The 140,142-nt window shown below is 39.6% G+C and overlaps 13 protein-coding genes, 2 long non-coding RNA genes, 1 other non-coding gene and 3 pseudogenes across 30 annotated transcripts in view; 6 read left to right on the forward strand and 13 right to left on the reverse strand.

Annotated features, from left to right (window-relative positions):
* Positions 1-942: 942 nt before the first annotated feature.
* Positions 943-31,893, reverse strand: vash2 (vasohibin 2). 2 transcript variants are annotated; one of them, XM_003446715.5, is made up of 9 exons: positions 31,678-31,893; positions 30,180-30,619; positions 21,699-21,787; positions 21,204-21,260; positions 20,779-20,853; positions 15,543-15,780; positions 15,312-15,455; positions 11,346-11,464; positions 943-7,418 (listed from the first exon to the last, which is right to left on the reverse strand). In XM_003446715.5, the coding sequence occupies exons 2-9, from the start codon at positions 30,498-30,500 to the stop codon at positions 7,349-7,351; spliced, it is 1,113 nt and encodes a 370-aa protein (XP_003446763.1). In that variant the 5' UTR covers positions 30,501-30,619; positions 31,678-31,893; the 3' UTR covers positions 943-7,348. The 2 variants fall into 2 exon arrangements, with proteins under 2 accessions (XP_003446763.1, XP_005452447.1); XM_005452390.4 differs by lacking the exon at positions 31,678-31,893 and adding an exon at positions 31,155-31,340.
* trnat-ugu (transfer RNA threonine (anticodon UGU)) lies at positions 19,127-19,199 on the forward strand. Its single transcript has one exon. It is a non-coding gene; the product is annotated as a tRNA-Thr (tRNA).
* Positions 31,894-32,721: 828 nt separating the features above from the next.
* LOC100699121 (cytochrome P450 2K1) lies at positions 32,722-37,651 on the reverse strand. The gene is made up of 9 exons (XM_003446717.5): positions 37,373-37,651; positions 37,082-37,244; positions 36,837-36,986; positions 36,576-36,736; positions 36,298-36,477; positions 35,964-36,105; positions 33,981-34,165; positions 33,624-33,765; positions 32,722-33,543 (listed from the first exon to the last, which is right to left on the reverse strand). The coding sequence occupies exons 1-9, from the start codon at positions 37,565-37,567 to the stop codon at positions 33,356-33,358; spliced, it is 1,506 nt and encodes a 501-aa protein (XP_003446765.1). The 5' UTR covers positions 37,568-37,651; the 3' UTR covers positions 32,722-33,355.
* A 1,288-nt stretch (positions 37,652-38,939) lies between these two features.
* On the reverse strand, positions 38,940-40,714 carry LOC100701368 (uncharacterized). Its single transcript, XR_003214269.1, has 2 exons — positions 40,655-40,714; positions 38,940-39,052 (listed from the first exon to the last, which is right to left on the reverse strand). It is a non-coding gene; the product is annotated as an uncharacterized LOC100701368 (long non-coding RNA).
* A 382-nt stretch (positions 40,715-41,096) lies between these two features.
* On the forward strand, positions 41,097-45,433 carry LOC109194829 (uncharacterized). Its single transcript, XM_019345723.2, has 3 exons — positions 41,097-41,149; positions 43,657-43,701; positions 43,794-45,433. Exons 2-3 carry the CDS (start codon positions 43,662-43,664, stop codon positions 44,573-44,575), a joined length of 822 nt encoding a protein of 273 aa, XP_019201268.1. The 5' UTR covers positions 41,097-41,149; positions 43,657-43,661; the 3' UTR covers positions 44,576-45,433.
* A 1,200-nt stretch (positions 45,434-46,633) lies between these two features.
* Positions 46,634-54,753, reverse strand: LOC109194593 (cytochrome P450 2K1-like; annotated as a pseudogene).
* A 4,212-nt stretch (positions 54,754-58,965) lies between these two features.
* LOC109194595 (cytochrome P450 2K4-like) lies at positions 58,966-61,033 on the reverse strand (annotated as a pseudogene).
* A 182-nt stretch (positions 61,034-61,215) lies between these two features.
* On the forward strand, positions 61,216-66,677 carry LOC109194828 (uncharacterized). Of its 4 annotated transcripts, none has more exons than XM_025899162.1 (3): positions 61,216-61,305; positions 64,952-64,996; positions 65,089-66,677. In XM_025899162.1, the coding sequence occupies exons 2-3, from the start codon at positions 64,957-64,959 to the stop codon at positions 65,868-65,870; spliced, it is 822 nt and encodes a 273-aa protein (XP_025754947.1). In that variant the 5' UTR covers positions 61,216-61,305; positions 64,952-64,956; the 3' UTR covers positions 65,871-66,677. The 4 variants fall into 4 exon arrangements, with proteins under 4 accessions (XP_025754947.1, XP_025754945.1, XP_025754944.1 ...); XM_025899160.1 differs by lacking the exon at positions 61,216-61,305 and adding an exon at positions 61,322-61,439; XM_025899159.1 differs by lacking the exon at positions 61,216-61,305 and adding an exon at positions 62,084-62,419.
* A 2,490-nt stretch (positions 66,678-69,167) lies between these two features.
* LOC100690255 (cytochrome P450 2K1) lies at positions 69,168-73,878 on the reverse strand. Of its 5 annotated transcripts, none has more exons than XM_019345713.2 (10): positions 73,792-73,878; positions 72,315-72,602; positions 72,079-72,241; positions 71,832-71,981; positions 71,574-71,734; positions 71,130-71,309; positions 70,706-70,847; positions 70,294-70,478; positions 69,804-69,945; positions 69,168-69,730 (listed from the first exon to the last, which is right to left on the reverse strand). In XM_019345713.2, exons 1-10 carry the CDS (start codon positions 73,798-73,800, stop codon positions 69,543-69,545), a joined length of 1,608 nt encoding a protein of 535 aa, XP_019201258.1. In that variant the 5' UTR covers positions 73,801-73,878; the 3' UTR covers positions 69,168-69,542. The 5 variants fall into 5 exon arrangements, with proteins under 5 accessions (XP_019201258.1, XP_019201260.1, XP_019201262.1 ...); XM_019345715.2 differs by lacking the exon at positions 73,792-73,878 and having other exon boundaries at positions 72,315-72,417; positions 72,528-72,564; XM_019345717.2 differs by lacking the exon at positions 73,792-73,878 and having other exon boundaries at positions 71,130-71,180; positions 72,315-72,417; positions 72,528-72,560.
* Positions 73,794-78,657, forward strand: LOC106098354 (uncharacterized). 4 transcript variants are annotated; one of them, XM_025899164.1, is made up of 3 exons: positions 73,794-73,881; positions 77,510-77,554; positions 77,647-78,657. In XM_025899164.1, the coding sequence occupies exons 2-3, from the start codon at positions 77,515-77,517 to the stop codon at positions 78,231-78,233; spliced, it is 627 nt and encodes a 208-aa protein (XP_025754949.1). In that variant the 5' UTR covers positions 73,794-73,881; positions 77,510-77,514; the 3' UTR covers positions 78,234-78,657. The 4 variants fall into 4 exon arrangements, with proteins under 4 accessions (XP_025754949.1, XP_019201269.1, XP_025754948.1 ...); XM_019345724.2 differs by lacking the exon at positions 73,794-73,881 and adding an exon at positions 73,960-74,015; XM_025899163.1 differs by lacking the exon at positions 73,794-73,881 and adding an exon at positions 74,774-74,994 and having other exon boundaries at positions 77,647-78,656.
* A 3,084-nt stretch (positions 78,658-81,741) lies between these two features.
* LOC102080076 (cytochrome P450 2K1) lies at positions 81,742-86,151 on the reverse strand. Its single transcript, XM_019345719.2, has 9 exons — positions 84,766-86,151; positions 84,500-84,662; positions 84,267-84,416; positions 84,019-84,179; positions 83,718-83,897; positions 83,280-83,421; positions 82,868-83,052; positions 82,378-82,519; positions 81,742-82,304 (listed from the first exon to the last, which is right to left on the reverse strand). The coding sequence occupies exons 1-9, from the start codon at positions 84,970-84,972 to the stop codon at positions 82,117-82,119; spliced, it is 1,518 nt and encodes a 505-aa protein (XP_019201264.1). The 5' UTR covers positions 84,973-86,151; the 3' UTR covers positions 81,742-82,116.
* Positions 86,152-87,103: 952 nt separating this feature from the next.
* LOC102080157 (cytochrome P450 2K4) lies at positions 87,104-91,693 on the reverse strand. The gene is given in 9 exon segments (XM_025899157.1): positions 87,104-87,469; positions 87,603-87,744; positions 88,781-88,960; positions 89,060-89,220; positions 89,310-89,459; positions 89,557-89,629; positions 89,632-89,721; positions 89,829-89,925; positions 91,320-91,693. Coding segments are annotated over 9 exon segments (1,170 nt in total). The 5' UTR covers positions 91,520-91,693; the 3' UTR covers positions 87,104-87,392.
* A 5,212-nt stretch (positions 91,694-96,905) lies between these two features.
* Positions 96,906-108,082, forward strand: LOC100701642 (cytochrome P450 2K4). The gene is made up of 9 exons (XM_005452392.4): positions 96,906-97,182; positions 97,277-97,439; positions 97,548-97,697; positions 97,769-97,926; positions 106,246-106,425; positions 106,615-106,756; positions 106,844-107,028; positions 107,391-107,532; positions 107,610-108,082. The coding sequence occupies exons 1-9, from the start codon at positions 96,988-96,990 to the stop codon at positions 107,792-107,794; spliced, it is 1,500 nt and encodes a 499-aa protein (XP_005452449.1). The 5' UTR covers positions 96,906-96,987; the 3' UTR covers positions 107,795-108,082.
* LOC112842487 (uncharacterized) lies at positions 99,723-104,906 on the reverse strand. Its single transcript, XR_003214268.1, has 2 exons — positions 104,605-104,906; positions 99,723-100,698 (listed from the first exon to the last, which is right to left on the reverse strand). It is a non-coding gene; the product is annotated as an uncharacterized LOC112842487 (long non-coding RNA).
* A 4,655-nt stretch (positions 108,083-112,737) lies between the features above and the next one.
* On the reverse strand, positions 112,738-115,004 carry LOC112842486 (uncharacterized). Its single transcript, XM_025899158.1, has 2 exons — positions 113,783-115,004; positions 112,738-113,603 (listed from the first exon to the last, which is right to left on the reverse strand). The coding sequence occupies exons 1-2, from the start codon at positions 114,278-114,280 to the stop codon at positions 112,941-112,943; spliced, it is 1,161 nt and encodes a 386-aa protein (XP_025754943.1). The 5' UTR covers positions 114,281-115,004; the 3' UTR covers positions 112,738-112,940.
* Positions 115,005-124,006: 9,002 nt separating this feature from the next.
* LOC106098353 (cytochrome P450 2K1) lies at positions 124,007-127,406 on the reverse strand. Its single transcript, XM_013272241.3, has 9 exons — positions 127,129-127,406; positions 126,846-127,008; positions 126,610-126,759; positions 126,355-126,515; positions 126,071-126,250; positions 125,334-125,475; positions 124,968-125,152; positions 124,638-124,779; positions 124,007-124,562 (listed from the first exon to the last, which is right to left on the reverse strand). The coding sequence occupies exons 1-9, from the start codon at positions 127,333-127,335 to the stop codon at positions 124,375-124,377; spliced, it is 1,518 nt and encodes a 505-aa protein (XP_013127695.1). The 5' UTR covers positions 127,336-127,406; the 3' UTR covers positions 124,007-124,374.
* A 2,780-nt stretch (positions 127,407-130,186) lies between these two features.
* On the reverse strand, positions 130,187-133,069 carry LOC100700011 (cytochrome P450 2K1-like). The gene is made up of 9 exons (XM_019345720.2): positions 132,781-133,069; positions 132,491-132,653; positions 132,253-132,402; positions 132,004-132,164; positions 131,743-131,922; positions 131,166-131,307; positions 130,814-130,998; positions 130,455-130,596; positions 130,187-130,374 (listed from the first exon to the last, which is right to left on the reverse strand). The coding sequence occupies exons 1-9, from the start codon at positions 132,988-132,990 to the stop codon at positions 130,187-130,189; spliced, it is 1,521 nt and encodes a 506-aa protein (XP_019201265.1). The 5' UTR covers positions 132,991-133,069.
* A 1,761-nt stretch (positions 133,070-134,830) lies between these two features.
* LOC112842454 (cytochrome P450 2K1-like) lies at positions 134,831-136,889 on the forward strand (annotated as a pseudogene).
* A 2,303-nt stretch (positions 136,890-139,192) lies between these two features.
* Positions 139,193-140,142, reverse strand: part of LOC102081763 (cell wall protein DAN4-like) — a 5,411-nt gene continuing 4,461 nt past the window's right edge. For 3 of the 4 annotated variants that reach the window (XM_013272207.3, XM_019345507.2, XM_019345506.2), the window contains 5 exons: positions 139,943-140,142; positions 139,764-139,853; positions 139,638-139,666; positions 139,467-139,514; positions 139,193-139,328 (listed from right to left, as the gene is read on the reverse strand). The exon at positions 139,943-140,142 is cut by the window's right edge and continues 283 nt beyond it. In XM_013272207.3, coding sequence (XP_013127661.2) covers positions 139,209-139,328; positions 139,467-139,514; positions 139,638-139,666; positions 139,764-139,853; positions 139,943-140,142 — 487 coding nt within the window. In that variant the 3' untranslated portion in view covers positions 139,193-139,208. The remainder of the gene's footprint in view (positions 139,329-139,466; positions 139,515-139,637; positions 139,667-139,763; positions 139,854-139,942) is intronic. The other variant, XM_019345508.2, reaches the window with a different exon arrangement.

Below are 140,142 nucleotides of genomic sequence, written 5' to 3' on the forward strand. Positions count from 1 at the left end.
ATGTTCTCTGAGATAATTATGAATCATAATTGTTCCATACGTTTAGCACTGAGTCAGCCAATGTCAGCAGTCAGATAGATGTGCTTGTGTAATTGAGCATGTTTACTTTTAAGATCGACCCTGTTCATTCACCAGGAAGTCCAACAATCACTCATCACAACCAAGGTGTGCAGAGGAGGATCTCTGAACACACAGCCACTACTGTCAGCTAACAGGAAACAGACTAAAAGTCACATGGGTTCACCAAAACTGTACAGTAGAAGACTGGAAAAACATCTGATCTGGTGAGTCCTGATTTCTGCTGCGATGTTTGAATGGCGGGATCAGAATATGGTGTAAACATTATAAAAGCATGGAACCATCCTGCCTTCTGTTAGCTGCTGGGCTGGTAGGGTTTGTAGACATATTCTTGGTACACTTTGGCTCCCTTTGTACAAACATCACAGCCTACCTGAGTATTGTTGCTGACCGTGTCCATCTCTTTATTGCCACACTTTACACAGATTCTCATCATGCATGTGCAGCCGGCAAATCTGCAGCAACAGTGAGACGCTATCACGTCAATATGGACCAAAAACTCTAAAGAATGTTTCCAGAAACTTGTTGGATCTGTGCCATGAAGAATTAAGGAACCACAAAGAAGCTGTACCTAATGAAGTGGATGGTGAGTGTATGAAGCCAAAAATGCTTGTATTAAACTTATTTGATAAGTAAGCTCCATGTTTGTGCTTCTTCAACATGTGGATAAAACCAGCTCCACAGGTGGTTGTCCAACAGTCTGAGTCTAAATAAGCATAACAGTTCCCCTTTTAAAGACATCAAGTTACATGAAGCTGTATTTTGCTGACAAGATGTCAGATAAGTCTAAGAAAAGTTAGCTAGTTTTATGGATCTATTAATCAATCCTTCACTAATGTGTTATTAATCAGTTTGACCACAAGGTTAAAAACATAGAATATTTATTAAAAGAACACATGCTGCTACAGTTGTTGATAAAAACAGCTGCAATCAAGACCAATGACACTGTAACAGTAGGAGATTTACAATAATAATGATCACTGGGCTCACAGTTTCTCCCACCATTGATTGCCATAAAACACACAAAAAAACTCACACTGTGTTTTCACACAGGAAATCTGGATGAAGTGTGTGTGTGTGTGTGTGTTCTTTAGAGCACTTTCCTCAAACTCAGTGTTCATCAATCCGATCCATTGGCTCCAGTCAGTCCACTGAGCTGTTAAATCAAATTCATCACTGGATAAATATGCAGCTTTCACACACAGACACACACTTATTTTTGCTTTTCATGGGCCACAAACTAGGCTGCCTGTCCCTTTGTTCTTTGCAGCACGAAGTAAACGTGTCCGCTTTACAGGCTCAAAAAAAAAAAAGAAAAACGGGCAAGAAAACAGGAAACAAAACATCTTTTTTTGTTTTCTTATTTTCACAGAACATCTGAATAAAACCAGTGAGCCAAACACGAAAGGAAAACTCGCGGTCAGCGTGAATGACATGTTATTCGTGGAACACACGAGGGCAACTCCTCCGAACACAAAGCAGAGATACAAGGTTGTAATTAAAGCAAAAACATTTCCATCTGACACGGCTGAGGCACTGGAAGCTTGGCGTGGATACACGTCACAGTCCACCAGACTGTTTGTATTTATATGTGTTTAAGTTTGTCAGCAGCTGTGGCACAAACAGATTTCCATTTTTTTTAAATTATTGGATGCAACAGCAGGGTACGTCTGTGATCGGCATCCTTGTTCTAGGCCATCAAGACGGCTATGATATAAAGTCTGTGACATCTGTTGCAATAATGTGGCTGCAACATACTGCACATGAGGATTTGGGGTTTTTTGTAATGTGATAATACTTTTAAGGTAAAGCTGATTTATGAAAAGCTGAACTTAAGAACAGGATATAGTACATTGGATCTGTGTAAAGCTGCTGCAGAGGACAAAAGTAGGAGATTTAATGAACAGTTTAACCCTGTTAGCCGCCCCATCACACGGGCCTAGGGACCGGTCAGTGACCCTCAGCAACAGCTTCTTTGTTGGAAAAAAGTGTACTCCTCGACCAATTTGCAGGTGTTAGGTGGTAGATGGTTGTGCGCTGAAAACCTCCTCGTCATTAATTAGGTCCACTATGCTTTTGGTGAGCAATTGCAGACAAGTTTGTGCCCTCCATGCAAACTATGGGCAACCGTGGGAATCTGCTAGTGACCAATTTCCCCTGGCAACCACCAGCAACCACTCGCCAGCTGGTCAGTGAAGGCGCATTTTTCCCTAGCGACAGGAAGTTGCCAGAGAGTCACCAACCAGTCCTTAAGCATGCATGAATGAGGTCACTGGCTGAATATTTGACAGAAATTAAACCAACTTTTTTTTTTTTTTTTTTCAATCTAAGGTCGAGCATGACAGAAAAGGTTTGGGAACAAGACCAGAACAGTTAGCGTAGGAGTGGAGAAACATGGTATGAGCACTTGGAAACGACTCAAAGGCCTTCAAAAACAGCACCTGCTACAAGTACAGGCTGTTTTTTTGTTTTTAAAGAAACACTTGTCATTCACAATGATAGATTACAATCAATTATTAAACTCCAAATAAAACGGATTCAGTCAGATAAATTGTCAAGCACAGAAGTTGCAATTGCAAACGGACACAGAAACAAATCTAAGTTGCTACATGGAGTTTAACTGTTTCAGGTTGCTTTGCTGCCATTTGTGACCTCAGTGAAACGTAACATGATGCAGTTTGTGTGTCCCTGCTCAGCAGTCTGGTTGTTTATCACTGTCTTTGGGTAAAGTTTTGATCTTTATCTTTCAACAAAGACAAAGTCATCACAGTCATCGAGAGAAGTCTGAAGTTAGGCCCTTCGAAACTTGTTGATCATCAGTTTGTAGTTCCAAAAATACAACAGCATCAGCGTCTGTCATTCCTAAAAATCTTCTGAGATATGTTGCTTCTTCAGTAAGAAAATGCATCATTTCATTGCAGTGAAACAGACTCAAAAAGCAGAATAACTTTGTGCTTCTTCTATATCCTAACAAACATCAAGCCTTTAGAAAGTATCAACACGCAACCATCAGCACAAATATGAACACGCTCGGCTGGTTAGTTTGTTCCAGAGTTTCACATGTGACAGTCTCTGGGCTGCACTGGTCCAAACATCAGGAATATCTAAAAAATATTCTGCTTTGCTCACAGCACCTTGAATCAGGCTGGATATACAGAAGAAAAAAGCTAAGTAGAATCATTCTGAAAGATTTGTTTCTGTGCGGATGGTTGAAAACATGACTTGTCTTGTGTAAATTGAGCCGCAAACACTTTCCCCCTCCAACATTTGAACTGTGGAAGACAAGGATTCATATGTTTCGGGTAACACAGTGCGTGCATAGCTCACTGTTGAAGCAAAAAGCTAGGATAAAATGTTCGCAGTGGCAACTGGCAACAAAACACACACGTTCTGTGATTCAGAGGGTGTAGTGAAACATTCAAAGAAAATCGATAAAACAATCAAATGATCACATTTGCACGTAGATTTCCGAAATCCTTCTGAATAACCAAAGAAAAAATAAAGGTTTCCCAGAACGTTCCAGCCATTAAAGATCACCTTTGCTCTGTTAGACACACAGTTCAAATAGGACCAGGTTCACACCCTGTTAAAGGCACCCAGTGAATAATGTCAAATTAAGGGTTCCTCACCAGTCTTTCCTTAAGGGACAACAAATGTGTTTGATTACTAAATATGCATATCAAGTTCTACAACTCTGCTAATAGTAGTAACACATTGCATGATCTAAATCTGGACAATCTTCCATTTTGGGTCATCTCCTTGTTCCCATCTGAACCTCTTCCAGGGCAGCTGGTTTCACCTGTTGCACTGTAAATTCTCCCTACCAAATGAGTTTTGGTGTCTGGTACTATGTGGATGGACACAGTGCACTGAAAAGGCAGATTTAGCTCCCTCTGACTTTTCCTTTTCCCCAAAACCAACTCTGAGGAACGCGTGCGAGTGGTCAGACTGTCAGGGAGCAATCTACAAAGTGGACGACACTGAAATAAGGAGATTAGCCCACAAAAATATCAGGTATGGGTTTCAATTTTTGACTTTAGATATGATTTTTAGAATCTGAAGCATCTGTGTTTGCGAGCCCAGAGCCTGGACTTTCCTTAATTGTGTTAAATACCTCAGCAACCTACAGCCACTAACTGTCCAACAAAACAGGAACCACTCCTCGCCTCTTTAACACTATCTAACGTTCCTTTTTTAAAAGCGAAGCACAAGGTTAAAAACAGCGTTCCACGGGGATCTTTACTCAGCGCCCTGGTGTAAGTGAACAAAGATGAGCTTCAAACTGTGGCTGTTTTGGGAAACACCAATCTGACTTAAACGTTCAGGTGAAAACTACAGAAGTCAATACAATTCTGAATATTTATCCTAAGCCACCAAATTAATGTAAATTTGTCTGAATGAATAACTGTGTGGATAGAGCTGGTCTGTGGGCAGTGATGGAGGACTGTGGATGTACTTAGAAATATCTTGTTTTGAATCAAACTGACTTCTGCAATTGTCACCAAAAAGATGTAAAACCACATTCTGCGGATGTAACAGACATTGATAAACACAGATGTAGATAACAGATCACATAAAGGCGTGCATGCTTAAAATCTGCTTTGATTAAATGTTTGTTTACATATTGAAAGAAAATCTGAATATGCAGATATGAGATATTCAACCATCATTTCAAGCATTTGTATTCAGATGGATAAATGCTGAATGCATGTAATGTGTGATTTCAAGCTTCATTAATTTCAAGCTTCTGAGCTTAGCTTAGCTATTCACTGAAGGCCTCAACAGGAGAATCCAAAAAAACCATCGGATTTAAGCTTGACTGGAATTTTTGGACCACCTTTAGGATAGATCAAGCGTACGAGTGTGAAACTGCATACAGTACTGAATGGACTCTTATAGGTCACTTGGCTTCAGGGGGCAAAAACAAGCTTCTTCGAGCTGCTCTGAGAACTTGTGTGTTTTGCCCTTATTGTCTCCTGTACTTAAAAAAAAAAACCACAAAAAGATTTGCACTCATCTTGCAGACGTTGCACCGTTCTCACAAATAAATGATTTGGTTAGAGTGTGGGGCACACTGGACAGCACACAACTGGGAAGCTAAAGAACATCGAATATCCTCCTTTAGGTAATATCTGAATGAATTTGTAAAACAGCTTTATATTGGCTGTTTTTTTTCACGCTATTAAGAAAAAAAAGCAAATCTAATTTAGATTAAAACCTGGACATTTCAGAACTATTTTTCTCATTTTGTATCAAAACACCTTGAAGGGCTCTCTGGCCCCATCTCTGATATCTGCTGACAGCTTGCACAGACTGTTACATCCTCTCTGGCCGTCTTGAATGAGGCTTTTGTTGCTGAGATTCATTCAGTCAGCAACATCTGACCTCGCTCCTCGTTTGCCTTAGTAGAGAAACTGGCTGCAGCTGATCTTGGATCAGCTGAATCATTTTATGTTCCAGCTGTTGGTGGAACAGCAGTCAGCTGGCCAGCGCTATGTTGGTTTACCGTGTGAACACACAGAGCAGCCACAGCTGAACTCTACAGGTTTTCTCCAAGCTAGTTTTGGAAATAATGACTCCTGACTTTTGGATCAAGATTTTTCTTTTTTTTGGTGCATTGTGTGAGAACAGAGCACCGTGTATTTAACGTTTGGCTTGCAGGTTCTTGTTTGTATGTCAAGCTTACCATTTTCATTTGAGCTCTGCTTTTTTCAGTGTATATTTTTCCTATTTTAGCAGGAAAGAGGAAATCCAGTCGGCCACTGGTAAATGAAAGGATGAGAAAAACAAAATTTACATATTGATTTTCTCCCCCACACTACAAACCAAAGATTATGATCAATGTTTCCCAAGATTCTGGCCAGCTTTTGCTGTATTTGCCCCCCCCTCTTACGGTTCAGACATGAGCTGTGTGAGCAATTAAACCCACAACTGTTTTATTTATTTATTTTTTTTAATTTGTCTGTGATTTCCATCCAACAGCAGAGCTTTTCTTTGCTCTTTGCTGCAAAGTGAATATAATGAAAATGATTCTCTTTAATAAATTCAGATGTGGATGGAAATGCCAAGTCTGCCTATTTATCTTGATAGAAAATGTGCTCTTCTGTCTTCATATAAGTTTTTCTTTTGTGATGTTTGGGAACAGAGTTATGGTTATGCATGCAATTATGTTTCAACAGACGCCTGAGGAAGAGGAGCAGATGAGACGTGAACATTGCTGCAGTGCTCTAATGATCACTCTGTCTTCTGCAGCGAATCGTCTCTCTGAATCGCTCCCTCGTTTCTCACACTGCTTCACTTCATCCTCCTCTTCTTTTATCCTCTCTATTGATTCTGCATCTTTGATTTCCCCGCATACTTTATAGCACTTCCACTGTAATCAATACAGTTGGCACACAGGAGTTTACTTAATCATCTTCCTAAAACTGCTGCTGGTTGAGGAGTAAGTTATGACTTGGATCATTTACAGCGAACCGCTATATAAAAGTCGAGGGGCAGACCAGAGCTTCCCTTCAGATTTGTTTTTTCCTTCTTAAAAAATAAAAAATGAAGCTTTAATCTCTTGAGCTCAGTTCCACAGGTGGTAATTTCAGTCGTCTTCATGTTGGCTTTGCCCAAACAAACAAACAAAAAAAAAGTCATCATCACTTCCACCTGTGATAAAACATAATTCCCCTGGTGTTCTGAGAACTTCTTAGACACCAAAACATCCCACAAGTGAATATTTCACCAGCTGTGTTTGATGCAACGACACCCGAACATCTCTTTGTTCCAGCATGACGATGTCATTTTAACCACTGACGAATACTTTCAGTTATTTATATTGACAACTTCCCATTCCACCTCCTGGTGAATACATATAATAACTTAACAAATACATTTGAGCTGATTTTGCTCGAGTGCTTGTCTCTAAGAGAGGGTGACTATTTCAACCAAAAAAATAACACTGGTTTAAAATACCAACAGAATGATAAAAGCCACCCCTCATGGCCTATGAATGATGATGATGAGACTATTTTAAGGGATTTATTGCTACAGAAATGAGTAAACACTGTAAGAAATATCAGGAACAGGCCAACTACTGTCACGGTCTTCCATTTAAGCCGCTCTCTTGTTTTAAATAATACCATCCACCTCGTCTGTGTAAAAAATGTGGCTCGGGTTTTGGCGACTCTCTCGCTGGGTTGGGTAGAGACTCTTGGATCAGGGTGGCTGAGGAGCCTGGACGGATATGGAGAAGCTGAAGGAGTCTCATAGGTGAAGGAGGGGATCAGATGCGGATCTGGTAGCCGTCATTGAGCATGCTGAGTTCTGGAGGTTTCCTCTCCACTGAGGCCAGCCTGAAAGATAGGAGATAAAGTTGCTGAACACGCACTGCATACTAAGAGCACAGTGGCAGAAGAAGCTGGAGAAGCTCTTTCATTCTGACAAGCTCCTTAATGTTGTGCAGCAGAGTAAAACGAGGACAAGTCTCCAAACTATCTCCCAACAGCATGGCTGCAGTCACTCATTATTTTCTTACTGTTGACTAATCTGCAACTTTTTTCTCATCTCACTCAAAATTAACACAATAATATCCATCACTGTGTATTAAGAGTTCAGTTGGTTGTTTCGGGTGACTAAATGCAATGAGCTCATTTTTACAAGGACCATCAAAACCAGCCAATATAAATTGAAATCAGCTGAATTTTGAGTGTTTTGCTTAGAAACTGACCAAATAATCAACAAGTGGCTAGAAGTAAAAGACTCCCTGACAGAAATAAAAATCATGTTTTAGTTTCTTAAAATCAGGGGCACAGGTGCTTTGATTGGCAGATGGATACTAAAGGGTCGTCCACATGGGAGGTAACCAGCAGCGATGTGGTAACCAGAGACGACAGGAAGTAGATTCGGATCCTGACTAAAATTTTTCTCAACCTGGATGTGAGTGACTAAATATGCACACAGTGTTGTTATGATTTGGCACTGTTTAACTTAAAGTGAATTCTGGAACTGCAGGTGGTGACAGTACATAAAGAGCCTGATATTGTAATCACAAACAAATGGGTAACATAACATTATACAGTCTAATTGTTCCCTAGTTCACTGTACAAAGAAAGAGAAAAGACTTCTAATAAAACGAGAGGAACATGATTATATATCTGTCAGAATACAAGCTTAAAAACAGGCAAAATAATAATAAAAATAAATAAAACAAACAGTGACTTTACTCCAACTTTCTTCAGCGCAACTCAAAGGGAAAAAAACAAGTGTGAAGATAGCAGAAAATGTGAAGATGATGGAAAATCAAAAGGGCCTTCTTATTTCTAAAAGCCCAAAAGTCTTCGATTTAATCCTCCTTCAGTGCTTTCCCTCTCTCCTTTTCTCCCTGCCCTCTCCTCTAATGTCACATTGTCCTCCCTCGCCCCCCATCTTTATTATTTCTGCTCAGAAGGAAGCTTTCAAGCTCTCTGACACATCACAGAGAAGTGTTCCTTGTTACAACCAATCTGGAGAGCTGACAGGCTTTTTATTCCTTCTCATCTTTTGCCAGACCTTCACCTCTTTTCTCGTTCACTCTCCTCTCACCCTCCCAACCCTTCCCTTTTTCCACTTACTCAGTTTCTTCTCCCCTTTCTCGCCATCTTTTTCCATCTCTTTGCCCTCAAACACATAATTATTCTTTTTTCTTCATCCCTTCTCTTTGCTTTCTATCCTTCTATCTTGAACGTCCCTGTGTAGAGAGCCGCTTGTGTAACAATAATATTACAGAAATTCATTTTGAGAATTGAGTCATTTGTATTCGATTTGTATAAAGCCGGGAGTGCTGATAACAGCCTCCTGAAACGTCTCGCTCGAGCTGTAAAATGAGCCGGTGCTGTTGTGTCCGCACTTTCAGCTGTTGGAAGCAGCAGTAGGTTATTACACAGTTTCTGCTGGAGTCGTCGCTCTAAGGTGGCAACATATTGTTAAGGGTGTAAGTGCTCCATTGATAACAGTAATAGCTTTTTAAGTATTGCATTCAAGTGGCTAAAAGTGGTGATGTGCTGTTCTAAACATTTTAACTGGTTCTCTGAGCTGATGAAACTACGGCGCTTACAGAAAGTGAAAATTAAACCATGGCTAAATGAACTCTGAAGGTAACAGAAATAGATTTATGCAAATGAGGACACAATTTCACACTTTCACAACTCATTTAATTAAAAAAAAAGTCTTGCTTTTATCTGACTAACATGCTCACTGCAGATCATTAAGATATGTTCCTTGATTCTGCACATAGCTGTGCAATTACACTTTATGGTATCAGTTCAACTGAAGCCCCAGTGATAAGGCAGAGGATAAAGTTTTAGTGTTTGGATTAAGGGTGCCTCAAAAGCACAAACATACACTGATAGAAAGACTCTTTGTTACTGCAGAGGTTTGAGTTAGTTCACTAGATTTGTTCATCATCTTTTGAGAAACTCTCTTTTTGTCTGTGTCAACTGCTGTAAAACCACATCAAAAGAGAAAGACTTTGAATAGCAAAATGTTCCAAATGCAAATCAACAGCAGAGTCACCAACAATAAAAAGTGGCATGCACCTCATGTCAGCTAGACTTCTACTGCAAGGTATAAAAAATCTGTGGGCATGAGAAGTCTAAAGGAAGTCTAAAAGTCTTACGTCAGTTTCCATCCATCCAGCCACTCATTTTCTTCTACTGAACCAATTCAGAGTCTCAATCACACCTATGGCCAATTTAGTTAACCTAACCCCATACATACGTATATTTGAATGGCAGGAGGAAACCATGCAGACACAGGGAGTACCTGCAAACTCGGACCAAAACCCAGACTGGATTCTCACATTTAATTTTCTTAGGTTTATAGAAAAACTCAGCAGCTGTGCTGTTGATCTCAGGGACAGCCAGAGTCATCAACAAAGCCTGGCATCTTTAGTTTGAAAAACTAAAGAGGTCTGAATACTTTTGTAGAAGCTGTATGCTATAGCCCTTTTTAATTTTCATATAAACTTGCATTCAAAGCTAATATAGATTAAAGTGGATATACTAAACAAAAACATACTAATGCAGCTGAAAGCCTGTGAAAGCTTAGCTCAGTGTGATAATATGTGTGGTTTAATAGCTCAATTACATCAAGAATTTTAGGATCATCATCTCAAACGAGGTGGAGATGATGATCTAATGTTAGATGACTGACAGTGATTTCATTTAAAAGCTGAGTTCGTTTCCCTAACTACCGACATACACATGCAGATCCCCAAATAATTACTCTCTTAAGTGCAGCAGAGCTTAATATATGAAAGGTCAACAGAGAGCCAGCCAAATGGCAACACTAGCAACGTCAGTAATTCGTGTGCCGAGTCTGTGTGTGTTTGTGGTGACTCTGCAGTACGGCCGGGCTGCAGCTGTCGTCCGAGTCAGATTGTGTTACATCCCACCGCACAGCTGATAGCACATGCAAACACACTCAGCATCATCATACGTGTGTGTGTGTGTGTGTTACTGTAGCCTTCTGACTTGTTTTACTGTGTTTAAAACCAAGGTTACAGAAACAGAGAATAATATGCATAGTTAAATAAAAAGTAAAACCTTTTTTCAAGGTCATCCAGTATACCTCGGGGCTGTATTTACTCCAAATGAAAGTGTTAAACTTTAAATAATTCAAACAATATCTTGGATTCTTTAATATGTTGGCATAGAGGCGAACAAGGAAGCTCTGATTTTACAGACTTTATATGGAGTTTGGCGCTTTGTTTTTAAGCCTGTGTTTGACAAGCAGCATCAGAGACCTTATATTCTGCTGAGTGCTGGTGATATGCACACACACACGCACACATATATCATAGTGATAACACTGTCAGCTGAACACAACAAGGAGTGTCTGTCTGATGATAATGCTGAGCTGTCGGCGACAAAAGCAGACAAGCAGACCCACACACTCATACACAAAGTCCTCAGTGCCGCCCAGCAGATACACAGTTGTTGCCACTAAGATGTCAGAACAATTTATTCTTTAAAGGCGCACACACTAATTAAAGTCTAAACTTTCCTTGACCTGAAGAGCAGACCTTTAGAGAAAGAAGACGAGGGGGAGGAAGATGGAAGTACCACACAAAAGCTGCCAGACACCAGCTGCCAGCACTGCTGATTAACCCTGCGCTAAGTGTGGAAGCCTTCTGTGTTTTAAGGATGTCATCAGCTGCTTAACCAGTGGAAACTTAGGGGAAAGAGGATATGAGGCAACCAGCGCCTCGAGCAAAAAGCAGTTAAGCGATGGGAAGAACTTACGATTTGTCTCTGTGGTGCGTGAAGCGTCGCTGCGGGCTGCTCTGTCGACGCCGTGGCGATAAGGACTTCCCTCGGCTTCGCTCTTTGATCGGTGACTGGGCACTGGATGATTTTAGGATCTTAAAAAAATATAGAAGAATCAACATCACTAACTTTAGTAAAGTTTATTAGCACTCTGGAGACCAGCACATCTTTTCATTCTTTTCTAGCTCATCAGTGTACTATCATCCACCCATTTTAAGCCGCACCAGCAGCAGTATGCACCAAAAAAAGCTCTGATAACAAAACCGCACACTTTTCCCACCAAATTTCATACAAAATTTAGAGACTTGATGATGGAAGTTGAACATCCAGTGACACTCGGGTCCAGTCGGAGTGTATTATGAGGTAAAGGTGATCACTAAGAAACCCTGGAGAACATCTCGGTGAATAGTCATTAATGTTTCCCGCTCAGAAATAAAGAATATTTGAATAAAATATATGCTGCTGTGTATTTGACAGAGGCTAGTCAATGTTAGCATTGATCCAGCAGAAAGATTAAAGAACTTCAGACTTAAAAGCTGCACTTTCAGTCATATTCCTTTTTCACCAGGTGGACAAAAATCATTGTAACCTATTTCAAGGTTAATCTTTTAATTATTATGAACTGTGATAACAGTGCAGACAATACTGGAAAAGTTTATAATGATGGCATTAAAAAAGCAGTGAGTGAGAACAGTTTGGCAAAACATATGGCTGTTTACACCCTACTTTCATATTTACAAAGAATCCCTGAACTTCTAACATTTCAGTGTACAGCGGTTATGTTAGCATGAAGAAAACAGCTGCTGCTGCTAATCAACTGGAGGGAAGAAAGTGTCACTGTGATGAATGGAACAGCAGACAAATGTATGTGATAATGTGTTTTTGTCTATTTTTAATCTTCCTCACTGTTGTGACAGATGACTCATACAGACAATACAGTTCAGAGCGACAAATGAGGCATTCTTAGTGTATTAAGCAGCAACTTGAAGCTACCATTAAGATCTCAGCAGGAGAAAAAAGAAAAGGATGACTCCGGATGGCAAGTTTTCCTGAATGCAGTAAAGGAAATTGCTAATATCCTGCAGCTGGTTGTGTTCGTCATGTGTTTGTGGTAAAAACATGGATCGTATTTCTTTGTTTTTTGTAAGCAAAACTATTTTAGTCTTTTTTTCCCCTTTTTAAATGTCTGATCCAATAGCTAAATTACATCTACTGCACTGCTGAGTACCATTAAAACACCCAATTTAAGTCACTATTTGTTATGACTTTGCTTAATTATGTAACAGCTTTTCAGCTTCAGGTAAATAGAGCATCTTAGAGAGGCAGACTTTTATCATTCTGCAAAAAAACCCAAAAACCTGACACAAATTATGGGGTGATTTAAGAATAGTGTTCTTCAATATAAAACTGTACAGATTTTAAATACCTCATCATCTATGGTACATCAAATATCATCAAAAGTGTCAGAGAATCTGGAGAAATCTTTGTACATGAGAGACAAAGTCTAAGCTCTTCAGGCTCTCAGGCAGCACTACATTAAAAAGGGAAGGATTCTGTCATAGAAATCACCGCAAGGAGTCAGGAAGACTTTTCAGACATCACTGTACGTGAGCACAGTTCACTGTGCCAATCACAAATACAGGTTAAAGCTCCATCATCCAAAGAAGAAGCCATACATCATGAGCCACAAACATCTGTGTCTTTTCTGGGCCAAAGCTTAAAATGGCCTGAGGCCAAGTGGAACTCTTGAAACTTTAAATTCTTTTCGGAAATCACGGACCCTGCATCCTTTGGACTAGAAGAGAAAATAGACCATCCAGCTTTTTATCAGCACCTATTAAAAAAGCCTACAGTACATCTCTGCCAGCATTAGTGCTCATGGAATTGGCACCATCAATGCTGGGTGGTTTAGGTATATAAAAGTTTTTCAGCAATGTTCGGATCATGGTATTTTTAGGTCTTGCATATTTTAGCAAGACAATGCTAAACTGCATACTGTGTGTATTTAAAGCATGGCTTCACAGTAGAAGAGTCCAGGTGCTAAAATGGCCTGGCTGCAGTCCAGACCTTTCACCGTCTGAAAACATGTGGTGCATGATGAAAGAAGATCCAGGACTGCTGAGCTGCTAGAATACTAATACAAGAGTGGGAGAGCGTTCCTCTACCAAACGTCCAAAAAAGCTCCTCTCACGTCCCAGATGTTTACAGACTATTGTTAAAAGAAGACAGGATGCTACACAGTGGTAAACATAGCCCCACTCCAACGTTTAAGACATGTTGCTGCCATTAAATAGAAAACGAGCTAAAATCTTTCTTAAAATTGTGCTCTACTGTGAATAAAATATAGGTTTATGAGATTTGCGAATCATTCCATTTTGTGTCTATTGACGTTTTACGCAGTATTCCAGCTTTTTTTTGGAGCTGGCTTTGTACATGGGCACAGACACAAACACACTCTATAATAACTTCACATCCTCTGAAGCACAGTCTCACAAACCCCATTGCACTTGACCTGTGCCTGCCTGTGATTCTATGTGCGTGCGAGACAGCTGCAACCTTATTGACCTACATAACTTGCTGACATACAGTACACGTTATATACTGTATCACCGTCAAACATCAGCGTCTATCACATAGCTACTCACACACTGCTTTCATGGACCTGCAAATGCTGCACGAATACACACAAAAAGGAAAGAATCTCATAATAAATACAAATAAAAACATACGGGTCCTCATAAAACATTTAACCTTGTGCAAAGCACTTCTGTGTCTCCCTTCCTCACACGTACACTCACACATTCCTTCGTCCCCATCGTGCCCTAAATAACTCTTGACAGTTTATATTCCATGTTCAGCCCAAAGGAAACTACATCCATCTCTGGTCCAACGGAAAAATATAATAAAGGTGTTTCCCTGGTTCATTCTCTAAAAAAAATGCCATGTCTGTCCAAACAAAGGATACAAAAAATTGCATCAGATTTGAATCACAGATAGCAAAGTTGCTTTTATTTTAAAATTTAATTCATACGACCATAAAATGACACTGTGTGTGTGTGTGTTTGGTTTTAAAAAGGTCATTTTTGTCACTTGATCTAAGTTTGACAGACATTTTCATCTTTTTTAGTGAAACTGTTTTCACTGAATTTTGTCAAACAAACCTCTTTCCCACAGTGTGGAATTACCCACTTTTCCCATTTTCACCATCTAATATTCAGTTTTTCAGCATCTTGGCTGATTTATTTTGTGGTTTGTTTGTGGTCTGTATTTTCCACTGCTGCTGACTGTGGGCTGCCGGTTTTCTCTCCCATTCCAGGCTGTTCTTACTTTCTCCCTTAGTGTGCAAACCTTTTCGCATTTATGCATTATTGTATACATAATATATCCAAGTCTGCCAGTCTGAATGTTCACAAAGTTGCTTTTTTCTCTTTTTTTTCAAACCAACGAAGGTGTTTCTGATCTGACATTTTCTGAATATTTTAAATGGTGGAGCAATGCTGTGAGACTCTATCTAGTGTCTATGTAGTGTAATACACAAAACAGGAAACACCAAACCTTAAGTGATGCTGACACATTCATACAAGCACCTTGCCTAACATCTGCACACACTCACATGGGATGGGAAAAGAACCACCAATGTTGCAATTGGTAGATGAATCGCTCTACCTCCTGAGCCACAGTAGCTTTACCCTACCTGCATTTGCTATGAATCTGCAAGCCACTGTGCAACCCACCATCACCCCAGTTCTTCTTTTTCATGCCGTTTCTGATTTAATCAATAACATATATATTGCCATTGATGATTGCTTTTTCCTGTACTGCCCAACTTTTGGAAGTGGAAGGGCAGCAAATTCCCATAACAGAGCTGTGGCACAAAAGCTAATTAAGTGCACAGCGAAAAATACCCTGGAGCATATCTGTATGTGAATACACAATATGTACCTTCATCCTCATGTCCCGCCCATGTTTCTCTAGCTCTTTTTTCATCTCCTGAGCTCCCAAACAGGCCAGGTTCAGCACCAAATGCTTCCATTCAATTGGCTGGAAGACATGTGGGTCGTGAGGCACGTACAAACCAATCTTCACCTGGTAGAAACAGAAAATGTGTTAAAAGGTTCTTCATTAACTCTTGGACTGCATTTATTTCCTATACCCTTTATCTTCTCCCTTTACCTTCTTTAGTGTGTGCTGGTATCTCTTGTAGGAGTTTTCAAATTCAGCCACCAGTTCTCCGAGAGTCCGATGGGTGAGTGGTTTGTCCATCAGGTCCTGGCGGCGGCTCATACCGAGCGACCCATACCGGCCATTGCAATAGACGCCCAGCACAACATGGTGAAAGCAGTGACCCGAAAACTGGGTCTTAAAGCTGATGGGAAAACGCTCGAGAGACGTCAGCCCATTGGTCAGGTAGCTGATCAACACCGCAGGATTAAGGAAAGATCTGGACGTTTTTTTTGTGGTGTAAAAATATTATTGGGGTAAAATAAATGTTTGTTACGCTCTTACTGCACCTCTGGAACTGTTCAAAAATTAATTACCTTTGAGTACAAACCTGAGAGTGAGAGTGTATTTGTTTGAATTTGTCACAGCAGAGGAAGCAGAGCAGCTTGAGTTGTGTGAAATGAGATTCAGTCTGACTCTCAGAAGGCCTATACTATAAAAATGTCACTGGGTAAATAATGTCTTCTGAACACAGTTTGTGTGCTCTTGTGAGTTTGTGCAGCTCCTTCTGTCTTACTGAATCTGTCAGGTTCACTGATGTGTTTCCATTTATTCAACAAGGAAAACAGGGGCAGAGAGATATGATCTGTCTGGTACAGAGGACACGATAACACACACATACACATCAGGTCATATGTCTGCTGATCCTAGTGACTCACCAAGACGTCACAAATGAAGGCGGGATTCGACTGTATGTTCATACCATAAAGACATGTCAGTCCTGTTTTAGGTCACGCCCAAAAACACACCCTTCTTTATCACATATTTAACTTAGAAACTAAGCTTCATGCGGTATTAGGTCAAACTCAAGACTGGCTATTAATACTGATGAGGAAGGTTTTTACTGAGGTGACAAATCAAGTGATCAAGGTTGATTTTCCAATTGAATTCTATACATTAGCTCTTTTTTTGCAATCACAAAAATGTATAGCTACTCGCTATTAGAAGGAAATGCAACTTTAATGCATCCAAAAGATCAGATTTTCAGTAAATTATTAAATCTATATTTAGACAGATCTCATCCTGTGTATTGAACATCTTCATGCTACATGCATCCAACTGTAGCAATCTGTTCTACCATACAGCAACAGAGAAACTTGGAAGATGTCTTTGTGGGCCAGTAGCTAGCCATCTGCCCTATTCTGCACATGGATGGAAGCCTGCCATTGGTTAGAACACATGTCTGTCACTTCACCAGCCTGGATGCCACAGCACTGCTGTGTTTTCATTAAATATTCACAAAGGACCATCCACACAAGTAGACCACTGATGACATGGACATACCAATGTGTATGTGTTTCTGGCTGTTTGGGGAAGCCTGTGGTTTGAAAGTAGAACACGGACCTAAACTGGGTTGGCTGGACAGTTGAATAAAGAAACCACTGAACTTCCACAGTCAGCGTGCTGCCCAAGTGACTAAACCTTTAGATGAATGCTCGGACGGTCACACATAGGTTTTATTTGTGCCTAAACATACCACCTGCATTATTCCCAGTAACAAAATAACTTGTAATCAATTAATAGCACAGTCAAAATAGAGTTAAATGTGTTAAGAATGTGCTTTTGTTTTTATCATATTGATCATATACTGAAATATTATTTTAAGTAGGCACTGTTTTCAGTCGACGGACTCAGATATTGATACACCTTCTTAACTGGTCCACTCTCACTCATCCCTCTCACTTACAAAAAGGATCGGCACACTTCAGTTTATCAAATCAACGCAAACCTGGTCATTTTTTTGCTACTTTTTGCAACTTTTTACATCCTTTCAGCAACAAAAGCCTATGGAGGTCACTACTTGCAGCAAGATCTTGCCTTCCTGGCACAGTGCAGAGCTCTCTCTCTGCACTGTTGATTAGATCAGTCAGACAGCAGCTCTTTCTGTCGTCCCATCCTAGTTCTCATTTTTTCTTTGCAATCATGTAAATGAAGATGAAATCACAGCACAGTCACTGTCTTTGATTCTTTGAATATTGCTGTTGATTACCAATGAAGCTCAAGAAGCCCGAAAAAACTGATGCTGGGTATCCTGATATAACCAACTGTCACGAAATTAATCGAAACCACAATGGTTCTGACAAGAGATATTTTAAATCAGGGTTGATGATTGTCTTATCCTATTCTAATAACAAATATCATATTTAAACAGTTCATTAGTAAGAAGCTTTTAGGAGTGTCATATTTTATCGTGATTCCTTTTCTTCGCTGGCAAAAAAAGAATGAGCCACCAATGACAAGAATGCCTGGACACCAAATGTTTATGTTTGGCATCAGCTTTAATTTCCTCTGACAGATTCCTGCGAGTGTTTCACTTTGGATCAATATTTATTCTGCAGAATGAATACAAACATGAAAATCATACACCAACACACCCTGCTGTTTCTTGCTAATGAATGGTTCATTAGACAGGCGTACTTCCTGTGCCAGAGGACATGCGACACTGCTAGCAGTAGCTCCCTGGGTGAGCCTGTGACTACAAGAGCACCTATCACTACCTCACACTACTCATCCATCTGTCATTTCTAAAGCAAAAATAAAAACGAACCTCTGTGGATTCGTTTCTCTGCCCCACAGGCATGCTCTAATGCGACAGAAAGCCACACTTCATTGTTCTGTTTCTGAAAAGCAGAGGTAACTGAGAAAACGCATTATATAAATTCAATGCAGCAACAATGTTCTGATTAACTCTCTCACTGTTCCTCTTACCTTTTGTATCATCTATTCTATTTCTTTTCCTCTCCAATCCTCCACCCTCCCTTCCTCAAGTTTCTATGTCAGTGCAAAGATCAAAGATAACATCTTAGAAGAAGCATAAAATTCCATTTACATACATTTTTTTTCCTTTAATCAAGAGTTACAATCAGGATTCAAATGGAGGCTGCTTTGTGCTCTAGCCTTACTCTGCAAAGCACCAGTCAGTGATGGCTAATACAATGGGACACATCACACACACACGTACACATGCACGCACGCAAACACATGCATGCACACACACAGAGCTGGTTGGACCTAAGATAAACCCTGCATATCCTGGAGAGAATTCAGATCACTGATAACGTGGAAGAACAGAGAACCAGAGGCAGAGGACAGACTAAACCCAGACAGACAGCCCCCACCATTACAGACTACAACAGTGGCTACTCATCCCTTTTTCTGGCCTATATTTCTATCTTGGCTTTCCACTACTTCTCACAGTGTGACTCTTTCTCACAAATAAAGTGTTTTGATTGTGTTACCAGGTAGGTTAACGTTGCAGGTAAATGTGTGTGAATGACACTGGGTCATTCTTGTTTCACAATGATCCATACAGATTTTTATGACTTTTAAGTCACCGTATTTTACGTGTGATGATATTAATTAGGACATTATTTAATACTGATGATCAAGTGCGTTAAGTCATTACAAAATCAACTGGTTAGGTTGGTAGTGCATTAGCTTAACAATAGCTGGAATCCAAGGAAGGCGTGTCTACTAATTGGTGTGGCCTTGGTTGACATTCAAATTACACGTAAACCACAGTGGCCAACAGGTGAGGCCTCATAGCTCAGTGGTTAGAGCACTGGTCTTGTAAACCAGGGGTCGCGAGTTCAATTCTCGCTGGGGCCTGAGAACATCCTTTTTCCCCCCCTTAAATTATATTTATCTGTCTGTCCTGACCTCATAACACAACCAAAGGTGAAACCACACAATTAATAACTGTCTCTTATTGCTATGAATGTCACTGTGGGGTTCTTAAAAGGGCATGCATCAAATGGAAAAACAAAAAAACAAAAAAACAACCCCCCCCTCCATTTCTATCTCTCCCTAAAGCCAGTCTCAATTAAAGTCACTGTCAGCTGTCACCCTGACAGCCCTTGGGGAAAGCAACTATGAAACTAGCACATGCGAAACTGGACCATCAGTTCACAGACGGGGAGAGAAATCTCTCATCTGGTGACACTCAAAAGTCCTAGTTTCCTGACCTGCTGCTTGTATTTGAAAAGTATTTGCTTGCACTGAAACAATTTTAATATATTTTGTTTTGTAAACTAAGCCATTATTTCACAGGTGTGCAAATCCAATCAATGAAACTTTGCAATGCAGTGTGGTAGGATTTATAAAGTGTGGACCTAAGTTCAAAAAGAATTCAACTTCTGAAAAATCATCTTTCCTTTTTCCTCTGCTTATCTAATTCAGTGTAAGGGATGAAGCATATCCAAGCTCTCTTGGGGCAACAGGTGGGGTATACACTGGAAAGGCCCCAGACTGGATTTAAACACAGGACCATCCAACTATCACACCACTGTGCAACATCTGCTGATAGATCAAATACTTTGTATCTTTTATTTTAATGGTTAAAGCTTGTAATATATTTTTAAAATATGGAAAAATGTTACTTTTGCCATGTTACTTTGGTCTGATAGACATAATCAATGAAACAAAACAGAAGGAGCACATTTGCTAGAGCAGTCGTTTTAAACAATAACTCTAAATCAAGGATGGTTTAACAGCTGAATGAGGCTGAATTACACTGTTGGGGTCAGCGCCTTAGTAAATTTACCATTTAAAAATAAAATCACTTTATAACAGCTTCTTCAAAATGAAACACACACACACAGTACAAGTGTATTTCTGTGAAGATGGTCATTTGGGTGTCAACTGGCCTTTGTAACCAAGTGGCCACTAGAGTAACAGCAGTTTTTAAGCATCTCTGTGTGGCTTTATTTGGAGTTTAGTGCATGGAAAAGCATTACAGTTCAGCATATCAAAAACAACAACAAAAAAACAACAACTGGCAAATTACTTGTGGCAAATAGTCAAGACAAAGACTTTCTTTTAGGATAATGATGAAGAACGAGTTCAGATTCTTATTGTAAAGCAACATGTTTTCAAGGAATTGAAAAAACACTTTCTCAAATTGAAATAGAGAAGGAGTTGCAAAAATAAGCACTGCTGCTTTAAAGTTTAAGCTCTGCTGGATGATACTAAGCTGGTGAGTATGGGGGGGGGTCGGTTAAACTTTGAAGTGGGCTTGTTGCCAAGCAACACAGCAGCGCTGGAAAGACTGGCAATGGTGGGGAGCATTAGGACGTTACAGCAGCATGTCTTATTGATTTCACCCACAGATAACAAAATGACCTTTTGGCCCTCTGTGTGTGTGTGTGTGTGTGTGTGTGTGTGTGTGTGTGTATACAGGAAAGGATACATTCCCAAGATGACGGCCTCGAGGCATTTGATTGGTAAAGACTCCCTGATCATCTCTCTCGCCGTCTCCATTAATCTGAATGGGGAGGAAGATGATGAGACGAGGAAGAGGAAGGAAAGGGAATGGTTGGAAGCAATACACGTTGCACAGAGACAGGGTTGAATTACACACATGAATTAGGCACTGTGTTAATGTTACATCCCAAAGTCATAATCAAGTAATCAATTCTGTTTTTTTTCCCTCAATGTTCTTCTTAGCTGTGAACTGAGCTGTTGCTTCCTATTCAAGCCAGCTTTTCATCCATTCAGTAAAGATGATGACAAAGGGATGTTTACATGAAGAGTGATGACAGGACAGTTCTGTTAATATTACTGTGATTGAGTCACAGTAATTACATGTACTTGCCAAAGCTGCAGTTCACTTACCCACACAGTGGACGGCTCTTCTTGATTTCAAAGAACTGAGTTCCTGTGTGGTTATATCTGATGGAAATGTCAGGGACAACAGCAACTTTACAATATTTCAGTGCTGTGCCTCAATTCCTATTGACAGACGTGATTGTGGTGTCTTGATCACTTAAAGCAGGGGTCCCCAATCTCAGTCCACGAGGGCCGGTGTCCCTGCAGGTTTTAGATGTGTCCTTGATCCATCACAGCTGATTTAAATGGATAAATTACCTTCTCAACATGTCTTGAAGTTCTCCAGAGGCCTGGTAATGAGCTAATCATGTGTTTCAGGTGTGTTGACCCAGGGTGAGATCTAAAACCTGCAGGGACACCGGCCCTCGTGGATTGGGATTGGGGACCCCTGACTTAAAGTCTATATGAGCATCCAATGACATGAGGCACAAGCAGGACTAGCTTCACCTGACAGATAAAAGCTTATACTGTCATGCCTGTCGTGCTTGTGATAAAGGATACTGCAAAGCCTTCATGAAGTTCTGGACGGCCAACAGCCAGTCTGGGACGGACATGGACGGCTTGAAAGTTGGAATTGAGGGAATTGGATGCTGGAAAGAGAAAAAGAGAGAACATTAGAGATATTTTTTCCACATCATTTTCAGTAAGTCGACATGTGGTAACACTCAGAGCCCCAAAACCACCTTCCGCCATCTTTAAAAAAACCCTGCATTCCTAATGTGCTGTGACTCATTGCATCTCATACAGCTGACACACACTGCTGTTCCTTAAACCAGTCTTCTTTATTTTTAAGCAACAAACATCTCATTAGAAACTCACCTCTCTTTATACTCGAGTGCAGTGCACGTCTGACACACAACATGAGCCAGTCTCTAACCCAAGATATTAGGGTCATGTGCTCTGCACCACCTCTACGCCCACAGACACCCACATGGTGAAAAGCAACATGTGGTGAAAATGAACTCTGTTCAGCTGCTTTGGCAGCTGTTTCACCTCAACAAGAACCACTACAAAGAGGAAACAGGGGCTGCAAGTGTGGATACACAAACGGACGCGACCACACCAAGAGAGGGTGAGTCAGGCTGAGATACAGACCAAAACTTCCTCATACACAGGCAGCCTGCGTGATGTACATATGTGTGTGTGTGTGTGTGTTTGCGTGTGTTTGTGTGCAGGAAGGGTGAACCATAGCACAAGGCCTATCATTTCCTGTGGGGTTTTGCTCCATTCTTTATTGACAGCATAAAGAGGGAAGTGAGAAGGAGGACAACAGAACAACATGGTGACACAGCTCTGCATGTTACAGTGTTTTCGGTCTCTTGTTTTTCATTTCCATAAAGAAAGATTTAAAAAGAAGGAAGTCAGAAAGGTTTGTTTTACAGTCCCACAGGAGGTATTTCACCTACACGCTTCAGTTGTTGGCCTCGTTCATGTATGATAAACAGATACATTTCTAATTTAATCACTAATGCTGTCACAACAAACAGAGTCACACTGTAACCCAAAACATATTTATGCAACTGCAGCATAATATGTTGAGCCCAAACTTAAAATGATAGAAATGCTAATTTCATTTCTATGTGCAGCCAGCTTCTTGGTAGAAGGCAAAGCTTTATGAAATGATTGAAATTGATTGAAATGATCAAAGGTGATTAACTTTGGACTGGTTCAAGGGTTTATGTGATATGTTATGTGGGACATGCAGTTAAAATTCACATACACACTTTAGTGTATTTATGTTTGGGCCAGTGTGGCCCTCAGTGAAACTGAGACTGCTTCATCTAGGTCCCTTGGTTTGTCCATAATCTACGATGGTTTGACAATTTTGACAGTTAGCCTTATCCTACTCAGTACAGTACTGCTGCAGTATACAGGTTACACACACAGATGTTTAATCTAATATGGATAATGGTAATGGTTGCCAATTAACTTATGTTTTCATACAGACAAAAAAGTCAAATCGACTTTAAAGCAGACCCCAAACCAGCCAGCCAACCTGTCAGACAGTAAGTCACAGAGCAAATAAAATAATCAGCCAACTGGCCACTCGTACAGTTATTAGGCAAGTCAAAAGTCATTCAGCCCATAAATCAGTCTGCCAGCTGGCCCAAACCAGTAAATAGCAGGTTTTACTACCACATAATCTCTCGTGTAGTGAAATCCTCACTAAGGCGTTATAGAGTTGCTACAGCAACTGACACACACACACACACACACACACGTGCGCGTGCACAAACACACTAAAGCTGCTTTCGTCTGGGTCAGGGAGTGAGATGAGTGGTGATCTCTCCGTTATCATCCTCCCCTCTCTCCTCTCCGCTACAGTAAAAGGATGACGGTGACTCGCACAGCTTAATGTCCTTGTGAAGCATGCGTTAAGCAATCACATTGGACATATATGTACAATATGCAGCACACTCTTATTAACTATAATATACTGTAGACAGCAACACAGTGTCAGGATCCAGTAGCCTTCCCCCTCTCCATTAAGAGTTCAGCTTGGAGAGCATCAGTTCAGAGCCCCAGTTAACACTGATAATTAATCTGTCACTGGTTCCTTTCCTGTTTTCCTCTCTCCTCTGTAATCTTGTCCCTTTTCCTCTTTCTTCTCCACCCATCCTTTTGTTGTGTTTTTATACTCATCTCTAGTCTACTCTTCTTTTGCCTTTTCTTTCCCATTATATTCTTATCTATCATCTTTTTCCCCTTTCTGTAACGCCCCCCGTTTTTCTCCCTCTTCTCATATGTCACTTTGTCCTCCTTCTGCATCTTCACCAACATGCTTTTTCTCCACCTCTACAGTCCAGAGCCGGCTTTACATCCACCGGGTCTAAACATCATCTGTATCTGTCTCCCCTCTGCTGGGTCTCAAGGACTAACATATCCCATCCAGCAGCACAGACAAAATACAAAGCGACTGAAAGCTGGGACACAGAGGAGACAGTATGACAGTCCTGGTTTTTGAATTTTAAATTGTTTGATGGAAATGGGGGATGAGCAGTAAAAGGCAGTATAAGAGAGAAAAGGAAGTGGAAAATAGTAAGCAGAGAACTGCAAAATAATTGGCAAGAGTAAAACTAATTTTATAACTAATTTTAAGAACAGGCTCAGCTGTTGCTAACAAATTATTAAAGTAAAGCTGAGCAGGACGTGCAAATTTATTTACAATTCCATGCCTTATCTATCCAAGCTTTTTGGGAGTATAAGTAAAAAGCAGCTTTTGAAATATTTTTGTACTTTCACAGCACAGATGAGTGTTTTTGTCTTTAATGTATGTTGGGTAACACTAAGGTGACAGATACTACAGATAGCTGTGTCCTCTACAACCTTTAAAGCACTTTTGCTCTGTGTGCATGAAATATTCAAAACAAATAAGCAGGACAGAGAGAGGGAGAGAGACAGATCAAATTTCCTGTTGTCAAGTTATCTTTAGAGCGGGACATCCCCAGGAATGCCTTTTACTCTGAGTGCGGGTCCCAGTGTGTGTGCAAAAAAGACAGCTGAGACACCAATGATTAATCCTCAGCATAAGACTTCCTTTTTTCATTTGTATGAAAAGTAATGACAGCATTCCCTGAAGGCTTCCACTAGTTCACTGCAGACAGCAGTACTTAACAGTGGCTTGTATCTGCTGGAAGACTATGATAATCACACACTCACACACACACACACAAAACACCTTCCTGAAGATTACTGCTGCTGTCTGTAATTCTTTGCCTCAGAGCACATCTGTCTACAGTAATCCTTGTTGGCAGGCGTCCATATGTATTAACGTCCAAGCCAAAACATTTCTACTTGAATTACACACATAGAGATGTCTGTAATTCAGCAGCACTGTTTTACTCTGGACCCTGATATATATAACACGTCATATTCACTAAACTATCCCACAAAAATTATATCATTTTGGGAATCTGCCAGATGCAGATTTTTTCCTGCTTTCTTGTTGTTATGTCACTTGTTATGTTACTCAGGTCATTCTGCTGTGGCAATGCTAAAAAGGTCTAGTTGTACTGTGATCTCTTAAGGCCGCCCAAAATAAATAAATCCTATTGTCATTGAAGAGAAACATTTACCCTTAAAAGAATTCCTCCCTGAAAACAACTGAAAAACCTGATGACCACCACTTTGCCAGATGTAGAAAAGTAAAGTAAAAAAAGCCATTACATGATGGCATTTTAATATTTTACACTGGGTTGAGCAGGTGACCTACATGCCAAAAGGTCACTGCAGGGGCCATTTTTTGCATTTCATTGCCCTGTTTTCTCTCTCTGACTTCCAACTTACTCTACTGTCCTGTCAAAAACTGTCCCCTGTCCCTTTCTTTTTACCGCTGCTACAAAATCTCCAGGCATCAGAAGATATAACCCCAGCAGACTTCCTGCTTGAGGCTCTGAGCTGCATGAAGTAGACATGTGATTTTGAGTTTGGTTTTAGCCCGGGCGACATCTCATTGGCTATACCCAGGAGCTCTTGCATCTCGCCAAAACAACTGGCTCTCCTCCAGTGGTGATGTAAACAGACCAGATGAGCGGTATCATTGAGAGTATGGGATGGGGATTGGCCTACGTAAGAGGAAGACTGCAGAGCTGTAAGGTTTTTAGGTTGGGTGGTGGCAACAGATGAAAAGTCCAAGATAAGCTCATCCTTGGTCCATAAGTCTTGCTCCAGCTTCATCATGTTTCTTTTGGAAACCTAAGTAAGCAGGCCATGATGATGATGCTAAACATATGTTCGCAGTGACAAAGGTTAAAAACAACCTGTTATCTGTCTGTGGAGCAACACCTAAACTCAGCTTTCTGTATTATATCTTTCTACAGCTGTTTCTTAGATTTATAGTGCACATATTATTTATTAATGCACTTTGCTCTACTATCTACTCTCTTAATCGTACTTTTTACTCTTCTTTAACTTAACCTAATTTTTTTTTCTTTTTTAAAAATCTGTTGCATACATACATTTTTTTCTGACAGTATAAGGCCCTCACTATGTACCTGGAGGACTTTTACTTAATGCTGTTTATTGTAGATTGTATTTTTATTCTTTATCCTGCTGCTGTAACACAACAATTTCCCTTGTGGGATCAGTAAAGTAAAGATTAACCCATCTCTCTCAACAGATTACAATCTATAATGCAGTATTTATTAAAGTCAGTCAAGTGTATAAGAGTAAGGACCAAAATCCAGTCCATAAAGCACAAGTTAAAGCTAGGAGAAAGGCAGTCAAAGTCTTGTGATTTAAAATAGTGAGCAGGAACCAGAAGAATCACAACCAAATAAAAATCAACATGTCTGCACTTTTGAAACAATGGCTGGTTGTCTCTTAGGAACCAAATTTCACCTGATTTTAGCCTCTAATCAGAAGAAAATTGGTTAGTGTGATTTAGTGAATGGTTGCAAATAAGCTGTATTCAATCTGTTGTAATAGCCTGAAAAGATTAATTTCCATTGTTCAGCCAAGTGTAGATGTAAAGACTGGGACTTTTTAGAGGCCACGACTACCCGACCAGATTTAGCCTAGAAAACCAGGTCCATGGATATCGGGTACTTCGGGGAAAGAGAGTGCAAAGGAAATGAAAAACAAATTTATCCTTCCCCTCTACTGACAGCATCTGTACAGTTAGATTTAGCTCATGTGCCACTGACCAGTGAGCAAGCCTCAGACGTAGCACAACAGAACACACAGCAGGAAATGAACAGACTCATGCTTCAACCTGTCACGCTGTGCTTTTAGGGCTTGCCGAAATGTTTCAGATAAAATGAGTGAAAATTTAAAACCCTCAGGAAAAATTGCAAAGTGAGCACTGGCTGAAATTATGGTGTAGTTCACAAGGCTTGTAACTTTTGGAGACACTATATCCTGAATCAAATAATTTCTTTCAAGCTTTGGTTGTAAAACAGATCTTTGTTCTGTAGAGTTCTTGCTTGTTTTGTTTCCCCATCAAAAACCCTTCAGGCAGTCCAGTTGGTATTCAGAGATTATCCACCACCCAGATTGTATTAGAGGGATTATTTGGGTGCTGTGGTATTCTGTTAATGAGGACACAGAGAATGGTGACAAGGATTCTGGTCATAGACTGTAATACTGACCTATATTTTAAAAAGCATGTCAAGCTACCACATGTTGCATTATGAAACTTAAATTCATAAAATTTATTTACAAAGTTATATCGTGGCTAATGATGTTCTTCTCGCCATTTGTCTTACTGTCAAATTTACAGTTTATAAACAGCAACTGTTAGAAATGTCACATTAACAGAGATTACCAAATTCAGATTACACTATATGACGATAATATGCTAATTAACAAGTTAATTAAACATTTTTGGCTTTCACTGTTGGTCCTATTATGAAAGCAAAACTGTTTTCATCCTCACATCTTCTCCTCGTTCGTTCTCTTTCCCCACCTTAAGGCACAGTTAACCCACCTTGGTTAGTTGTGACTGTATCTGTGGTAACCACCTGTTTTACACTTTTTAGACACACACACACACACACACACACACACACACACACACACACATTAACAGGTTATTTGTGAGACTTGATTCATAATATATGCAAGTCTAGATTAGGCACACTGAAGAAAAAAACCCCATCAATTTGAAGGTTTTAAAAAGTAGATTTATTGTTTACATAAAAATGTGTTTACATTTTGTTAGTAATAATTATTGCTTCACTGAAGACTACAAGTTGTAGTGTGTCTTACAATATGCAAGGCTAAATCTGTCCAAAAGTAGATACTTCTACATATACAAGGCACAGTTTAGTGTGTTTGTGTGCACACACAACCTGGTGTTGTCCTTGTATCTGGAACACAGTAAGTGAGTTTGGCATTGCTAGCCAACCAGGTCACTAATGACCACATGGCCAATTAGCAGAGCCAAACAACAACCGGATTCCCTTCACCTCTGTCTGCAAAACAACAAGCATTCATCCAAATCACTGACGGGAAACTATGAGGAAAATCTGGGCTGAGGGGCCTCAGAAGCAACAGACAAAGATAAATATAAATATATATATATATATATATATATATATATATGTATAAAATCTCCTTGAGAGCAGCACTTTCTTGGCGAGCTGCTTGGGTCTTAATGCTACTATAAGCATACCCTATTATTGTTATTGAAACAGTCTTCTAACAAACAGACAGGTTATGATAATAAGCCTGTGTGTGTGTGTGTGTGTGTGTGCGCGCGCGCGTGTTTCAGAAGTGACACCGAGTCACACACAATGTGACAAATCCAAAATGCAGAACTAATTTTAACTGACAGGTATGGTGGCTCAATTTAGCACTACTGTTGTCATGGTAATGCCATGCATTTGTCTGTGTGTACACCTGAGAGCGTGTATCTGAGAAACAACAGAGTGTGAAAACAGGCTGACATTAACACCTAAGGCGACCATTATGCCAACGACTTGGAGATACACTATCTGACGCCCCAACTAACATTACAAACATAAATACCTCATTAAAGTTGGAACAGTCACAGCAGCAGGAAGGAGAACACAGCAAGCTAATGGTATTTTTTATAATGCAGTGACTCAGATACATATATTTATTAAAAAAAATTCTTAGCAATGTTAACAAATGAACTGCAACAATTAGTCAATTAAATTTAGTCAACTTTAATCACTGAATCTGTGAATAACAGTTTATACTCAATGATGCGCCTGGTTATAGATAGGATATGTAAGAATTAAAATGTGTTTTAGCTAATCAGACATGAGGATTTCATGTCATACAAGAATGAAAGTGAAAAACAATTAAATAGCTTCACTTTGATTCATTAAGGAAATGGCAAGCATACTAATCAATAATAAAAATGACGAGTAAGTGCATTGCGAGATAGGATATAATATAGAATATATACTATATATAATGCTTTTAAAATTCATCTGTTAGTTCAAAAAACTCTCAATGATTTAATATTATCCAGCAATATCTTGTGGTAGCCAAGTATGTTATGTAAGGACAGAGTTATGTCCCAACACGGCGATTCCACATACCCATCTCTAACCCAGGCCATCATAGAGTCCCTACAAACCAGACAGCCTAGAACATTCAGCACATTCAGAAGATCTTTGAATTTATTTGTGATGAGAAGATTTAAGGAACCTCAGAGGGCTCAGTGAAACCCTTCACAAAAAGTCCATTAACAGTGAAGAAACCTTTGTGCACATCTAACTGTCATATTTTTACTACTACACACAGTGATGCCATTTGAAAAGCCCTCTGGCTCAACTGAGAAATATTAACCCATGGCGTTATGAGAAAGAAGGAAAATTAGCAGGAAAATTTGACAAAAATAGTTCAACTGTCTTGTGCTATGCCAACCAGGTTTTCTTTTTCCCAACCAGGTTTATGCTGGAGTATATACTAGTTGCCAGAGAGATGGAAAACCCCACAGCAATTTAAAGAACAGCAATTAACCTAACAAACTGGATCATATGGAAAAAACGTATGCAACCTCTGCACAGTTTTTACCAGTGCACCACTGACACCTTTAAGTTTTTCTCAGGTGTAAAAGAAGTCAGGCAAAAGAAAAACTGGGGTGCAGTGAACACCAAAATGCTGCAATAAACTTCATTTAAGTGTAATGAAATATTAAAAAACTAGAGTCCAGAAAGCGCTAGGATCACAACTGCCTCAGAGCAAGCTACTTCTCAAATCATTATCAAACTTGGCCTTCATTTTGATGTAAGATACATACTTGAACCTTTTCGTGTTGAAAGGTAGACATACAAACACCTGCTTTTGTAGGACATGCACATACACACAAGGTAAAAACAATTCCAACCTTACTACTGTGGTGAGTAAAAATGGCATGCACTTCTGTAACACATTAACGATGGTAACAACTTGAAACAAACCAACAGATGTCTAAGCATAACATCTAGTTTAATTAATAAAGACATTTGTTGCAGTAGAGAATTAAAAAGCACAGAGATGGCCCAGTCCCTCGGCCAGCTGGCTTACCTTGGGAAGGTATGCAGCATTTCGTATCCTGTCCACCATCTCCTGGCCGTCAGGGTGCACGGCCGCCACATGGGACCACATCCTCTCCCAGGTCACACTCTCGATAGGAAAACCAGATCGATTAACGTAGAAAAGAACCCCTCCATCCTTCTCCTCTTCCTCCTCGGGGGATCTCGAACTGTTCTTTGGGGGAGACAAAGAGGAGGACTCCTGGGTGCTGCAGCGGAGGAGGCAGTGTGAGCTGGTGCTCTTGGACCGGCCATGCCTGCTCAGCTTAGCTGTAGAGGTGCCAGTCCGGCTTGGGGAATTGGGTCCGGTCATTGGCCCCAGGAAGAAGTAGAGGAGGAGGAAATGTTAGGGTAGGCAATCTTCCTCCAGCTACAAGAGCTTCTTTTTGTTAGTCAGCAGTGCAAAGCACATGTTGATCTTCAAGGTCTAACCTGGTAATGGAAAAAAAAAGAAAAAGAAAACGCATTAACTCAACTATGCTTTTTAAAACAACAGTACATGTACATGACTGCACAGCAAGGATCACTACAAAAAGTGTTTGTATAACACGGTGGGGATTTTTTCAGGTACTTTCCACTGAATTGTTACAAAAAAGATCAGCGTTATCATTATGTAAGAAAAGGAGTGATTGTGATAAAGAAGCCAAAAATGCAGCAAAAGTCCACAATAAATGTAGCAAAAACAATATATGCATAAATAATAACTTCTGATTCCAGAGTAGCTCAACAGCTGATAAAAAAAAAAACCCTGAGCATTAAAAATCCACATTAGCAGTCATATAAACTCATAAGTATGAAATACACAGTATTTATTTTGCTACGACACAACATAGCAATCTGCGGAATGTTTTGATTAAATCTCACTATCGTGTAACTTAACCGAGCAAAGGCAACTTAATGTCTACTTAAGTTTTTTCTTTTGATTGAATCAGCTGAAATATCCTAACCCTTATCATCCTGACCGTACCGTGTTTTCCAGCAAGGCTTCTATTTCACATAAACAATCGGACTTCCGGTTGAAAAGGCATTTGATCTGAAAATCAGTCATCAAGGCGAGGTGTGTTCCATTCATAACAAAGCGGCGTTGTCCACCACAGGCTTTAAAGTCTTGTTTTGGGTCAAGGCTTTGTAACTTCACCGCTTCTGCTATATGTCAAGCTAGCAAAAGCTAATATTTGCTAAGAAGGAATTAGAGCGCGATTCCTTTCAAAATAAAATCAGTACGTTGGTCAATCGTTTATAACAACTGATTACTGCGAATCACCAGAGCACACAACTCCATCATTTGCTTACCTGTAAGGCTTCTAAAACGCGTTCAAAGTAACTACGCAAAGAACCGTAACGAAACACATCATTTGTCTGTGGATATGTTTTTATTTTGATAGCGCCGTCAAGGAAGTTCCCATCTACTGTTTTTGCTAGCTTTGCCGCTCTATCTCGGAACACTGCGGGGGCCGTTGCCTCCCACCACCACAATACGGGGAAATTACCTCGTCTCTGCATTTCTCCCTGTCAGTAGCCTGCAAGGAGCCTCGATATCAGCTACCTCCTTAGAAAATCCAATTTCATGGTGATAAAAACGCTTCTTTAACCTCTCATATGATAAAATCATTGGGGATAAAACGGTCCTACTAGCGGCCACTGTTCTCCCGTATCTGTCCGTCGCTCGTATCCCCTACGGTTGCCAGTGCACAACAGCTTCTCATTGGTCGAGCTAACAAAGAGGGGCGGGTCAGAGAGTATTCGCTACCTTTTTTGGATCGGGTGGTGCTCTCTGATTGGTTAATTTTGATGGACGAAGAGGTCAACAAGTGATATATCTGCAACAAATTGGATTTTCTTCCACTTGTTATAACTGTTGATTTGGAATATATTGTTTCAGGGCCTGAACGCTTTTTCTTAGTAAGAATGAATTTAAATACATTGGAATAGACCTAAGCAAATAGACTACAGTCTAATTATTCTTATGACATAAATTTATATCCACACACATCCCATAATATAGAGTTATCAGTTTTATTGTGATTTCCAACTGTCAATAATGAATGCATTTTTGTGAATAACAAAAAAATTATTATTATTTTTTTTACTGATGTTACAATTATATATGAAAGATACTTGAAAGAAACTATACATGTGAAAAGCTCCCACCTAACATTAGATGTGTGGCACAATAATATACAGGACGTGTTGGGTTTTTCTTTTTTTAACAAAAAGTGTCATATTTTTGTGGCCCTCGACGTATCAATATGCATAATGGGCTGCTACATTTGCAGTAGTAACGTAACTTGACTTAGAACTCCACCTTATGGACAAATTGTTTGTTACAGCACACTAAGGTGTGCTGTAACAAACAATTTGGCACACCTTAGTCGTTTTCTCTTTTATAAGAATGGCTTCTTGACAGCCACCTTCCACTGACAGCACATCTAATGCCGCTTCAGCAAACACCAGATGAATGAACTGAAGGTCTAGATCCATCTTTCTGCACTATTGCTAAGGAGCACTTCTGAAAAATGACAAGAAAGTGTGTCTCATGGAAGCAAAACATACAGAAATCAAAGCTGGCCCAAGACTTCTGCACAGTACTATATGGGTGTTGCCTCCCATATAGTACTGACTACCTAAACATGATGGATTGTAGAATAGTGTATAATTATTCCACACCTATTTGGCTTGGCTACTCATAAAAAGACTCCATTTTGATATATAAGGAAAAGTGAGGAGGGAAATGATGAGTGTGGGGTGTATTCATTTTAATATTTCAACATTATTATGGAGAAAATGAAGAAAATATGAAGTCTTCATGAGCAAGAGAGAGATTAACATGTGCTTGTGCAACATTTTTATGTTACAGTGAAAATATTGAGCAAAACAATCAACCAACTTACAAAAAAACTCATTGGAGACTCCATTTCTAGGAGAAAATGCTCACTTAGATTCATGTGATTGGGTTGTACAAAAAACTTAAATTTAAAGGATCGATGTCAAACCTATGGCCCAGAGGTCAGCTCTGGCTTTGCAAACTATAAAAATTGCAAAGAAGCCATTACCTAATCAATTTCTTCTAGAATCAATTTCTTCTAGAAATTGATTACGATTGCTTGTATGTCTTGAAATATTAACGTGATTCAGAGAAGACTGGTACAGCATTCAAATGCATTTTCCTTACATACGGGAAATAGCCCGCAGTTTATGAGGCAAAGGGCTGAGGGTAAAACCCACAGCTGAAGTCAGATCTAATTCATCCTCTGAAACTCCAGGTGCAGGGGTGAAACGGAAATGCTGAAGGAGGGTGGTGAAGAAGAGGAAGAGCTCCATCCTGGCCAGACTCTCTCCGAGGCAAACCCTGCGACCTGTAAGAGACAATCCAAGAACAAGTTCAGCTGTTCTGTCAGCAGATGTAACCTAAACAGTGATGGCTGAGCTCACAAACCTGCAGAAAAGGGAATGAAGGCATCTCGCTTGACAAACTTTTTCTCTTTGTCCAGGAAGTGAGCAGGATAAAAGCTGTGTGGTCTCTCCCACTTGTTGGGATCATGCAGGACAGATGTCAAGAGAGGAAAAACTGTGGTTCCCTGCACAAATTACAATACACAGACTGCTAAAACCTGTCCCCACCTTGTATTTACATGTATTTTATCTGTATTTATGTTTTCCTACCTGCACTACCAAACCATGACCCTTACACAAGATGATCATATGCAATCCAGGATGCAGTTATATTTTCTCACACATGGCGGCTTAGTGCAGGCCAGGGTTTTTTAAACACAGGTGTGTTATGTAGTCTCACCTTCTTGATAAAGTGACCCTGAAAGGTGATGTCTCGGGTGGTTTTGTGAGGAAGTGCAGTGGGGATGATGCTGCTCAGTCTCTGTGTCTCATGGATGACAGCATCAGTAAAGGGCAGGTTTTTCCTGTCAGCAACCTGCACCTGTCGGTCTCCTATGACCCTGCTCAGCTCCTCCTGGACTTCATCTGGAGTATGAAAGTAACAATAATTGAATTTCATCCCTATTGGAGTCACTCAAACTCTCCACTTTTACAGAAATCTATGCAATCTTGTAAAAAATAGGTGCACCCCATTTAAAGTAATAGTTCTTGTTATAGGACTTTATTAGTCTCTCACATTGGTGTAGAGAAATTTGGCCCACTCTTCTTTACAGTGCTGCTTTAATTCATTATATGAATATCTAATTTGATTAAATTTGTTTTTACTTGTAAGTATGACATACCAACAAAAGTAAACTCTGCAATTAGCGGGAATAGTCGCCAATACCCTGTTAATAGGAACTACAATCGCCTTCCGCCTCTTATTCATGTCTGTGCTACAACTCAAATCAAATCAAATCACTTTTATTGTCACGTCACATTACCGGTACACTGGTGCAGCACATGTGAGTGAGATTCTTGTGTGCAAGCTTTACAAGCAACAGTGGTGTGCAAAAATCCAAGAAACATAAGAAACAAGCTAAATATAAGAGCAGGAATGTGAGTATGCACATTACTAATATGTATGCCAAATATAAATATATGCATATATATGTGTGTGTGTGTGTGTGCGCGCGTGTATATACATCTATGTAAAATACATAACGATCAACAGTTTGAATATTGCGCAAAAGAAATGGCATGTATGTACAACATGGTGTGTATAGTGTTGAAGTTCCGGTAGGTGAGAGTGAGGTGCCTATGAAGTGTCACTGTTCAGCAGTCTGGTGGCCTGATAAAGAAAAGCTGTCCCTGAGTCTGCTGGTTTGGGACCAGATACTTCAGCACCTCCTGCCCGATGGAAGTAGTTTGAAAGGTTCATGGCTGGGGTGACTGGAGTCTTTGATGATCCTCCCCGCTTTCCTCAGACACCACTTCTTGTAGATGTCCTGGAGGGAGGGAAGCTCACCTCCAATTATCCTTTCAGCACACCGCACCACTCGGAGCTTTGTGTTTGTAAGCAGTGCTGTTGTCGTACCGGCCAGAGTGTGAGCCAATGAGAAACCCGAGGCACAAAACATTAGACCACAAAAACACAGAATCTTGACTTTGTTCACAGATCGTAACTCAGTTTGCGTTCAGCATAGAAATGATGCTGTGTGTGATTTATGTGGGAAGACAGTTAAATACTGTGGCAACACAACAAACTTGGTTAAAATAAAGTGGGGAGCTGGCTCTCACTCGATGGGAGTTGGCTCTTCTGATTCACTACGAAGCAATAATTTGTAAAAGAAAAAATTATTCCTTTGCAATAATACAAAGGAATAATTTGTGTTTCACAGGACTAAAATAGAGTCCTTTGAAATCTTAATTTTTGAAACGGCTGTAAATGAAGGTGACTTTATTTATTTGATTTTTAAAATTTTTTTTTTTACTAAATGTTGTCTCAGTGCCGGCAGCAAACAGGTTCATTACTGTCATCAAAAGGTTTTGAATTTGGGATGCATTTACTGGGACTTCCACTCCAGGGAAGACTGAAGCTCTCAGGTGTGTGTTGGTGCACACCTGAAGGCTTCAGTCTAACAAACTATAAAAAATATGTCTTCATTCAGTTGCTTACACTTGCTAATGATCAACTAATCGTGCATTTGATTAGCACCTTATTGATTGGCTGCTATGCCTAAATCCCATGAAGGGAATAATTTGTGTCTCACAGGACTAAAAATAGAATACTTAATTTTTGAAACGGCTGTAAATGAAGGTTATTATTTATTTGATTTTGTATCTGTGACAGTCATTTGATTTCATTAGTGCATTGAAGTTGTGGATTATTTAGGCTCCTCACCCTGAATCTTTGGATACTTGGCCATAAGCAGAAGTGCCCATCTCAGTGTAGTTGATGTTGTCTCAGTGCCGGCAGCAAACAGGTTCATTACTGTCATCAAAAGGTTATCATCATGGAAGTGACTGTTGGTAATCCCTGATTCCTGCAGACATGCAACAATAAAATGCCAGTAAATCTAATCCCCTTAAAACTGAGAGGGTGTACTTTGTTCCTACTGGGACACAGCATATTTGTTTTCTTTTCACCATAGTTCAGCAGGAATGCGCACAGTTTCACTCTGAGCTTCAGTTAATAATTTCAGACTACCAACTTGAAAGATGATAGAAATAACAACCTCCAGAGTTTGCTTTCGGACCAGAAAGGCATCCACAAAGCCTCTGCACATCTGTGGGTTCAGAGTCTCTTGTAAACGTCTGAAGAAGGCTCTGTTTTGTTTGGTACTGGTAGCAGACAATTCAAGCAGTTCCTTCCTGGCACCACTCCACTTGAAGAGTGCTGGACACATGTTGTACATCTGTCAAAAATCATATAACCATCAGTAACTAAAATAATACTTTGTCATTTGCAACAACTGATGCTTTATGTACTTATGAAAGTATCTGTATAAATTACCTGTACTGAAGGAGAACCCAAAAGTTTAGCCCCTCTGCTCATTCGATCTACCAGAGATGTAAACTCTGGATCATTATATTCAAATCTGCTTCCATAGACCATGGAGCAGATTATATTAGAGACTGCATAGGATAATCTTTGGTTTGTATCAAAAGCTTCTCCTGTGACAAGACAAATGAAAAGAGTGAAAAACAAATAACAGTCAAATTAATCTAATGGTAATTAAAGTCATTAAATTTTTTTTAATTAAACAAATCTTACCTTTAAATTTCTTAAAAACTTCAAGGAGTCTTTGACATTCTTCGATAATTTTGTCCTCACATGCTCTCTTGCCCATCCCAAAGTCTCTCAGGTTGGTCAGTGCAAAGCGTCTCATTTCCTTCCATGAATCACCGTTGGACCACACAACTCCTGTAATGAAGTGTGTACAGAGTTTAAATAATAATAATTTAAGAGATCTAAAAAGTAATATGACACATGATGTGGTTATAGACTTTTTCTTTTACCATTTCCATGGTTCATTTCATGCACAATTAGAAATGGATCTCTGTCTCCAAACACTTCATCATAGTCAACAAGTGCCTCCTTCACTGTCCTGTATCCTGCCAGCACCACCACTTTTTGGGGTCCAAAATAGACAGTGAAGACTGATCCATATTTCTTGGACAGCTAAGAAGGGCAGAATATGTTGATATTTTGACACACATTAGAGAGACCCTGGAAATTGTAAGAGCTGCATGGAAAGCTGAATTTACAAGTCAGCCTAAAAGAAAAGCAGCCCAATAGCTTTACCTCACCTCCAGTAATGTTTTGTAGGGTCTTTTCAGGTTCATCTGAAGCAAATTCCCAAACAAGGGAATTGGTCTGGGTCCTGGGGGATCCTGGGTACTGAAGCTAGCAGAGGATATTAAATAGATGAGCAGGAGGACTGTCAGAGCCCCCAACAAGAAGGTAGAACTGAAGGCCTGAAGAAAAACATTTAATATCCCCATGGTTTTCAAGTAAAATATACACTCTGTTACTTGCACTGAAGACACTGCACAGGGATAAACAGTACAAACAGTGTTCTGTGGTGGAGTAAATGATTAATGTTGCAGTTAGTACTTTGGTCTGTGTCAATATTATATTTTCAGGATGAAAATAAAGAAAACAGAAAACGTGTATATATGTGTACCTGATATTAACACAGTTATTTGTGTAAACACTTTAAAGTGCAGCATTTTTTTTTCTATATTTTAAAATTATCTGAGACTGAAGCTCATTTTTTGTATTGCCTTTTAGAGTTGAATATATGACAAATTGTCATAAATCAGAAAGTAAGGTAAATAACTTTTTATTTGACATAGCTGAGTGTGGGATAAAACGGGTAATCAAGCAGTTTTGGCCAGTGTGACTGGGTAACAAAGCAGGTTTCCTAACAACAAGGACAGCAGGTAAATAAAATAGCAGTGTCTAAGAGAAGCAATAAGGTTGGAGAAACCTGCTTTCAGCTAAGACTGAAGAAGTCACTTGGATGAAACGTTTCTCCCACTGAAAACACTACGTCAAGATGAACTGAATCATCTGCAATACACTTTAACAATGGGCGACTTACACAGCTACAAGTGTGAGTCATTAGTAATTTGTATCACTAAGTGAAAAAGTGAAGCGGACAGATAGAAAATGGCCCAAACAGTCTGGAAACCATTTTGTGTCCTCAATTATCCCCCAAAAATAATGAAGAAACAAATCATTGAGACAAATAAACCTCGATAGATTTCAATCGATTTCAGACATTCTCCTTCTCTCACACTGCTGAAGCAACAATGGTAACAATGATGTTTTGTCAACCCATCTGTAAACTTCTACAACCACCAGGGGGCGTGGCATGGGAGTACTTACTAAGAAAACTAAGGGTGTCCTCTTTCTAGAGATGCAGTAATGAGTATGACATGCACTGGTGCAGCATTTGATCTTTATTGTGGAGGAAAATGTTTAACATGTTGCAGCTTAAAAGCAAGTGAGAGAGTGATACATGTGCTGGTGAAGCATTTTTAAGTAATCAAAACATTCTGCCTTTCTTGTCAATCAAAACTTTACAGACAGCTATTCAGAGACTATTCTAAAGCCAACACGCAGATATGACATCTTTACCTACATGAGACTGGGCTAATAAAATTAATTTGAAACTAAAGGAACAAATGAACTAAACATTTTGTAAATCAGTGACTCTGAAATAAAGGACACAAAAGGACAGAAGGAAATATTCTGCTTAAAATTGACTGAAAGCTTGTAAAGACCATCTCTTCCTCACATTTGGGAAACAGCACATAATTTGTGAATCGAAGGGCTGAGAGTAATGCTCACAACTGGAGTCAGATCTAATTCATCCTCTGAAACTCCAGGTGCAGGAGTGAAACGAAAATGCTGCAGGAGGGTGGTGAAGAAGAGGAAGAGCTCCATCCTGGCCAGACTCTCTCCCAGGCAAATCCTGCAACCTGCAAGAGACGAACAATAATCAACTGTCCTGTGAAGAGATGTACCTCAGTGGTAATGGCTGAGCTCACAAACCTGCAGAAAATGGAATGAAGGCATCTCGCTTGACAAACTTTTTCTCTTTGTCCAAGAAATGAGCAGGAAAAAAGCTGTGTGGCCTCTCCCACTCATTTGGATCATGCAGGACATGATCCAAAAATGCAGGAAATTTGCAAAAAAGCAGCATATGCATCAAAATAAACTATTTCCAACAGTGCAATATAAGTCCAAAGCATCCCAGAAACGACACAGAAAGTCATAAAGTCAAAGATAACTTTTAAAAAACACCAGTACAGGCTCATGAGGCCCTGATGGTAAAAAGACTACATTTCCGCGAAAATGACGTCATTTCCGGTTTCGGGCAGGTCATGGCGGACATGTGAAAGTTCGTGCTGACGTCTATTCCAACCTAGGAAGTGTTATGAACAGTGTTGGGCAAGTTACTTTGAAATAGTAATTCAATTATAGTTACTAGTTACTTCTTCAAAAAAGTAACTGAGTTAGTAACTGAGTTACAATATTCTAAAAGTAATTAATTACTTGGAAAAGTAACTATTGCGTTACTTAAAAAAAAAACAAAGAACGTTTAACCCTGTGGGGTCCAGGGTATAATTGGCCATTTTTTTACTACTCTTGATTTTCTCTCCACATTTTACCTTTAAAAACTATTTGCTTTGCCTTGTTTGGTATCATTCTTTTTAGCGCAACCTCGCGTGCCTGAATTTACAGTTATGTTCTCATTTTTTCATACTGTACAACCAGAATTGATCTAAAATCAGACAAAAAACATAAAATCAGAGTAGAAAAAGTTATATTTTTACTGTATCAACCATAAACATGTTTAATGAATCATATTTCATAACTTCAAATGCAAAAATTAATTGTCAATTTTAAAATCCTATGCACAAGTTTTGCAAACAACAAAGTTATTTGCATCCATTTACCTTTTACCCTTTTTTAAAATAACCATTTCAAACTATTTACAGAACAATCAGCTGTTCTTCAATAAGATGCCACACAAATTATTTGTGCCGCTCCAAAAAAATCATTCCTGTCCACTATAAAGGAGAACATCACAGCCTGATACCTGCAGGTCTGACAGCAGCAGGTGTATCACTGCTGTTTCTACCTGGAGACAGCAGTCGCCTCATTGTTCTGACACACAACACAAAACTATCCACAACACTACACACTAACTACACAAGACAACACATTAACTACACACTCTAAACACGCTAAACGTCACAAATCTCACATCTCAAAACTCGCTCTCTCCCTTTTCCTGCTCTCTCTCTTTCTCTCTTTCTCTCTCTCTTTCTCTTTCTCTCTCTCCCTCTCTCTTTCTCCCTCTCTCTCTCTCGCCGTCACTCTTAAAACTTTTTTTTGTTTTGTTTTTTTGCTCATAAGCAGAGAGTGCTTGCTAGCGCTAACGTGGCGAAACTATTGAGGAAAAAACGCTGCGTATATCTTGTTTATCATGACTCTGGTTTTACATGGCCTATCGACACAATTTAAAAACTGGCACCTTGTTGCTTTGTCTTTAAGTGGTCATGTGATTGACTTACCACGACTACTTTATTCTTCCTCAGTCAAACAGCAGCACTCGATTGTTTTGCCCCCTTAGCTCCAGGTGTTGTGCTAGACAGTGATCGTGATTACCGTCAGCGGGAGCGCGCAGCTGCTTAAAGCTGTAGCGTCCAGATTACTTACAGCTACTTCCCTGCAGCTGATATAAGATGCGGTAAGCTGAACACAGCTTCAACCGTCTGTTTGTTGAAAAATAGTAACAGACCGCGTTACCTTGTTAGTAACTGTAACGCCGTTGTAACGATAGGAATAGTAATTAGTTAGATTACTCGTTACTGAAAAAAGTAACGCCGTTAGTAACTCCGTTACTTGTAACGCCTTATTATCATCACTGGTTATGAACAGCTGATCGGATCGGCAAAGCGTGTTTCTGGAATATTATGTTTTTGTTGCTGCAAGCGCTTTTTAGGCAGTTTTTGCAAAGCTATATGTGGAAGAAAACCGTGACCTAGGACAAGCTGATGGCATAAGATGTAAGTACAACTCCTCCGGTTTCATATGCAAAAAAAATTATTGCGCTAGCTTACATGGTTGCAGAGCTACCGGGATTTAAAAATAGTTACACAAAACAGAGCCCGCTTCGACCGGCTTTAAAGGGTTAAGAAACATAAAAAAAATCAATTCAGTTCAATTTTAGTTATTAAACACACCTATTTGGCTTGATTTACTAATAAAAATACTCTATTTTGATATATAAGGAAAGTCATCGTCATCAGAGGACCATTAGCATTACAGTGACTTTAAACATTAAATAGGAAACAGGTGTGTATGAAAGTTCTTTGTTTTTTATTCCTGCTAGTCAAACACAGACACTTAGAAGACTTGCTGAGAAGACTGATGGAGTGAGGATGGAAATGATGAGTGTGGGGTGTATTCATTTTAATATTTCAACTTTATTATTGAGAAAATGAAGAAAATATTAAGTCTTTATGAGCAAGAGAGAGATTTACATGTGCTCGTGCAACATTTTTAAGTTAAAGTGAAGATGTTGAGCAAAACAATCAACCAACTTACAAAAAAAACTCATTGGAGACTCCATTTCTAGGAGAAAATGCTCACTTAGATTCATGTGATTGGGTTGTTTTCTACAGTCATTGGTTCTAACAGAAGGCTATGGGACCCACATGAAGCTCTCGTAAAAAAAGTTCAAAGTACCAAATAGCACGGCTTGGACCAGGCACTCACAGCTTCAGGTTTGCTGAAGAGAATCCCTGCCTGCACCTGTGCTTATAAAAGGGACAAAACCCAGCCCCGCCTACCAGGGGCAGGTCTCAGGTCTCACCTGTCACAACGGGTTATTAAGAGAATCTGCTAAGCTACACTGAAGTCCATTCAGGACATAAATTCTCCATTATCACTTTTGCAAAAACACGAGTTTTTATCAGATCGGTCTCATATGTGCCAAGTTGTGTCTATGTACATTTTTCACTTTCAGAAGGCAATAAAAACACACTTGTAATCATCAGTAGTGGATTATTTCATCTTGCCACTTGTTGAGCTCGAAGAGTTTTCTTCTTCTCCGGCCATGTTCTCTTAATAATGCACACACTTGGTTGGTTGATTACTTTTCCCGTTTCTTTTATTGTCCGCAACACCGGAGGGAAAAATATACATCCATTTTTGGCAGTTCGCGCTTCACAACAACAAGGAACAGGAAGTGAAGTCATCTATGATCACCAAAATAAAATCATTTCCAAAATAAAATGACAATCAGAAAACGTCTTTTACAACACAAGATAAATTAATATATTTGCTCATGAGAACACAAATCTAACACCACTCAAACCAGAATCCCTGGTTTTGCACATCAACATCACAGATTTTTACAATTAAAGTTTATAACAGAGACATGTTAAATGTTAAGCACTGAAAACAGCTTGATTGTTGTTGTTTGGAACCTCATTTAATGCTTGTTGTTTTGCTGCCATGGTGATGCCTCCAGGGGAAAACTAGTACACTCTGCAGTCTTTGATGCTAAAATGACATCACAGCATTTAAACATCTTTTGAATGAAAACATCAGCATATGAAAACAAAACTGCAGAGACACTGCAACTGCATGAAAGAAGAGGACTATTTAGTGAAATTTCTACGTTTCCCTGAGGATTTACTGCTCTGTAATTTACCAAGAACTAAAGTAAGCTCAAATTTCAGTTTATAAACTTAAGATCATTTACTTAAATATGAAGCCCGATTTTCCTGCCTGCCAGGACAGTATTTATGTACTTTACATTGTGCAAGTCTAGACTATATTTTACATCATAGGAAGGTTGATGATTTTTTTCTCAAACAAACTATTAGAATTTCTGAGAGCATTTTTTGAGAAACTGAGGCTACGTCCACATGTACGCGGGTATTTTTGAAAAAGCAGCTTTTGCTATGCATTTGGGCCTTTCGTCCACACCTAAACAGCATATTGAGTCACTGGAAGGTGAGATTTTTAACTCCTGCCAGGGTGGAGATTTTTGAAAACTAAGTTTTTGTGTTTAGTTGTGGACGATGTAAATGTAATTTTAAAAAACTAAATTTATGTATGCTGTATGCATTTTGTGCATTCCAAAGTTGTGAGTCTATACCAGCCAAAATGCTGTCTTTAGTTATTAACATTTGAAATGATGAAGGCACTTGAAAGTAACACAAAATTAGCTGCCTTTCCAGAAAAAGACAAAAACTTTTCAGAAGTACGTAATGTTTTGTGAGGTTTTCCTCCCAGGCTTCTGGACTTCTGATTGGCCAACATTTCTACACGGTTAGGATTTGGCATGTTGTTGACAGCGTTTGACTTTGGTTTTAGCGTTTACATGTGGAAGGAGATATTTTTTCAAAACTGCACACGTGGATGGGATTTTTTTTTAAAAACGAAAAAGGAAAATTCCGGTGTACGTGTAGACGTAGCCTAAAGTTATCACAAAAAAAAAGCAAATTCGCTGAACATTCTGAGTTGAGGTTTAGTGATCATTGTTGTTTTGTGTTCCTTGCAGACAAAATGAGTGGAAGAGGAGATGGATCACACAATAACCGTAATGGTAAGCACATGTACTCAGTCTTGAAATTGATGAAAAACAGATTTTCAGCAGATATTTAAGAATGCTAATTAAAAAATAAAATGATCTTGCAGGCCAACAGGTTAACCCAGAAAATCTTCCAAGTGGAGATCAGGAACCAGCTTATGAACCTCATGGTGGACGCCTTGGCTTACTGAACAGTCTTTTTCTTGCTCTCTATAATACTTTTTGGAGGATGAATGAAATATTAGGTGTATTATATGCATCAGATGATGACCTTGGCATTGACTTTGACAATGTCAACAATGTAAACATTCCCAATATTAATGTAAGGGACAATAATGCCAATGAACTGCATGATGATCAAAATGCTGTTATTGTTGGCATTGAAAATGAGGATTCTGATGAGGCATTTGAAGACTGTGAGGATGTTCACCAGTACATCCCAGAAGAGGACCCTCAGCCAGGTGTGTCCAGGAGGAGGTCTAGAGAGATGGATGAAGAAGATGTGGAACCAAGCAAAAGAATCAGATGGAGCGAGGAGTTTTCTGATGACGACTCTGACTTCATCTCTGCTTGTGACACTGATAGCGAGGGCTGTCCTCATGTTGGTAATATTGCTGATGAGGACATCAAAGAACCGCTGCCTGGTGGATCCACAAAAAGATCCAGAGAGGAAGATGTAGATGAAGAAGAGCATAATGGCAAAAAATCCAGGCTTTCAAACAGTAGTGATGAACTTTTTGAAGATGCACTTGAAGAGCTTGACAACCATGAAGCTGGAGGCTCGAGGAAGCGGTCCAGAGACGATTTTGAGGAAGAAGAGGAATACGTGCGTGTTTGCAAATTTCGGAGGAGTTCAAATGAGTCCACCAGCACCAGTGATGACAACTAACACTATTTCGACGGGTTTTTTCAGTATCCTTTTAGTAGGCTGATGGCCTACTCAGCTGACTCTGAATCCTCCTCCTATTGTTATGCTGCAATAAGCTGGGCATACACTGTGCGATTTTTTTTTCAGTTGCATTATTCAGCTACTGCTCAAACTGCACGATTGACTCGCAGGGGTTCGTAGGTCACGATGCAGGGTCTCACGCTATACGGCCCGATGCTCTGTGCGACCTGAGTGCTCACACTGTGCGTCCATAGCATGAAGGTTATAACACAAAATTGTACACTATTTTCACAGTTGTTGCGGTCGTGATCATTTTGTGAGGCCACATCGAAAAGGCTCGGATGAGCTTGCCAAAGTTCTACAAGTTGTGCCTCCATCGCTCGTGTCCTGATCGCGCGCTGCACTGCCGTGCTGCTCCGTCTTTTCACTTTCATTTCTGTGTTTGTGCGTGCGCAGTGTGAGACGCTGCGTTGACACCCTCACAACGGCCGACAGGATTTCAAACAGGTTTGATTTTCTGACGACCAAACGATTGATGATCGGGAGCTGGTCGTGAGGTGTTAATCGCTTCTCGTTATCCGATGTATACGATGCACGACACGCGATTAAGGCCAAACTCGGGCCAATCCCCAAAACGGTCGCACAACTGAAAAATTGGCTCAAAATGGGCCAAAAATCGCACAGTGTATGCCCAGCATTTTTTCCTTTTCACTCACCTTCTTCACCCACTGGTTTTTAATCTCTGTCTCTCTTCCACAGCACGTCTTTATCCTGTTTTCCTTGCCCCTCCCCAACCGGTCGCAGCAGATGGCCGCCCCTCCCTGAGCCTGGTTCTGCTGGAGGTTTCTTCCTGTTAAAAGGGAGTTTTTCCTTCCCACTGTCGCCAAAGTGCTTGCTCATAGGGGGTCATTTGATTGTTGGGGTTTTCTTTGTAAGTATACCTTACAATATAAGTCACCTTGAGGTGACTGTTGCCGTGATTTGGCAATGTATAAATAAAACTGAATTGAATTGAAAATTGAATGGATGTCACTGTGAAGGGATATTCCCTCCATAGAAAGCTTAGATCCAAATGCAGATTCAATGCACATGGTTAAACTATTTATAAGACTTTATTTAAACTTATACTTTGTTTAAACTTAAACTTGTACTTTGTAGGCCTGACACTTCTTCTTTTGTCCTTCACTTGCTGAGTTTTAAGGACACACTGCACACCATGGGTTAATACCATTTTATGCCTCTTAAACTGTGTTATCTTTGGCATTTTTTCATGGATTGTAAGTGCTTACATATACAATTCCAGTTCTGTTCTAAGTTGTCTGGCATGTGTAGACAAAACACTGGTTCACCTTGTTTATGGTAATATGACTCATATCTCTGTGTTAAGTGGTTTAAGAAACATAAAAAAATTCAATTCAATTCAGTTTTACTTATTACAATTTATTCCAATTATTCGACAACTATTTGGCTTGATTTACTCAAAGATTCCAATTTGATATATGAGGAAAATCATCAGAGGACCATTAGCATTACAGTTTCATTAAAGAATAAATAGGAAACAGGTGTGTGTGAAAGTTCTTTGTTTTTTATTCCTGCTGGTCAAACAGACACTTGCTGAGAAGACTGGTGGACTGAGGAGGGAAATGATGAGTGTGGAGTGTATTCATTTTAATATTTGAACATTATTATGGAGAAAATGAAGAAAATATAAAGTCTTCATGAGCAAGAGAGAGATTAACATGTGCTTGTGCAGAATTTTTAATTTACAGTGAAAATGTTGAGCAAAACAATCAACCAACTTACAAAAAAACTCATTGGAGACTCCATTTCTAGGAGAAAATGCTCACTTAGATTCATGTGATTGGGTTGTACAAAAAAACTTAAATTTAAAGGATCGATGTCAAACCTATGGCCCAGAGGTCAGCTCTGGCTTTGTAAACTATAAAAATTGCAAAGAAGCCATTACCTAATCAATTTCTTCTACAAATTTATTATTGTATGTCCTGAAATAATAACGTGATTCAGAGAAGACTGGTACAGCGTTCAAATGCATTTTCCTTACATACGGGAAATAGCCCGCAGTTTATGAGGCAAAGGGCTGAGAGCAAAACCCACAGCTGGAGTCAGATCTAATTCATCCTCTGAAACTCCAGGTGCAGGGGTGAAACGGAAATGCTGAAGGAGGGTGGTGAAGAAGAGGAAGAGCTCCATCCTGGCCAGACTCTCTCCAAGGCAAATCCTGCGACCTGTAAGAGACAATCGAAGAATAACTTCAGCTGTCCTGTCAGCAGATGTAACCTAAACAGTGATGGCTGAGCTCACAAACCTGCAAAAAAGGGAATGAAGGCATCTCGCTTGACAAACTTTTTCTCTTTGTCCAGGAAGTGAGCAGGATTAAAGCTGTGTGGTCTCTCCCACTCGTTGGGATCATGCAGGACAGATATCAAGAGAGGAAAAACTGTGGTTCCCTGCACAAATTACAATACACAGACTGCTAAAACCTGTCCCCACCTTGTATTTACATGTATTTTTATCTGCATTTATGTTTTTTTACCTGCACTACCAAACCATGACCCTTTACACATAATTATCATAAAAACACAATCCAGGATGCAGTCATATTTTGTTGCACATGATGGCTTAGCGCAGGCCAGGTTTTTTAAGTGCGGTATGTTTGCTATGCAGTCTTACCTTCTTGATAAAGTGACCCTGAAAAGTGATGTCTCAGGTGGTTTTGTGAGGGACTCCAGTGGGAACGATGCTGATCAGTCTCTGTGTCTCATGGATGACGGCGTCAGTGAAGGGCAGGTTTTTCCTGTCAGCAGCCTGCACCCGTCGGTCTCCTATGACCCTCCTCAGCTCCTCCTGGACCTCATCTGGAGTATGAAAGTAACAATAATTGAATTTCATCCATATTAGAATCACTCAAACACTCCACTTTACAGTGTTTTCACAGAAATCTATGCAATCTTGTAAAAAAAATAGGTGCACCCCATTTGAAGTAAAAGTTCTTGTTATCTGACTTTATCAGTCTCTCACATTGGTGTAGAGAACTTTTGGCCCACTCTTCTTTACAGTGCTGCTTTAGTTCATTGAGGTTTGCAGACATTCAGTCCTGCACGGCTCTCTTAATGTCTTGTCACGACATTTCATTTGAGTTAAGGTCTGGACTTTGACTGGGCCACTGCAGCACCTTGTTGGTTTTCTCTTTTAGCCATTCTGTTGGAGATTTGCTCTCTCATTGTAGAACCCAGTTTAGGCCAATCTGGGACAGATCCTCTGACATTTGCTATAAAATACTTATGACCATTACAGAGGAGTTACCCAAGGTACCCAAGTCCTGTGACTGGAAAAATCAACTGCAAATCATCACTCCTTTAGCACTGTGTGTGAGTTTGTCTGAGGTGTTTTTGCTGACATACTGTGCTGGATTTGTAAAAGATGTGGTACTTTGTATTATGACCAAACATTTCTAGTTTGGTCTCGTCAGACAACAGGATGTTGTCCCAGAAGTCTTTGCTTTCATTTGGCAAGTCTTTCTAACAAGCCATACCTGTTCAGACTTTTTGTAATTGTAGAATTGTACTTGAATAAAGTGGTTTTGAATTTGGGATGCATTTACTGGGACTTCCACTCCAGGGAAGACTGAAGCTCTCAGGTGTGTGTTGGTACACACCTGAAGGCTTCAGTCTAACAAACTATAAAAAATATGTCTTCATTCAGTTGCTTACACTTGCTAATGATCAACTAATCGTGCATTAGCACCTTATTGATTGGCTGCTACGCCTAAATCCCATGAAGGGAATAATTTGTGTCTCACAGGACTAAAAATAGAATACTTAATTTTTGAAACGGCTGTAAATGAAGGTTATTATTTATTTGATTTTGTATCTGTGACAGTCATTTGATTTCATTAGTGCATTGAAGTTGTGGATTATTTAGGCTCCTCACCCTGAATCTTTGGATACTTGGCCATAAGCAGAAGTGCCCATCTCAGTGTAGTTGATGTTGTCTCAGTGCCGGCAGCAAACAGGTTCATTACTGTCATCAAAAGGTTATCATCATGGAAGTGACTGTTGGTAATCCCAGATTTCTGCAGACATGCAACAATAAAATGCCAGTAAATGTAATCCCCTTAAAACTGATAGAGGGTGTATTTTGTTCTTACTGGGACACAGCATATTTGTTTTGTTAAGCAGGAATGTGCACAGTTTCACCCTGAGCCTCAGTTAATAATTTCAGACTACCAACTTGACAAATGATAGAAATAACAACCTCCAGAGTTTGCTTTCGGACCAGAAAGGCATCCACAAAGCCTCTGCACATCTGTGGGTTCAGAGTCTCTTTTAAACGTCTGAAGAAGGCTCTGTTTTGCTTGTTATTGGTAGCAGACATTTCGAGCAGTTCCTTCCTGGCACCACTCCACTTGAAGAGGGCTGGAAACATGTTGTACATCTGTCAAAAATCATATAACCATCAGTAACTGCAATAATATTTTGTAATTTGCAACAACTGATGCTTTATGTGCTTATGAAAGTATCTGTATAAATTACCTGTACTGAAGGAGAACCCAAAAGTTTAGCCCCTCTGCTCATTCGATCTACCAGAGATGTAAACTCTGGATCATTATATTCAAATCTGCTTCCATAGACCATGGAGCAGATTATATTAGAGACTGCATAGGATAATCTTTGGTTTGTATCAAAAGCTTCTCCTGTGACAAGACAAATGAAAAGAGTGAAAAACAAATAACAGTCAAATTAATCTAATGGTAATTAAAGTCATTAAATTTTTTTTAATTAAACAAATCTTACCTTTAAATTTCTTAAAAACTTCAAGGAGTCTTTGACATTCTTCGATAATTTTGTCCTCACATGCTCTCTTGCCCATCCCAAAGTCTCTCAGGTTGGTCAGTGCAAAGCGCCTCATTTCCTTCCATGAATCACTGTTGGACCACACAACTCCTGTAATGAAGTGTGTACAGAGTTTAAATAATAACTAGAAAGCGAAAATTTCAGAAGAAATTTTAAGTGTGCCTATGCCGCTGCTAATCACTGTAGTTTGCCATTCATACGGCTACAGAGAGCAAAACTCAGCAGAGCAGCCATTCTCCACCATGAATTATGATAAAAACAAACACCGCTCGCGCCTCACAGATGACAGCTTACAGTTTTGGGTAAAGATGAGGTGACTTCGTACAGCCCCGATTTGCAGACGCTGTGCACAGAGGTTCATGAGCAGAAGTCCCATTGTATCACGGCAGACCCCGACAATGTTTGCATGAACATGCTTTGAAGCATTACGTTATGGACCACTTTTCACACATGGTTGGTGTACCCACACAGGCAGCTGTAGCTTTTCAACTCATAGCCCAACACACACCCAAAAAACAGCCAAGAGAGCACAGACTTTACACCCGTGGGTCCACCTCCCCTGCAGCGGCACTGCAGACCACGCCCCGACACACACATCAAACACATAAAATAAATATTCATGCACTTTTGCATTCACTTTTTGTTTTTTGTTATTTTTACACAGTGTTCTGAATGATGAACAATGGTCTACAGCCAATCTTGTGTATTATTATACAAACTTTGGTTGTAAGATTCAGATAACTATTTAATAAAAGCTAAATATTTTATACAGGGAGTGCAGAATTATTAGGCAAATGAGTATTTTGTCCACATCATCCCCTTCATGCATGTTGTCTTACTCCAAGCTGTATAGGCTCGAAAGCCTACTACCAATTAAGCATATTAGGTGATGTGCATCTCTGTAATGAGAAGGGGTATGGTCTAATGACATCAACACCCTATATCAGGTGTGCATAATTATTAGGCAACTTCCTTTCCTTTGGCAAAATGGGTCAAAAGAAGGACTTGACAGGCTCAGAAAAGTCAAAAATAGTGAGATATCTTGCAGAGGCATGCAGCAGTCTTAAAATTGCAAAGCTTCTGAAGCGTGATCATCGAACAATCAAGCGTTTCATTCAAAATAGTCAACAGGGTCGCAAGAAGCGTGTGGAAAAACCAAGGCGCAAAATAACTGCCCATGAACTGAGAAAAGTCAAGCGTGCAGCTGCCAAGATGCCACTTGCCACCAGTTTGGCCATATTTCAGAGCTGCAACATCACTGGAGTGCCCAAAAGCACAAGGTGTGCAATACTCAGAGACATGGCCAAGGTAAGAAAGGCTGAAAGACGACCACCACTGAACAAGACACACAAGCTGAAACGTCAAGACTGGGCCAAGAAATATCTCAAGACTGATTTTTCTAAGGTTTTATGGACTGATGAAATGAGAGTGAGTCTTGATGGGCCAGATGGATGGGCCCGTGGCTGGATTGGTAAAGGGCAGAGAGCTCCAGTCCCACTCAGACGCCAGCAAGGTGGAGGTGGAGTACTGGTTTGGGCTGGTATCATCAAAGGTGAGCTTGTGGGGCCTTTTCGGGTTGAGGATGGCGTCAAGCTCAACTCCCAGTCCTACTGCCAGTTTCTGGAAGACACCTTCTTCAAGCAGTGGTACAGGAAGAAGTCTGCATCCTTCAAGAAAAACATGATTTTCATGCAGGACAATGCTCCATCACACGCGTCCAAGTACTCCACAGCGTGGCTGGCAAGAAAGGGTATAAAAGAAGAAAAACTAATGACATGGCCTCCTTGTTCACCTGATCTGAACCCCATTGAGAACCTGTGGTCCATCATCAAATGTGAGATTTACAAGGAGGGAAAACAGTACACCTCTCTGAACAGTGTCTGGGAGGCTGTGGTTGCTGCTGCACGCAATGTTGATGGTGAACAGATCAAAACACTGACAGAATCCATGGATGGCAGGCTTTTGAGTGTCCTTGCAAAGAAAGGTGGCTATATTGGTCGCTGATTTGTTTTTGTTTTGTTTTTGAATGTCAGAAATGTATATTTGTGAATGTGGAGATGTTATATTGGTTTCACTGGTAAAAATAAATAATTGAAATGGGTATATATTTGTTTTTTGTTAAGTTGCCTAATAATTATGCACAGTAATAGTCACCTGCACACACAGATATCCCCCTAAAATAGCTAAAACTAAACACAAACTAAAAACTACTTCCGAAAACATTCAGCTTTGATATTAATGTGTTTTTTGGGTTCATTGAGAACATGGTTGTTGTTCAATAATAAAATTATTCCTCAAAAATACAACTTGCCTAATAATTCTGCACTCCCTGTATGAGAGTAAGAAAGAAAAGTATATCTTTGTGTCCACCTTTCTCTGTTAATGCCCTACCTGGCCCCCTGGCAAAAGCTTTGCTAGATCCGCCCCTGCACAGTTACCAGCTGTCAGCTAAATAAAAAAAGGAGCTTGGTGTTTATTTCTCTCAGAAACAGTTCATAACTTCCCTTCAACTCATTCATGTCACCTAAAAAAAAGGTAAACCTGTTTCTCCATCACCAGTTCAGCTCTGATGATTCAGTAAGGTCATCTCCTGGTTTCGACCAGCCGCTTCTACAGCTGTGGCTCCAGCAAACATCAGCTGATACTAGAAATTAAAATCAAATGAATTCTAACAACAGCTGATCAAGCTTAAACGTGCTGCTGTTGTTTAGCGCGATAAACAAACAAGAGAGAAAAGCCGATCATTGATCAGTTTCATGACTGAAGTTTGAACAGGCGAGAGAATGACAGGGGAGGCTGTCATAAAGTTCAACATCAGTAACTTAGCGCGCACACAGCTGTATAGAAACTCCATCGTGCTAGCTACCACGCAGTACGAGTTATTATAACTGATTGTAGTCAGCACAACGAAAATAAACTACACCTAAACTCGGTTTATATCTGACCCAAATAGAGTGCAGGTCATAACTTCTTACCTGAAATTCAGTTCACCTCACCCTCCGACCGGCAGCCGCCTGCTTCTCCTGCCTTCGGTTTCCCTGATCCACGATCTACCACCGGTCGATTGGCGGTCGCCTCGCCGCCTCGTTCCCCGCATGTTCTTTCTGACACACACCAGTGGATAGCTGCCCTCGGTTGTAGCTCCGCGTCAGCGACTACCAAACAACTCAGTTATTTTTTCCACATCGACCAGCATCTGGACAATCCACCGCCTTTCACTGTTTGTACCGTTACTAAAAAAAACCCCTCATCGGCTCATAAAAACGAAAAATAAGTCCAGCTATGACCCTGAGTCAAAAAGACAGCCAGCTCGGGTTAGCTAGCTACCTGTCTAGTTCTTTGCAGGCACCGAAAACATCAGAGCTAATATGGGATGTCTTGGTAACACGAGCAGATATTTGAAGTTTACATCTGGCCAATCCACCACCTTTCACTGTTTATACCGTTACTAAAATGAATAAATAAATAAATCATCGGTCCATATAAACGAAAAATAAGTCCAGCTAAAACACATACTGTCGGCGAGCGACCGGGTGCTGACACGAGTTTCACCCGCCTCAATATAAGCCAAGCCTGGGTGCTTTTTCACGCTAGCGGTGCTAGCTAACTATGCTAGCGGCGCTAGCTAGCTAGCCGGCTATCAGCAACACATAAGAGAACTGCTGCTAAATAAACTACACCTAAACTCGGTTTATATCTGACCCAAATAGAGTGCAGGTCATAACTTCTTACCTGAAATTCAGTTCACCTCACGCTCCTGCCTTCGCTTTCCCTGATCCACGATTGACCTCCGCGTTAGCAAACACCGGTCGATCGGCGGTCGCAGCATGTCCTTTCTGTCATACACCGGTGGATAGCTGCCCACTGTTGTAGCTCCGCGTTATAGCACCACCAAACAACTCAGTTATTTTTTCCACATCCAGCTGTAACTCCGATTCTGTGCGAGCATTTGCGAGAGACCGGGGAGGTGAAACGACAGAGAGAGTCCCCTCGCTATCCATTTGCAGCCAAGTGCGGCAGCTAGCTAGGTAGCCGGCTAGCTGTCAGGCAGGACCAACGTCGTCAGAGCACTGTCGCTAAATATGGGATGTCTTGATAAAACAAGCAGATATTTGAAGTTTACACACCTACATTCTCGCCTGAAAATATCTTAAAAGTTTATTTTGTGACCTAGAAACACGAATAAAAGACATAAAACGAAGTGGTGGCCGCCATTGTTCACTCTGTAGAGGCGTGCTATGAATTGTGGGATATGGAGTTTTCAACACAAGGATAAATCTTTTCGGCTGTACTACTCCCGGTATACCACTAGAGAGAGCCAACACACCACAAATGAAGTCTGTTTATTTGGCGCCAAAAGATGAATTGGCCTAAATTTGTACTAAAATATTAATATTAAAAAAACTATAAAAGTCATAAACACCAAAAGTCACAACATAATAGTCCAGCTCCAGCCGCACAAAATGATCTAACATATGTAATCCTAATGTCAAAACTGTTTGGCAGAGGAGCGCGGGAAAATTTTCACTAAAATATTAATATTTAAAAAACTATAAAATTCATAAACACCAAATACGTGCCGAAATTTAGGCGGAAGATGGAGAATAATAATAATAAGAATAATAAATCCGACGAATAGTAATATGTGTGCCTCTTGGCATAGGCACACATAATAATTTAAGAGATCTAAAAAGTAATATGACACATGATGTGGTTATAGACTTTTTCTTTTACCATTTCCATGGTTCATTTCATGCACAATTAGAAATGGATCTCTGTCTCCAAACACTTCATCATAGTCAACAAGTGCCTCCTTCACTGTCCTGTATCCTGCCAGCACCACCACTTTTTGGGGTCCAAAATAGACAGTGAAGACTGATCCATATTTCTTGGACAGCTAAGAAGGGCAGAATATGTTGATATTTTGACACACATTAGAGGGACCCTGGAAATTGTAAGAGCTGCATGGAAAGCTGAATTTACAAGTCAGCCTAAAAGAAAAGCAGCCCAATAGCTTTACCTCACCTCCAGTAATGTTTTGTAGGGTCTTTTCAGGTTCATCTGAAGCAAGTTCCCAAACAAGGGAATTGGTCTGGGTCCTGGGGGATCCTGGGTATTGAAGCTAGCAGAGGATATTAAATAGCTGAGCAGGAGGACTGTCAGAGCCCCCAACAAGAAGGTAGAACTGAAGGCCTGAAGAAAAACATTTAATATCCCCATGGTTTTCAAGTAAAATATACACTCTGTTACTTGCACTGAAGACACTGCACAGGGATAAACAGTACAAACAGTGTTCTGTGGTGGAGTAAATGATTAATGTTGCAGTTAGTACTTTGGTCTGTGTCAATATTATATTTTCAGGATGAAAATAAAGAAAACAGAAAACATGTGTATATATGTAGGCCAATCTCCAACCTTCCTATAGGCCAATCTCCAACCTTCCTTTCATATCAAAAATCCTTGAAAGAGTAGTTGTCAAACAGCTAACTGATCATCTGCAGAGGAATGGCTTATTTGAAGCGTTTCAGTCAGGTTTCAGAGCTCAGCACAGCACAGAAACAGCTTTAGTGAAGGTTACAAATGATCTTCTTATGGCCTCTGACAGTGGACTCATCTCTGTGCTTGTCCTGCTAGACCTCAGTGCTGCATTCGATACTGTTGACCATAATATCCTATTAGAGCGATTAGAACATGCTGTAGGTATTACAGGTACTGCACTGCAGTGGTTTGTATCATATCTATCTAATAGACTCCAATTTGTACATGTAAATGGAGAGTCCTCTTCAGACACTAAGGTCAATTATGGTGTTCCACAGGGTTCAGTGCTAGGACCAATTCTATTTACATTATACATGCTTCCCCTAGGCAACATCATTAGAAGACATAGCATAAATTTTCACTGCTATGCAGATGACACGCAGCTCTATCTATCCATGAAGCCAGGTAACACACACCAATTAGTTAAACTGCAGGAATGTCTTAAAGACATAAAGACCTGGATGGCCGCTAACTTTCTGCTTCTTAATTCAGATAAAACTGAGGTTATTGTACTCGGCCCTGAAAATCTTAGAAATATGGTATCTAAGCAGATTCTTACTCTGGATGGCATTACCTTGGCCTCCAGTAACACTGTGAGAAACCTTGGAGTCATTTTTGACCAGGACATGTCCTTCAACGCACATATTAAACAAATATGTAAGACTGCTTTCTTCCATTTGCGCAACATCTCTAAAATTAGAAATATCCTGTCTCAGAGTGATGCTGAAAAACTAGTTCATGCATTTATTACTTCCAGGCTGGACTACTGTAATTCACTATTATCAGGATGTCCTAAAAACTCGCTGAAAAGCCTTCAGCTAATCCAAAATGCTGCAGCAAGAGTACTGACAGGGACTAGAAAGAGAGAGCATATTTCTCCTGTTTTGGCTTCCCTTCATTGGCTTCCTGTTAAATCCAGAATTGAATTCAAAATCCTGCTCCTCACATACAAGGTCTTAAATAATCAGGCCCCATCTTATCTTAATGACCTTGTAGTACCATATCACCCTATTAGAGCACTTCGCTCTTGCACTGCAGGCCTACTTGTTGTTCCTAGAGTATTTAAAAGTAGAATGGGAGGCAGAGCCTTCAGTTTTCAGGCCCCTCTTCTGTGGAACCAACTTCCAGTTTGGATTCGGGAGACAGACACTATCTCTACTTTCAAGATTAGGCTTAAAACTTTCCTTTTTGCTAAAGCATATAGTTAGGGCTGGACCAGGTGACCCTGAATCCTCCCTTAGTTATGCTGCAATAGACGTAGGCTGCCGGGGATTCCCATGATGCATTGAGTTTTTCCCTTCCAGTCACCTTTCTCACTCACTATGTGCTAATAGACCTCTCTGCATCGAATCATATCTGTTATTAATCTCTGTCTCTCTTCCACAGCATGTCTTTCATCCTGTTTTCCTTCTTTCACCCCAACCGGTCGCAGCAGATGGCCGCCCCTCCCTGAGCCTGGTTCTGCCGGAGGTTTCTTCCTGTTAAAAGGGAGTCTTTCCTTCCCACTGTCGCCAAAGTGCTTGCTCATAGGGGGTCATATGATTGTTGGGTTTTTCTCTGTATTTATTATTGTGCTATCTACTGTACAATATAAAGCGCCTTGAGGCGACTTTTGTTGTGATTTGGCGCTATATAAATAAAATTGAATTGAATTGAATTGAATATGTGTACCTGATATTAACACAGTTATTTGTGTAAACACTTTAAAGTGCAGCATTTTTTTTTCTATATTTTAAAATTATCTGAGACTGAAGCTCATTTTTTGTATTGACTTTTAGAGTTGAATATATGACATAAATTGTCATAAATCAGAAAGTAAGGTAAATAACTTTTTATTTGACATAACTGAGTGTGGGATAAAACGGGTAATCAAGCAGTTTTGGCCAGTGTGACTGGGTAACAAAGCAGGTTTCCTAACAACAAGGGCAGCAGGTAAATAAAATAGCAGTGTCTAAGAGAAGCAATAAGGTTGGACAAACCTGCTTTCAGCTAAGACTGAAGAAGTCACTTGGATGAAACGTTTCTCCCACTGAAAACACTACGTCAAGATGAACTGAATCATCTGCAATACACTTTAACAATGGGCGACTTACACAGCTACAAGTGTGAGTCATTAGTAATTTGTATCACTAAGTGAAAAAGTGAAGCGGACAGATAGAAAATAAGAATAAGAATAATAAGAATAAGAACAACTTTATTTATCCTGAGGGAAATTCTTTTGTCATGTACATGCTCAAAGGAGCAGGAGAGACAGAGGAACAGATGAAATAGATATAAGATATACAATATATACAATAAGAATAGTGTACAGTAATATACAGTAGGATAGTGCAAGACAAATAATCGGATAACTCTAACAAAGTAATACACATAACTATATCCTGGTTAATAAATAACTAAACTATCAGTGCAGGCGGTTCTAGAAAGTGACAAGTATTGTGCAATAGAATAAAGGGAGTAGCAGCATATGATGGAGGGATGAAAACAAATATTCAATAAGTACTCTTGGGTAATATTGCACGGTCTGGAGGGAACAGAATAACATAGGTAATAGTCTCAGGAGAATCACCTACAGAGTGAGGAAGAGTTAAACAGTCTTATTGCCACCGGTACAAAGGATTTCCTGTGGCGGTCAGTTCTGCATTTCGGGGCAATGAGTCTTTTGCTGCGTTTGCTCCGATGGTCCATCATCAGGGCGTGCATGGGGTGGGAGGGGTTGTCCATGATAGAAAGAAGCTTTTTTAGCATTCTCCTCTCAGATACCTCCTCCAGGCTCTCAAGTCTGACACCCAGGACAGAACCGGCCTTTCTAATCAGTTTGTTCAGCCTGTTGGCATCAGCTGTCTTCACCCCACTTCCCCAGCACACAGCTGCAAAGAACACGACGCTCTCCAACACCGAGTGATAGAACATGGTCAGCATTTTCCTACCAACATTGAAGGACCTGAGCCGCCTCAGTAGGAAAAGCCGACTCTGCCCTTTTTTTTTTTTGGCCCAAGCTTGGCCCAAAGAGTCTGGAAACCATTTTATGTCCTCAATTATCCCAAAAAATAATGAAGAAACAAATCATTGAGACAAATAAACCTCGATAGATTTCAATCGATTTCAGACATTCTCCTTCTCTCTCACACGGCTGAACCAACAATGGTAACAGTGATGTTTTGTCAACCCATCAGTAAACTTCTACAACCACCAGGGGGCGTGGCATGGGAGTACTTACTAAGAAACTGAAGGAGTCCTCTCTCTAGAGATGCAGTAATGAGTATGACATGCACTGGTGCAGCATTTGATCTTTATTGTGGAGGAAAATGTTTAACATGCTGCAGCTTAAAAGCAAGTGAGAGAGTGATACATGTGCTGGTGTAGCATTTTTAAGTAATCAAAACATTCTGCCTTTATTGTCAATCAAAACTTTACAGACAGCTATTCAGAGACTATTCTAAAGCCAACACGCAGATATGACATCTTTACCTACATGAGACTGGGCTAATAAAATTAATTTGAAACTAAAGGAACAAATGAACTAAACATTTTGTAAATCAGTGACTCTGAAATAAAGGACACAAAAGGACAGAAGGAAATATTCTGCTTAAAATTGACTGAAAGCTTGTAAAGACCATCTCTTCCTCACATTTGGGAAACAGCACATAATTTGTGAATCGAAGGGCTGAGAGTAATGCTCACAACTGGAGTCAGATCTAATTCATCCTCTGAAACTCCAGGTGCAGGAGTGAAACGAAAATGCTGCAGGAGGGTGGTGAAGAAGAGGAAGAGCTGTTTTGTGCAATCAGTAAACTGACAACTGATAACAACTGTTCCCAGTGATTTTTAGTCTTTTTGTGTGCACTTAGGTTTTTCGTACCTTTACAACTTCGGCACTTCAACTCAGAGTTGACACAGGATGATCCAGGATATAGTTAAATTTTCTCAAAACGTGTTGGCTTGATGCCGAGCAGATTTGAATAGATATTATTCAGTCTAACCTTCTCGATAAAGTGACCCTGAAAAGTGATGTCTCGGGTGGTTTTATGAGGAAGTGCAGTGGGGAGGATGCTGCTCAGTCTCTGTGTCTCATGGATGACGGCGTCAGTGAAGGGCAGGTTTTTCCTGTCAGCAACCTGCACCTGTCGGTCTCCTATGACCCTCCTCAGCTCCTCCTGGACGTCATCTGGAGTATGAACAAGAACAGTGGACACATTACGTTTGTGTTACACTGACATTAACACTCCACTATACACAATAAATACATGCTTATTGTGATATTGCTCTTGTGACATGTGTCCTTTGATTTCCAGTAAAAGTGTATTCAAGTTGTGGATTATTTGAGCTCCTCACCCTGGATCTTTGGCTACTTGGCCATAAGCAGAAGTCCCCATCTCAATGTAGTTGATGTTGTCTCAGTGCCGGCAGCAAACAGATTCATGACTGTTATCAAAAGGTTATCATCATGGAAGTGACTGTTGGTAATCCCTGATGCCTGCACATAGACATTTAACAGCAAAGTCACTCAAATCATTCTAATCCCAAAGTTGGATGGGGGTTGCACAGTAGAAAGAGAAGTGTCAAGGCACCAAACAGTAATCAGGAAGTAACGTAAACCAGAACAAAAACTTATAGGTATGCTGGATGTAGTCAGATATTGGGACACAGACCAAATGTTGCGTTTTCACCATAGCTGAGCAGGAATGTGCACAATTTCACATTGAGCTTTAGTCAACATTTCTAGAATAGTAACTTGAAAGAGGTTAGAGATTCCAACCTCGAGATTCTGCTTGCGGACCAGAAAGGCGTCCACAAAGCCTCTGCAGACCTGTGGATTCAGAGTCTCTTTTAAACGACTGAAGATGGCTCTGTTTTGTTTCATACTGGCATCAGTCAGTTTGCAGAATTCCTTCCTATCAGCAGTCCACTTGAAGAGTGATGGAAACATGTCGTACAGCTGTCAAACTTGATACGTTAGTATGTAGTCCTTTTCTCTTTTATCCAGAGAGATTTTAAAGTACATAAAATGATAGTACAGTGGTGTGAAAAAGTATTTGGGTTTATTTTTTGGCATATTTGATTTTTGATTCATCAGGTTTGGCAGTAATGAGGCCTGTGTGTGGCTTAGAATCTCAACTCAGCTTCCCTAAAAAAGAAGTTATTAACTCTTAATTTAGAATTTTCTTATCATCAGTTGGTGCACAAGCATCACAAAGTTTAAGTTAATACCTGTATTGAAGGAGAGCCCAGAATTTTAGCATTTCTATTCACTCGATCCATCATCGATGTAAATTCAGGATCATTATATTCAAATCTGATGTCATAGACAATGGAGCAGGTAATGTTAGAGACTGCACAGTTAATTGGATGGGTTGTATCAAAAGCTTCTCCTGTGGAGGGGGGGGGGGGGGGGGGGGGAGTTAAATACACGTAAAATTCCAGTTCATGTATTGTTAATCTCAATTTCAACCAACTTTACCTTTAAAATTCTCAAAAATGTCAATCAGGTGTTGACATTCCTCAATTATTTTGTCCTCACATGCTCTCTTGCCCATCCCAAAGTCTCTCAGATTAGTCAGTGCAAAGCGCCTCATTTCCTTCCAGGTTCACCGTTGGACCACAAGAGCCCTGAGACAAAGTGTTTAAAAAGTAGTTTAACTTCCACACAGTGTAAGGATGATGGATGCAAAAAATATGAGAACAATCTGGTGAAATTCTCTATTACCATGTCCTTGGCTATAATCATCCAAAACCTTCAATGAAGTTCTGTCTCCAAACACTTCATCATAGTCAACAAGTGCCTCCTTCACCGTCTTGTGTCCTGCCAGAATCACCACTTTTTTTGGTCCCAGATAGACAGTGAAGACTGATCCATATTTCCTGGATAACTAAGAGCAATGACAACATGAACATATTTTTACACAAAATTGAACCTGCAAATCTACAAAATAGAGAAGTAACTTTCTCACCTCCATTAATGAGTTATCCAGTCTTTTGAGGTCCAGCTGCAGCAGATTCCCAACCAAAGGAACTGCTCTGGGTCCTGGAGGCTCCTTTCCATTTCTTTGGGAACTGAAGATTGAAGAAGATGAGCAGGAGCGCTGTCACAACACATACTAAGAAGACAGAGTTTGTCAACTGAGTAAAAACAACATCTATTATCCCCATGACCTTCAAACAAAATATCCAAAATGTGTTATTTGAATTGAAAGAGGCAAGTCCTGAAAACTCTTGGGTAAAGTTAATTTTTGGCATTGAAAAAGGCAAAATAAACCACAGCTAGCACACTAGTCTGTGACTTTTGCAGTGGTGAATTAATTGCTCAATGACTGGCAGGTGAGTTGAAAAGAGGGAGAGAGAAAGAGAGAAAAAGAGAGAGAGAGACATGCTCAAAGGCACAACTGATGCTGCAGCAGGTGTGGGGCTCCAGGTCCTAGTCTGCACTATACAGAATACTTAAATTTCTTTAGGTAAGTTAAATAGATTATACAGTAGGCATTTTCCTTATGAAGTGAATTTGAAAATATTTAATCAGTCATTTGTGACAAAGTGGGTGCCCAGAGTTTAGGCTTGCTAGGCTTGTTAGTCTGGCATGTGTAGACAAAACACTGGTCTACCTTGTTTATGGTAATATGACTCATATCTCTGTGATAAGTGGTTTAACCCTTTAAGACCTACCATAGAACCAAGTCCGCCAGAGCTTATATTATATTTTTACATGTTGTAGAGCCATTTTTGGGAGCATTTCAAGTTGCTATACATCAATACAACCATTATAGCCCAAATTTTAATAATATGTATGGATTAAGTGCATAGTAATTACATAAATTGCAAAAAAGTGCAATAAACTACAAAAAAATTTGAAAATCGTTTTTGTTTTTTTAACATATATTTCTAGTTAGAGAAAGAGGCTTATCCCTCAAAACTGTAAATACAAAAAAGTTGCACAAACTAGTTTCCCACCACAGGAAATTTATTTTGAGTGTCTTCATAGTTTTATTTTTGAGATACACCAAGTTTTATATACTGCAGGAAAAAGGAAAACAAAAATTATAGTGCAAATTTGCAAAAAAGCAGCATATGCATCAAAATAAACTATTTCCAACAGTGCAATATAAGTCCAAAGCATCCCAGAAACGACACAGAAAGTCATAAAGTCAAAGATAACTTTTAAAAAACACCAGTACAGGCTCATGAGGCCCTGATGGTAAAAAGACTACATTTCCGCGAAAATGACGTCACTTCCGGTTTCGAGCAGGTCATGGCGGACATGTGAAAGTTCGGGCTGACATCTATTCCAACCTAGGAAGTGTTATGAACAGCTGATCAGATCGGCAAAGCGTGTTTCTGGAATATTATGTTTTTGTTGCTGCAAGCGCTTTTTATGCAGTTTTTGCAAAGCTATATGTGGAAGAAAACCGTGACCTAGGACAAGCTGATGGCATAAGATGTAAGTACAACGCCTCCGGTTTCATATGCAAAAAAAATTATTGCGCTAGCTTACGTGGTTGAAGAGCTACCGGGATTTAAAGATAGTTACGCAAAACAGAGCCCGCTTCGACCGGCTTTAAAGGGTTAAGAAACATAAAAAAAATCAATTCAGTTCAATTTTAGTTATTAAAATTTATTCCAATTATTACACACCTATTTGGCTTGATTTACTAATAAAAATACTCTATTTTGATATATAAGCAAAATCATCAGAGGATCATTAGCATTGCAGTTACTTTAAACATTAAATAGGAAACAGGTGTGTATGAAAGTTCTTTGTTTTTTATTCCTGCTGGTCAAACACAGACACTTAGAAGACTTGCTGAGAAGACTGATGGAGTGAGGATGGAAATGATGAGTGTGGGGTGTATTCATTTTAATATTTCAACTTTATTATTGAGAAAATGAAGAAAATATAAAGTCTTTATGAGCAAGAGAGAGATTTACATGTGCTCCTGCAACATTTTTAAGTTAAAGTGAAGATGTTGAGCAAAACAATCAACCAACTTACAAAAAAACTCATTGGAGACTCCATTTCTAGGAGAAAATGCTCACTTAGATTCATGTGATTGGGTTGTTTTCTACAGTCATTGGTTCTAACAGAAGGCTATGGGACCCACATGAAGCTCTCGTAAAAAAAGTTCAAAGTACCAAATAGCACGGCTTGGACCAGGCACTCACAGCTTCAGGTTTGCTGAAGAGAATCCCTGCCTGCACCTGTGCTTATAAAAGGGACAAAACCCAGCCCCGCCTACCAGGGGCAGGTCTCAGGTCTCACCTGTCACAACGGGTTATTAAGAGAATCTGCTAAGCTACACTGAAGTCCATTCAGGACATAAATTCTCCATTATCACTTTTGCAAAAACACGAGTTTTTATCAGATCGGTCTCATATGTGCCAAGTTGTGTCTATGTACATTTTTCACTTTCAGAAGGCAATAAAAACACACTTGTAATCATCAGTAGTGGATTATTTCATCTTGCCACTTGTTGAGCTCGAAGAGTTTTCTTCTTCTCCGGCCATGTTCTCTTAATAATGCACACACTTGGTTGGTTGATTACTTTTCCCGTTTCTTTTATTGTCCGCAACACAGGAGGGAAAAATATACATCCATTTTTGGCAGTTCGCGCTTCACAACAACAAGGAACAGGAAGTGAAGTCATCTATGATCACCAAAATAAAATCATTTCCAAAATAAAATGACAATCAGAAAACGTCTTTTACAACACAAGATAAATTAATATATTTGCTCATGAGAACACAAATCTAACACCACTCAAACCAGAATCCCTGGTTTTGCACATCAACATCACAGATTTTTACAATTAAAGTTTATAACAGAGACATGTTAAATGTTAAGCACTGAAAACAGCTTGGTTGTTGTTGTTTGGAACCTCATTTAATGCTTGTTGTTTTGCTGCCATGGTGATGCCTCCAGGGGAAAACTAGTACACTCTGCAGTCTTTGATGCTAAAATGACATCACAGCATTTAAACATCTTTTGAATGAAAACATCAGCATATGAAAACAAAACTGCAGAGACACTGCAACTGCATGAAAGAAGAGGACTATTTAGTGAAATTTCTACGTTTCCCTGAGGATTAACTGCTCTGTAATTTACCAAGAACTAAAGTAAGCTCAAATTTCAGTTTATAAACTTAAGATCATTTACTTAAATATGAAGCCCGATTTTCCTGCCTGCCAGGACAGTATTTATGTACTTTACATTGTGCAAGTCTAGACTATATTTTACATCATAGGAAGGTTGATGATTTTTTCTCAAACAAACTATTAGAATTTCTGAGAGCATTTTTTGAGAAACTGAGGCTACGTCCACATGTACGCGGGTATTTTTGAAAAAGCAGCTTTTGCTATGCATTTGGGCCTTTCGTCCACACCTAAACAGCATATTGAGTCACTGGAAGGTGAGATTTTTAACTCCTGCCAGGGTGGAGATTTTTGAAAACTAAGTTTTTGTGTTTAGTTGTGGACGATGTAAATGTAATTTTAAAAACTAAATTTATGTATGCTGTATGCATTTTGTGCGTTCCAAAGTTGTGAGTCTATACCAGCCAAAATGCTGTCTTTAGTTATTAACATTTGAAATGATGAAGGCACTTGAAAGTAACACAAAATTAGCTGCCTTTCCAGAAAAAGACAAAAACTTTTCAGAAGTACGTAAGGTTTTGTGAGGTTTTCCTCCCAGGCTTCTGGACTTCTGATTGGCCAACATTTCTACACGGTTAGGATTTGGCATGTTGTTGACAGCGTTTGACTTTGGTTTTAGCGTTTACATGTGGAAGGAGATATTTTTTCAAAACTGCACACGTGGACGGGATTTTTTTTTTTAAAACAAAAAAGGAAAATTTCCGTTTTCAAAAATTCCGGTGTACGTGTAGACGTAGCCTAAAGTTATCACACAAAAAAAGCAAATTCGCTGAACATTCTGAGTTGAGGTTTAGTGATCATTGTTGTTTTGTGTTCCTTGCAGACAAAATGAGTGGAAGAGGAGATGGATCATACAATAACCGTAATGGTAAGCACATGTACTCAGTCTTGAAATTGATGAAAAACAGATTTTCAGCAGATATTTAAGAATGCTAATTAAAAAATAAAATGATCTTGCAGGCCAACAGGTTAACCCAGAAAATCTTCCAAGTGGAGATCAGGAACCAGCTTATGAACCTCATGGTGGACGCCTTGGCTTACTGAACAATTTTTATCTTGCTCTCTATAATACTTTTTGGAGGATGAATGAAATATTAGGTGTATTATATGCATCAGATGATGACCTTGGCATTGACTTTGACAATGTCAACAATGTAAACATTCCCAATATTAATGTAAGGGACAATAATGCCAATGAACTGCATGATGATCAAAATGCTGTTATTGTTGGCATTGAAAATGAGGATTCTGATGAGGCATTTGAAGACTGTGAGGATGTTCACCAGTACATCCCAGAAGAGGACCCTCAGCCAGGTGTGTCCAGGAGGAGGTCTAGAGAGATGGATGAAGAAGATGTGGAACCAAGCAAAAGAATCAGATGGAGCGAGGAGTTTTCTGATGACGACTCTGACTTCATCTCTGCTTGTGACACTGATAGCGAGGGCTGTCCTCATGTTGGTAATATTGCTGATGAGGACATCAAAGAACCGCTGCCTGGTGGATCCACAAAAAGATCCAGAGAGGAAGATGTAGATGAAGAAGAGCATAATGGCAAAAAATCCAGGCTTTCAAACAGTAGTGATGAATCTTTTGAAGATGCACTTGAAGAGCTTGACAACCATGAAGCTGGAGGCTCGAGGAAGCGGTCCAGAGACGATTTTGAGGAAGAAGAGGAATACGTGCGTGTTTGCAAATTTCGGAGGAGTTCAAATGAGTCCACCAGCACCAGTGATGACAACTAACACTATTTCGACGGGATTTTTCAGTATCCTTTTAGTAGGCTGATGGCCTACTCAGCTGACTCTTAATCCTCCTCCTATTGTTATGCTGCAATAAGCTGGGCATACACTGTGCGATTTTTTTTCAGTTGCGTTATTCAGCTACTGCTCAAACTGCACGATTGACTCGCAGGGGTTCATAGGTCACGATGCAGGGTCTCACGCTATACGGCCCGATGCTCTGTGCGACCTGAGTGCTCACACTGTGCGTCCATAGCATGAAGGTTATAACACAAATTGTACACTATTTTCACGGTTGTTGCGGTCGTGATAATTTTGTGAGGCCACATCGAAAAGGCTCGGATGAGCTTGCCAAAGTTCTACAAGTTGTGCCTCCATCACTTGTGTCCTGATCGCGTGCTGCACTGCCGTGCTGCTCCGTCTTTTCACTTTCATTTCTGTGTTTGTGCGTGCGCAGTGTGAGACGCTGCGTTGACACCCTCACAACGGCCGACAGGATTTCAAACAGGTTTGATTTTCTGACGACCAAACGATTGATGATCGGGAGCTGGTCGTGAGGTGTTAATCGCTTCTCGTTATCCGATGTATACGATGCACGACACACGATTAAGGCCAAACTCGGGCCAATCCGCAAAATGGTCGCACAACTGAAAATTGGCTCAAAATGGGCCAAAAATCGCACAGTGTATGCCCAGCATTTTTTCCTTTTCACTCACCTTCTTCACCCACTGGTTTTTAATCTCTGTCTCTCTTCCACAGCACGTCTTTATCCTGTTTTCCTTGCCCTCCCCAACCGGTCGCAGCAGATGGCCGCCCCTCCCTGAGCCTGGTTCTGCTGGAGGTTTCTTCCTGTTAAAAGGGAGTTTTTCCTTCCCACTGTCGCCAAAGTGCTTGCTCATAGGGGGTCATTTGATTGTTGGGGTTTTCTTTGTAAGTATACCTTACAATATAAGTCACCTTGACGTGACTGTTGCCGTGATTTGGCAATGTATAAATAAAACTGAATTGAATTGAAAATTGAATGGATGTCACTGTGAAGGGATATTCCCTCCATAGAAAGCTTAGACCCAAATGCAGATTCAATGCACATGGTTAAACTATTTATAAGACTTTATTTAAACTTATACTTTGTTTAAACTTAAACTTGTTCTTTGTAGGCCTGACACTTCTTCTTTTGTCCTTCACTTGCTGAGTTTTAAGGACACACTGCACACCATGGGTTAATACCATTTTATGCCTCTTAAACTGTGTTATCTTTGGCATTTTTTCATGGATTGTAAGTGCTTACATATACAATTCCAGTTCTGTTCTAAGTTGTCTGGCATGTGTAGACAAAACACTGGTTCACCTTGTTTATGGTAATCTGACTCATATCTCTGTGTTAAGTGGTTTAAGAAACATAAAAAAATTCAATTCAATTCAGTTTTACTTATTACAATTTATTCCAATTATTCCACAACTATTTGGCTTGATTTACTCAAAGATTCCAATTTGATATATAAAGAAAATCATCAGAGGACCATTAGCATTACAGTTACATTAAAGAATAAATAGGAAACAGGTGTGTGTGAAAGTTCTTTGTTTTTTATTCCTGCTGGTCAAACAGACACTTGCTGAGAAGACTGGTGGACTGAGGAGGGAAATGATGAGTGTGGAGTGTATTCATTTTAATATTTGAACATTATTATGGAGAAAATGAAGAAAATATAAAGTCTTCATGAGCAAGAGAGAGATTAACATGTGCTTGTGCAGAATTTTTAATTTACAGTGAAAATGTTGAGCAAAACAATCAACCAACTTACAAAAAAACTCATTGGAGACTCCATTTCTAGGAGAAAATGCTCACTTAGATTCATGTGATTTTTATTTGACATAGCTGAGTGTGGGATAAAACGGGTAATCAAGCAGTTTTGGCCAGTGTGACTGGGTAACAAAGCAGGTTTCCTAACAACAAGGGCAGCAGGTAAATAAAATAGCAGTGTCTAAGAGAAGCAATAAGGTTGGAGAAACCTGCTTTCAGCTAAGACTGAAGAAGTCACTTGGATGAAACGTTTCTCCCATTGAAAACACGTCAAAATGAACTGAATCATCTGCAATACACTTTAACAATGGGCGACTTACACAGCTACAAGTGTGAGTCATTAGTAATTTGTATCACTAAGTGAAAAAGTGAAGCAGACAGATAGAAAATAAGAATAAGAATAATAAGAATAAGAACAACTTTATTTATCCTGAGGGAAATTCTTTTGTCATGTACATGCTCAAAGGAGCAGGAGAGACAGAGGAACAGATGAAATAGATATAAGATATACAATATATACAATAAGAATAGTGTACAGTAATATACAGTAGGATAGTGCAAGACAAATAATCGGATAACTCTAACAAAGTAATACACATAACTATATCCTGGTTAATAAATAACTAAACTATCAGTGCAGGCGGTTCTACAAAGTGACAAGTATTGTGCAATAGAATAAAGGGAGTAGCAGCATATGATGGAGGGATGAAAACAAATATTCAATAAGTACTCTTGGGTAATATTGCACGGTCTGGAGGGAACAGAATAACATAGGTAATAGTCTCAGGAGAATCACCTACAGAGTGAGGAAGAGTTAAACAGTCTTATTGCCACCGGTACAAGGATTTCCTGTGGCGGTCAGTTCTGCATTTCGGGGCAATGAGTCTTTTGCTGCGTTTGCTCCGATGGTCCATCATCGGGGCGTGCATGGGGTGGGAGGGGTTGTCCATGATAGAAAGAAGCTTTTTTAGCATTCTCCTCTGAGATACCTCCTCCAGGCTCTCAAGTCTGACACCCAGGACAGAACCGGCCTTTCTAATCCGTTTGTTCAGCCTGTTGGCATCAGCTGTCTTCACCCCACTTCCCCAGCACACAGCTGCAAAGAACACGACGCTCTCCAACACCGAGTGATAGAACATGGTCAGCATTTTCCTACCAACATTGAAGGACCTGAGCCGCCTCAGTAGGAAAAGCCGACTCTGCCCTTTTTTTTTTTTGGCCCAAGCTTGGCCCAAAGAGTCTGGAAACCATTTTATGTCCTCAATTATCCCAAAAAATAATGAAGAAACAAATCATTGAGACAAATAAACCTCGATAGATTTCAATCGATTTCAGACATTCTCCTTCTCTCTCACACTGCTGAACCAACAATGGTAACAGTGATGTTTTGTCAACCCATCAGTAAACTTCTACAACCACCAGGGGGCGTGGCATGGGAGTACTTACTAAGAAACTGAAGGAGTCCTCTCTAGAGATGCAGTAATGAGTATGACATGCACTGGTGCAGCATTTGATCTTTATTGTGGAGAAACATGTTTAACATGTTACATCTTTAAGAGCAAGTGAGAGAGTGATACATGTGCTGGTGTAGCATTTTTAAGTAATCAAAACATTCTGCCTTTATTGTCAATCAAAACTTTACAGACAGCGATTCAGAGACTATTCTAAAGCCAACACGCAGATATGACATCTTTACCTACATGAGACTGGGCTAATAAAATTACCTTGAAACTAAAGGAACAAATGAACTAAAGATTTTGTAAATCAGTGACTCTGAAATAAAGGAAACAACAGGACAAAAGGTAATATTCCGACAAAAATTAGGCTGATTTATTTTCGCAGGGCAACAAAAGCTTTTTAAGACCATCTCTTCCTCACATTTGCGAAACAGCACATAATTTGTGAATCGAAGGGCTGAGAGTAATGCTCACAACTGGAGTCAGATCTAATTCTTCTTCTGAAACTCCAGGTGCAGGAGTGAAACGAAAATGCTGCAGGAGGGTGGTGAAGAAGAGGAAGAGCTCCATCCTGGCCAGACTCTCTCCCAGGCAAATCCTGCGACCTGCAAGAGATGAACAATAATCAACTGTCCTGTGAAGAGATGTACCTCAGTGGTAATGGCTGAACTCACAAACCTGCAGAAAATGGAATGAAGGCATCTCGCTTGACAAACTTTTTCTCTTTGTCCAAGAAATGAGCAGGATAAAAGCTGTGTGGTCTCTCCCACTCATTTGGATCATGCAGGACAGATGTCAAGAGAGGAAACACTGTGGTTCCCTGCAGATAACAGCTGATTTCAGACATGCACAAGGTACAAAACATACTAAGAAGAGAACACAAAAACAACACATACTTTTGATTTGGATTCAATTTCAAACTTTCCTGTATTCCTGTGATTGCCCATCCAACATGCCATCAAGCTTCTGTTTTGTGCACTCAGTAAACTGATAACAACTGTTCCCACTCATGCGTACTTTTTCTGTCTGCATTTAGGTTTTTCGTATCTTTAGAACTTTTGCACTTCAACTCAAAGTTGACACAGGACGATCCAGGATGTAGTTACATTATCTCAAAACATGTTGGCTTGGTGCCGAGTAGAATCGAATAGATAACAATGAGTCTTACCTTCTCGATAAAGTGACCCTGAAAAGTGACATCTCGGGTGGTTTTGTGAGGGAGTGCAGTGGGGACGATACTGCTCAGTCTCTGTATCTCATGGATGACGGCGTCAGTGAAGGGCAAGTTTTTCCTGTCAGCAACCTGCACCTGTCGGTCTCCTATGACCCTCCTCAGCTCCTCCTGGACCTCATCTGGAGTATGAAAGTAACAATAATTGAATTTCATTCCTATTAGAATCACCTGGACTATCATCTGGAGTATAAAGAGAACAGTGGACACATTACTTTTGTGTTACACTGACGATAACACTCCAGTATATTTAATAAATGTACTATTATTGTGATATTGCTCTTGTGACATGTGTCCTTTGATTTCCAGTAAAAGTGTATTCAAGTTGTGGATTATTTGAGCTCCTCACCCTGCATCTTTGGATACTTGGCCATAAGCAGAAGTCCCCATCTCAATGTAGTTGATGTTGTCTCAGTGCCGGCAGCAAACAGATTCATGACTGTTATCAAAAGGTTATCATCATGGAAGTGACTGTTGGTAATCCCAGATTCCTGCACATAGACATTTAACAGCAAAGTCACTCAAATCATTCTAATCCCAAAGTTGGATGGGGGTTGCACAGTAGAAAAAGAAGTGTCAAGGCACCAAACAGTAATCAGGAAGTAACGTAAACCAGAACAAAAACTTATAGGTATGCTGGATGTAGTCAGATATTGGGACACAGACCAAATGTTGTGTTTTCACCATAGCTGAGCAGGAACGTGCACAATTTCACATTGAGCTTTAGTCAGTATTTCTAGAATAGTAACTTGAAAGATGTTAGAGATTCCAACCTCGAGATTCTGCTTGCGGACCAGAAAGGCGTCCACAAAGCCTCTGCAGACCTGTGGATTCAGAGTCTCTTTTAAACGACTGAAGATGGCTCTGTTTTGTTTCATACTGGCATCAGTCAGTTTGCAGAATTCCTTCCTATCAGCAGTCCACTTGAAGAGTGATGGAAACATGTCGTACAGCTGTCAAACTTGATACGTTAGTATGTAGTCCTTTTATCTTTTATCCAGAGAGATTTTAAAGTACATAAAATGATAGTACAGTGGTGTGAAAAAGTATTTGGGTTTTTTTTGGCATATTTGATTTTTGATTCATCAGGTCTGGCAGTAATGAGGCCTGTGTGTGGCTTAGAATCTCAACTCAGCTTCCCTAAAAAAGAAGTTATTAACTCTTAATTTAGAATTTTCTTATCATCAGTTGGTGCACAAGCATCACAAAGTTAATACCTGTATTGAAGGAGAGCCCAGAATTTTAGCATTTCTATTCACTCGGTCTATCATCGATGTAAATTCAGGATCATTATATTCAAATCTGCTGCCATAGACAATGGAGCAGGTAATGTTAGAGACTGCATAGATAATTGGATGGGTTGTATCAAAAGCTTCTCCTGTGGAAAGGGAGAAAGGGGAAAGGGGGGGGGGGAAGTTAAATACACGTAAAATTCCAGTTCATGTATTGTTAATCTCAATTTCAACAAACTTTACCTTTAAAATTCTCAAAAATGTCAATCAGGTGTTGACATTCCTCAATTATTTTGTCCTCACATGCTCTCTTGCCCATCCCAAAGTCTCTCAGATTAGTCAGTGCAAAGCGCCTCATTTCCTTCCAGGTTTCACCGTTGGACCACAAGAGCCCTGAGACAAAGTGTTTAAAAAGTAGTTTAACTTCCACACAGTGTAAGGATGATGGATGCAAAAAATATGAGAACAATCTGGTGAAATTCTCTATTACCATGTCCTTGGCTATAATCATCCAAAACCTTCAATGAAATTCTGTCTCCAAACACTTCATCATAGTCAACAAGTGCCTCCTTCACCGTCTTGTATCCTGCCAGAATCACCACTTTTTTTGGTCCCAGATAGACAGTGAAGACTGATCCATATTTCCTGGATAACTAAGAGCAATGACAACATGAACACACAAAATTGAACCTACAAATCTACAAAATAGAGAAGTAACTTGCTCACCTCCATTAATGAGTTATCCAGTCTTTTGAGGTCCAGCTGCAGCAGATTCCCAACCAAAGGAACTGCTCTGGGTCCTGGAGGCTCCTTTCCATTTCTTTGGGAACTGAAGATTGAAGAAGCTATGAAGAAGATGAGCAGGAGCGCTGTCACAACACATACTAAGAAGACAGAGTTTGTCAACTGAGTAAAAACAACATCTATTATCCCCATGACCTTCAAACAAAATATCCAAAATGTGTTGTTTGAATTGAAAGAGGCAAGTCCTGAAAACTCTTGGGTAAAGTTAATTTTTGGTAGTGATGGGTCCAGCAACACTGACGCACCGACGCTTGTATCAAGCTCACAGAGTGAAGCCTGTATCGGTGCGTGCGTCGCTTTAAGAAAAAGTCACGTGATCGATACAGCTGCTGTATCGCTCATTGCCAACGCGCCAAGCTGTGTTTAAAAGGTACCGCATCCGCATCTCCCAACGGAATGAGTCGCCACCAAAAACAAAACAAAACACAAAATTACTCTCGTAAAGATAAAAATAAATAAATAAATAAATACACATCTCTCCATAACAAAATGGAACCCGAAAGAAAAAGAAATGTTTCTGCTGTGTGGGATCATTTTGATCTTTTAACTGGAAATACGGTAATAGTTTGTCTGTCTTTGTTTCAGTGTAATCTATCAGAACACCTCCTCAGTGTTTAGGCATTACAGAGCCAAACATGAAAATGAGGAGACAAACACACCGAGAATGAACACAGGTCGGCCTATATAGACACTGAACAGCTTTATCATATTTTTTTTTATTATGTGTTTTATTATTTTGAAATCAAGCATCTAGGAAGACTGTTCTGGGCCAGGCAGTCCTGAATTTCATTATAAAGGACTGCCAGCCCCTTAGTATTGTGGAGAGTGTCGGAGAGAAACATTCCAAGATCAGAGGATCCTTTAAGGTACTGAGGGAATAGGAAGACATCTTATCAGAACCTTTTCCACCTGGCTTTACAATTTTTGTGTAGCCCAGCTTCATCTGTGCCTGTGAGTTTTCCAAAGCTGGGGAAATGGTGCCAAAAAAAAAAAAAACCCGCAATAGACTGAATCCAAAAACAATGGATAAACTTATTTTTCTGGATAGAAATTTATAATAAACTCTGAGTCAATTACATTTAAATGGGTAATATTATGTTCACAGTACTTTCATTTTAATTTTCACTTAATGTAATTCACAATATATTTTAAAGATGTCTAAAATATTTGAAATGTAAAAGATATAAAATGATTCCATGGAAAATACAATACCTTACAGTGTATACACGTATGTCTAGGTCATTGAATCAGTGTCTGTTTGAGTCTCAAGTAAGTTGCCTGCAATGATACTTAAGGTGTCAGTATGGAGCAAAACAGCAACACTGTGTCGACACAGTATCGATACAGTTTGGGGAATGTGCTGAAACGCTTCACAAGGTCTCATCTACCCATCACTAATTTTTGGCATTGAAAAAGGCAAAATAAACCACAGCTAGCACACTAGTCTGTGACTTTTGCAGTGGTGAATTAATTGCTCAATGACTGGCAGGTGAGTTGAAGAGAGGGAGAGAGAAAGAGAGAAAAAGAGAGAGAGAGACATGCTCAAAGGCACAACTGATGCTGCAGGAGGTGTGGGGCTCCAGGTCCTAGTCTGCACTATACAGAATACTTAAATTTCTTTAGGTAAGTTAAATAGATTATACAGTAGGCATTTTCCTTATGAAGTGAATTTGAAAATATTTAATCAGTCATTTGTGACAAAGTGGGTGCCCAGAGTTTAGACTTGCTAGGCTTGTTAGTCTGGCATGTGTAGACAAAACACTGGTCTACCTTGTTTATGGTAATATGACTCATATCTCTGTGATAAGTGGTTTAACCCTTTAAGACCTACCATAGAACCAAGTCCGCCAGAGCTTATATTATATTTTTACATGTTGTAGAGCCATTTTTGGGAGCATTTCAAGTTGCTATACATCAATACAACCGTTATAGCCCAAATTTTAATAATATGTATGGATTAAGTGCATAGTAATTACATAAATTGCAAAAAAGTGCAATAAACTACAAAAAAATTGAATATCGTTTTTGTTTTTTTTAACATATATTTCTAGTTAGAGAAAGAGGCTTATCCCTCAAAACTGTAAATACAAAAAAGTTGCACAAACTAGTTTCCCACCACAGGAAATTTATTTTGAGTGTCTTCATAGTTTTATTTTTGAGATACACCAAGTTTTATATACTGCAGGAAAAACGAAAACAAAAATTATAGTGCAAATTTGCAAAAAAGCAGCATATGCATCAAAATAAACTATTTCCAACAGTGCAATATAAGTCCAAAGCATCCCAGAAACGACACAGAAAGTCATAAAGTCAAAGATAACTTTTAAAAAACACCAGTACAGGCTCATGAGGCCCTGATGGTAAAAAGATTACATTTCCGCGAAAATGACGTCACTTCCGGTTTCGGGCAGGTCATGGCGGACATGTGAAAGTTCACGCTGACGTCTATTCCAACCTAGGAAGTGTTATGAACAGCTGATCGGATCGCAAAGCGTGTTTCTGGAATATTATGTTTTTGTTGCTGCAAGCGCTTTTTATGCAGTTTTTGCAAAGCTATATGTGGAAGAAAACCGTGACCTAGGACAAGCTGATGGCATAAGATGTAAGTACAACTCCTCCGGTTTCATATGCAAAAAAAATTATTGCCCTAGCTTACATGGTTGAAGAGCTACCGGGATTTAAAGATAGTTACGCAAAACAGAGCCTGCTTCGACCGGCTTTAAAGGGTTAAGAAACATAAAAAAAATCAATTCAGTTCAATTTTAGTTATTAAAATTTATTCCAATTATTACACACCTATTTGGCTTGATTTACTAATAAAAATACTCTATTTTGATATATAAGGAAAGTCATCAGAGGACCATTAGCATTACAGTTACTTTAAACATTAAATAGGAAACAGGTGTGTATGAAAGTTCTTTGTTTTTTATTCCTGCTGGTCAAACACAGACACTTAGAAGACTTGCTGAGAAGACTGATGGAGTGAGGATGGAAATGATGAGTGTGGGGTGTATTCATTTTAATATTTCAACTTTATTATTGAGAAAATGAAGAAAATATAAAGTCTTTATGAGCAAGAGAGAGATTTACATGTGCTCGTGCAACATTTTTAAGTTAAAGTGAAGATGTTGAGCAAAACAATCAACCAACTTACAAAAAAAACTCATTGGAGACTCCATTTCTAGGAGAAAATGCTCACTTAGATTCATGTGATTGGGTTGTTTTCTACAGTCATTGGTTCTAACAGAAGGCTATGGGACCCAGATGAAGCTCTCGTAAAAAAAGTTCAAAGTACCAAATAGCACGGCTTGGACCAGGCACTCACAGCTTCAGGTTTGCTGAAGAGAATCCCTGCCTGCACCTGTGCTTATAAAAGGGACAAAACCCAGCCCCGCCTACCAGGGGCAGGTCTCAGGTCTCACCTGTCACAACGGGTTATTAAGAGAATCTGCTAAGCTACACTGAAGTCCATTCAGGACATAAATTCTCCATTATCACTTTTGCAAAAACACGAGTTTTTATCAGATCGGTCTCATATGTGCCAAGTTGTGTCTATGTACATTTTTCACTTTCAGAAGGCAATAAAAACACACTTGTAATCATCAGCAGTGGATTATTTCATCTTGCCACTTGTTGAGCTCGAAGAGTTTTCTTCTTCTCCGGCCATGTTCTCTTAATAATGCACACACTTGGTTGGTTGATTACTTTTCCCGTTTCTTTTATTGTCCGCAACACCGGAGGGAAAAATATACATCCATTTTTGGCAGTTCGCGCTTCACAACAACAAGGAACAGGAAGTGAAGTCATCTATGATCACCAAAATAAAATCATTTCCAAAATAAAATGACAATCAGAAAACGTCTTTTACAACACAAGATAAATTAATATATTTGCTCATGAGAACACAAATCTAACACCACTCAAACCAGAATCCCTGGTTTTGCACATCAACATCACAGATTTTTACAATTAAAGTTTATAACAGAGACATGTTAAATGTTAAGCACTGAAAACAGCTTGGTTGTTGTTGTTTGGAACCTCATTTAATGCTTGTTGTTTTGCTGCCATGGTGATGCCTCCAGGGGAAAACTAGTACACTCTGCAGTCTTTGATGCTAAAATGACATCACAGCATTTAAACATCTTTTGAATGAAAACATCAGCATATGAAAACAAAACTGCAGAGACACTGCAACTGCATGAAAGCAGAGGACTATTTAGTGAAATTTCTACGTTTCCCTGAGGATTTACTGCTCTGTAATTTACCAAGAACTAAAGTAAGCTCAAATTTCAGTTTATAAACTTAAGATCATTTACTTAAATATGAAGCCCGATTTTCCTGCCTGCCAGGACAGTATTTATGTACTTTACATTGTGCAAGTCTAGACTATATTTTACATCATAGGAAGGTTGATGATTTTTTCTCAAACAAACTATTAGAATTTCTGAGAGCATTTTTTGAGAAACTGAGGCTACGTCCACATGTACGCGGGTATTTTTGAAAAAGCAGCTTTTGCTATGCATTTGGGCCTTTCGTCCACACCTAAACAGCATATTGAGTCACTGGAAGGTGAGATTTTTAACTCCTGCCAGGGTGGAGATTTTTGAAAACTAAGTTTTTGTGTTTAGTTGTGGACGATGTAAATGTAATTTTAAAAAACTAAATTTATGTATGCTGTATGCATTTTGTGCGTTCCAAAGTTGTGAGTCTATACCAGCCAAAATGCTGTCTTTAGTTATTAACATTTGAAATGATGAAGGCACTTGAAAGTAACACAAAATTAGCTGCCTTTCCAGAAAAAGACAAAAACTTTTCAGAAGTATGTAAGGTTTTGTGAGGTTTTCCTCCCAGGCTTCTGGACTTCTGATTGGCCACCATTTCTACACGGTTAGGATTTGGCATGTTGTTGACAGCGTTTGACTTTGGTTTTAGCGTTTACATGTGGAAGGAGATATTTTTTCAAAACTGCACACGTGGATGGGATTTTTTTTTTTAAACGAAAAAGGAAAATTTCCGTGTACGTGTAGACGTAGCCTAAAGTTATCACAAAAAAAGCAAATTCGCTGAACATTCTGAGTTGAGGTTTAGTGATCATTGTTGTTTTGTGTTCCTTGCAGACAAAATGAGTGGAAGAGGAGATGGATCATACAATAACCGTAATGGTAAGCACATGTACTCAGTCTTGAAATTGATGAAAAACAGATTTTCAGCAGATATTTAAGAATGCTAATTAAAAAATAAAATGATCTTGCAGGCCAACAGGTTAACCCAGAAAATCTTCCAAGTGGAGATCAGGAACCAGCTTATGAACCTCATGGTGGACGCCTTGGCTTACTGAACAGTCTTTTTCTTGCTCTCTATAATACTTTTTGGAGGATGAATGAAATATTAGATGTATTATATGCATCAGATGATGACCTTGGCATTGACTTTGACAATGTCAATGACGGCAATGTCAACAATGTAAACATTCCCAATATTAATGTAAGGGACAATAATGCCAATGAACTGCATGATGATCAAAATGCTGTTATTGTTGGCATTGAAAATGAGGATTCTGATGAGGCATTTGAAGACTGTGAGGATGTTCACCAGTACATCCCAGAAGAGGACCCTCAGCCAGGTGTATCCAGGAGGAGGTCTAGAGAGATGGATGAAGAAGATGTGGAACCAAGCAAAGAATCAGATGGAGCGAGGAGTTTTCTGATGACGACTCTGACTTCATCTCTGCTTGTGACACTGATAGCGAGGGCTGTCCTCATGTTGGTAATATTGCTGATGAGGACATCAAAGAACCGCTGCCTGGTGGATCCACAAAAAGATCCAGAGAGGAAGATGTAGATGAAGAAGAGCATAATGGCAAAAAATCCAGGCTTTCAAACAGTAGTGATGAACTTTTTGAAGATGCACTTGAAGAGCTTGACAACCATGAAGCTGGAGGCTCGAGGAAGCGGTCCAGAGACGATTTTGAGGAAGAAGAGGAATACGTGCGTGTTTGCAAATTTCGGAGGAGTTCAAATGAGTCCACCAGCACCAGTGATGACAACTAACACTATTTCGACGGGATTTTTCAGTATCCTTTTAGTAGGCTGATGGCCTACTCAGCTGACTCTGAATCCTCCTCCTATTGTTATGCTGCAATAAGCTGGGCATACACTGTGCGATTTTTTTTCAGTTGCGTTATTCAGCTACTGCTCAAACTGCACGATTGACTCGCAGGGGTTCATAGGTCACGATGCAGGGTCTCACGCTATACGGCCCGATGCTCTGTGCGACCTGAGTGCTCACACTGTGCGTCCATAGCATGAAGGTTATAACACAAAATTGTACACTATTTTCACGGTTGTTGCGGTCGTGATAATTTTGTGAGGCCACATCGAAAAGGCTCGGATGAGCTTGCCAAAGTTCTACAAGTTGTGCCTCCATCACTTGTGTCCTGATCGCGTGCTGCACTGCCGTGCTGCTCCGTCTTTTCACTTTCATTTCTGTGTTTGTGCGTGCGCAGTGTGAGACGCTGCGTTGACACCCTCACAACGGCCGACAGGATTTCAAACAGGTTTGATTTTCTGACGACCAAACGATTGATGATCGGGAGCTGGTCGTGAGGTGTTAATCGCTTCTCGTTATCCGATGTATACGATGCACGACACACGATTAAGGCCAAACTCGGGCCAATCCGCAAAATGGTCGCACAACTGAAAAATTGGCTCAAAATGGGCCAAAAATCGCACAGTGTATGCCCAGCATTTTTTCCTTTTCACTCACCTTCTTCACCCACTGGTTTTTAATCTCTGTCTCTCTTCCACAGCACGTCTTTATCCTGTTTTCCTTGCCCCTCCCCAACCGGTCGCAGCAGATGGCCGCCCCTCCCTGAGCCTGGTTCTGCTGGAGGTTTCTTCCTGTTAAAAGGGAGTTTTTCCTTCCCACTGTCGCCAAAGTGCTTGCTCATAGGGGGTCATTTGATTGTTGGGGTTTTCTTTGTAAGTATACCTTACAATATAAGTCACCTTGACGTGACTGTTGCCGTGATTTGGCAATGTATAAATAAAACTGAATTGAATTGAAAATTGAATGGATGTCACTGTGAAGGGATATTCCCTCCATAGAAAGCTTAGACCCAAATGCAGATTCAATGCACATGGTTAAACTATTTATAAGACTTTATTTAAACTTATACTTTGTTTAAACTTAAACTTGTTCTTTGTAGGCCTGACACTTCTTCTTTTGTCCTTCACTTGCTGAGTTTTAAGGACACACTGCACACCATGGGTTAATACCATTTTATGCCTCTTAAACTGTGTTATCTTTGGCATTTTTTCATGGATTGTAAGTGCTTACATATACAATTCCAGTTCTGTTCTAAGTTGTCTGGCATGTGTAGACAAAACACTGGTTCACCTTGTTTATGGTAATCTGACTCATATCTCTGTGTTAAGTGGTTTAAGAAACATAAAAAAATTCAATTCAATTCAGTTTTACTTATTACAATTTATTCCAATTATTCCACAACTATTTGGCTTGATTTACTCAAAGATTCCAATTTGATATATAAAGAAAATCATCAGAGGACCATTAGCATTACAGTTACATTAAAGAATAAATAGGAAACAGGTGTGTGTGAAAGTTCTTTGTTTTTTATTCCTGCTGGTCAAACAGACACTTGCTGAGAAGACTGGTGGACTGAGGAGGGAAATGATGAGTGTGGAGTGTATTCATTTTAATATTTGAACATTATTATGGAGAAAATGAAGAAAATATAAAGTCTTCATGAGCAAGAGAGAGATTAACATGTGCTTGTGCAGAATTTTTAATTTACAGTGAAAATGTTGAGCAAAACAATCAACCAACTTACAAAAAAACTCATTGGAGACTCCATTTCTAGGAGAAAATGCTCACTTAGATTCATGTGATTTTTATTTGACATAGCTGAGTGTGGGATAAAACGGGTAATCAAGCAGTTTTGGCCAGTGTGACTGGGTAACAAAGCAGGTTTCCTAACAACAAGGGCAGCAGGTAAATAAAATAGCAGTGTCTAAGAGAAGCAATAAGGTTGGAGAAACCTGCTTTCAGCTAAGACTGAAGAAGTCACTTGGATGAAACGTTTCTCCCATTGAAAACACGTCAAAATGAACTGAATCATCTGCAATACACTTTAACAATGGGCGACTTACACAGCTACAAGTGTGAGTCATTAGTAATTTGTATCACTAAGTGAAAAAGTGAAGCAGACAGATAGAAAATAAGAATAAGAATAATAAGAATAAGAACAACTTTATTTATCCTGAGGGAAATTCTTTTGTCATGTACATGCTCAAAGGAGCAGGAGAGACAGAGGAACAGATGAAATAGATATAAGATATACAATATATACAATAAGAATAGTGTACAGTAATATACAGTAGGATAGTGCAAGACAAATAATCGGATAACTCTAACAAAGTAATACACATAACTATATCCTGGTTAATAAATAACTAAACTATCAGTGCAGGCGGTTCTACAAAGTGACAAGTATTGTGCAATAGAATAAAGGGAGTAGCAGCATATGATGGAGGGATGAAAACAAATATTCAATAAGTACTCTTGGGTAATATTGCACGGTCTGGAGGGAACAGAATAACATAGGTAATAGTCTCAGGAGAATCACCTACAGAGTGAGGAAGAGTTAAACAGTCTTATTGCCACCGGTACAAGGATTTCCTGTGGCGGTCAGTTCTGCATTTCGGGGCAATGAGTCTTTTGCTGCGTTTGCTCCGATGGTCCATCATCGGGGCGTGCATGGGGTGGGAGGGGTTGTCCATGATAGAAAGAAGCTTTTTTAGCATTCTCCTCTGAGATACCTCCTCCAGGCTCTCAAGTCTGACACCCAGGACAGAACCGGCCTTTCTAATCCGTTTGTTCAGCCTGTTGGCATCAGCTGTCTTCACCCCACTTCCCCAGCACACAGCTGCAAAGAACACGACGCTCTCCAACACCGAGTGATAGAACATGGTCAGCATTTTCCTACCAACATTGAAGGACCTGAGCCGCCTCAGTAGGAAAAGCCGACTCTGCCCTTTTTTTTTTTGGCCCAAGCTTGGCCCAAAGAGTCTGGAAACCATTTTATGTCCTCAATTATCCCAAAAAATAATGAAGAAACAAATCATTGAGACAAATAAACCTCGATAGATTTCAATCGATTTCAGACATTCTCCTTCTCTCTCACACTGCTGAACCAACAATGGTAACAGTGATGTTTTGTCAACCCATCAGTAAACTTCTACAACCACCAGGGGGCGTGGCATGGGAGTACTTACTAAGAAACTGAAGGAGTCCTCTCTAGAGATGCAGTAATGAGTATGACATGCACTGGTGCAGCATTTGATCTTTATTGTGGAGAAACATGTTTAACATGTTACATCTTTAAGAGCAAGTGAGAGAGTGATACATGTGCTGGTGTAGCATTTTTAAGTAATCAAAACATTCTGCCTTTATTGTCAATCAAAACTTTACAGACAGCGATTCAGAGACTATTCTAAAGCCAACACGCAGATATGACATCTTTACCTACATGAGACTGGGCTAATAAAATTACCTTGAAACTAAAGGAACAAATGAACTAAAGATTTTGTAAATCAGTGACTCTGAAATAAAGGAAACAACAGGACAAAAGGTAATATTCCGACAAAAATTAGGCTGATTTATTTTCGCAGGGCAACAAAAGCTTTTTAAGACCATCTCTTCCTCACATTTGCGAAACAGCACATAATTTGTGAATCGAAGGGCTGAGAGTAATGCTCACAACTGGAGTCAGATCTAATTCTTCTTCTGAAACTCCAGGTGCAGGAGTGAAACGAAAATGCTGCAGGAGGGTGGTGAAGAAGAGGAAGAGCTCCATCCTGGCCAGACTCTCTCCCAGGCAAATCCTGCGACCTGCAAGAGATGAACAATAATCAACTGTCCTGTGAAGAGATGTACCTCAGTGGTAATGGCTGAACTCACAAACCTGCAGAAAATGGAATGAAGGCATCTCGCTTGACAAACTTTTTCTCTTTGTCCAAGAAATGAGCAGGATAAAAGCTGTGTGGTCTCTCCCACTCATTTGGATCATGCAGGACAGATGTCAAGAGAGGAAACACTGTGGTTCCCTGCAGATAACAGCTGATTTCAGACATGCACAAGGTACAAAACATACTAAGAAGAGAACACAAAAACAACACATACTTTTGATTTGGATTCAATTTCAAACTTTCCTGTATTCCTGTGATTGCCCATCCAACATGCCATCAAGCTTCTGTTTTGTGCACTCAGTAAACTGATAACAACTGTTCCCACTCATGCGTACTTTTTCTGTCTGCATTTAGGTTTTTCGTATCTTTAGAACTTTTGCACTTCAACTCAAAGTTGACACAGGACGATCCAGGATGTAGTTACATTATCTCAAAACATGTTGGCTTGGTGCCGAGTAGAATCGAATAGATAACAATGAGTCTTACCTTCTCGATAAAGTGACCCTGAAAAGTGACATCTCGGGTGGTTTTGTGAGGGAGTGCAGTGGGGACGATACTGCTCAGTCTCTGTATCTCATGGATGACGGCGTCAGTGAAGGGCAAGTTTTTCCTGTCAGCAACCTGCACCTGTCGGTCTCCTATGACCCTCCTCAGCTCCTCCTGGACCTCATCTGGAGTATGAAAGTAACAATAATTGAATTTCATTCCTATTAGAATCACCTGGACTATCATCTGGAGTATAAAGAGAACAGTGGACACATTACTTTTGTGTTACACTGACGATAACACTCCAGTATATTTAATAAATGTACTATTATTGTGATATTGCTCTTGTGACATGTGTCCTTTGATTTCCAGTAAAAGTGTATTCAAGTTGTGGATTATTTGAGCTCCTCACCCTGCATCTTTGGATACTTGGCCATAAGCAGAAGTCCCCATCTCAATGTAGTTGATGTTGTCTCAGTGCCGGCAGCAAACAGATTCATGACTGTTATCAAAAGGTTATCATCATGGAAGTGACTGTTGGTAATCCCAGATTTCTGCACATAGACATTTAACAGCAAAGTCACTCAATTAATCCCAAAGTTGGATGGGGGTTGCACAGTAGAAAAAGAAGTGTCAAGGCACCAAACAGTAATGAGGATGTAACATAAACCAGAAGCACAATTACAAATGATCAATAGTGTTCGTATACATCTGCTGGGTGAGAAAAGTATTAGGATGCAACACAGTTGTTTTGTCTTAACCATAGCTGAGCAGGATACGGCACAGTTTCACCATCAGCTTAAGTTATTTATTCCTGAACACAAAGTTGAAAGATAATAGAAAGTCAAACCTCCAGATTTTGTTTGCGGACCAGAAAGGCGTCCACAAAGCCTCTGCACATCTGTGGGTTCAGAGTCTCTTTTAAGCGACTGAAGAAGGCAAGGTTTTGCATTTTATTGGCAGCAGCCAGTTTGAAACCTTCCTTCCTATCAGCAGTCCACTTCAGGATTGATGGAAACATTTCATACATCTGTGAATCATTAAATATACATAAATGTACATAAATTGCCATTTTTCATTTACAAAGGTTATTGAGTTGTACCTTAAAACAATCAGTCACTCCATAAGTCTCACAAAGTAGGAATCAATACCTGTATTGAGCGACTTCCACCAAGTCGGACAATTCTGTTTGTTCGATCTACCAGAGATGTAAACTCTGGATCATTATATTCAAATCTGCTGCCATAGACGATGGAGCAGATAATATTAGAGACTGCACAGTTAATTGCTTGGGTTGTATCAAAAGCTTCTCCTGTACCAAAACAAACACAGACAGTCAGTGTAAGTAATTGGACCATCAATTCAGTTCAGTTCAAACAAATGCGATCATTTCTTTTACCTTTAAATTTCTTAAATACTTCAATGAGATGTTGACATTCCTCAATTATTTTGTCCTCACATGCTCTCTTGCCCATTCCAAAGTCTCTCAGTTTAGTCAATGCAAAGCGTCTCATTTCTCTCCATGAGTCACCATTGGACCACAAAACTCCTGAGAGTGGTCATATTTTAGTTTGACAGTACCAAAATAGAAAAAAAGCTAAAAGATTTTAAGAAAAAATATTATTCCTTTACCATGCCCTTTGGTTAATTCATGCACAATTTTCGTTGGACTTCTGTCTCCAAACACATCATCAAAGTCAACAAGTGCTTCCTTCACTGTCTTGTATCCTGCTAGGACCACCACCTTTTTAGGTCCCAGATATACCGTGAAGACTGATCCATATTTCTTGGATAACTAAGAACAGAATATGTTCATATTTTCACACACACCAAAGAAACCAAAGGTAAAAAACTGCCTGGAGAACTGTATCTGCAACATAGTTCAATTACTTCCTCACCTCCAGCAATGTTTTGTAAGGTCCTTTCAGGTCCAACTGCAGCAGGTTCCCCAGCACAGGAAGTGGTCTGGGTCCTGGAGGACCCTTTTGGTTTTTTTGAGAATTGAAGCTTGGAGTGAAGATAAAATAGATGAGAAGGATTACCGTCAGTGCCCCCAACAAGAAAGCAGAACTGAGGGACTGGAGAAAAACCTCTGATATCCCCATGGCTGTGAAACAAATTCTCTGCTATGAATTCTGTGTACCCAGAGATTTAATGCTTTTTGCGTTGTCTGCCAAATTCCAGTCCTATACTGTGCAGCATATAATACAAGGTGTGGCAGTAACAGAGCAAAGGTCCTCAATGAAAGAAATAGTAAATCATTAACGCTGCAGTTGATACTTTGGTCTGTAAAAAACATTACAAACCAACAAAATAAATTAAACACAGAATAAAAATGTCTACTTGGATGTCAGAATAATTTTATTTGACAGAAGTGAGTATATGTATTAAAAACTTTTAAATTGATTTAAATAATTTTAGGTAGATTTTAGGATTAAGATTCAGGGTTGCCATGCTAACTTAAGAGGACAGTTCTATCTATCCTCTCGCCCTCTCGAGCTTGAGAGTTGTGGCTGATCCTAGGGCTGTGCTCTTCTGGACAGAGATCACCGATGTTGTTCCTGGGATCTGCAGGAGCCACTCGCCTAGCTTGGGAGTCACCGCACCTAGAGCTCTGATTACCACTGGGACCACTGTTATCTTCACCCTCCACATTTGCTCGAGCTCTTCTCTGAGCCCTTGGTATTTCTCAAGCTTCTTGTGTTCCTTCTTCCTGATGTTGCTCTTATTTGGGACCGCTACATCTATTACTACGGCCGTCTTTTTAAACCACCACTATGTCCGGTTGGTTAGCCACCACCATTATGTTCGTCTGTATCCGGAAGTCCTACAGGATCTTAGCTCGGTCATTCTCCACCATCCAAGGGGGCATCTCCCATTTTGACCTCGGGACTTCCAGGCCATACTTGGCACAGATGTTTCTGTATACTATGCCGGCCACTTGGTTATGGCGTTCCATGTATGCCCTGCCTGCTAGCATCTTATCTGCTGGATTGTCTCAGGGGCATCTTTACACAGCCTGCAGCTGGGCTCTCGCCTGGTGTGATAGACCCCAGCCTCTATGGATCTTGTGCTCTGAGCTTGTTCCTGTGCTGCCATGATTCGTGCCTCTGGGCTGTCTTTCAGTCCGGCTTTGTCCAGCCACTGGTAGGATTTCTGGATGTCAGCCACTTCCTCTATCCGAATACCATGCAGGGTCCATTATGGAAGGACATAAAAAAAAAAAAAATCACAAAGAAAGAACAATACTGTATCCACATCTGCACCAAAGAGTAAAATAGTGAAATGTGGATTGTTAAACATTAGGTCTCTCTCTTCCAAGTCTCTCTCAGTACATGAGTTAATAATTGACCAACAAATCAATTAGCAGAAACCTGGTTACAGTAGGATGATTATGTTAGTTTAAATGAATCAACGCCCACACATAGAGGATTCTAATAGTTAGTATGACTCCCTAAGTGCCAAAACCAGTCTTATTTGTAGTCATTTCTGTCTGATTTCTCAGACCTTTTATCTGACTTAGTGTCCAGCTCAGATAAAATAAATATATTTGGATCATTTTAACATCCATGTAGATGCTAAAAATGACAGCCTCAACATGCATTTAATCTGTTATTACACTCGACTGGCTTCTCTCAAAATGTGAAAGAATCCAGCCACCACTTTAATCACACTCTGTATTTGTATTTGTAGTGTATTGAATCTCTATTTTGAGCATGTTAAAATAGTACAAAAACAACAACACAGAAAAAAAGACAAACAAATAAAGAAAGCAGAACAAAAGGAAAACAAAGCAACAATAATTATAAATAACTTACATGTTCAAAAAGGAGTACAAAGAAGCATTATTTAATGCCACCCCCTTTCGACTATTTTATTTATATTTGATATATTTTATAAATATTTTTATATTTAGTAATTAATAATCTACACTTTTTCTTCCTGCTTATGCCCTGCCCATCATAAATTCTTCATTAGAATTACATTACATGTAGTTCTTGTTTTTATTTATTATCTTTTTTTAAATGATATATATTCCATTAACGACACCTCAAAAGATTAACAATTTTCTGATATATACATATACACACACACACACACACACACACACACACACACACATACATACATATACACACACACACACATATATACGTGTGTGTACATATACACATATATACGTGTGTGTACATATACACATATATACGTGTGTGTACATATACACATATATATACACACACACACACACACACACACACTTCTACAGACTTACTTCTGAACCCACACACATATATACACCACGGTATTGTGAAAATAGTGGGTGAGAACACCCAATTAGAGCCCTACCTCCTCCCTGTACTTTGCAAAAAACATATTTTTGAACCACCTTTAAAACTGAGTCATGCTGGGACATTGCTTCAGTTCTTCACTTAGTCTTTTCCACAGCTTCACTCCACACACACAGGTGCAAAAACGTTTTAGTGTTGTATAGATACCCCCCCAAGCCTAAAATGAGGACGTGGGTTCACTGTGGGTTTTTCCTGTCAGCAACCTGCACCTGTCGGTCTCCTATGACCCTCCTCAGCTCCTCCTGGACCTCATCTGGAGCATAAAAAAGCACAGTGGACACATTTCATCCCTGTTAGACTAACTACAAGATTCCACTATACTCAAATGCATGAGGGTCATTTCCTGTTTTTGATGGTCTTAATGTATTCACATTGTGGACCCTCACCCTGTATCTTTGGATACTTGGCCATAAGCAGAAGTGCCCATCTCAGTGTTGTTGATGTTGTCTCAGTGCCGGCAGCAAACAGATTCATGACTGTTATCATCAGGTTATCATCATGGAAGTGACTGTTGGTAATCCCAGATTCCTACAGACATGTACATTTAACGATAAAGTTACTTAGTCTGATAGTCTGAACGGGATTTAGATGCAGAAAACAAAGGGGGCAAATGCTGGTTTTACATACCAAAAACAAACAAACAAATAAACAATAAAAAACACTGCAGAAACTATTCTTAAACTCTTCAAGGTAACAGGTAAGTTTGGTGGACCAGAAGCACAACAAGAAGTTAATCTTTCATGCATGGTAGGTATAGTAATCTATACAGTCATGGTATCATTAATGTATACAAGTAAGGTCTTAAATAACAGGATATAATTTATTTATTTATTTATTTTTTAAATCCACCAGGTTCTTACCACATTTAAATATTTCATAATTCAACTTAAACTGAACAACAATTCATTGCATTTTGCACCATTAATATTTTAACAAAATCTAAAATGCAGAAGCAGTATCTGAAAAATTAAGTAACTGTTGGAGTGTAGGACTTGATCATCCTCTCACATCGGCGCATTTTTCTTTAGTTTTGCGGGTTTATGACACACCCACACACCCACACCCCCCCACAGAGTCTGTCTGAACATTACACAATCTGATCTTGGGGTGAATTTCCTGGGATGTCCGCTTGTGATTGGCAGTCGTCTTGTTTTTTGATGTGTGAATATTCTTTATCACTGTAGAATGATGGACTTTGAATTGTTTAGATATGGCCTTCTAACCCATTAACCAGATTAATGGGCAGCAACGTTTTCTTTTTGTTCTAAAATGATTGCTGTTGCTTTTCATCCTTGGGATTGTGTAAACAGGCAGACACACCTGAATGAAGCAGCAAACTAACAAACCTGCTTTTATAGAGGGTGTCACACTTGATGATCAATTAATCAAGTGTTCTTATTATTAGCATCTGGTGTCTACTTATCCTTTTAATTCCTATGGAAGCAATAAAAGTGTACTTAGCTTGTCACAGAGTGCTTCTGCATTTTGGGTTATTTACAGGTTGATCTTTTGCTTCAATTAATTATTCAACAAAACCAATTTGAATGGTGATGGCAATGCTAACCTCCAGATTTTGCTTCCGGACCAGAAAGGCGTCCACAAAGCCTCTGCAGACCTGTGGATTCAGAGTCTCTTTTAAACGACTGAAGATGGCTCTGTTTTGTTTCATACTGGCATCAGTCAGTTTGCAGAATTCCTTCCTATCAGCAGTCCACTTGAAGAGTGATGGAAACATGTCGTACAGCTGTCAAACTTGATACGTTAGTATGTAGTTCTTTTGTCTTTATCCAGAGACAGATTTGAAAGCACTTTTAAAGTCAGTCACAAGCATCACAACTAATACCTGTATTGAAGGAGAGCCCAGAATTTTAGCATTTCTATTCACTCGATCTATCATCGATGTAAATTCAGGATCATTATATTCAAATCTGCTGCCATAGACAATGGAGCAGATAATGTTAGAGACTGCACAGTTAATTGGATGGGTCGTATCAAAAGCTTCTCCTGTGGAAAGGGAAATTAAAAAAAAAAAAGTTAAATACACGTAGCATTCCAGTTAGTGTATTGTAAAACTCAGTTTCAACAAACTTTACCTTTAAAATTCTCAAAAATGTCAATCAGGTGTTGACATTCCTCAATTATTTTGTCCTCACATGCTCTCTTGCCCATCCCAAAGTCTCTCAGATTAGTCAGTGCAAAGCGCCTCATTTCCTTCCAGGTTTCACCGTTGGACCACAAGAGCCCTGAGACAAAGTGTTTAAAAAGTAGTTTAACTTCCACACAGTGTAAGGATGATGGATGCAAAAAATATGAGAACAATCTGGTGAAATTCTCTATTACCATGTCCTTGGCTATAATCATCCAAAACCTTCAATGAAATTCTGTCTCCAAACACTTCATCATAGTCAACAAGTTCACCTCCTTCACCGTCTTGTATCCTGCCAGAATCACCACTTTTTTTGGTCCCAGATACAAAGTGAAGACTGATCCATATTTCCTGGATAACTATGAGCAGGAAAATTTTTTTTATTCATGCATATCAAAAGAATGGTGAAACAGTACCTGGAGAGCTGAGTCTACAAAACAGAAACGAAGTCCAGTAACCTTTTCACCTCCAGTAATGTGTAGTAAGGTCTTTTCAGGTCTAAGTGCAGCAGGTTCCCTAGCAAGGGAAGTGGTCTGGGTCCCGGAGGCATCTGTGTACTGAAACTAAATAAGGAAGCGAAAAGGATGAGCAGGAGGACCACAAGTGCTCCCAGTAAGAAGGTAGAATTGAAGTGTAGAAAAAAAAATCTAACATGGTCCAGTATTGATTTTCCTGGATATGAAAACTGACTGAGATTTTTTGCATTTTAGTTTCAATAATAATGACGACAACAACAACAACAACAACAACAAGTGGTTTACTGGTTAACATTTTCCTAAGATGCAAAAGATCCCTGGTTTGAATGGGGAAGGAGACACAAAACCCAGTATTGGTAATTACCAAAATAATTTTTATGCTTCTGTAATGCTTAATCCACCAGTATGTGCAAGCTCTTTAATCAAAATGACACTTTAATGCTAATATTTCCTATTTTATGAAAAAGCAGGTTCTAGACATTTACTTGCACTGCAGAACGAAACATTAGTAATTAGTTTTAGTGGCTGAATCCAAATTAGTTTGATCAAAATTGGGTCATGTTAATGTACTTGTAACAAAGGCAGTGATATTAAATGTTTAAAGGTTACAAAACTGAAGCAGCTCATTAAAATGACTCTAAAATTGAGATTTGTATTGTATATTGTATTCTCTTATTTATTTTGTATTTCTTGACTTTATATTCGTGGTATAGTCTTTGTATCCTTCTGCTATCTGTGCCTGAGCTGTGGTAACATGCAAATTTCCCCACCGTCGGATCAATAAAGTCTTATCTTATCTTATCTTATCTTATCTTAGAAGAAGAGACCTCTGAGAGAATACAATTGGCTCTCTAACCAGAGAGCAGCCATATGGACTGAACTATAACATACTATAAAATAACAGTCATGTCCACGTCCTGAGAAACGACTGTATGCGATCCTAGTTGCTGTGATCTAGCAGTTTAGGTTTTCTAACTTTTTTCTTTTTCAAGTTTCATGTTTTCTTGATTTGAGCAAAAATATTAACATATTTTTCAGCTATTCAAGAAATATTGGTCAGTTTTCACTGCCATTTATCTGGGACTGAAAAAGTGGTGGTTCTGTAGGAAAGAAGAGAGACAGAGGCTCTTGTTGGCTCTGATGAAGAGTCAAGAGGTGATGATTCACTCAATCACCACACAAAGTTCAACTTTGTGTTAGTTTAACTACTTTGGAAATTATACATCATTTCTGGCATTTTATGGTCTAGTGGTGATTGACTGAAATACATGAGGTGGCTTTTGAATTTTAGCTTGTTGTAAAACTACTTTTTCCTCAGTATTTGTGTTTAGAGCAAAGGGAAGAGGTCATTGCCATTTTGTTCTCAATCTCTTTGTTACCCTCCACTTTGTGCCAGGTCACAGTGTCCATGTTTGCTTGTGCAGTTTTGTTGTTTTTGTGTTCTAGAAAACACCTTAAACTTGACCAAAAAAACCTCTCACCTCCAGTAAAGTTTTTGCAGGTCCAGCTGCAGTAGATTCCCAACCAAAGGAATTGCTCTGGATCTTGGAGGCTCCTTTCCATTTCTTTGGGAACTGTAGATTGAAGAAGCTATGAAGAAGATGAGCAGGAGCGCTGTCACAACCCCAAATAAGAAGACAGAGTTTTTCAACTGAATAAAAACAGCATCTATTATCCCCATGACCTTAAAAGAAAATATCAAAAATGTGTTATTTGAACTGAAACAGGCATGGCCTGAAAATTCTCAGCTAAAGTAAACTTTTGGCATTGTCAAAAGGCAAGGATGCTGTATATAAACCACAGCTAGCACACTAGTCTGTGACCTTTGCAGTGGTGAAATAATTGCTTAATGTCTGGCAGGTGGGTTGAAGAGAGAGAGCGAGACAGACTCAAAGGCACAACTCCTGATGCTGCAGCAGGTGTGGTGCTCCAGGTCCTAGTCTGCACTATACAGCATACTTGTATTTCCTTTGCTAAACTAATAGATTATATTGTATGCAATTGCCTTATGAAGTGAATTTGGAAATAATTTTACGCTCCATTTATTAGTCTTTGTCACTTTGGTACAATTCTCACCCGTCTTAATACACTTCTCAAATCAGTAACACATTTCCCCACTCATGTTAGCCTTTCTCATTGTTTTTGTGCACACTTCTATCATTTCTACTCATACTTCACTAATAGCGATATTTGTTTCTGAGCTGATGCATTTCTCATTTGAATCATTTCATAAAAACAGTTTGTACTGTTGTCTGTCAGAACTCTAGCTGTCTCACTTTACTGAATAATGTCGTGCATTACATTAATGTTTTCAATCAAATTACTTCAATTTTTTTCAAATATGTATGAAAGAGGAACGTCACCAACTAAAAGTGAAACTTAGACACCAAATTGTTTTATACTGTACTAACATGTGGTTGGCTAATTCAATAATTGCATTAACTAACAGTTGAACTGACATACCTAATAACATGGCTGCTGAGGGTGTGTATCATGAGTTTGCTGGATTATACAGTAGTTCGTGTTATGTTCCCAGGTTTTTTTTTTCTTTGTCTGTTTTCTGATACATACACGTTTATGAGTGTAAATGCACTTTTCTTGATTTCAGCAATTTTGACAATTGATTCAAACTGCAGATACTGAATAAAGATAAAACAATTTAAGACAAATATTTACCAGGAACGTCTCAAAAAAGAACAACAAGAAGGAGTTTTACAGAGTGGAAAAAAAGACAATCAGTGCCCTTTGGACCAAAGAGACTGATTCTTCTAAGGAATCATTAAACACTCTGATTGTGAGTTCTGAGACTTCACAGACCTCACACAATGGGAGTTTGGGTCACTTACTGGGAAATTGCCTCAATGTACGCTGGTGAAGACCTCCTTCTTCAACATATACGGGACTCAATGAGCAGTTTAATTACGCATCTCCAAGTATTAGAAAAGTTTTTAAAAAATGTAAAAACAATCCCATACACATCCCAAATATTATGACGAGAAGCCTCAGTTTTTGTTCACACTGTAATGAACATATGACCCTGCAATATATCAGATGTCAAGTTGCAAAAGTTACTGATTTAAATCAAAAGTCAAAAATCAATCACTGTATAAGCATCAGAAACTATGAATTAACATGTGCAATTGGCAAGGATTGTAAAAGAGAAGGAGAGACAATTGCAAACTCTGGATCATTACATTTGATCCACTATCTTAAACAATGAAACGAATAATATTTAAGGTAGGTTAAAGTGCATTCAGTTTCTGTTAATGCGCTCACGTCATCTCTTGACCATCCTAAAGCTTCATGTTGAAGATCATGCCTCTGCAAAATGCAACAATGCTATTCTGATGTTCCCAAAATTAGATTAGATTAGATTAGATGAATCTTTATTAATCCCTCGGGTGGGTTCCTCCGGGAAATTCAGTTTCCAGTAGCAAAGCACCGAAAGAAGTTGCATGTTACAGATACAATAAGGGGAATGAGAGTAAGGATATAAGCATAAATACACCATATATACACATATACACATAAATATAGATACAGAATATACAATTTGGATAATTAGGATTGCTCATTTGAGTGAGTATATTGCACAGTGATTATTGCACAGTCGAATATAAGAAAAAAAAACAAAACAAAAAACAAATATTGCAAATATTGCACAGTGTAAAAAAGCACCTACAGCTCAGTTGTTCCCGCCAGGGGCGATTTTAGCCCAAAATGAATCAAAGCACCCCCAAAGATTTCTTACTGTTTTTGGACAATATTTGCTGTCTGTGTGACACACAGCTAAAAATATAAAAACCATACAGTACTTGGTTGAGACGTAACACTTTAACAACAAAAGTATAGATAACCCCCCCTCCCAAAATGGTTTGTTCCAGCTCGGCTCTCCCCTACTCTGGCTCTAGCGCCGTTGCTGCCAGAGCGATGGTGGCTGAGACGCAGCGGAGCGGAGGTGTGAGTGCCTGTCTTAAAACATATTAGCTGCATTTAACCTTCAGTTACTCTTTATATCATTAGGTAGGAGTCAGACCATGTTTCTTTTTAGCTGAAAAACGTTACACCAGGTAACCTGCAGTGTTGAAAGCATGTCCGATGTTTGCTACCCTACAATCCGTCCTGCTCTGTAGTAAAATCAGCGACATTTGACCGTCCTGTTGCTCCCATTGAAATGTATATAGCCTATTTAAAATGTAAAACTTAAAATTGTCCGTAGCCTGCTGTTGTTAGGACTGTCTCCACTGTTTACCACTGAAAAAAGAAAAGAATGCCACAAGAGCTCTTAGAAGACAACTCAGTACCCTCAACCTGATGCCGCCTTTCGGGTCAAGGTCCATAATATCATTCTGGACACTGTTGTTGTTTGTTTTTCAGGTACAGCAGTGATGAACCAGGGCATGTTTAATTACCCAAAAGTGTCAGAAACCAAAAGATTCCAACAAACATTGTTTATATCTCATTATTAATTCCACTACTAACCATTTCAACTCAAACAGATCATGGTTCAATGAGGATATATCGCTCTTTTTTCATAAAAATGTATATTAAAATGTTTTCTATTACTGTATGTTGGAAAAACCTACATGTAAAATACATTAGTGTTTTTTAAAAGTGTATTTCTCAATTATCAAGCAGATTACTCTGGAGAAAATGTGAAGTATTTATAGACATTGAGCCATGAAATATAGCCCTGCCAATCTCTGAATCCCACAGACTGGCTGTTGTGGCCATTTTCTTCTTAAATTTTTATGAATCGTAATTTGTATTCATTTTTGTTTTTTCTTAAAAACAGTAAGAATATACTTACCTAGTTTTGCTATGTAAATCTGTAATTAATATTATTTTCGGAAAAATTTTGGAAAAGTGATTAGTTTGGTAACTTTTGGACCCTCCCATTAATTAAAGGATTAAGAGCACACTGTGGGGCTGTGGTGGAAATGTTTTGTGTTTTGTTTGCCAAATGTCAGGTGGGAGGATGGGAGGGTTTAAAATGATTTTTTAACTAATTTTTGAACTTGTGGAATCACATTAAGTTAACTTTGGTTTATGTCTAGGTTGTAAGAAATTATTGGGCGATTTTTGGTTTATATTTTACCACGAAATAAATACCAGATATTTTTAAAGAATCAAGTTGGAAGTGCGTTCTGAAATAAACCACCTGTTGCCACCCACGGCCTTTTCTTGGACTATTTTTCTGCTCTGGAACTTAAAAGGCTGTGACACTGGCAGCTGATTCATCCTTTGACTTAAAGACACAACCCAGGATGAGGACCCCCAAAAATCCATGTATATCCATGCAAATGCATTCTATCTCAAAAACACATGCTTTTAGATTAATCACTTTGAGAATGACTTTCTGTACTGAGGTGGCCATGACAAGCTCAAAAGCCGATTGTCTATCACACAGTCACAGCCATTCTAGTGGGGTCTGAAAGTGTCTTTATTCTGTTTCATGCAGAAAGTTTTGTCTGATGTACATTTGAGGATGAAGACCACTATTATTTCTCTATTTTTTGATGTGATTGTCTTGCTTGGAGGGATATGAATAGCAGTGTTAAAGGTTGTAAATGTGTGTTTAAGAAATATATATGGATTAAAATAATAGTTAAGAAGTCAGAAGATAAAAATAGAATTCATAAGTTATGGAGATTTAGCAAAAAAACAAACAAGTTAAATAAATGGACACCCCTCTAGTATTTGTAGTTTTGTTTCTATAATGTCTTTAGTTACTGATTCAGTGGGTGTCTCACTATACTTCATGTTATAGCCCGTTGGCAATACCTAAAAATGCCACTAGGTGGCACATAGAGCTCAGGAAGAGCAAAAAGCCTCTTAGAGGCAAGTGCTGCAGAATAAATCCTGCAGCCGAAACTTTAAACATGCTCATGATCTCTGCTTCCTTTTTTTTATATAATACATAGTTGCAGGAGTAATGTTTAAACCCCTGACACCCACCAGGTCAGGTGGCAACAGCAGCTTTCTTGTTTGGTTCACAATCACAATCATTAGATTCAGAGATGAGTTACAGAGCCTGTTAACTTTTTACTTCTGCTGCTCATTTTGTATAAGTCTGACAGGTGACTATATTATATGTTGCTGCAGAGTGTAATGTTGTTAGGAGTCTCCTGCAGAAAACAGCTTGCCCACAGGAACAGAAAATGTTCCTCTCAAAAGTCATAATATCACTTGCATTATTGCACTTGACACATGAGGTCATTTGATTAGGGTATGCGTGTGTGTATGATTTTTGGGGTGAAATATATGTTTCAAGTAAAGTCAAGTCAACTTTTTTGTAAGCACATTTAAAAACAACACAGGTTGACCAAAGTGCTCAACCTACAGCGAAATTAAATCCTTGGGAGGCAAACGTGACCTCGTTTTCAGAGGCTCTTCTAACATTTAATGGTTGTGAAAGATGTCAAACCTTTCTCCCCTCCCTAAAGTATCTAGCATCTTGAACACAGCAGAAAAAAAGGTCTGCACTGTGGATTTTGAACTGTGGTGTTTAAGCGTTGTCACTGCTGAGGATTTGTGGACACAGGAGGAGTGTGGACACAGATCCTTGTTCACTTAGCTGCTGTTTACATTTCAAAAGACTTTATCAGAACAAACACTTCTAATTGTACTTTGCTCCTCATGGTCCTCTCTTGTCTGAAAAGCAAGCGCTGACAAAACAAGTCCAGTAAATGCACTTTTATCTTTAAGTTTGGTATTGTAATCCGTCTTAATCTATTTATGTTTTATTCTGTTTTCTTTATTGTATGGTGAAAAAGTCCTTTTAGCCTTGTGCTGAGAGGGCTCTGGCCATCCATGTGTTTTGTTTTAATAGATCTGTTCAGTTTTATTCATATAGCACCACTTACCATCAACTAATCTTGTCTCAAGTCACTTCATATTGTAAGGTTAAGACTCAGCAGTTTTTAAGCAGTATTTAACTTTAAAATGGATAATTTTTACCCACACTAAACAAGAGTTTACTTGGCTATTGCATTCCATGTTTTGGTCCTTCCCTGATTTCTTATCTGTTGTTACAGACCAAAGTACAAAACTAATATGTGTGAGGTTCTCTTAACTCTGTCTCATTCCTCTTCACCAAAACACTCAGTCATCCTGTCTGTCAGCAGGAATAGTCAGTGAGCTTAAGCCATGGAGATACTATATGTTTTTCTCCAGGGCATTTATTCAATTGTTTTGTGTCTGACAGTCTTTGTATTGATCCACTTCCTTTCCTCTAACATGACCCAAAAGGATGGAAAGGAGCCTCCAGGACCCACACCACTTCCCATGTTTGGGAATTTGCTGCAGTTGGACCTGAAGAGAATACATGTCACGTTACTGGAAGTGAGGAAGTCATTGGTCATATGTTCTTTCAACATATCTGATCATTTTAATGTATTTTTAAAAAGGATATATGAACATGTTTTGTTGTTTTTAGCTATCAAAAAAATTTGGATCTATTTTTACCATCTATCTGGGGACCAAAAAAGTGGTGGTCCTGGTAGGATACAACGCAGTAAAGGAGGCACTTGTTGACTATGCTGAAGTGTTTGGAGAAAGGGATCCGACACCAATTATAGATGAGCTAGTACGAGGACAGGGTGAGTCATTTAGACAAGATTTTTGCAAACACATTTGAGTGTGAGTCATAATTAGCAACTATGTATAACCTTTATCTATATTACTGAAATTTGTTTCTGTCAAATCAGGTATTATATGGGCTAATGATGACACATGGAAAGAGATGAGGCGGTTTTCAATGATGAACCTGAAGGACTTTGGAATGGGAAAGACAGAATTTGAGGACAAAATCATTGAGGAGTGTCATTACCTGATGGAAGCTTTTAAACAGTTCAAAGGTAAACGGTGGATGACTGACAGAAATTGCAACTTTTTGATACAAATAAACTTTTTGTAATTTTCTTTGCAGGAGAATTTGATGTCAACCAATCATTAAGCAATGCAACTGCAAATGTAATCTGCTCCTTGATCTATGGCAACAGATTTGATTACAATGACCCGGAGTTTACATCTTTGGTAAATCGTACTTGCAGAAACAACAAACTTTTGAGTACCCCATCTGTCCAGGTATAATTTAAAGTTCAAAGATTTTTTTGTAAATTCTGACTTTTATAACTAAGGGGCAGTGCTTTACTTATGTGTGTAGTGATACGTTTCCAAATATTTGCTATTGTTCTTTTATCTTTGTTTTTTTTTTGTTTTTAAATGACCATGTCAAGAGATTTATTCTAAAGACACTTCTTCAGCTAAGAGTCTAAGAGGAGAAACACACACAGACGCTGCAGCATTTACTTGTATACAAGGGCGATCACAGAACGCTCACACCAGAGTGGGGGCCCTGTGATGCACGCTCTGTTCTTGCACGTGTCTTTATTTATACATAAGAAAAATGAATACATTTGATGTGAGCATGTGTGTGTGTGTGTGTGTGTGTGTGTGTGTGTGTGTGTGTGTGCGTATGTGTGTGTGTGTGTGTGTGTGTGTGCGTGTGTGTGTGTGTGTGTGTGTGTGTGTGTGTGTGTGTGGGGGGGAGGTCAGAACTGCTTGTTTGACTTCTTCCTATCGCTGTGAGAAGACTCAGATACAAATATCAGAACATGTTTTATAAAGAACAATCAGTCCTGAACAATGAAAAGAACAACCAGTTCTAATCAAGGAAATGATCATCATGCAGCATTCTATCACAAGCAAACTTATATCATTAAAAGCTTATACTGACTAAAACATACAATTTTCTATTGACATTCCCTCCTGTTGTCAGTATAACCTTTAAGTGAGATATCAGTATGTAACATCTTGTTGTACATTTTCTGTCACATCATCATTAATCACACAAAGTCTTCACATTCCAACAGGTCGGGGTCATCACCATCATCATTTGTCACGGCAATGTATGCAGCTACAGTGGAAACGATTATGTGGTTAATCATGAGTTTTAGACATGGCAGGATACATGTTACAAAACACAAAATAAAAGTAAAAATACTCCAGCTCCGATGAGTAAGATAAGATAAGATAAAACTGTATTAATCCTATTAACTGTAAAATTCGGTTTCCAAATAGCACAGCACCGACAGAAGCTACAGAATGTGAGCAGAATACTATATATACACATATATAAATACAGAGACATATATATAAATAAGAGTATACAAAAGGTAGAAATAGAATAAATACAAATACAAGGGAATTGCAAGTATTTCAAGTATTGAAGTCTACTGCACCGTTGGTTATTAACAAAAAGTATTGCACAGTGAAAAGGCAGTAGTAGTCTTTTTAGCACCTGTAGCCAGGAGCCAGTGTAAAGCCAAGAAAACCAGTCACTTGTATTACTCACATAGTCCTGATTTTGGGCCTGCTGGATCTGTCTCAAGGCGTTCGGGGCGTCAGTCATGTTTGATGAGTGTACATTGTCTGGTATGTAAGTGCAGCAGGTGTTGTTGAAGAGGACGCAAAGTCCCCCTTTCTCTGCCAGTATCATGTCCAAAGTTACTTGATGTTGCATCACTGCGATCCATAATGCATTGATTTCCTGATCTTGCTGTTCGTTGATCTTGCATGAAGCGTTCAAGAAGAGTCCAAAGCGGTAGTCCAGAGTTTCGATCCTCAGCATGTTTTTTTCCAGTTCCCACCCAGGGGAACAATGTGTGGAGTACTTTCTGTCCGGTAGTCCACAGTTTGAATTCTTCAGGTACGTTGCTTCCCCATATCGGGTCATGTGGTTGAAGTTTAGGGAACGTAGATCTTCTTTTCCGGCGTGCTGTAGAAGTGATGTTTACTGTGGTCATCCTGAAAGTGTGGTCTGACAGGAATATAGGAGCACATGTTCCTGTCCAGCCTGGGGGCAGTATGAAATATGCCCGTTGTCCACATAGCTAGGCCATTCCTTGCACCCAGTACGTGCCGTTAGAAGGTCCACTCATATTCACAGGGGCGCCCTCTCCGTGGACTGCAGTTTGGACGCAGTTTGTCGTGTTTCCAACGGGTGTGTTACCTTTCTCTTGTTGATAACACATGGAGTGGTTCTTCCCTGGGAGTTGGTCCAGAAACACTGGGAAGTGGATGGATGTATTCCGGTTTGTCACGTTGAAATCGATCCAGAAGAGTTGATCACATGTTCCATTACTAAGTCCAACAGCATGTGGGATTGTGTCGTTGGTGATGATTCAGCTGTGTTGGAATCCAATGCCAGCGAAGCTGGCTGCACACTTTGCTTGAGTGTTGTTCATATATTCACCATATAGTGTGGGGTGTGTTGATGTGCTGGGCATATGAGAACAGACATAACAGTCTGTATTTGCCGATTCCGCCTTGGTCCTGTCGTGGATATAACGGTACCAGGCATTGTTCATCCAAGGGTGGATGTGGTCTTGCATCATATCTCTTAGGTGCGAGTTGTCGTGCGTCCATCTTTTCTGTCTGCCTCGTGGTTCAGCTGTTGTTGGCGTCAGCTGGGGTCCTGTAAGGGTGAGCGTCGTAGTCAAGGTAACCAAGAGGGTCCACCTTCCCATGGTTGTACACACCTGCACCTGGCTGCCCTAAAGTTGATCGGATGGAAATTGGAGTGCGGGCTTTCCCTACGGGGGCCCAATCAGCACTGCCCCCCCTCACCCCCGAAGCAACCAAGCGCGAGTGAGACTTTCCTAGTTTCCTTTACTAGTTGATTTCTGTGGAAGAAGTGGAATCCTCAGGGACCTCAACTTTTTTGCAGTGGCTCTGATGTATCCAGGAGGGTCTCTCCGCTATTTTGCAGGCACTTGGTATGGACCCTCCCACCGTGGCGAGCTCCAATTTTTTCTTTGGAGTACTCGGACAAGGATCCAATCACCTGGCTTCAACCTGCAAGAAATAGGTGAAGAACAGTCTTGCGGCAGTTTATTGTTCAAAACAACTTCTCTGTTTGTCAAAATTGTTGGTTTCTAATAAGGACCATTCCTTGGATCACCCCTCCTGATGAGCCATGGCTTAAAACCATGGCTCACTAGAGCGGCTGTTTTGTGTAATGATTTGGGAAGAATGGGCTTTCCTCCTATTTTCAATATGTCATCAGTGTCTAGTACTGCTCCGTGTTTTAGCCATTGTTTTCTGTTCTTTAGGTGGTGCTTTTTGTTCGTCCTGCAGTACAGACAGTCGAATGGTGTGATTTTCATGAGTTGTTAATAAGACAGTGGTTTTTATGGCTGCTGCTGTTTTTTTCAGCTTTGTCAGCAAAATTGTTTCCCTTTCTAATTTCTGAGTCATCCTTCTGATGTGCTGAACATCAGAAGCATATTGCTAAATGTCGTATCACATGACGAGTTTTCTCCCATGTAAACAGATGTGTGCCATGATAAAATCTTCCTCCACACACTAGAAACAAGAAACTAATTTCAACCCTCTGTTACGTTTTATTATTATTATTTTATACTTATACTTATATATTTATTTTATAATCCAGTCATTTTTCAAATCTAGTATCAATCAACTAATTTGCATATCAGCTCATAATGCGCTAAGTTGATAGGTCAACAGAAATGCACGTTCAAAGAGAATTTCCTTCATACAGTAAATTACTTGTTTTGCATCAATCAAACAGAAAGCATTCCACAATTTATTGTATTACCAACTAAATTTATTGTCTGATTACTGCTTGGTCATACCAGACTCTCTCTGTGTCTTTATTTTTTCTTCTCTGTTTTCACAAACGTTTCACCTATTGTCTTGCAAGCTGGAGAGTTAAAGGTCAGCAGTGGATAAATTCAGCATTTGATAACAAAACTCTGTTAAGTTTTTCCTGCTTTAACACCAATGAGAAATATAGGCGCATGTATAGTGTGTGCTATAGTATAAGCTGTCCTTCATTGCATGTATGTGTGTTAGTACGCTTGCATGTAGGGCCTGTGGGCCTCGCTCACCCAAAAAGGGCATTTTCTTAATAGCTGCCTTTCTCTTGCGTGTGTTCAGAAAGGCAAATGTGCTTGTAGCAGTTGTGAGATTATTATGTTGTTATATATTACATTATATCTGTAATCAAAATGAGTGAATCATGATACTGCTGTAGGCCACATCATACTTCTTGTGTAATCAATATGTAGTTTTAGTTTGCATCACACTTCTGAGTTAAAAGAATGTGAAAATCATTAGATTAATTAGATAGGTTGGTATTATCCTATACTGCTGATTTGCTGTGAGTGAGTTACACTGTTTCATGTCATTTCATACTGCTGAGTTATAAAGAGAATATTGTGTTCAGAGAGTCAGGGCCTTTTTTTTTTTTTCTCATTGTAGAGACAACAGAGCACATTGCACGGGAGCAGATAAACAGGGAGCCAAGGTCATAACTCAGGCTCACTGGGAGTTAGAAAGAATGTAAATGCTTAGTTTTGTGGCTGTGGTGCATTTTGTATGGCTTCTTTTCTTTTGTTTAGTAGCTTTCTGCCTTCACCTGAGAGGGTGTGCCCTAAGTATGTGACTTTATAATTAGAGTTTATTTATAGATACCTTGTGGCCTTAACTCAGCGACGTAACACAGCCATAGTATTTTGCTTACACCCTCCCTCTGTGTGGCCAGTCACTAAAATGTCATCTACGTTGTCTCTGCCCCTCAAAAGTGAAGCCAAACACTGAGAAAGCGTTTGATAAGTCTGTCACTGAGAACCATTGTTTTATTTTGGAGTGACTTGATTCAGTATAGTGTGGGGATTTGCTACTACTGGTGGCATCATTTCAGTGATTTCATTTATTGCTCGCAGATCATGCACTAGACGGTATTTTGCAGTATTAGCTTTCTTCACCACTTAAACAAAACATCACTCTTTGTTTGTTTTATTATTATTATCATTATTATCATTATCATTATTATTATTATTGTTATTATTATTTTAAATTCTCCTTTCTCAAAAACAGAAAATGAAATTGTAGTTGTTCTTGGCTGAGAAACACAAAACCCCTTCTTTTTTTTTTTTTTTTTTCCCAAGACAAGAAACTAAGTTTTAACTTTTCTGCCTTATCACCTAAAACAAAGCAGACAACCCAGCTCTCAGCTGGCTCTGAACTTATCATCATCAAGGTCGCATGATGAGAGCTACTTCAGAAGTCAAAGTACTCCTCACTCAAGCAACACGTCAAAAAAACAAAAAAGAAAAAGCAAAAAAACTCTACACACACTACACAGAGAACAACAGTAAAGACACAACTGAAAATGCTGTTCTTCTTCGTTCTCCTTGAATTTTAGAATAAACTTCACCTGCATTAGTAAATCATATGCCTAATCATTATGTGTCACTAGTGTGATCACAAATTTATTTATTTTTTTCCAATTCAACAAAACAAAACAAAACAAAAAGGCTGCTGCCAAAAACAAATCAGAAGTATGAGGGAAAAAAAACTGAGCTCACAGACAGCTGCATGTTGCAGCTCCTGCTCTAAACAATGTGTAACCTGCTCATCAGCTTACATTGACCACATATTTAATTCAGCTTCTCACTCTTGTAGCTTTAGCTGCAGGGTTTAGCTTATTAGTTGTTACTATAGGTGTGGTCTATATTTCAGCAATGTCTTATCTAGGATGACAGGTTTTCAAGCAGGTCAAGTGCTTCTATGCACTTAAAGAAAATATCTAAACTAATTATTTTCTTCATCTCATATGTCATTGTACTGAAGTTGAGCAAACCTTAAGCTTGATGCAGACTACTTTTAGCAATTATCCACCTCACATCATAACTGACTGAGGTGCCTCTTCATATTAATATTATTTCATTATTAACGCTATTATCTCTTTATATAACAGCAATAGTATATTACAATATTTATTTATATTTTATTTGTATCCACCAAGGGTGGTGATCTGCAGTTTCACCCTTTCCCAAGCTGGAGACATTTACCTTTTCACACACTTTCCTTGGCTGAACAATGACAAAACCTTAATATACCTTATGCATTTCTCTAATTTATTTAATATGTGTTTGTGTGAATCATTCTGTTCATTCAGGGCATGGTCTTCATCCCAACTATGTGTCATTGTTAATACCAGTTTACAGGTTGTTATCCTTGCTATCATCAACTTGAATACATTACAGTTAAGTTCTAAATCAATTTAGCCTTTTGTTTATTTTACTTTATTCCTCTTGTATCTATATGTATTCAGTCGGGTCTGTTTCCAGCCCTTTTTAAACTTCTACTTTGATCTTGAATTTTTCACTTGGTGAGGGATTATTATGTTCTTCCTGATCTGAACTATTCTCTTCACCTGAGCTGCTATCCTGTTCTGAGTCACTGTCTTCTTTGTTTGTTAATGCTTTTACTCTTTTTTGCCTGTCGTCCTCTCCATTCCTCTCCCTTTCTTTTGGATTACTCCTGCTCCGGTTTGTTGTTTTTCTAACCATCCCTCATCAGGTGTTAATTTTGCTTGTTTATTCCCCATTTTTAAAGATTTTGCTGGGCCTTCACTGACACGCTTGACTTCAGAGTGGTTTACTGATACGGCCTTCGACTTGACCCTAAAGGTCAAGCGGTATCAGTTTTATGAGACGAAGCTCAACCGTTCTCCTCTGTCACCAGTACGTGAGCCTCAAGCAAACAACAAAATAAAATTGAAGTAGCTCAGCAGCGTATTGTGCTGTAAAATCAACTTACTTCTAGACACATACACACATAGACATTTGCGCGCCTTTACAATTTGTTATGAAGTAATTACGGCTACTTCTAAAACCTAAGTCTAATTCGGTTCGTTACGGCGAATCCTAACCAAAACAGTGTTTCTCTCACCCTCAGACGTCTCACTGGTGGTTCGGATCGCCAGACTGAATCCCACCGCCGTGGACCAGGCTAAAAACACCGGCCTGGACCCGAATTTTAGTGTCCCAGGTCTTTCGGCCTCGTCTAAGAGGGCTGTGCACAGACTTCGGTGCTGGCTTCCCACGGCGTCAGGAATCAGTGCTGGATCCTGGAACAGAGTCACAGATAACAGTTCTGATATTTCTGCCCCGGCTTCGAAGGACCAAAATAAATGTCAAGAGATTTATTCTAAAGACACTTCTTCAGCTAAGAGTCTAAGAGGAGAAACACACACAGACGCTGCAGCATTTACTTGTATACAAGGGCGATCACAGAACGCTCACACCAGAGTGGGGGCCCTGCGATGCACGCTCTGTTCTTGCGCGTGTCTTTATTTATACATAAGAAAAATGAATACATTTGACGTGAGCATGTGCGTGTGTGTGTGTGTGTGTGTGTGTGTGTGTGTGTGTGTGTGTGGGAGGTCAGAACTGCTTGTTTGACTTCTTCCTATCGCTGTGAGAAGACTCAGATACAAATATCAGAACATGTTTTATAAAGAACAATCAGTCCTGAACAATGAAAAGAACAACCAGTTCTAAGCAAGGAAATGATCATCATGCAGCATTCTATCACAAGCAAACTTATATCATTAAAAGCTTATACTGACTAAAACATACAATTTTCTATTGACAGACCACTTCCTCAACGGTCTTTACCTTTTAAATGGAGTTTTCCAAATAACAGCCACTGTTAAACAAAGGTTATGAGGACTTGCTTATTATGGCTGAGTAGCTGGTGTGTTGTGGTGTGGACCCAAAAGCAGACGCACAGAAGGTAGAACTACTTCTAACAAAAAAGCAAGCCTTTATTGAGGCCGATGCAACACATGACAATAAATGATAACAAAACATAACAAGAACTAACAAAACCTAGACTGGGATTAAATACAACATGAAATCTGAAAATCCTGAAAACATGAACCATTGGAGACTGAGAGAGACAGGAACTTAAATACACAGAAAGGTAACGAAGTGGGAACACATGTGAAACACAGCTGACGCAAATGAACATGATGCCACAGGAGAAGCAAAACTAAACACACTGAACAATGGAACATGAGACTGTCAAAATAAAACAGGAAACATGGTGAGAGGTAGACTGTGACAACACAAGCTTGAGTTAAGGAGTGAAAGATGTTGGGCTTGAGAAACTTACATGGATACCAATGACAATGTAAACAGGAAGGGGAAACAAGACACAAGGAAACACAGCCACATGCATATTACACTAACACACAGAGGACTAAGACACAACGGGAACCCAATAGATAAGAAACTAAACTAACTGTAAACAAACTCATGATGTAATAAGAATGACCATTAAACTTAAATTACACAACCAAAACACTCATAGAGAATAAAGTAAACTCAAAATGCTAGGTCAAAGACTGAGAACCTTGACATTGTGATACCATCTTGTGGTACATATTGCTATTACACAAAAGTATGGCCTGCCCTATTTCATTTTCATGTAAACTACTTTCAAACACATTAGTTTTTTTCTAATGAAATGAACAAACATCTGCTCGCCCTTTTCAATACTAACACAGATGCATTTGGGTTTTTACAGCTTTATAACATGTTACCTTGGGTTGGCAGATGGTTCTCTTACCCAAATGAATTCAAAAAAGCATTTGCAGCCAATAGGGAACAACAGATGAAATTAGTGAGTCATTTGAAAGAAACTCTCAATCCAAAGATGTGCAGAGGATTTGTGGATGCCTTTCTGATTCACCAAGACAATTTGGAGGTGAGGAACACATAATTTATACGATGCTGATAATGTTTTTTAAAGAGCAATGGCAATAATGTGCACATGTTATCCTAACCTGGTGGTGTTTCTGCCCAACTGGTGAAAAGAAATCTGTTTAACAGCAATGTGAATCAGTGTCATAGTTAAAAGCATCAGCTGTTGAATAACTTCTGGTTTTACATGCAGAAATCTGGGATTACCACCAGTCATTTCCACAATGAAAACCTCTTGATAACAATAATGAATTTATTTGTTGGTGGCACTGAAACATCATCACGCACAATCACATGGGGACTTTTTCTTATGGCCAAGTATCCAAAGATACAGGGTAAGAACCTGTAAATGTTCAAAGTTCAAAATTTCTGTTAAACTGAAGTCAGATTTATTACATCCTTCGGGCACTTTCATCTTCCAGAGAAGATCCGGGAGGAGCTTAGTAGAGTAATGGGAGATCATCAGGTCCAGTTTAAAGACAGGACAGAGCTGCCTTTCACCAACGCTGTCATCCATGAGACACAGAGGCTAACAGCCATTGCTGCCCTGGGGCTTCCTCACAGAACTTCACAGGACATTACCTTTAGGGGTCACTTCATTAAGAAGGTAACACTTATCAGAAAACAAATGATGTGTTTATTATATATTAAAGCTTTAAAAATAATCAGATTTTGGATTACTAAAACATCGTCACAGATGTGGAAAAAGGGAGTTGAATGATTCTTTCTCGCAGTGTTTGATTATCAAAATGATCAGGAAGATCAACATTTCATGGAATTTGCAGTAGTCAGCTAGTGTTGCAGCATCAAGTAGGAAGTATTCTGTGATCATTACTGAAAAATGTTTATTAGCATGATTTTTTTAAGCTAGATTAAATGAATCAAGTATGTTTTAATCAAAGACTCATTTTGTCCCAGATGAAATTTTGTTTTTATGTCACAGCTAAGTTTGGTTTGTGTATTCGTCAGGGGACAGCTGTGTATCCTTTCCTGTTGTCTGTTCTGTCTGATGAGAGTGAATGGGAGAAACCGTACACTTTTTATCCAGAACACTTCCTGGACAAAGATGGAAAGTTCATCCAGCGTGATGCCTTCATGGCTTTTTCTGCAGGTTTGTAATCAAGTTCTTGTCAAGACCCAGTCTACTCACAGATAAAATCTAGCATATTTTTTTGTTTTCTATTTCAGGTCGCAGGATTTGTCTCGGAGCAAGTCTGGCCAGGATGGAACTCTTCATCTTCTTCACCTTCCTTCTGCAGCACTTCCGAATTACTCTGCCACCTGGAGCTTCAGAGGATGAACTGCTTCTATCACCATCTGATAGTCTCATCCTTAACCCTTCAAATGTTAGACTGTGTGCTGTCCCCTTGTGAGAAACAACAGACTGATTCATCTCAATTAGCTTGAATAAAAATGTACACTTAAACACAAGAAAATGAATCGATGAGTGATTGGAAAGACAAACTGATCTGTGAACTAATGATAATCAATTACAATCTTCATCTTTAGGAGCTGGTTAAAGCAGAGATAAATGTAGAATGCAGCTGAAAAAAAGCAAAATGTAACTAACAAAGTGTGCAGGCCAGTAGATAAAAGGGGTGGTTTGCCACTGTTAAAGTATTTCTGTATCAACCAACAACCAAATATATCTTTAACTTCAACCAAGTTCTCAGGTGGATTTTCTTGTACATTTGCATACATGTGTTAATTGACACTTATCACACTTAATGTGATAGTATCTATTATCTACAGTATATACAGTGATTGCTGAGGTCTCCAGGCAGCTGTTTCAGGTTTCATGGCTTTTCTGATTTGTTAAAAAACATTAACGTATTCATTGTTATGTAAAACATTCACGCATTATTCCCAGGATTTTATGGTCTTGTAGTATGGCACGGTGGTTAGCACTGTTGCCACACAGCAAGAAGCTCCTGAGTTCAATTCCACCATCAGGCCATGGTCTTTCTGTGTGGAGTTTGCATGTTCTCTGCCTGGGTTCTCCCTGGGTACTCCAGCTTCCTCCCACAGTCCAAAGATAGGTTATTGATCATTCTAAACTGCCCATAGGAGTGAATGGTTGTCTGTCTCTGTGTGTTAGCCCTGCAACAGACTGGCGACGTGTCCAGGGTGTGCCCTGCCTCTCACCCTATGACAACTGGGATAGGCTCCAGTTTTTTCTTTTTCTCAGTGTTTGCATTTAGGCCAAAGGAAACTCAGTAAAAGGTCATTGCCAGGTAATTCAAAAGGGGTTTATTTCTTTTTCCAAAACACATAATTGGCTTTGAAATAACAAATAGTAATAGTACTAATAATAAAAACAGAAAGAACTAATTCAAATAATACAAAAAATATGGCCTCTTTTAGTGCATGAGATTCGGGAGTACATCGACTTTGGAACAAAAGCAGCAACACAGCAGTATTTTTTCTCTTCCTAGATCATAAAAGTGTTTCTATAATAACACAAGCAATTATAATTTAGTATTGAATTTGTTGAATTCTTAACAGACCGACAAAAGTGTCTATAGCACACCTCTTCACCACATACAGGAAACATCACACAGTTTGTGAGGTGAAGGGCTGAGTGTAATCCCCACACTTGGAGTGAGATCTAATTCATCCTGTGAAACTCCAGGTGCAGGAGTGAATCAAAAATGCTGCAAGAGGATGGCAAAGAAGAGTGAGAGCTCCATCATGTCCAGACTCTCTCCAAGGCAAATCTGTGATCTGCAAGATAGAATTCATGAAAAATCTCTGGCTCTCCTGTGAAAAGATGTAACCTAAATAGTGATGATATTACATACAGTCCCTGTGGCAGAATATGTGTGCACATGGGGCCTCAGTCCCTGGCACTCATATGCTATCACAATAGTCACTTCTTAGTGTGAGAACTGCAAAGAAGACACAGGTTTTCCTTTATGACCAGGTCCAGGAAATTAAAAGCTGGTTGCTTTTCTTAAAGCACTTAGTCTTGTCTAGATAAATGTGTAATGCATACACGGGAAAAGTGATTTAAGCCACTTCTGGGGCATCTATAGGTGGACTCCTGGAAGAGGAGATTAAACAGAAGAGCAGCATTTGGTTTAAAGTTTTTTTTTTCTGTAGACAGGCAGCAGAAGAGGGTGGAAAAATACAGTAGAAAGGTTCTGTATGAATTCCACTTACATATAAAACAGCATTACTACTGCTTAAATATAATCAAGCAATGAATGTATTTGAGTCAAATGATAATGACTAATAATGACTGACACAGGGATCTATTCTTGGGCCATTACTGTTTTCATTGTATCTCCTGCCACTGGGTGCGATCTTTCGTAAACACAATGTTTCATTTCATCTATATGCTGATGATTGCCAGCTCTATTTTCCTTTCAGTCATTCTGATAGCTCCCCAATTAGACTCCTGCTTGATTGCCTTAGTGATGTTAAGTCATGGATGGCTCAAAACTTTTTAAATTTTAATGAACGTAAAACGGAAGCAATTGTGTTTGGCCCGAATCGTTCCTCTGATATCCCTGATGTTGACCTTGCTGCTCTGACCCCTCACCTGAAGAGCTCGATTACCAATCTTGGGTTAAAAATCGACTCTGCTCTTACCTTTGATGGCCACGTGAATGGGGTGGTGAAATCGTCATTCTATCACCTCAGGCGTCTGTCGAAGGTTAAACCTTTCCTTTCAAGGCGTGACTTGGAGACTGTCATCCACGCTTTTATAACCTCACGCTTGGATCATTGTAACTCCCTTTTAATTGGGGTTGGACTGGGCACTCTGACATGCCTGCAATTAGTACAGAATGCTGCGGCACGGTTTTTATCTGGTAAAAGGAAATTTGAGCACATTACTCCAGTTCTGGCCTCCCTGCACTGGCTTCCAATTGAATTTAGGATTCATTTTAAAGTTCTTTTATTGGTTTTTAAATCTTTAAATGGTCTGGCACCTGCATATATGTCTGATTTGCTGAAGCCCTATGTCCCCACTCGTTCGCTCCGGTCAGCTGAGCAGCTGTTGCTCTCAGTCCCCAAATCACGGCTGAAACTGAGAGGCGACCGAGCGTTCTCTATTGTGGCTCCTAAGCTTTGGAATAACCTTCCTCTTCACATTAGGCAATCGACATCAGTGCTGGTTTTTAAATCCAGATTGAAAACGCATTTTTATTCACTGGCTTTTGACTCAGTGGTTGACTGACTTGTATTTACTTATATTTTATTGTTTTTGCTATGTTTATTATGTTTATTATTTTTATCGTATTTATTATTCTTATGGTATCTATTATGTTTCTATTGTTCAGCACTTTGGTCAGCCTTGTGTGTTTTTAAAGTGCTATATAAATAAACGATGATGATGATGATGATGATGATGACTAAAAACAGAAATAATGACACAATCCAATCTCTGGCTGTTTGTAAGGCCTTAGTAGTCTCCCAGATCTCATATATATTGCGTCCACATTTTGGCAAATCCAACACTGAACCAGTTTCATGAAACTTAGCAAGCAGTTTGCTAACTGTAGCATGGGAGATGGGTGGTCTCGTAGGGTGTCTTGCATTGAAATCTGCTGCAATGACCCGGTTACAGTGTTCCCCAGATATCAACACAATTTCGATCCACTCCTCACGTGTTAACCTCTTCGACATGTCAATGGCTGTATATATATATATATATATATATATGATGTTGGAAATATTTACCCAGTTATTTTATACCCCGTTAATTATAGTCTTTCTCAATCATTTTGGTAAAATTACAGTTTTTCTCAGTTGCTTTGGTGCTTTTCTCAAATCAGAATGAAAATTCTCAAAACCATTAGTGCAACCTCCACAACATTTAGTCATTTGTGCACATCATAGTAGCAATTTGTCCTTCCTCTGAACAAATTGCAAATGCTCTTGGACATGTATCAGTTGCTTTCATACAATTCTCTGCCGTCGACAACATTATCATTTGCTTCTGTCATGTCAGTCAAAATGAACTATACTTTTGGATGCTAAATAGTCGTTCCCAATAAAACTAATAGTCTTAATTTCATTGCTTGAGTCACTACATACAAAATTGGTGAATTCGTTTTCAAATGCTGTCAAGCAAATGTTATACCTTTTTTAAAATTATTTTTTCCTGGAAATGTCCCCGAAATTGAACAATTTCCCTCAGGTGAACTTCAGCTTTCACTGACGAGGAGGTGTGTGAAGTATTAGTTGTAATCAATGCCAAGCCACTTGTTCACAGTCACTCATGGATCAATCCCATGAACCCTCAATTGGCAAGCATATACCCACATAGCAAGCAGGTCTGGCCCGGATCTGGTGTCAAGCCGGCACTGCTTGCTGACTTCTGGCATGATAAGACATATGTCATCCAGATGTAGGCCAGGCCTGGCATAGATGGCAATGTCTATGTGATGGCATGCCATATCTGGCTCTATTGTGTTTTAGTTTATGTGGCCCAGGCTCATAGAAAACAGGTCTCGCCCGGATCTGGCATCAAGCTGGCACTTTTGACAGATTGGTGTCATGGCCGGGTGTATGTCAACCAGATGGGCCAGGTCTGGCAATGATGGCACTATTTATGTTCCTATTTTTCTTTTTTAGTTAGAAGACCCAAATGCCATATTGCAATACTATACTGCTATGGTTGCCAACGCTTCAAATGCAGGTTTGACATGGTTGTAAGTGTACACTTTATCAAAAACCTAGTGAGGGTTTACTCACAGTTACCACTGGGTGGCTGTAGCTCAGGAGGTAGGGCAGGCAGTGTTGGGCAAGTTACTTTGAAAAAGTAATTAATTATAGTTACTAGTTACTTCTTCAAAAAAGTAACTGAGTTACAAGATTCTAAAATTAATTCATTACTTGAAAAGTAACTATTGTGTTACTTTAAAAAAAAATGTTTAACCCTTTGGGGTCCAGGGTATAATTGGACATTTTTACAGTTTTTCTCAGTCGCTTTGGTGCGTTTCTCAGAACACCATTAACATTTGCACAGCAGTTAGTGCATTTCCCAAAACAATTAGTGCAAACTGCAAAACCTAGTGGATAGCCTGCAAAAGCACGTCACATGCACAGAATTGATTATCCATACCGCAAAAGCAAGTATCCATGTCAATGAAACTGCCAGTGCCATCAAAATGAAAAGTCTTGACACCATCTTTATGAACAAGATAGTCAAATGGCATTGTCATGTTTCCACTATGACAGTTTATAATTTCAGTGTTTCCCATTGCAAAAACAATTGGTGACACCTGAAAATGCTGACGACAGCACTATGGCCTACCTGTACAGCCATCTGAAATGTGCAGTGAAGTCACTGTAGATGTTATGGGAGTCTTGGGAGTAACTGAGACACTGAATACGTACGTTTCACATTTCCATTGTGTAGAAGTGTTTGTAATCCTACAGAATTGTGCAAAAGAAAAATATGCTACAGTCACTTGTTCACTGTAGAATACATGTAAACATAAAATCACCCATTTGGTAGAGCTGTGCACTAATGTGAACAATAAACAGCACATGTAACAGTACAGTAAATCATTCTGGCACATCCAGACGCTCCTGTCTGTCTGGCCACATATTTTCATCAACATCACAACAGATGTTATCCCTCGCAATGCAGCGAGGAAAGTATCTCCTGGAGTGGCGAATCCATCCTCTGCAGGACCCTGCTGTGATGTCGTCACATGCTGCATCCATGGCTGCTAGCAGGGCCATTTGCTCATGTGGATGCCGGTCATAAACTTTCCACCTCCAGGCAGAGAAAAACTCCTCTATTGGATTAAGGAATGGGGAATATGGAGGGAGATATTCAACCAGAATTCTGTCATGTGCTGCAAACCACTCTCTGACCTGATGGGAGTGGTGAAAACGGACATTATCCCAGACAACAACATACTTGCTGAGTTGGCCTCCACCTCTCTCATTCTCAGGGACTAGGTCCCTGTAAAGAGTGTCTAAAAATGTCAGGAGATGTTGGGTATTGTATGGACCAAGAAGGGGGATATGGGTGAGGACGCCGTTGTCTGAGATGGCTGCACACATGGTAATATTCCCTCCGCGCTGACCAGGGACTTCAGTGGTTGCCCTCTGTCCAATGCGATTCCTTCCACGCCTTCTGCCTTTGGCCAGATTGAAACCTGCCTCATCAACATATATGAATGTGTGCAGTGTTTCCCTGGCTTCCAGCTCCAGTACACGCTTTAGAGAGAGACAGAAATGCAATGTCACAATATGCCTGTGTACAGTAACAAACAGTAATGCATGCATTTGGTAAAACACATTGTAGAGTATGTGCTGTGGAATTGCAAGTGTACTGCATGAAACTACGAAGTACTGTAAAACAGTTTGCAGTGCAGAACATAGAAGACCAGCTTTACCTGCACATACTGGTGATGGATCTCCTTCACCCTGTCACTGTTTCGTTCAAATGGCACTTTATACAATTGCTTCATGTGGATTTCATTCTTCTTGAGTACTCTGTCAATTGTTGAAATTGAAACAGATTCAATATTGCCAAATACCGTGTGATTCTCTATGACAGTGCTTTGTATTTCTCTCAGCTTTATTGCATTGTTTGCAATGACCATTGCACAAATGGCTTCTTCTTGCTGTGGGGTAAAAAGGGGCCCTCTTCCGCCTCCGTGAGGTTGTCTTTCAATCCTATGTGGTGCAGAGTGGACTTTTTGTGAATTTGCAAATACAGTACAGTAACATGTGATGTGTCTGAGATGGCACAGTACAGTACAGTGAATTACTGTTTGCATACCTGTTTTCCCTACGGAATGTTTGAATGATTGAACTGACAGTAGTTCTTCCAATATTGGGTTGCACCCTTCGACCAGCCTCCTCCATGGTGAGGCCGTGATTGACAACATGGTCCACAATTGTAGCCCTTATTTCATTAGGAATCCGCCTATATCTGCCTCTTCTCCCTCTTCCCCTTCCCCTTCCTCCCCGCATCCTCACCCCTCTTCCACGGTGCTGACCTTCCATTTTGTGTCACAGAAGTGTAGAAATGGTACACACTAGCTCCTGCGCAGTTTATATATGCTTGCCAATTGGGGATTCACAGGATTCATCCATAATTGACAGTGAACAAGTTGTTTGTCATTGGTTACAACTGAACTTTCACACGCCTCCTCATGAGTGACAGCTGTAATTCACCTGAGATCAACTGTTCAATTTCGGAGCCATTTCCAGGAAAAATGATACAGAAAGGTATAGGATTTGCTTGACAGATGGCCAATATTTGGCATGTGATAACTAGTTCAACAATTTTGTGTGTGATGACTCAAGCAATGGATGTATGACTATTAGTTTTATTGGGAACGACTATTCAGCATCCATAGGTATGATTACTTTTGACTGACATGACATAAGCAAATGGAAATGTCAGAAAGCAGCAGGGAAATGTATGGAAGCAACTGATTCATGTCCAAAATCATTTGCAGTTTGTTCAGAGAGGGGAGAAATTGATACTATGATGTGCACAAATGACTGAGTGTTGTGGAGGTTGAACTAATAGTTATGAGAATTTCAATTCTGATCTGAGAAACGCACCAAAGCGACTGAGAAAAACTGTAACTACTTTTGATTTTACCTCTATATTTCACCTTTAAAAACTATTTACTTTGTCTTGTTTGGTATCATTCTTTTCAGCACAACCTCACATGTTTGAATTTACAGTTATGTTTTCATTTTGACATACTGTATTACAGTTTTTCTCAGTTGCTTTCTCACAACAGAATTAAACTTTGCACAATAGTTAGTTCAACCTCCACAACATGTAGTCGTTTTGGCACAACCTTGTGGCGGTTTCATGTTCATTTCATCCAAAGGCAAATGCCTTTGGACATGAAGCAGTTGAGTAACTACAAATATCTAAAGAATGGTCACTTTTGACTTGCTATTCATCACTATCTCCTTGCTTTTATCATGAATGTCACAATTATTTATACTTGTACCGGCTGAATAGTCATTGTCCATACAACTAATAGTCTTCATTTCATTGCTTGTGTCAGTGCACTCAAAATTGTTGAACATCTTGTCAAACAATTTGTACACCCATTTTGAAAACCCTATTTTTAAGGAGTTTCCATGAAAATCTCCATAAATTACGTTTCTCAGGTGAACCTTATCTCACACTAATGAAAATTGGTGTGTGTTACTCTTACTTGCAACCAATGAAAAGCCTCTTCTACCCAGTCACAGGTGAATCGCGTTACAGTATCCCCTACTCTACAAGTATATATATAATGTAAACCAACAGACAGGATTGGCATGAGGTGCATACTGAATCTACAAAACTGCAGAACATGGAACGTCAGCCTTGTGGAAGAGGGGTGAGGATCGGTGGAGGACGAGGACAAAACCGGGTAAGAAGAGGCCAACCACATAGACACGTTCCTGACGAAATCAGGGCAACACTTGTGGATCATGTGATAAACCATGGCCTCACAATGGCCGAGGCTGGTCGAAGGGTGCAGCCAAATGTTGGGAGAACTACTGTAAGTTCTATTATTCAGACATTTCGTCGGGAAAACAGGTGAGCATACTGTAATGTAGTTATTCAGCACAAACTAATTTGCTCTGCACTTTCATAGTCATACAGGAGACTTGCATTCGGACATGACCTTATAGATCTTTACATATAGACGTACTGTAACTGAAGCGCAGACTTGGCCCAGGTGTGGCATAGTGTGCTGTGATACAATACAGTAATGCTGTAAAGAAAGGAGTTTGAATGATAGTCCTGTAACAATTACTGTAAGCATGTTTGCGCTTATTTATGTTTGTGTTTTTTCATCTGCATCTCAAAAAGGACTGCCAGACAACCTAGAAGAGGTGGAAGAGGTCCACTTTTGACTCCTCAGCAAGAGGAAAGAATTTGTGCAATGGTGGCTGCAAACAACGCTTTGAGACTGAGAGAAATACAAAGAACTGTCGTAGAAGATGACACCATCTTCGGAAATATTCAATCAATCCATAGACAATTCACAATGCCATGACAAGTCATCAACGGACATGAAAGGACAAGCAATTGTACAAGTACATTTGAACGGAAGTGATCGAGTGAAGGAGCTCCGTCACCAGTATGTACAGGTAAAGCATGTTTGCATATGTACCTCTGTTTACTGTAAAAGTTTAGGCCATGTACTGCACTTACATTTATGCATGTTACTGTAATCCTATTTACAATTCACACTGTACAATCTGTTGTGCCAAATGCACCATTACAGACTTTTTTATTCTCATCCTTTGTATAGCGTATCCTGGAATTGGAGGCCAGGGAACCCCTGCACACGTTTGTATATCTTGACGAAGCAGGATTCAATCTCGCAAAAGGCAGACGGCGTGGACGAAATCACATTGGAGAAAGAGCCACCATTGATGTCCCAGGCCAACGAGGAGGAAATATTACAATGTGTGCAGCAATCTCAGGAAATGGCGTTCACACCCATATTCCTCGTATTGGTGCATACAATACACAACACATGTTGGCTTTTCTGGACGCTCTTGATAGGGACCTAATCCCACAAAATGAAAGGGATGATCCTGGTGACAATCGGACAATGTATGTAGTGGTTTGGGATAATGTTAGCTTCCATCACTCTGCTGTAGTCAAGCAGCGGTTTGCAGCACACGACAGGATGCTTATGGAGTTTCTTCCTCCTTACACTCCATTCCTAAATCCAATTGAGGAGTTTTTTTGAAGCATTGACTACTTATTTTGAGCAACTGACTTGCTTTTGAACAACTGACTTTTCTTTTTGATGAAGTGACTCACTTTTGCAAGTTATCCACCATGTTTTGCAGTTTGCACTAATTGTTTTGTGAAGAGCCTTAGTAGTGGTGCAGAGATCAATTCTGTTGTGAGAAATGCACCAAAGCAACTGAGAAAAACTGTAATATACAGGGAAAGTGCCTGGGTGTGCACAGTGAGATGTCGGAATGTGATATGGCACTAGGGGGAAGTAAGGTAACAGGGGATATGGTGGCATGGTGTAGTGTGTTGTGTTTGGTGACTCGTGCACTCCAGCACAACTGACTGATGGGTGCACCCGGAGAGAGGGATGGCCAAGGGTGTCATATGTGAAATGTGTAGCAGGTCGTCGTTCTCTAGTAGACCTTCTAGTAGACTGATTCATTTGTCAGCGGGGTCACATTGGGTGTATACCGTGCCCTTTCTGAAAGCGGCAGTCCAACTTCTTCTCCGTCAACTGTAAAAGGCACTTCAGTGACTCCTGATTCCCGTACCATCTCATGCTCCTCCTCTCCCTTGTCATTGTCAAGTTCAGTGCTTTGGTGTCCACCATCTTGTTCCATTCCTGTTTCCCTCAATTCATCTGTTGCTGTTTGTTCCCCCAATACTGTTGCTTCTGTCAGCTGAGGTGCTCCACAGTTAACCACTCTGCTGAACTCAGCTGTTCCCCTTGAGGGTTCTACAGTATGGTTATAGGTATGTAGAGCATCCTCTTTGGTTCCACTCCTCTAATCATACCTCAACTCATAATACATTGAACTCTCATCATCATCGGAGCTTGTGTCAGAGTGGGGTTGAAATGCTGTCTCTCTTTGAGCTGGTTTTGGTTTCTTTTTCTTGACGGCGGATGGCCCGTCCCCCTTATTTACAGCAGGCAAGTCCGCAGGAAGCTCATTGACAAGATGCAATAGATTGCGATGCAGAACACGCACTCTTTTCCCATTTGCCTCTGAGGCCACTCTGTAGACTGGGCTGTCATTGATCTGTTCCTTCACCACATAAATGGTGTTCTCCCAGTAGGACCTTAACTTGCCAGGACCACCCCTCTCAGTCAGGTTCCGCACTAGTACTCTGTCACCAGGTTGGAGTACCACTCCTTTCAAGTGCCGGTCATAGTGTTTCTTCCCACGATCATCATGCAGATGTTTCAGGACCAGGGATTTGAAGCTAGCTGGTAAGACTAGTTGGCGCTTTTCTGCAGTCTTACGATACAGAACTGCATCTTCTAAGCTCAGCTTTGTCCACTCATGCATCATTTTCCTCGCAGGACCTCTCACATTCCATCTCATGTCATCTGTCAGCTTTTGATCTGAGTCTTTCATTTTCATGATCTCACCAATCGCAGGGTCTGCTCTTTGAGCCCTTTGTAGTTCATCCAGATTGATGGGCGTGACCATTTCTCGGATTACTGGTTCAAGCTGGTCACCTTGTGCTAGAGCCAGAGCAGCGATCCATGCAACATCTCCATGCTTGCCTGCTCCACATCCCTCCCAAGTAGCGGCAACAGCTTCTTTGGAGAGCTCTTTTGTACATTCAGTGACGTATCTGTCAATGTCAAGGGGACTCCTCGACAGGGTGTCTGCGTCAACATTTACTTTGCCAGGTCTGTACCTTATATCAAACCTGAAATCTGATAGCTCTCCCACCCATCTGAACCCAACCGCATTCAACTTGGCGGTACTCATGACATAAGTTAAGGGATTGTTGTCTGTGTAGATGGTAAAATACGGGGCATAGAACAAGTAATCCCTGAACTTCTCGCAGACAGCCCACTTGAGGGCGAGAAACTCAAGCTTGCCCGAGTGGAGTCTGTAATTCTTTTCAGCTGGTGTCAGTGTTCGGGAGCCGTATCCAATTACTCTGAGCTTCCCATTCTGATGTTGGTAGAGAATGGCTCCAAGTCCTTTATCAGATGCGTCTGTATGAAGGACGAAGGGAAGCTCAAAATCTGGGTAGGCAAGTACAGGGGGGTTTACCAACATATCAATCAACTTACACAGGGCACCCTGGTGCTTCTCGGTCCACTCAACTGGTGTTTTGGATGGTAACTGTGCACCTTTCCCCTTCTGTCCTGTAACCTTCCCCAGAAGATGCTCCTCTTTCTTGGGTTGCAAAAGCTCATAGATGGGTTTTGCTATTCTCGAGAAATCCTGGATATATGAGCGATAGTAACTCAGGAACCCAGTGATCCTCCTCACATCTCCCACTGTGGCAGGTGTTTCCTTTTTCAGGGCGTACACTGCCTCGAGATCTTTTGGATCAATGCGTACTCCTTCAGCTGACACTAAGCGCCCAACATACCTCACTTCTCTTTTAAATAGGTCACATTTTGTCGGCCGGAGTTTGACTCCGTAGTTCTGCAGGGCTCTCAAGACTTTCCTCAGCCCTTCCACATGTTCCTCAAAAGTCTTGGCATAGCACAAGATGTCATCCAAGTATGGGATGCAGCACTCATCCCGAAGGGGAGCCAGCATTTCTTCCATACTGCGTTGGAATGCAGCAGGTGCGTTGGTAAGGCCGAAGGGAATTCGCACCCATTCATAAAGGCCCCAGGGGGTGATGAATGCAGTCAGATGATGTGATCCTTCTGCTATAAAGCCCTGGTGATAGGCTTTTCCCTGGTCCAAAATGGAGAACCAGTTATAACCTCCCAAGGTGTCAATGAGGTCCTGGATTCTTGGTAATGGGTGGCGATCAGGTACTGTGCGCTGATTCAGGAGACGGTAGTCTATACAGAGCCTTAGGGAGCCATCCTTTTTCCGCACACAAACTATTGGCGCAGAGTAAGGAGATCTAGACTTTACAATCCATCCTCTTGCTAGGAGGTCCTCAATATACTCTTTAACCTCCTTATAGAGGGATTTTGGAATTGAGGTGTATGATTTCTGAATTGGAGTTGTGTCTTTGAGTGTTATTGTCATTTCCAAGCTGGGAATGCACCCCATGTTGCTTTCATCACGTGCAAAAGCCCCTGACTCTTCCCTTAACATTTTCATGCCAACAGTTTGTTGGTCTTCAGTCAGGTGGCTAACATCAACAGATGGATCCCATTCCTGTGTTGCTTGATCTTCACCGCACTGCTGGGGTATTTGAGATACATCAGAGTCGACATCTTGAGTCACTTTGGGCTCACCGAGGTTTGGTAAGTCCGTTTGTACGACTCCTGCTATTGGTTCAATAGTTCCAAGGGCTGCTCTGCCGGTGAGGGTCACATCGTGCTTAGTGTGGTTGCCAGTAGGTACTCTGACATATGGGACTCTGGCATCACAAACTGTGAGGAGGCTGCTGCCAACATCAAGCTGTTGCAGTTGTGGGTTGCTCTCAGTTGGTTCAAAGAGCACGAGGGGGTTGGACATGTCAACTGTAGAGGAGACTTTACACTTAACATACTTAACTTGACCAGCTGGGATTACTACATCATGCAGGCCCACTTTTAGGACACTCTGGCTGACCCCGCTATCACTGGTAAGCTTGGTCTGAATGAAGTTGACCAGTGCCATCGCTGTGTCATCCTGGAGGTTCATTGCACTGCGCAGGAGGCTCACAATGGTGGGTATGAGGTTTGTACTAGCATTTGGCCCCAATACCAGCTGTTCAATTACATTGAAACCAATCAGGGGGCAGTCCATGGGCACACTGCTTACTAAAAAGGGGACTTGTACAGTCAAGTTTGGGTCACTATTCTCTGGGAGACTCACCATCACGCCCACCCAGCCGTCGTAGGGTAATGGCTATTAACACCAAGCACACTAAGAGCCTTATCTCCAATAAGTTCTGTCAGTGGCCGGAGTTTGTGGTCAGAGAGGTAGGTTTTTGCCCACTGGCGATCAATGAGACTCACTTGTGCACCTGTGTCCAATAAACAGTCCACTGCAAAGCTATGAATGTAACACTTGATTTTACATTTTTTTCCAACAAGCTGTGCCACTCTCTCACTTGCCCCTGTGTCTGCGTTTTTCGTTCGTCGCCCAACTACTCCTGACATGAGCAAACTCTTCTGAGCACGTACCTGGTGATTTTGGGTCTGGCTGTCCACTGGTTCTGGGAGTGTGTATAGCAGCAGGAGGCCAACTAGAGCTTCTGGGTTGGCTTCGTTTGAGACATCCCACTGCCCTGTGACCTGTCTCCCCACAAATAAAACAATGAGTGCATGAAGCAGCCCCACTTTCAATACACTTGGGACAGCCGTACTGTTTTGCAGTTTGTCTGGGCTTCTGCTTTGGGTGTGCACACTGACAAGTGGGTTCAGGAGCCTGACTGGCTGTGAGAGACTCCACCACTTTGGTCACTTTGGTCCACCTTTGCAGCCAGCTCTTCTATGACTTTATTCTTACTCTTAGATTTACAGTCAGTTATTTCAGTGTCTTTAGCAGGTTCAAGTTGAGCAGTATGAGCATGTGTTACCTTTTGTCAAGTGGAATATCCCAGTCTTTGCTGTCGCTCACTCTCTTCACTTGACACTTTGTTCACTTGCCTTATCAAGGCTTCATCTGACACACTGTAGTCTGATAGTAGTGGCTTGAGTTCGTTACGAATGTCGCTATATTTTGGCAGAAGACCTTGATGAATGGTGCGTAGAAACACATTTTGGATCATACGTGTCTCATACGCAACGTCCATGTTATCCTGCCTGGATGCAAACATGACTTTCTGCTTCAGTCCAATCATCCTGTAGAGGAACTGTTGTGGAGTTTCATGGTCATGTTGCTTAGTGCTCAACAATTCCTGAAATAACTCACTCCCACTCTTCTCACTCAGGTGTGAACGTAGCAAGCTTTTGAGTTCAATGAGGGTCAAGTCATCTTTACTGATCAACATGTCCTTAAACTGTCCAGGCTTGATAATCCGGAGCACACCTTGGATGATCTCTCCCTCTGTGTGCTTCACCTTGAGCCCCTCCTCAACCTGCTTACACAGTCCATGGTAGCTAATGTCAGATGCAATGTCCCCCACCTGACCCCCATGTACTTTAAACTCTCTGCGTTGCAAAAATGGCAGGTCTCTTAGGGAAACCATGTGATCAGGCCTAGAGTGTCGCGTGTCTGTGGTGGAGTGGCTGTTTGTCACACTCTTAGCTCGAGGCTGACGTGGCTGTGTAATAGTGGGGGTGGGTGTGTCTTGTGTTGTCACTTGTAAATCTGCTAACTTTTTACCAAGTGCCTTGTAGTTAGCCTTAGGCATTTCATACTCTGTTACTTGTGGATTAACAGACTCAAGAGGCAATGTAGCTGAGGTAAGTACATTACTCTGTTCAGGGTGCTTAAGTGTTGTGAGAGTAACAACATTTTCCTCTGAGACTATAGGGTGAGATACTTCAGCGGTACGACTATCAATGAGATGAATAATAGCATCTTTTAACAACAGTAGGTGTGAAAACCCCTGATCCTCTAAGTCAAGCAATGTCTTACAGCGCAGATAAGCACATATATAATCAAAACAACTTTTCTCATCACCACGTCTTACACTTGCAGGGTCCACATCAGGTACTGGTGTGATGTTTGTAGCAATCTGCCTGGTTCCTCTGCTGTCAGTGCATAAAGACTCTTTCTGATCTGCCAAGCCAGTTTTTTTCTTTCACTGTCCTCCATTGTGTGTTCTTTGGTTAGCAACTCTTCACAGTGCAGTCAGCTCAAACACGCAGCCCGTCACCTCTCCAGCAGGGGTTCCCCTCCTCGACACAGGTCCCGCTGCTGCCTCAGTTGCACGTCTGCTGTTCCAACACGCCTGCCCTGTGATGGCTGTCTCTGGTTTGTTGATTAAAGGATCAGCAGTCGCCCTCGTAGCATGCTGATCCCTGTACAGGCCACCAAAATGATGTTACAGGCCTTCGATGGGGCCTGTTTTGAAACTGTTTTTTTAACAGAAAAGCAGAGACAGGAGACATCAGTTGCATTCGGTCTGCAGGCTCTTCCTTGTCTGAGGCACAGAAGCGTTGCAACGGCCTATCGCACTTAGCGCTATCTCCCCCTTGTGGCAATGCCACGCAATTACATTCTCCATAACTCTAAATGAAAGTGCAATACCACCATAAAATCAGGTCTTTTACATCAAAAGCAATTCACAAAAAAATTATAATTGTGACCATACACTTGTGAGCGTCACACTAGCACACCGTCACCGGTCACTTTCCAGGCCGTAGGCTGAGGAACATTGCCGTCATGGTCGGCCTACTGAACGGTGTTGCTGCCTTCCACATGTCGTTTCAGTAGTCCTCCTCCGTTCAGCAAGCCTTCGATCAGCTGAAGTAACGTTTCTCATGTGTGCCCATCATGATCCAGGTCGACCTCAACAAGCCTTTTGTGGTGGACTGTTTTGGACTCAGGGGTTGGGGTAGTGCTGTCCCAGCGCTCCGATGGAAAGCTTCGTCCCTTTAAAGTTTAACTTTTAACATTTGTGAATTCATCACCTATCAGCTTTTTGTTACTTAAACTACTTTCAGATATTTTTTCTGGGTTTTGTGGTCTAGCAGTGATCCACTGAAATAGATGAGGTGCTTTTTGAACTTTGGCTTGTTGTAAAACTCCTTGTTCTCAATATTTGCATTTAGGACAAAGGAAACTCAGAAACAGGTCATTGCCATTTTGTCCTGAATCACTTTACACAGTGTCTATGTTTGCTTGTGTAGTTTTGGTGTAATTGTGCTGTAGAAGTACTGGAGCGGGAAGATTGTGCATTTGTTTGTTGTTCAGAATTTGTATCATGTGAAAAAATGTCATGTCATTGTTCACATAGTGTTGAATAATTTTCATTATCTAGTATTTTTAACTATTTAGACTGTTATAAAGGTAGATGGAAAATTAATGGATAAGACTGGGTCATACAAAAAACCTTGAAAATAAAATTTAAAAGTGGTTTATTTAATTTTGTAGATCATGTGAATTGCTTTGAAATAACAAATAATAAAACCCCACAGAAAGGACTAATCAAATAAAACAAAAATAAGACCTCCTTTAGTACATGAGACTGGGGAGTACATCAACTTTGGAACATAAGCAGCAATACAGCAGTTTTTTTCTTTTTCTAGATCATAGAAGAGTTTCAAAACACTTTCTAAACACAAGCGATTATTATTATGCATTAAACTGAGCTGGATTCTTTAACAGGCCAACAGAAGTATATTGCTATGGCACATTACCTTTACTGAGCAGAAAAGAAATGTTAGAAATCTTACACCTGGGCCTGAACTTTGTTAAGAACACCTCTTCATCACATTTGGGAAACAGCACACAGTTTGTGAGGTGAAGGGCTGAGTGTAATGCCCACACTTGGAGTGAGATCTAATTCGTCCCCTGAAACTCCAGGTGCAGGTGTGAAATGAAAATGTTGCAAGAGGGTGGCGAAGAAGAGGAAGAGCTCCATCCTGGCCAGACTCTCTCCAAGGCAAATCCTGCGACCTGCAAGAGAATTCATGAAAAATTGCTTGCTCTCCTATGGGCAGATGTAACCTAAACAGTGAGGAGCTCACAAACCTGCAGAAAATGGAATGAAAGCATCTCTTTTGACAAACTTTTTCTCTTTGTCCAGGAAATGAGCAGGATAAAAGCTGTGCGGTCTCTCCCACTCATTGGGATCATGCAGGACTGATGTCAGGAGAGGAAACATTGTGGTTCCCTGCAGAAATGACAATACACGAACTGAAAATGTTTCCTGTATGTTAAATAATAATGGCTTATAGTAATTAGTTATGTTACACACAGTCCTTATTATCCTCAACCAGTCCAAGTACCTGATGGGCCACAGCTTTGTTGAGTATTTTGTTGAGTTGAGTTTTCCATAGTAGCTGTGTTATGCAGTCTTACCTTCTCGATAAAGTGACCCTGAAAAGTGATGTCTCGGGTGGTTTTATGAGGAAGTGCAGTGGGGATGATGCTGCTCAGTCTCTGTGTCTCATGGATGACGGCGTCAGTGAAGGGCAGATTTTTTCTGTCAGCAACCTGCACCTGTCGGTCTCCTATGACCCTCCTCAGCTCCTCCTGGACCTCATCTGGAGTATGAACAAAAACAGTGGACACATTTCATCCCTATGAGGCTGACTAAAACACTTCACTATACTTGAAAACTCCACGAAGATCAAAAGCGTTATTCGATTTTGTTTCTGTGATGGTCTGTTTTCAGTAAAAACAATAATTGGCATATGCAAGTTGAGGATTACTTAGACTTCTCACCTTGAATTTTTGGATATTTGGCCATAAGCAGAAGTCCCCATCTCAGTGTAGTTGATGTTGTCTCAGTGCCGGCAGCAAACAGATTCATGACTGTTATCAAAAGGTTATCATCATGGAAGTGACTGTTGGTAATCCCTGATGCCTGCACATAGACATTTAACGGCAAAGTCACTCAAATAAAGTTTAAGGGGCTTCAGTAATACAAAAAAAAAAAAGTTATCCAACACTGATTTTACATGTATTTCCAAGCTCTGTGAAAGCATACCTCTAAAGAATTCACATAGACATAATGTCTTATATACAGTGCCATGAAAAAGTATTTTTCCCCTTTGTTGAATTCCTCTTGATTTTTATGTATAGTTATCACACTTAAATGTTTCAGAGCATCAAAAAACTTTAATATTAGGCAAAGTATTTTGTATTTACCCAGGTAAAATATGAATTACAGGTTTTAAATAATGATTTCATTTATGAAGGGAAAAAAAACTATCCAAACCTACCTTGTTCTGTGCAAAAAAGTATTTACCACCTAAACCTAACAACTGGTTGTGTCACCCTTTGCATCAAGAACTGCAATCAACCACTTCTAAATAAGCATTCTGATAAAATCTTTCAATCACTGTGGAGGAATTTTAGCCCACTGATTGGGATTTTTTCACTAGTTGGACCACAGTTTCACCCTGGGCTTCAGTTAAACATTCCTGAACACCAACGTGAAAGATGATAGAGGTGCCAACCTCCAGATTTTGTTTGCGGACCAGAAAGGCGTCTACAAAGCCTCTGCACATCTGGGGAGTCAGAGTCTCTTTTAAGTGACTGAAGATGGCTCGGTTTTGTTTCTTATTGGCAGAAGATATTTTGTGTATTTCACTTCTGTCCGCAGTCCACTTGAAGAGCGATGGAAACATGTCGAAGATCTGTGAATCATCACATTTATATTTGGGATTAAATAACATTGTCGAATTGATACAGTTTATGTACTTTTAAAAATTCTGTAGCTTCAAAAAGTAGGAATCAATACCTGTATTGAGGGACTTCCACCGAGTCTAATCATTCTGGATGTACCATCTACCAGAGAGGTAAACTCGGGATCATTATATTCAAATCTGCTGCCATAGACGATGGAACAGATAATATTAGAGACTGCACAGTTAACTGGTTGGGTTGTATCAAAAGCTTCTCCTGTTACAACAGAAATAAAGGCGCACGTGAACTTTAGAAAACATGTCAGTTTATTTACTATTTACTGAACTCAACACAATGTGATTAGTTTTACCTTGAAATTTCTTAAAAACTTCAATGAGGTATTGACATTCTTCAATTATTTTGTCCTCACATGCTCTCTTGCCCATCCCAAAGTCTCTCAGGTTAGTCAGTGCAAAGCGCCTCATTTCTTTCCACGAATCACCGTTGGACCACACAACCCCTGAAATGAAATTTTTACAACGTAGTTTAACAAACACTAGATTCTGAAAAATACATTTATGGTAGCACAATAGTCATTTTTCATACCATGTCCTTGACTAAGTTCACGCATAATCTGCGGTTGATTTCTGTCTCCAAACACATCATCGTAGTCTACAAGTGCCTCCTTCACTGTCTTGTATCCTGACAGGACCACAACTTTTTTAGTTCCCAGATAGACCGTGAAGACTGATCCATATTTCTTGGATAACTAAGAACAGAAAAAAGTTAATTCTTTGACACAAATCCAAGAAAACAAATGTTGGCAGCTCCCTGTAGAGCTGAATCTTGAAAACCACCTAAAAGAAAAGTAATGCAAAAACGACCTCACCTCCAGTAATGTGTTGTAGGGTTTTTTCAGGTCAAGTTGAAGTAGGTTCCCAAGCAAGGGAAGTGGTCTGGGTCCTGGAGGCTCCTTACCCTTTTTTTGAGTACTGAAACTCGAAGAGGAGATTAAATAGATTAGCAGGAGGACTGTGAAAGCCCCCAATAAGAATGAAGAACTGAAACACTGGAGAAAAACATCTAATATCCCCATGGTTATAAAACAAAATGTCCTCTGATAGTTCTTTGTACAGAGCGACTCACTGACCCAGCATTTGGTAATGAAGTTCTTTTCCTTTTTTTTTTGTTTCTTAGCCAACCAATCTAGACATCCACTACAAGGGGGTGGGAAAATGCAGTAGAAAGGTTCATCTGAATGACTTAGTAAATCATTACTGTTAGCAAGCTGTTACTTTGGTCTACACTGATATTGATTTTCTACTCGGAAAGACCTGACACAGAATTCCTATTGTTTAACCATAATCTAGCAATGAGTGTATTTGAGTTAAAGGATCATGAATAAAAAGTGAAATAGTGACAAAATCCGTTAGATTTCTCTGGTTCTTTTTAAGGCCTTAGGAATCTTCCAGATATTATCCCTTACAGTTATTTGTATTTAATCATGAGAAATAAATATATTATAGAGCTAAGCTGTTACTGTTTGGAAAACAGATTTTTAAAAATGCCAGACTTGCCACTGAAGACCTGAATCATGAGTAGCAGCTGTTCTCATGATGAACACCATTAAGATTGTCTTTGTATCAAACTGCAACCAAGTATATTTTTTTGCTTCAGCCAAGTTCTCAAGCTTATTTTTCTGTGCAGTTGTACAACTGTGTGGTCACCCCAGTGATTTCAAGCAAGTAACTATTTGTTATTTGGGGGCGACCGTGGTTCAGGTGGTTGGGAAGCTCATCTGTAACCGGAAGGTTGCCGGTTGGATCCCCCAGCTCTCTCTGTCCTGGTTGTTGTGTCCTTGGGAAAGACACTTTACCCTACCGCCTACTGGTGTTGGCCAGAGGGGCCGATGGCGCAATATTGCAGCCTCGCTTCTGTCAGTCTGCCCCAGGGCAGCTGTGGCTACAGCTGTGGTTTGCCTGCATCAGTGTGTTAATGTGAAAGTGAATGAATTGTAAAGCGCTTTGGGTGCCTAGAAAAGCGCTATATAAATGCAATCCATTATTATTATTATTTATTGATGTATTTATTTAATTTATTTTGGCACTCCATCTATAGTAATGTGTTAGACAGAAATCATATTTCAAATGGCATTTGGTACTTCAAACCATATATTCCTGTTTAAACAGAATTTCTAACACTAGAATAAGGTCAGATACTGTCACGGCCGCGTAGCTGGTGTGTTTGTGAAGCGGACCAAAAAACAGACACAGGAAAGTAAACTCAGTATAAGAAAAGGCGAGCCATTTATTTGGCTGACAATACATGAACATAAAACAAGGCAAAGTGCGCTGGGGTAAAAACTAAACTGAAACCTAAACTGGGAATAAACTCAGATAAACTGTGACAAGAGAACATGAATCTGAAAAGCTGCATGCGGAACTATGACGTGAAAAAAAACCACATGAACATCCACATGAGCAGAAACATGGAAACAACCTGAAACCTGGAGACACATGATACAAGACGAACAGATGACCCAGCACTGAACAGAGGGAGAACGAGGACTTAAATTCACAGAAGGGTAACAATGGAAGTAGAAGCACCCGGGGAAACACAGCTGACACAAATGAACCTGGCGCCATAGGGGAAGCAAAACTAAACACACTGACCATGGAAACACAAGACTTTCAAAATAAAACAGGAAACATGGAGAGATGTAGACATGATAACACAAGCTCGATAACATGAAACATGCAGACAAGAACTACATGACAGGCTGGGGAGACACTAACTTGAATAAAATTAGGCTAAATTTTAAATCCAGGCAACAGGGTAGGACAACTTTGTATAAACTGCCACTTCTTCACACACAGGAAATAGCACGCAGTATTTTATTTCTGTTTTGTGTAGTACGTTATTCTATTCTATTGTGTTTTTTCTTAATTTTTACTACTGTTAAACTTCTGCTGTGACTAAATATTTCCCAGGTGTGAGAATAATAAAGGTTTCTCCTATATTATTTATTACTAGAAAGGCATCCACACATCTCTAGAATCAGAGTCTCTTTAAAGTGACTGATTATGGCGAGGCTTTGCTTTGTATTGGCAGCAGACGTTTTGAGTTCCCATCTTCTCCTATGACCAAAAAAAGAATTCAAATTGTGAAAAATTTAGGTAGCATTTCAGGTAATGCAGTACTAGTTCATCCCAGTTTAAATAAACTAAACTGTACCTTTAGACTTAAACATGAGGTGTTGACATTCTTCTGTTATTTTGCCCTCACAAGCTCTCCATCCTGAAGTCTCTCACATTAGTAAATGCAAAGAGTCTCATTTCCATTCATGAATCACTGTTAGACCTTAAAACCCCTGAGGAGAAACGCTCAGAAAGTATTTTACATAACACAGTTAGGATGATGGATCCTTATTTTTGATAGTTTTCTTTTCTTACCATGTCCTTGGCTAAATTCTTTTTCAAAATGCAATGGTTTTATTTCCAAAAACTATATCATAACTAACAAGTGTGTCCTTCACAGTCTTGAATTCAGCAAAAACCACCACTATTTTAGGTCCCAGATAGACTGTGATAACTGATCCATATTTCTTAAATAACTAAGAACAGCAGCATTTGGTCTCCCGATGTCTGTGTAAATATGAACATATGCTGCTGTTCTTAGGAGAGATAAATCATCCATGGGGGAAAAAAAATAAAATAACAAAACAGACCAAAAAAAGAAAACAAAAAACAGTTTTTTGTCTGACTAATAAAAGAAAAAAAAAATCTTTCACACATCCAGGAAAATTACAGTACTGATGATTCTGATGTACATTTCTATGGCATATTACTTTTATTGTTTAGTAAAAAAAAAAAAAAAAAAAAAAATACACCTAGATGATTCAGTTCTTTGTACAGACTAGGACAACCTCTGTCAAGAATTTCTCTCCATCACATACAAGAAACAGCACACAGTTTGTGAGGTGAAGGTCCGAGAGTAGCGCCCACACTTGGCGTGAGATCCAATTCATCCTCTGAAACTCCAGGTGCAGGAATGAAACGAAAATGCTGCAGGAGGGTGCTGAAGAAGAGAAAGAGCTCCATCCTGGCCAGGCTCTCTCCGAGGCAAACCCTGCGACCTGTAAGAGAGAATCGAAGAATAACTTCAGCTGTCCTGTCAGCAGATGTAACCTAAACAGTGATGGCTGAGCTCACAAACCTGCAGAAAAGGGAATGAAGGCATCTCGCTTGACAAACTTTTTCTCTTTGTCCAGGAAGTGAGCAGGATAAAAGCTGTGTGGTCTCTCCCACTCACTGGGATCATGCAGGACAGATGTCAAGAAAGGAAAAACTGTGGTTCCCTGTACAAATTACAATACAGAAATGGAAAATCGTCTATATGGTGAATAATAGCCAGAAGGCAGTAGGCACAAAAAGTACTGGAATGAGAAGAAACAGCACATACTTTTGCATACATTCCCCTCTTTCTGCAGTTGCTTGCCAACCTGCCTTCAAGATTCAGTTTTATGCATTCAGTTAAACCAATGAGAATATAGGAGGTGGGTCATTCAGTCTTACCTTCTCGATAAAGTGACCCTGAAAAGTGATGTCTCGGGTGGTTTTGTGAGGAAGTGCAGTGGGGACGATGCTGCTCAGTCTCTGTGTCTCATGGATGACGGCGTCAGTGAAGGGCAGATTTTTCCTGTCAGCAACCTGCACCTGCCGGTCTCCTATGACCCTCCTCAGCTCCTCCTGGACCTCATCTGGTACATGAAAGACAAAAGTGGACACATTTTATCCCTAGGGGACTGAAAACACTATGCTATAGTCAAGAAATGCAATTTACATCACATCCTTCCTTTGATTTTGTTATGGTCATTCCTTCCTGTCCATTGGCATTTTCAAGTTGAGGATTACTCAGGCTCCTCACCCTGTATCTTTGGATATTTAGCCATAAGCAGAAGTGCCCATCTCAGTGTAGTTGATGTTGTCTCAGTGCCGGCAGCAAACAGGTTCATTACTGTCATCAAAAGGTTATCATCATGGAAGTGACTGTTGGTAATCCCAGCCTCCTGCACATAGACATTTAACAGCAAACTCACTCAAATAAAGTTTAAGGGGCTTTAGTAGTATGAAAAAAAAGTTATCCAACACTGATTTTACATTTACTTCAGAGCTCTGTGATGCAGGTTCAAGAACAAAAGTTATTAAATACAAAAAAAAAAAAAAAAAAAAATGTAAAGGATCTCTCTCTATTGATTAACAGAAAAAATTGCAACACGTTGCACATAGACATTAACAGGCATGAAATGTGGGCTCGAAGCACAAGTGCAAATGATTGATAAGGTGCTTGCATGGACAGTTTCATGTTGGAGACAGGAAATGGGGTAAAGGACAGCAATTAGTCTCCCCTTCATTAGAACTGGGCAGAAAAGAGCACAGGTTCACTCTTACTGCAGCTTCAGTTAATTATTCATTAAAAAGAAATGGATAATAGAAAAACTAACCTCCAGGTGCTTTTTGCGGACCAGAAAGGCATCCACAAAGCATCTGCACATCTCTGGATTCAGAGTCTCTTTTAAGTGTCTGATTATGGCAAGGTTTTGCTTTGAATTAGCAGCAGCAGTTTTGAAGAATTCCTTCCTGTTGGCAATCCACTTGAAGAGTGATGGAAACATTTCATACATCTGGCAAACATACATCAGTGATTTATAAATTCATGCATTATATACTGAAGAGCAACTGTATAGACTTCCAAATACGACTACCTGTATTGAAGCAGAGCCCAAAATTCTGATATTTCTGCTTGCTCCATAAACCAGAGTTGTAAACTGTGAATCATTATATTCAAATCTGTGTCCATAGACAATGGAGCAGATTATGTTAGAGACTGCACAGTTAATTGGTTGGGTTGTATCAAAAGCTTCTCCTGTGACCAAAAATAAATAAAGATATTTAAGTAACATTTCAGATAACACAATACTAGTTCATCCCAGTTTAAACAAACTAAACTGTACCTTTAGATTTCTTGAAAACATCAATGAGGTATTGACATTCTTCAATAATCTTGTCCTCACATGCTCTCTTGCCCATTCCAAAGTCTCTCAAATTAGTCAATGCAAAGCGCCTCATTTCTCTCCATGAATCACCATTAGACCAAAAAAGCCCTGAGAAATGATTACATATAGCCACAGTCACATTGAGGATAATGGAGATGAAATGTATGAGAAAGGTTTGCCAGTATTATTTTCTTACCATGGCCTTGGCTAAATTCATCCGCAATGTGCAAAGGCTGTCTCTCTCCAAACACTTCATCACAATCAACAAGTGCCTCCTTCACTGTCCTGTATCCTGCCAGTACCACCACTTTTTTAGGGCCCAGATAGATGGTGAAGACTGATCCATATTTCTGAAATAACTAAGAACAGCAGAATATGTTCATATGTTCACACAAATCGGAAGATCAAAGGTGAAAAAGCTGCCTGGAGAGATAAATCAACCACAGGGGGAAAAAAATCCCTGAAAAGTTGCCAAAAAAAACTGACCTCCATTAATGAGATATCAAGTCTTTTCAGGTCCAGCTGCAGAAGATTCCCCAGCAGGGGAAATGCTCTCAGTCCCGGAGGCTCCTTTACATTTCTTTTGGAACTGAAGCTTGAAGAGGAGATGATGAAGATCAGTGTGAGCATGATCAGAACCATTACTAAGAAGACATAGTTTGCTGACTCAATAAAAACAGCATCTATTATCACCATGACCTAAAAAGAAAATATTAGTGATGGGACGTTCTGTATCGAGGCTTCGAAGCTTGTGTCGAGTAATGGAGGGGGCGCCGCGAGCTATGACAGCGATATAAGCCCCTCAGACTTCATTCATAATGTGGGTGTTTGATGGAGAGTTGCGGTTAGTGAGAGTTTGGAGAGAGTTTGGAGTTTTAGGAGAGTGAGGAGAGAAAGTCAGGAGAGAATGGAGCCAGCTAAGAAGAGGAGGATGTCCTCCCCTGTGTGGGAACATTTTGATCTTATTCCTCCCAACAAGGTATGTAAATTTCTACAGAAGATGTATTTTCATAATACTTATGGTGCAATACAATTTATGTTAAGCTGTCTTTACCTTTGTACAAGGTGAAGTGTTTGCTATGTGCCAGGGAGCTGGGATATAACAACAACACCTCATCCATGCTTAGGCACTACAGAGCTTTGCATGAGAATAAGGGGAACACCGATTGTGGAGCAAGACCAGGTGAGCCATCAAATGCCATGATAATATAGCGCTGCTGTAATGTTACTAAATGATATAACAATATTATACAACTGTAATAAATTACGTGTGTGATATTTATATTTGTGCTTTGTTTTTATTGTCTTTCCTCAGGAGAACAAATCAAATAGATGAAGACCTGGTTAGCATGGTGATTGAGGACTCCCAGCCATTTAGCATTGTGGAGGACAAAGGATTTAAAAGATTTGTTAAATCATTAAATCCTAGCTATGTTCTCCACACTACAACGGTCATAAAAGCAGTGAAAATTTAGTTTTTACAGAATAAAATGTGAACAGGCAGGACTGTGTGTAGCTGTCCATACCTCAATGTTACAAAAGCACAACTACTGTCCATACCCCAACCACACCTAACCTCACAGTAAATGATCATTTCCATTTTTAGCTAAATATACACAGTATACTGCCATCACTACAATATACATGTTTTACACACTCCTTTTGTTGTTGACATTTACAGGCTGTGTGCAAAATGCCACACTCTTCAAATTCATGCCAACTAATATTTTTACGTCCAGTAGATGTCCTACTAGAGCAAATGAAGCTTTAAGAAGCTTTGCGCTGGGGTGAACCAACTGGATGAAAAGCTTCAGTGCTTCATGAAGCTTCATCTGCCCATCACTAGAAAATATCCAAAATGTGTTATTTTAACTGAAAGAGACCAATGTTTTACTAAGAATTTTTCAAAATTGTTAGCAAAACTAATTTTTTTAGACATCGTCAAAGAGCAAGGAACATGTATTTAAACCACAGCCAGCACACCAGACTGTGACTTCTGTGGTAGTGAATTAATTGCTTAATGTCTGGCAGGTGGGTTGGCGAGAGACAGAGACAGACTCAAAGGCGCAACTCCTGATGCTGCAGCTGGTGTGGTGCCTCAGGTCCTAGTCTGCACTATACAGAATACTTTCTCTTTTAGTGAACACACTTCATATTTCACTAATAACGATATTTGTTTCTGAGCTGATGCATTTCTCATTTGAATCACAACTCATAGAAACAGTTTGTACTGTTGTCAGTCAGAACTGTAGCTCTCTCACTTTACTGAATACTGTCCAGTGTTGCATTAATGTTTTCAATCAAATTACTTCCACCTTTTTCAAATATGTATGAAAGAGCAAGGTCAGTAACATGCTGCCAGTGATAGGAGTGTAATTGCCCTTCACATGTTCTCAGGAGACGTTTAGCTGAAACAAGTAGAAATGCATACTCTTGTGTCAGTGAATAAAAGCTGTCTCTCCACCTGTTTTATACTGTACTGACATGTGATTGGCTGTTTGCATTAACTAATGATTGAACTGGCATACTTAATAACATGGCTGCTGAGGGCAAGACTTTACTGGACTATACAGTAGTTGGTTTTATGTTCTTAGTTTTTATATATTTTCATTGTCTGCTTTCTGATACATGAGTGTAACTGTGCTTTTCTTGATTTCAGCAGTTTTGTAAAGTTTAAAATAAATGCTTCACATTTTTATCTTTGTGTTATTCTGCATTTGGCCTACATGTTTGCAGTACTCTTTCCAAAGTCAGCAAGATTTTGATAAAAGTATAAACCATTTGGCGTCTACCTCTTGAAACTGTGGTGAAAGGTTTTGTTACAGAGTGAAGTGACTGACTGACTTTACATGTTTGGACATATGTGAAAAAAGCTTTAAATGTTTTAGTGTCTTTTGAGCAGGTGAGTCTGTTTAATCAAAACTGAGAACTGCATTACGAATGACGTGTCAAATATGAGAACTGCATCAAAGTGATAGAGAAAAACTGCTATCGAGGTGCGGGATACACTGGATTGAATAGATATGGATAAAGAGATGGAAAAGAGATTCTGTCGTTTATGGCCAGATTCCCATAACGTTTGTATTTGATCTGTTTGTTTGTTTGTTTGTTTTGTTTTGTTTTATTTATTTGGGAGTAAATAAGGTAGGTATGATTGGCAAGTGAGTGAGCATACAGTAAATAAAGTGGAGATAACAGTTGCATACTGTATGTGCATGAAATAAATACAAATAAGCAGCTGTGAGCGCACAACTGTGACAGCTGTAATGGAACACAGGTCTGAAAAAAGGTGGACACTTGGACTTTAACAGTGAGACAGTGGCCACAACCAGCACTTTTAACAAAGTGTTTCTTATCAAACAGCAACCAAGTATATGTTTAACTTCAACTTCTCAGTCATATTTTCTTGCACTTTTGCATAACTGTGTTCTGTGAGCATGGTCACCCCAGTGTGTTAATGGCACTGAAACATCATCATGTGCAATCACATGGGGACTTTTTCTTATGGCCAAGTATGCAAAGATACTTGGAAGGACCTGTAAATGTTGTGTTACACTGAACTGAACTTGTGTTACCTTCGGGCACTTTCATCTTCCAGAGAAGGTCCGGGAGGAGCTTAGTAGAGTAATGGGAGATCATCAGGTCCAGATTAAAGACAGGACAGAGCTGCCTTTCACCAACGCTGTCATCCATGGGACACAGAGGCTAACAGCCATTGCTGCCCTGGGGCTTCCTCACAGAACTTCACAGGACATTACCTTTAGGGGTCACTTCATTAAGAAGGTAACACTTATCAGATGATGTGTTTATTATATAGGAATGTTAACACCTAATCAGATATTTGATTACTAAAATATTGTGACAGATGTGGAAAAAAAACAGAGTGAAGGATTCTTCCTCTGATCAGTTAGTGTGATTATCCAAATTATTATAAAAATCAATGTTTTATACACTCTTCATTCTTTATCAATCAGTTATTTGCATTTTTAAATTCTAAGAATGTTTTCATCAAAACTCATTTTGTCCCAGATGTAATTTTACTTTTAAGTCGCATGTAAAAACAATATAAACAATATATGCGTTTTGTGTAATACCCTGTGAATATATATTAAAAAATGCAGGAAATAAAGGTTTGTGTATTCGTCAGGGGACAGCTGTGTATCCTTTCCTGTTGTCTGTTTTGTCTGATGAGAGTGAATGGGAGAAACCGTACACTTTTTATTTGGAACACTTCTGGAACACTGGACAAAGATGGAAAGTTTATCCAGCGTGATGCCTTCATGGTTTTTTCTGCAGGTTTGTAATCAAGTTCTTGTCAAGACCCAGTCTAGTCACAGATAAAATCTAGCATATTTTTTTGTTTTCTATTTCAGGTCGCAAGATTTGTCTTGGAGCAAGTCTGGCCAGGATGGAACTCTTCATCTTCTTCACCTTCCTTCTGCAGCACTTCCGAATTACTCTGCCACCTGGAGCTTCAGAGGATGAACTGCGTCTATCAGCATCCGATAGCCTGATCCATAACCCTTCAAATGTTAAACTGTGTGCTGTCCCCTTGTGAGACACAGTGGGCTGATGTAATTAATTCTAAACAAGAAGTCCTTTATACAAAACAAGCTGTTAATGAAATAGGTAGAAGGGGTGGTGTTTCCTTGATTTGTCTTTAAGCCAGCAAAATCAGTTTGATACTCCGAAAGAAACCTGCAGCACCACGCGGAGCTTTGTAAGGATATTTTTAATCCCCAGTGTTGTATTCATTTAATCAGGGTAATTCAGACATGCATCTGACTAGTGCATTCAGCATACCTACAGGTGATCTACAGGTGATTCAGAAGATGCAAACCACCTTTTGATTGTAAATACAATATTATGCATTTAGGCTTAACCCAAGTGTAGACAGTCAACTGACACACCAACATCTTCAGTCACATTAAAACAATCCATTCTAACTTTTGTCAGAATCACACCTTTCATGACATTTTCCACTGAGGTTCAGAAAAAGTGTTTATGAAAAGATATGATGGGATTTTTATTACTATGCAAACTAAACTGATCTCTTTCACTGTTTATTTCATTCATCTCATTCAAATTCTGTCCTTTGTGTTGATACAGTATAAACATGAATGGTTACTTCACACTGAATTTTCCTATTTTCTCTTCCTTTCTCATTGTGGATGGTGATTGTGTATTTCTCCTGGTTCTCCTTTTTCTCTTGGTTTTCCCCTCATGGCACATAGCGGCCCCTCCTTTTTTCTTCTTCCTACCTCCGCCAAGTGCTGCCTATAGTTCATCATTTGATTGCTGGAGTTTTTCTTCATATGTGTATGCTTTACTATGTGTCAGCATGTTTTTTACATTTACATTTCTGCAAATCTAAACTGTGTTATATCCAAACTTTGTTACATAATATATAAAAAGAGTTGGCAACATATAAATGCAGCTGTGTGAAACAGAATTGAGTATTGAATTGTTAACATTGTTCACCCAAAACAAGGTGTGTTCTATCTTGATTTTGTGTTTAGAGATTGCTTCTGAACTTATTTTGCATATTGCAGTGAATATTATTTCAGCGTCAGATCAGTCAGATCTATACGGTCTCTTTATAAAATTTATTGACTACATCTAGTGAAGCATATACTGGTAAACATTTTATAATGAAATATATCTGCTTGTTATTCCCTCTTCCACATTATTACAAAAAATATGACATGTATTCTCTGTAGACACAGGGTCACCTGATCCAGCCCTATACATGCTTTATCAAAAGGAAAGTTTTAAGCCTAATCTTAAAAGTAGAGATAGTGTCTGTCTCCAAAATCAAATTGAAAGCTAGTTCTACAAAAGAGGAGCCTGAAAGATGAAGGCTTTGCCACCCATTCTAATTTTAAATACTCTAAGACCCACAAGTAAGCCTGCAGTTATAGAGTGAAGGGGTCTACTGGGTTATATGATTCTATGAGGTATTTAGATTGGGCCTGATTATTCAAGACCTGTGTTTATTTGGAAAAAACAAAAACAACAGATCATTAAAATGCTTTATTAAACTCAGAAAGAACATCATAACCAAAAACACAGTTTATGTTTTTGTTTTAACAAATAAAATAAACAAATCATCCACAAAACATTATTGATTAATATTTTTGATACATGAGAGATTATGACTTCATGTACGAAGCATAAACCTGCGACAAAGTGAGATTAAATGGTAACTATGTGAATTAATCTTAAAAATAAAAAGATAAACCTGAAAGCATCTGCATATTGATTGTATATAACTGCGTACTGCTAATAATAAAAAATACAATATACTGCAATATCACAAAGAAATTTTTCAAATGTATACTTCATTAAGATTATGTTGGTTATAACTCTTGATGTCACAGTATTACAGCTATTACTATTACTGTATTTAATCTATTCGTAAATCTGAAAAATATAAAATAAAATAAAGAACATTTTGGTTGATGTTTTAAAAAGAAGAATGGAAATGAAAATGTAATGTTGGATAGTTAACTAGATAAAACTAGACAAAAAGAAATTATGAAGGTTATATAATAAATTCCAGGCATGATATTGAATATTACTAAATACTGAATAATATTTACTACTGAAAATTGAATTTTACTATGTAATACTACTAATACTTGTAACTATAACAAATAATTATGAATGCTTAAATATGAAAAAGGTCAGTGCAAATGTTAAGATGTGAATATCAAAGCAAAAGACTGATTATCAAACGATATGTATGTATGGTATTTATGTAATGTAAGATACATAAGAACAGGGGTCAAAATATCAGGAATATATAACTGTTATGTGAAAAAAACATAGCAGATATGCAGAAAATCGCTGTTAATGTAGTTAAACAAATGAAAACTTTCATTTACTAGTTTTTTCATTTGAATTCTGGCCCATTAGATTCTTTTCATGGTGGCGTAGATGCTGCTGCTATCATTGGAAGCTGCAGAAGAGGCGTAGGAAACTCTGACTCTCCTGTTGGTCGCCACATCACCTTCCTGACGTTTACTGTGAACCTGTGAGATAAGAGTAAGAAATGTAACAAATAAACACACTTACAGAAAAAAATACATGCGCTCTGTCACCCGAGTAAAAAATACTTGTACTCGTGAAATATGAAACAAGTGTGAATTTGCACTGGTGCATAATCTCACCCTTTCTTGAGTGGTTCCTGGTACATTGCAGTTGTTTGTGCTCATTTCCTGGACAAACAAAGTTTAGTTTAAGTTTATTACTGAACATAATGGATAGAGAAAATAAAAGAATTCACAAAAGTTGTCATAATTCTTAAAAAAAAACCCTGATTATTTAATTTGAAAACTCACAATGTTGCCACTCGTCTGTGATTTTTTCACTAAAAACAGAAAAGGACACATTTCAGTTCAATACTGACTGACTTGTAAAAAAATGACACTCTTTTTGTTTATAAATTGTAAATATACCATTCTTACGTTTACTTATTTTCCATATGACGATTGCCAACATTATAAAGAGTACTGCAAACCCACCGGCTACAACGATCAACATGATGTTGGACTGAACTGTAAAGTTGATAATTGAAACAATGAAACATGACATTATTATGAACCAGAGCTCTGTATTTTGACAGGATTTGAAAAACCGTACTGACCTACATTTGGGCATTCTTGAGCTGCTTGAGCAGATTTAATTGTAGTTGTTGTTGTAGTTGATTCTGTCGTATTTGTTGCCGTGTTTGATTTAGTTGAGGTTATTGTTGTAGTTGAATTAAATGTGGTTGTTTTCGTAGGTGATTTAATTGTGGTCACTGTTGTATTTGATGTAGTTATTGTTGTTGTCCCCAGGGATATA

Source organism: Oreochromis niloticus, linkage group LG15 (genome assembly GCF_001858045.2).
Source record: "Oreochromis niloticus isolate F11D_XX linkage group LG15, O_niloticus_UMD_NMBU, whole genome shotgun sequence".
NCBI classification, from domain to species: Eukaryota; Metazoa; Chordata; class Actinopteri; order Cichliformes; family Cichlidae; genus Oreochromis; species Oreochromis niloticus.

Bases quoted from the DNA above. Each gene is read 5' to 3' on its own strand.
- LOC100699121 (XM_003446717.5), bottom strand. From the start codon at position 37,567: ATGGGGATATTAAATGTTTTTCTTCAGGCCTTCAGTTCTACCTTCTTG. The intron at 37,245-37,372 runs GTGAGGTAAAGC...TGCCCTTCTTAG, and splicing joins CCTACAAAACATTACTGGAG to CTGTCCAAGAAATATGGATC. The intron at 36,478-36,575 runs GTAATTTATACA...GATTTTTGACAG, and splicing joins TGGGTTCTCCTTCAGTACAG to ATGTACAACATGTGTCCAGC.
- LOC100700011 (XM_019345720.2), bottom strand. From the start codon at position 132,990: ATGGTGATAATAGATGCTGTTTTTATTGAGTCAGCAAACTATGTCTTC. The intron at 132,403-132,490 runs GTAAGAAAATAA...ATCATTTCTCAG, and splicing joins TGAATTTAGCCAAGGCCATG to GGCTTTTTTGGTCTAATGGT. The intron at 131,923-132,003 runs GTAGTCGTATTT...TATGTTTGCCAG, and splicing joins TGGGCTCTGCTTCAATACAG to ATGTATGAAATGTTTCCATC.
- vash2 (XM_003446715.5), bottom strand. From the start codon at position 30,500: ATGACCGGACCCAATTCCCCAAGCCGGACTGGCACCTCTACAGCTAAG. The intron at 20,854-21,203 runs GTAAGTGAACTG...CTCCCCATTCAG, and splicing joins AAGAGCCGTCCACTGTGTGG to ATTAATGGAGACGGCGAGAG. The intron at 15,456-15,542 runs GTAAAGGGAGAA...TGTTTCTACCAG, and splicing joins ACCAGCACACACTAAAGAAG to GTGAAGATTGGTTTGTACGT.
- LOC102080076 (XM_019345719.2), bottom strand. From the start codon at position 84,972: ATGGGGATATCAGAGGTTTTTCTCCAGTCCCTCAGTTCTGCTTTCTTG. The intron at 84,663-84,765 runs GTGAGGAAGTAA...TTCTGTTCTTAG, and splicing joins CTTACAAAACATTGCTGGAG to TTATCCAAGAAATATGGATC. The intron at 82,520-82,867 runs GTAAGACTCATT...TGTTATCTGCAG, and splicing joins AGGGTCACTTTATCGAGAAG to GGAACCACAGTGTTTCCTCT.
- LOC106098354 (XM_025899164.1), top strand. From the start codon at position 77,515: ATGAGTGGAAGAGGAGATGGATCATACAATAACCGTAATG. The intron at 77,555-77,646 runs GTAAGCACATGT...ATGATCTTGCAG, and splicing joins ATCATACAATAACCGTAATG to GCCAACAGGTTAACCCAGAA.
- LOC109194828 (XM_025899162.1), top strand. From the start codon at position 64,957: ATGAGTGGAAGAGGAGATGGATCATACAATAACCGTAATG. The intron at 64,997-65,088 runs GTAAGCACATGT...ATGATCTTGCAG, and splicing joins ATCATACAATAACCGTAATG to GCCAACAGGTTAACCCAGAA.
- LOC112842486 (XM_025899158.1), bottom strand. From the start codon at position 114,280: ATGTTGTCAATCACGGCCTCACCATGGAGGAGGCTGGTCGAAGGGTGC. The intron at 113,604-113,782 runs GTAAAGCTGGTC...CTCTCTCTAAAG, and splicing joins TCCATCACCAGTATGTGCAG to CGTGTACTGGAGCTGGAAGC.
- LOC109194829 (XM_019345723.2), top strand. From the start codon at position 43,662: ATGAGTGGAAGAGGAGATGGATCACACAATAACCGTAATG. The intron at 43,702-43,793 runs GTAAGCACATGT...ATGATCTTGCAG, and splicing joins ATCACACAATAACCGTAATG to GCCAACAGGTTAACCCAGAA.
- LOC106098353 (XM_013272241.3), bottom strand. From the start codon at position 127,335: ATGGGGATATTAGATGTTTTTCTCCAGTGTTTCAGTTCTTCATTCTTA. The intron at 126,251-126,354 runs GTATTGATTCCT...GATGATTCACAG, and splicing joins GTGGAAGTCCCTCAATACAG to ATCTTCGACATGTTTCCATC. The intron at 124,563-124,637 runs GTTTGTGAGCTC...ATTCTCTTGCAG, and splicing joins TTTCATTCCATTTTCTGCAG to GTCGCAGGATTTGCCTTGGA.
- LOC100690255 (XM_019345713.2), bottom strand. The intron at 72,242-72,314 runs GTGAGCAAGTTA...CATTGCTCTTAG, and splicing joins TGGATAACTCATTAATGGAG to TTATCCAGGAAATATGGATC. The intron at 69,946-70,293 runs GTAAGACTCATT...TGTTATCTGCAG, and splicing joins AGGGTCACTTTATCGAGAAG to GGAACCACAGTGTTTCCTCT.
- LOC100701642 (XM_005452392.4), top strand. From the start codon at position 96,988: ATGGAGATACTATATGTTTTTCTCCAGGGCATTTATTCAATTGTTTTG. The intron at 106,757-106,843 runs GTAAGAACCTGT...TTCATCTTCCAG, and splicing joins CAAGTATCCAAAGATACAGG to AGAAGATCCGGGAGGAGCTT. The intron at 107,533-107,609 runs GTTTGTAATCAA...TTTCTATTTCAG, and splicing joins CTTCATGGCTTTTTCTGCAG to GTCGCAGGATTTGTCTCGGA.